Here is a 144,179-nt window from a genome sequence, read left to right as displayed (position 1 = left end):
GCTGACGGCTGACAAGCATGGAATGCGTGGCTCTGCAGCGGAGTTGGTGACACCACCACGACTTGCAGGCAGACCTACTGCCACCTCCTCTACTCCTACTCCATCCTCTTTAATTTCCTCCTCGGCTGAGTCCTCTTCTGCTGCGGCGTCTGGCTGCACATCAACTGATTCCCCCCAGCTCCCCAGGGGCTATTCCACATCCCGGATACGACAGTGTAACGCTATCTTGGGGTTGACTTGCCTGAAAGCAGAGAGCCACACAGGACCAGCACTCCTGTCCGCCCTGAACGCACAGGTGGATCAGTGGCTGACCCCGCACCAACTGGAGATCGGCAAAGTGGTGTGTGACAATGGAAGCAATCTGTTGGCGGCATTAAATTTGGGCAAGTTGTCACATGTGCCGTGCATGGCACATGTGTTGAATCTCATCGTACAACGTTTTGTGTCTAAGTACCCAGGCTTACAGGACGTCCTCAAGCAGGCCAGGAAGGTGTGTGGCCATTTCAGGCGTTCCTACACGGCCATGGCGCACTTTTCCGATATTCAGCGGCGAAACAACATGCCAGTGAGGCGCTTGATATGCGACAGCCCGACACGTTGGAATTCAACACTCCTAATGTTCGACCGCCTGCTCCAACAAGAAAAAGCCGTCAACGAGTATTTGTATGACCGGGGTGCTAGGACAGCCTCTGCGGAGCTGGGAATCTTTTTGCCACGTTACTGGACACTCATGCGCAATGCCTGTAGGCTTATGCGTCCTTTTGAGGAGGTGACAAACCTAGTCAGTCGCACCGAAGGCACCATCAGCGACCTCATCCCATTTGTTTTCTTCCTGGAGCGTGCCCTGCGAAGAGTTCTGGATCAGGCTGTAGATGAGCGTGAAGAGGAAGAGTTGTGGTCACCATCACCACCAGAAACAGCCTTGTCATCATCGCTTGCCGGACCTGCAGCAACGCTGGAAGAGGAGTATGAGGAAGAGGAGTCAGAGGAGGAATGTGGCGGCTTTGAGGAGGAGGAAGACCAACCACAGCAGGCACCCCAGGGTGCTCGTTGTTGTCACCTATCTGGGACCCATGGTGTTGTACGTGGCTGGGGGGAAGAACAGACCGTCAATGACATCAGTGAGGACGAGGAACGGGAAATGAGAAGCTCTGCATCCAACCTTGTTCAAATGGGGTCTTTCATGCTGTCATGTCTGTTGAGGGACCCACGTATAAAAAGGATAAAGGAGAACGATCTGTACTGGGTGACCACGCTACTAGACCCCCGGTATAAGCAGAAAGTGGCAGAAATGTTACAAAATTACCGAAAGTCGGAAAGGATGCAGCAGTTCAAAACCAAACTAAAAAATATGCTTTACACAGCTTATAAGGGAGATGTCACAGCACAACAGGAATCTAACAGGGGAAGAGGTGAGTGTAATCCTCCTCCTACCACGGCGGCAAGGACTGGACGATTTACAGATGTGTTGTTGATGGAGGACATGCGGAGCTTTTTCAGTCCTACTCATCGCCACAGCCCTTCGGGATCCAGCCTTAGAGAACGACTCGACCGACAGGTAGCAGACTACCTCGCCTTAACAGCAGATATCGACACTCTGAGGAGCAATGAACCCCTTCACTACTGGGTGTGCAGGCTTGACCTGTGGCCTGAGCTATCCCAGTTTGCGATAGAACTTCTGGCCTGCCCTGCTTCAAGTGTCCTGTCAGAAAGGAGCTTCAGTGCAGCAGGAGGCATTGTCACTGACAAGAGAAGTCGCCTCGGTCAAAAAAGTGTTGATTACCTCACCTTCATAAAGATGAATGAGGCATGGATCCCGAAGGGACTGACAGTGGGGGATACGTTTGACTAACAAAAGGCCTGATTACATGCCTTGGCCTCAAAATGGTCCCCACGCTACTGTATTTAATGTCTGCATACCGGATGACTTTCGTGAATTCTCCACCACCAACTAGGGTTCAAGCCGTAATGTTTTAGTCACTTTTCTGCCTGGAAAACATAAATTTTTCCGGCCGCTGCTACAATAGCGTCTGCAACAGTGCCATTATTTTTCAGGCATGTGTACATGCCTAATTTTTCTGTCCTATGGTGCAGCACTGTGGCTGCAAAAACAAACCAAAAAAAAAAGGCACATACAAGTGTCAATTCCCCTTCGTGATCGTTACCTTGTTGTGGTGAAGGGGCTTGCGTATCACAATGAAGCAATCATCATCACCTCTATAAAAGTGTGTTGGCAATGTTGCCACACCCCAGATGATAAGGCCGTTGCTTCATTATGGTCAGACCAAAAGCGATCGGGTGGCCACGCTACTAGACCCCCGGTATAAGCAGAAAGTGGCAGAAATGTTACCAAATTACCAAAAGTCGGAAAGGATGCAGCAGTTCAAAACCAAACTAAAAAATATGCTTTACACAGCTTATAAGGGGGATGTCAATGGGGGATTCGACAATGGTTAATCAATTCGACCGGATAGGGTCCGTAACAGGGATTAAACTGATAGCAATAGTACTAGTTAAGACACCACTCATATAGGGTGTCACAGCACATTGCTCTGTGCACGCGCAGTGCCCCAATTTGGGAGTAAGAGGACCGACCAAGCTGCTTTTTCCATCTCCCGGTTCCTGAAATCAATTCAGTTTAGTGTATGAGAGTTTGGTCTGTCACTGTGAAGGCAGTCGAAGGTACCCGGCCTAAATTTTTTTTCATAAAAGGCAATTCCTGATATGGGACGTAACAGGGATTAAACTGATGAGAATAATACTACAGAAAATACCACTCATATCGGTGGAGGGAGCCAGCGTTTTTTTAACCATCTCCCCGTTCAAAAAATCTATTTAATAAATGGCCCCCAGATTGGGGATGTTAGAGGGATTAAACTGATGAGAATAGTACTACAGAAAATACCACTCATATCGGGTGTGACAGTAAATTGCACGGCGCAGATGCAGTCACCGTGGTTTAAAACAGAGTGGAGGGAGCCAGCGTTTTTTTAACCATCTCCCCGTTCGAAAAATCTATTCAATAAATGGCACCCAGATTGGGGACGTTAGAGGGATTAAACTGATGAGAATAGTACTACAGAAAATACCACTCATATCGGGTGTGACAGTAAATTGCACGGCGCAGACGCAGTCACCGTGGATTAAAACAGAGTGGAGGGAGCCAGCGTTTTTTTAACCATCTCCCCGTCCGAAAAATCTGTTTAATAAATGGCCCCCAGATTGGGGAGTCGGGGACGTTAGAGGGATTAAACTGATGAGAATAGTACTACAGAAAATACCACTCATATCGGGTGTGACAGTAAATTGCACGGCGCAGACGCAGTCACCGTGGATAAAAACAAAGGGGAGGGAGCCAGCGTTTTTTTAACCATCTCCCCGTTCGAAAAATCAATTCAATTGACCTTTCGGGGACCCTTGGTGTTGTACGTGGCTGGGTGGAGGAAGAAACCTTCAATGACATCACCGGGACGTGGCTAGCTTGGTATCCAACCTTGTGCAAATGGGGAGTTTGCGGTTGTGCAAATGAACTGTTTGCGGTGCATTAAAAGGGGAGTTTGGTCTGTCAATGTCTGTGATGCGGGCGTAACCCTTACACTACCTGATCGATACAACATCATACCTGATCGTATACACACACTGGATGTTTTAAAGCACGTTATTCCAAACAATTTAGGAATGTTAGTTGATTTATGCCCTTTATGGATTAAAACCCGACTCTGCGTCCACTACGTAATTTTCCATGGGAGTTTTGCCATAGATCCCCCTCTGGCATGCCACAGTCCAGGTGTTAGACCCCTTGAAACAACTTTCTCATCACTATTGTGGCCAGAAAGAGTCCCTGTGGGTTTTAAAATTCGCCTGTCTATTGAAGTCTATGGCGGTTCGCCCGGTTCGCCAGTTCGCGAACATTTGCGGAAGTTCGCGTTCGCTGTTCGCGAACTGAAAATTTTATGTTCGCGACATCACTAGTGGTGACGGAAAAATTTAACAAAGAGGTGGCATTGGGTCGCATGGCAGGCCCCTTCAAGGATCTGCCGATGCCGGATTTGCGGGTATCGCCGTTGGGGGTTGTACCGAAGAGGGTACCTAATAAGTTTCGCTTGATACATCACCTTTTATTTCCGAAGGGAGGTTCGGTTAATGACGGTATCGCGCCAGAGTTGTGTTCGGTGGTGTATACGTCGTTTGAGGCGGTTCGTTGGGTTCGGTTTTATGGGCAAGGGGCTTTGCTGGCGAAAGTAGATATTGAGGCGGCATTCCGTCTTCTACCGGTTCATCCGGTTTGTCAGCACTTGTTGGGTTGTTTTTGGGACGGGTTTTTTTTCGTAGATCGCTGTTTGCCCATGGGTTGTTCGGTTTCATGTTCCTATTTTGAGAAGTTTAGTACATTTTTGGAATGGGTGGCGAGGGATTGGTCGGGTTGGGGTTCTATTATCCATTATTTGGACGATTTTTTGTTTATTGGGCCGCCGGGGTTGAAGGGGTGTTCTGTGATGCTGCATTCGTTCGAAGTTATGGCGCGACTGTTTGGGGTTCCTTTGGCGTTGGAAAAGACTGAGGGTCCCGCGACTGCTCTGAGTTTTCTGGGGATAGTCATTGATACGGTGGCTATGGAATGTCGGTTGCCGGACGACAAGGTTGAGGATCTGCGAGGGGTGCTCGCGGCGGCCTGTGGGCGGAGGAAGCTGCGTCTGCGGGAATTGCAGTCCTTGCTGGGAAAACTCAACTTTGCCTGTTGGATTATGCCCATGGGGCGGATTTTTTGCAGAAGGTTGGCACAGGCGACAGCAGGAGTTCAGGCCCCTCATCATTTTGTACGGCTTACCCGTGAACTCCGGGGGGACTTGTGGGTGTGGGCTTCCTTTTTGAAACGGTATAACGGCCGGTCTTTGTGGATGGCGGAGGGGGTGTTGGCAGTAGATCTTGACCTTTTTACGGATGCGGCTGGGGGGTGCGGGTTTGGGGCGTACTTACAAGGTCGTTGGTGTGTAGGGGAGTGGCCTGTGCAATGGCAGGAGGAGGGCTGGGTAAAAAATCTGGTGTTGCTGGGACTCTTTCCCATTGTGGTAGCGGTGTCCGTTTGGGGGGAACATTTCAGGAACAGGAAGGTGCGATTCCACTGTGATAATTTGGGGGTTGTGGAGGCCATTAACCGTGTTTCGGCCTCGTCACCGCCGGTTGTCAGTTTGCTTCAACATCTGGTTTTGAGTTGCTTGTCGTTGAATGCTTGGATTGTAGCGTCCCATGTACCAGGGGTGAGTAACGCAATTGCGGATGCTTTGTCTCGTTTTCAGTGGAAGCGTTTCCGGGTGCTGGCACCAGAAGCGGACGTGCAAGGAACGAGTTTCCCGCAGGAACTGTGGAAGCTGCCATTTGGTCGGCTGGCGACTTGGTGAGGGGATCCCTATCGGGGGGGAGTTGGGCGGCGTACGACAGGGCTTGGGGATTATGGGAGGAATGGAGGGAGCGTTTTCAGGGGTGTGGGTTGGAGGAAGGGGCTATGATGTTGCTTTTTGTGGGGCACTGCAAGGAGGAGGGATGGTCAGTGTCCAGAATGAGTAAGTTTATGGCAGGGGTGGCTTTTGGTTGTAAGGGTCGGGATTTAGTGGATGTGACTAAATCATTCTGGGTATTGCAGGCTTTGAAGGGTTGGAGGAGGCGGGCACCGGGTGGGGATCGGAGCAGGCCGGTTTCCTTCGAGTTGTTAGGGGAGATATTGGAGCAGTTGGAAAAGGTCTGTGTATCAGTGAGTGAAGTTAGGCTGTTTAAGTTGGCCTTTTCGTTGGCTTTCTTTGGTGCGTTGCGCATTGGAGAATTGGTTAGCCTGAGTAAGTGCAGAGCAGGGGGACTGCAGGATGAGAACGTGGTTTTATTTCAGGACAGGGTGGAGTTTGTTATTCGGCGGTCGAAAACGGATCAGTTGGGCCGGGGTTGTCGGGTGGTTTTATATCAGGTGGCGGGGTCGGATGCGTGCCCAGTTCAGTGTCTTAGGAATTTTTGGGGGCAGGAGGTTTGGGGGAGCGGACCGTTGTTGGTGCACGATGGCGGGTCCTTCCTTTCTAGATTCCAGTTTATAGCGGTATTTCGAGCATGTTTAAAAGGGCTGGGCAGGGACACAGCGTTGTTTGGGGGGCATTCATTCCGGATCGGTGCTGCCACCGAGGCGGCTAGGAGAGGATTGAGTGACGAGGCCATTCGCTGCGCTTCCGGTCCTATGTTAGGCCGGCGTTATAACCGGGGGGGAGGATGTTAGTGTTGTTGGGCTGAGGGAACGGGTGGAGAGCTGTTCTTTGCTGCCCGGTTGACGTATTTTATTTTGTGCTTCTTACAGGTGGTGTGGCGTGCCTGGTGTGGATTATGGGGCACTCGTACGTGTTTTGGGGAGCGTTGCGAGCAACAGTCAGGCCGGATGGAAGGCAGTTGGGCTTTTCTAGGGAGGTGGCGGTGGTTCGTTGGTTGGGGATTAGAGGTATGTTGTGGAGCCGGGTTCTTCCAGAATTTTTCATAATTTTACCAGGTTAGACTCGTATCCGGGGGTTTTGGTGTTACACGTAGGGGGTAACGATTTTTGTGATTTTTGTGAGCTTACGAGGGACATAAAGTTTGATTTGCTGCGTTTGTGGGCTCAGTGTCCTGGTATGGTTACGGTCTGGTCGGATATGGTGCCGCGTAAGCAGTGGAGAGACGCTAGGTCGGTAGAGAGGTTGAACAAAGCCCGGATAAAGGTTAATAGGGCAGTGGGCCGGTTTGTGGTGAGGAATGGTGGTGTTGCAGTACGGCATAGGGAGCTGGAGGCGGGAGAGGGGGCTTTTTAGAGGACAGATGGGGTTCATTTAAACGCGGTGGGTATCGACCTGTGGTGTTCAGGAATACAGGATGGAATCGAGGTGGCTCTGCGGGTGTGGCGGGACGCAAGGAGGTGAGGCGTCACCCCCTTGGGTCGTGGCGGGGGTGGGTCCTTGGAGTTGGTGGTTATGGTGGCTCTGCCGTGGTGGGGAGGGAGCCAAAGGGGCTCTGGACTCCCCAGGTATTAGATGTTTGGGTGTGATATGGCGGGTATCTGCCCCACGGTTGTTGCCCATGGTTACCGGTTCTGCCTCCGAGCTGGCGTTTATCGGCTGGAGGTAATTTAATTGAGGGCATGGGCTGTTATCCGTCAGGTTTTACGGGGCTCCAAGGACCCTCTCCGTGCTGGGCATGTTTCTCTGTGGTCTGGAAGTTTTTTCTTGGGCGGGGGGCCTTCAGGTGGGAAGGCCTTGGATTGGTTATGTTATAGGTTATTTATGCTTAAATTATTATTATTAATAAATAAATGGCTGCTGTGGCCAATAAAATCCACCAGTGGAGTTGTGTCTTTATTTGGGGAACGAGGGGAGAGTGGGAGGTAAAACGACTTGACAATACGCTGGTCATGCAGTGCAGGCCGCAAATGTACTATCTGACACAAAAAGGGTGTTTTTTTCAAACCACAATATAACAGCAGAATTGAATGGTTATATTGGACATTCAGAAATGCAGCGCAGGCCGCAAATGTACAATTTAGCATGTTTTTTTTTTTTAAAGAAAAATATAACAGCAGTATTTATCGGTTGTATTGGACTGTCAGAACTGCAGTGCAGGCAGAAAATGTACTATCTAGAACAAAAATAGGGTGTTTCTTTCAAACCACAATATAACAGAATTTAACTGTTGTATTGGATTGTCATAAATGTAGCGCAAGTCGCAATTGTAATATCTTGCAAAAAAGGGGTGTTTTTTTCAAACAAATATATAACAGCAGTATTTATCGGTTGTTTTGGACTGTCAAAAATGCAGCGGAGGCCGCAAATGTTCAATCTCGCACAAAATGTTTGTTTAAAAAATTAAATAAAATAACAGCATTATTTAAAGGTTGTATTGGACTGTCAGAAATGCAGTGCAGGCCGCAAATGTACTATCTAGCACGTAAAAGGGTGTATTTTTCAAACCACAATATATCAGCAGTATTTAACGGTTATATTGGACTGTCAGTAATTCAGCGCAGACAGCAAATGTACGATGTAGCACAAAAAATGTGTTTTTTTAAAACCACAATATAACAGCAGAATTTAACTGTTGTATTGGACTGTCATAAATGTAGGGCAAGCTGCAATAGTAATATCTTGCACAAAAAGGGTGTTTTTTTCAAACAAAAATATAACAGCAGTATTTATCGTTTGTATTGGACTGTCAGAAATGCAGCGCAGGCCGCTATTGTACTATCTAGCACAAAAAAGGGTGTTTTTTTAAAACCACAATATAACAGCAGTATTTAACGGTTGTATTTGACTCTCATATATGCAGCGCAGGCAGCAAATGTAATATGTAGCTGTTGAGGGAAGTGTTATATTTAAATATATATGTATATATGCCCTGACATATATACATGTATATTGGCCCTTGGCTGTGGGCCCGTCCAGGTGGGACCGGTGGATATACATGGAGATGTATGTAGACCCCCTTGACAGGCATACATCTCTATGTATATATATGGATGGGCTTATGGTCACTTATGTGTGTGTATGTGTGCATATTTATGGATGTGCCCCAAACATCCATGGATATGCATACACTTATAAATATATCTATATGTGTATATATATGTGTATGGATGTGCCCCAAGCATCCATACACATATAAGAACAAGATGTGCCCCCCCTCCTCCTGCATCCCTGCAGGGGATGAGAAGGTCACCAGATGGCTGGACAATTATGTCCAGCCTCTGGTGACCTCAAAAGGCATAGGATCAATAGAGATCCGATGCCTTTTGGTATTTAACTATCCCCAGCCTTTGGGGATAGTTAACATAACAGAGAGAGGGAAACAAACGTCCCTCCCTCTGTTATCTGCACACCTCCGGCGCGATAATTATCGCACCGCATGGTATGCAGATGCGCTACAGGCGGAGGATCAAAGGAACCCTCCGCCTGGAAGCGCGCTCCGGGATGCGCGGGCGGCGCGGTGACGACATATCACCGCGCCGGCCCACGTGTTCTGGCCGGCGGCGCGCACGTGCACCTCTGGACGTGCTGCCAAACTTAAATAGTCCGGCGGCGCTATTCTGAGGCACTTTTGGAAACGAGCCCCAGCCGGAGAGGATCATCCCTGGACAAACAAATTCCCCTGGACAACGAGCATAATACCCTAAGTATCATTACAATATTAACCCTTATTCCCCCCCATACTATAACCCTTATTATACCATACTTTGCAACCCTTATAATACCCTATTTCCCCCCCCATACAATATTCCCTCCACCACCAACGAACCCTTCCTGTTAACCCTTGCTACCACCAACGTACCCCCCCCCCCCCTGGACCCTTGATACACCCCTTATCCCCTTGGTTACCCCTAACTCTTTACCCTTACATACATATACCTTTACCCCCTGATCCCTTGGTTACCCTTACCTTCTCCTGCCCTGAGTCCCCCTTTTCTCCTAATATCCCCTGTGTTCCCCCAGGACATCCCTCGTATATCCATAATAACCCCTTGTCATTCCCCATAGGGCTAGTATATTGTCAGGATTGGGTGGGCTGTTGGTAAAGTGTATGTATGTGTATTATTGCCATTGTAGTTAGATTTTGGGGAGGACTTGGGGCTGCGTTAGTGTAGTCAGAACTGTATTAGTGTGTTGTTATAGTGTGTATACTCACATTGCTGTGTGCTGCTATAACTATATATGTCTATTCCCTTGATATAGATATATATAGTTATAAACATTTATATTCCTTTGTATTAGTAGTCGCCGCAGCAATAGTTGTAGTGTATTGTTGGTACTGCATTATCAGTGTACTACATGTGTTATGTTCTGTAAGAATTAATAAATACGGTGTTATTTATACCTATTGTGTCACGTGTGGTTACTAGCGGTAGTTAGTAAGGCGCGAGCAGCTAGTTTAGTGAGTAGCGTAGGGCAATGAGTAGTGTTTTGTTGTTAAGTAAGGCATAAATAGGCGGAGCTATCATAAGACGACTCACGCCTATTTATAAATATTAAATTCTGCCGTTATATTGTGGTTTGAAAAAAACACCCTTTTTGTGCTAGATAGTACATTTGCGGCCTGCACTGAATTTCTGAAAGTCCAATACAACAGTTATATACTGCTGTTATATTTTTCTTTGAAAAAAACTAACTTGTTGTGCTAGATTGAACATTTGCGACCTGCGCTGCATTATTGATAGTCCAATACAACCTTTAAATAATGCTGTTATTTTTTATTTATTTATTTTTTAAACAAACTTTTTGTGCTAGCTTGAACATTTGCGGCCTGCGCTGCAGTTTTGACAGTCCAATACAACCGATAAATACTGCTGTTATATTTTTGTTTAAAAAAAAAACCTTTTTATGCAAGGTATTACAATTGCAACTTGCGCTACATTTATGACAGTCCAATACAACAGTTAAATTCTGCTGTTATATTGTGGTTTGAAAGAAACACCCTATTTTGGGCTAGATAGTACATTTACTGCCTGCACTGCATTTCTGACAGTCCAATACAACCGATAAATACTACTGTTACATTGTGGCTTGAAAAAAACACCCTTTTTTGTGCTAGATAGTACATTTACTGCCTGCACTGCATTTCTGACAGTCCAATACAACCGATAAATACTGCTGTTATATTGTGGTTTGAAAAAAAAACATCCTTTTTGTGCTAGATAGTACATTTGCGGCCTGCGCTGCATTTCTGACACTCCAATACAACCGATAAATACTGCTGTTACATTGTGGCTTGAAAAAAAACACCCTTTTTTGTGCAAGATTGAACATTTGCGGCCAGCGCTGCATTTCTGACAGTCCAATACAACCGTTAAATACTGCTGTTATATTGTGGTTTGAAAAAAAACATCCTTTTTGTGCTAGATAGTGCATTTGCGGCCTGCGCTGCATTTCTGACACTCGAATACAACCGATAAATACTGCTGATATATTTTTCTTTAAAAAAATAAAAACTGTGCTAGATTGTACATTTGAGGCCTTTTATGCTAGACAGTACATTTGCGGCCTGCGCTGCATTTTTGAGCATCCAATACAACCATTAAATACTGCTGTTATATTTTTCTTTAAAAAAATAAAAACTGTGCTAGATTGTACATTTGTGGCCTTCGCTGCATTTCTGAATGTCCAATATAACCATTCAATTCTGCTGTTGTGGTTTGAAAAAAAAACAGCCTTTTTGTGCTAGATAGTACATTTGCGGCCTGAGGCTGCATTTCAGAAAGTCCAATTCAACCGATAAATACTGCTGTTATATTGTGGTTTGAAAAAAAAAAAACTTTTTTGTTCTAGATAGTACATTTGCGGCCTGCACTCTATTTTTGACAGACTAATACAAACGTTAAATACTGCTGTTATATTTTCCTTTGAAAAAAACTAACTTTTTATGCTAGATTATTCATTTGCGGACTGCGCTGCATTTCTGACAGTCCAATACAACCGATAAATGCTGCTATATTTTTGTTTGAAAAGAACACCCTTTTTATGCAAGATTTTATATTTGCGGCTTGCGCTACATTTCTGACAGTCTAATACAACAGTTAAATTCTGCTGTTATATTGTGATTTGAAAGAAGCACCCTTTTTTGTACTAGATAGTACATTTGCTGCCTACACAGCATTTCTGACAGTCCAATACAACCGTTAAATACTGCTGTTATATTTTTCTTTGAAAAAAACACCTTTTATATGCAAGATATTACAATTGCGACATGCGCTACATTTATGACAGTCCAATACAACAGTTTAAATTCTGCTGTTATATAGTGGATTGAAAGAAACACCCTTTTTGTGCTAGATATTACATTTGCGGCCTGCGCTGCATTTCTGACACTCCAATACAATCGATAAATACTGCTGTTATATTTTTCTTTAAAAAAAAAACCTCTTTGAGCTAGATTGTACATTTGCGGCCTGCGCTGCATTTCTGACATTCTAATACAACCGATAAATACTACTGTCATATTGTGGTTTGAAAAAAACACCCTTTTTGTGCTAGATAGTACATTTGCATCCTGCGCTGCATTTCTGACAGTCCAATACTACCATTAAATACTGCAGTTATATTTTTGTTTGAAAAAAACACCCTTTTTGTGCTAGATTGTACATTTGTGGCCTGCGCTGCATTTCTGACAGTCCAATGCAACCGTTAAATAATGCTGTTATATTTTTCTTAAAAAAAAACAACTTTGTGCTAGATTGTACATTTGCGGTCAGCGCTACATTTCTGACAGTCCAATACAACCGTTAAATACTGCTGTTATATTGTGGTTTTAAAAAAACACTTTTTGTGCTAGATAGTATATTTGCGGCCTGCACTGCATTTCTGACAGTCCAATACAACCGTTAAATACTGCTGTTATATTTTTGTTTGAAAAGAACACCTTTTTGTGCTAGATAGTACATTTGCGGCCTGCGCTGCATTTCTGACAGTCCAATACAACCGTTAAATACTGCTGTTATTTTTCTTTAAAATAAAAAACTCTTTGTGCTACATTGTACATTTGCGTTCTGCGATGCATTTCTGACAGTCCAATACAACCATTAAATACTGCTGTTATAGTGTGGTTTAAAAAAAACACCCCTTTTGTGCTAGATAGTACATTTGCTGCCTGCACTGCATTTCTGAGAGTCGAATACAACCGTTAAATACTGCTCTTGTATTTTTCTTTAAAAAAAAAAACTCTTTGTGCTAGATTGTACATTTGCGGCCTACGCTGCATTTCAAATTTTCTAATACATCCGTTAAATATTGATAATATATTGTGGTTTAAAAAAACACCCTTTTTGTGCTACATCGTATATTTGCGGTCTGCGCTGCATTTCTGACAGTCCAATACAACCGTTAAATACTGCTATTATATTGTGGTTTGAAAAAAACACCCTTTTTTGTGCTAGATAGTACATTTGCCGCCTTCACTGCATTTCTGACAGTCTGAGTTTGCACTTTTCCCCTTGGAGGTGCTGGCTAGCCAGTGTATTGTCTGAACGTGTGTTTAGCACGACTGCAGGGGGTTATCACAGGTTATATTTCCCATTGTTTTGGGGTGTATCCTAATTTAAAAAAATAAAAATAAATTTAAAACCAAAAAGCAGTGTAGGCTACCTTCTCCTCCTCAACTGTTGCTTCCACATACACCGCCACATCCACCGCCTCCTCAACCTCCTACTCCATATGGACCTCGTTCTCCTAGATCAAGATTATAATTTTTTATTTTTACATATTTTATGTTATTTTAAGTCATTTCACTATCCACATTTGTTTGCAGAGCATTTGTCATGCTCTTAACAACATTTTGATGCCATTTGCAGCCCTCTAGCCCTTTCTATGAGATTTTTACAGCCATTTTAGTGCTCAAATGTTCGGGTCTCCATTGACTTCAATGAGGTTCGGGGTCAAGTTCGTGTTCCGAACTCGAACTATTTTCTAAAGTTCGGCTGATCCCGTCGACCCCGAACATCCTGGTGTCCGCTCAACTCTACTAATAATATAATTTCTATATAATGCATTTGGGTAGTGCAGCATTTGTTTGTGGTTCTGCTGCATTACCACAGCTACACAGAGTAACAAATGCTATTGGAACAAATAATTTCAACTCGTGTGATATACCAGTTGCATCCCAAAAAAACTGATTGAAGCAGGGGTGTGATATACAAATAATCTACTTTCTATGTAGTGCATTTGGGTTGTGCAGCATTTGTTTGTGGTTCTGCTGCGTTGCCGCAGCTACACAGAGTGACAAACGCTATTGGAACAAATAAATTCAACTGGTGTGATATTCCATTTGCCCTCCCCAAAAAATTATTGAAGTAGGGGTGTTAAATACCATTAATATACTTTCTATATATTTCATTTGGGTAGTGCAGCATTTGTTTGCGTTTCTGTTGCGTTACCGCAGCTACACGGAGTGACAAACGCTATTGGAACAAATAATTTCAACTGGTGTGATATACCAGTTGTCCCCCAAAAACACTGATTGATGGTGGGGTGTTATATACCAACAAAATACTTTCTATATAGTGCATTTGGATAGTGCAGCATTTGTTTGCGGTTCTGCTGCGTTACCATAGCTACACAGGTACAAACACTATTTAAACAAATAATTTCAAGTGGTGAAATATACCTGTTGCTCCCCCCAAAAAATGATTGAAGCAGGGGTGTTAAATAATATTAATATACATTCTATATATTGCATTTTAGTAGTGCAGTATTTGCGTGCGGTTCTGCTGTGTTGCCGCAGCTACACAGAGTGGCAAACGCTATTGGAACAAATAATTTCAACTTGTGTGATATACCATTTGCCCCCCCCCAAAAATGATTGAGGCTGGGGTATAAAATACCATTAATATTCTTTCTATGTAGTGCATTTGGGTAGTGCAACATTTGTTTGCGGTTCTGCTGCGTTTCCACAGCTACACAGAGTGACAAACGCTATTGGAACAAATAATTTCAAATGGTGTGATATACCAGTTGCCCCCCCCAAAAAAATGTTTGAATCAGGGGTGTTATATACCAATAGTATACTTTCTATATAGTGCATTTGGGTAGTGCAGCATTTGTTTATGGTGCTGCTGTGTTACCACAGCTACAAAGAGTGACAAATGCTATTGAAAAAAATTATTTCAACTAGTGTGATTTAACAGTTGCCCATTCAAAAAACTGATTGAGGCTGGGGTGTGAAATACTAAAAATATTATTTCTATATAGTGCATTTGGGTATTGCAGCATTTGTTTGCAGTTCTGCCTCAGCATTTGTTTGTGGCTCTGCTGCGTTGCCGCAGCTACACAGAGTGACAAACGCTATTGGAGCAAATAATTTCAACTGGTGTGATATACCAGTTGCCCCACAAAAACAGTAATTGAGGCAGGTGTGTTATATACCAAAAATATACTTCTATTTATTGTATTTGGGTAGTAAAGCAATTGTTTGCTGTTCTGCTGTGTTACTGAAGCTACACAGAGTGACAAACGCTATTGAAAGAAATAATTTCAACTGGTGTGATATACTAGTTGCCTCACAAAAAAAACTGATTGAAGCAGGGATGTGATATACAAATAATATACTTTCTATATAGTGCATTTGGGTAGTGCAGCATTTGTTTTTGGTTCTGCTGCGTTACCGCAGCTACATAGAGTGACAAACGCTATTGGAACAAATTATTTCAACTTGTGTGGTATACCATTTGCTCCCCCAAAAAAATTATTGAGGCAGGAATGTGAAATACCATTAACATACTTTCTATATAGTGCATTTGGGTAGTGCAGCATTTGTTTGCTGTTCTGCTGCGTTAACGCAGCTACACAAAGTGTCAAATGCTATTGGAACAAATAATTTCAACTGGTGTGATATACCAGTTGCCCCCCAAAAACATTAATTGAAGCAGGGGTGTTATATACCAATAATATACTTTCTATTTAGTGCATTTGGGTAGTAAAGCAATTGTTTGCGGTTCTGCTGTGTTAACGCAGCTATACAGAGTGACAAAAGCTATTGGAACAAATCATTTCAACTGGTGTGATATACCATTTGCCCCCCCAAAAAAATTGAGGCAGGGGTGTGAAATACCATTAATATTCTTTCTATGTAGTGCATTTGGGTAGTGCAGCATTTGTTTACGGTGCTGCTGCGTTACCACAGCTACAAAGAGTGACAAACGCTATTGGAACAAATAATTTCAACTGGTGTGATATCACAATTGCCCCCCAAAAAAACTGTTTGAAGAAGGGGTGTTATATACCAATAGTATACTTTCTATATAGTGCATTTGGGTAGTGCAGCATTTGTTTGCGGTTCTGCTGTGTTACCGCAGCTACACAGAGTGACAAACACTATTGAAAAAAATAATTTCAACTTGTGTTATATATAGAGTTGAGCGAACACCTGGATGTTCGGGTTCGACGAGTTCGGCCGAACTTTCGAAAAATGTTCGGGTTCGGGATCCGAACTCGACCCGAACTTCATCCCGAACCCGAACCCCATAGAAGTCAATGGGGACCCGAACTTTTGGGCACTAAAAAGGCTGTAAAACACACCCGGAAAGGGCTAGAGGGCTGCAAAAGGCAGCAAAATGTAGTTAAATCCCCTGCAAACAAATGTAGATAGGGAAATGATGAGTTAACATAAAATAAATAAAAATTAAACAATATTAATTGGAGTGAGGTCCCATAGCACAGAATCAGGCTTCAAGTCACCCACCAATGGAGAAGGTCACTTACTATTATTTTGACCACAGCACCCAGACAAAGGAGAGAGGTCCCACAGCAGAGAACCAGGCATCATATCACCCACCACAGGAGTAGGCCACCATTTAGTTACTTTGACCCCTACACCCAGACGGAGGAGAGAGGTTACACAGCAGAGAATCAGGCATTTAGATCACCCACCACAGGAGTAGGCCACCATTGAATCAGACCCCGGCAACCATGTCAGATGGCACAAGCATAAGCTTTATATCAATCAGCACAGGAGAAGGCGACTTTGACAGACTTTGACCCCTACACCCGGACGGAGGAGAGAGGTTTCAAAGCAGAGAATCAGGCATTTAGATCACCCACCACAGGAGTAGGCCCCAATTTAATGGGACCCCGGCAACCATGTCAGATGGCACAACCATCAGCTTCATATCAATCAGCACAGGAGAAGGCGACTTTGAAAGACTTTGACCCCTACACCCAGACGGAGGAGAGAGGTTTCACAGCAGAGAATCAGGCATTTAGATCACCCACCACAGGAGTAGGCCCCCATTGAATCAGACCCTGGCAACCATGTCAGATGGCACAACCATCAGCTTTATATCAATCAGCACAGGAGAAGGCGACTTTGAAAGACTTTGACCCCTACACCCAGATGGAGGAGAGAGGTTTCACAGCAGAGAATCAGGCATCATATCAACCACCACAGGAGAAGCCACCATTTAGTTACTTTGACCCCTGCACCCAGGAAGAGGAGAGAGGCACCACAGCACATATTCTGGCATCATATCAGCCACCACAGGAGAAGCCACCATTGAGTTACTTTGACCCCCGCACCCAGGAAGAGGAGAGAGGCACCACAGCACATATTCTGGCATCATATCAGCCACCACAGGAGAAGCCACCATTGAGTTACTTTGACCCCCGCACCCAGGAAGAGGAGAGAGGCACCACAGCACATATTCTGGCATCATATCAGCCACCACAGGAGAAGCCACCATTGAGTTACTTTGACCCCTGCACCCAGGAAGAGGAGAGAGGCCCCACAGCACATATTCTGGCATCATACTAACCACCACAGGAGAAGCCACCATTGAGTTACTTTGACCCCTGCACCCAGGAAGAGGAGAGAGGCCCCACAGCACATATTCTGGCATCATATCAGCCACCACAGGAGAAGCCACCATTGAGTTACTTTGACCCCCGCACCCAGGAAGAGGAGAGAGGCACCACAGCACATATTCTGGCATCATATCAGCCACCACAGGAGAAGCCACCATTGAGTTACTTTGACCCCTGCACCCAGGAAGAGGAGAGAGGCCCCACAGCACATATTCTGGCATCATATCAGCCACCACAGGAGAAGCCACCATTGAGTTACTTTGACCCCCGCACCCAGGAAGAGGAGAGAGGCACCACAGCACATATTCTGGCATCATATCAGCCACCACAGGAGAAGCCACCATTGAGTTACTTTGACCCCTGCACCCAGGAAGAGGAGAGAGGCCCCACAGCACATATTCTGGCATCATATCAGCCACCACAGGAGAAGCCACCATTGAGTTACTTTGACCCCTGCACCCAGGAAGAGGAGAGAGGCCCCACAGCACATATTCTGGCATCATACTAACCACCACAGGAGAAGCCACCATTGAGTTACTTTGACCCCTGCACCCAGGAAGAGGAGAGAGGCCCCACAGCACATATTCTGGCATCATATCAGCCACCACAGGAGAAGCCACCATTGAGTTACTTTGACCCCCGCACCCAGGAAGAGGAGAGAGGCACCACAGCACATATTCTGGCATCATATCAGCCACCACAGGAGAAGCCACCATTGAGTTACTTTGACCCCTGCACCCAGGAAGAGGAGAGAGGCCCCACAGCACATATTCTGGCATCATACTAACCACCACAGGAGAAGCCACCATTGAGTTACTTTGACCCCTGCACCCAGGAAGAGGAGAGAGGCCCCACAGCACATATTCTGGCATCATATCAGCCACCACAGGAGAAGCCACCATTGAGTTACTTTGACCCCCGCACCCAGGAAGAGGAGAGAGGCACCACAGCACATATTCTGGCATCATATCAGCCACCACAGGAGAAGCCACCATTGAGTTACTTTGACCCCTGCACCCAGGAAGAGGAGAGAGGCCCCACAGCACATATTCTGGCATCATACTAACCACCACAGGAGAAGCCACCATTGAGTTACTTTGACCCCTGCACCCAGGAAGAGGAGAGAGGCCCCACAGCACATATTCTGGCATCATATCAGCCACCACAGGAGAAGCCACCATTGAGTTACTTTGACCCCCGCACCCAGGAAGAGGAGAGAGGCACCACAGCACATATTCTGGCATCATATCAGCCACCACAGGAGAAGCCACCATTGAGTTACTTTGACCCCCGCACCCAGGAAGAGGAGAGAGGCACCACAGCACATATTCAGGCATCATATCACACACCACAGGAGAAGGCCTCTTTCAGTGATTTAGGCCTTTGGACCCAGACAGAGGAGAGAGGCACCACAGCACATATTCTGGCATCATATCAGCCACCACAGGAGAAGCCACCATTGAGTTACTTTGACCCCTGCACCCAGGAAGAGGAGAGAGGCCCCACAGCACATATTCTGGCATCATATCAGCCACCACAGGAGAAGCCACCATTTAGTTACTTTGACCCCTGCACCCAGGAAGAGGAGAGAGGCACCACAGCACATATTCTGGCATCATATCAGCCACCACAGGAGAAGCCACCATTTAGTTACTTTGACCCCTTCACCCAAACAGAGGAGAGAGGTTCCACATCAGAGAATCAGGCATCATATCAACCACCACAGGAGTAGGCCACAATTTAGTTTATTTGACCCCTGCACCCAGGAAGAGGAGAGAGGCCCCACAGCACATATTCTGGCATCATATCACACACCACAGGAGAAGGCCTCTTTCAGTGATTTAGGCCTTTGGACCCAGACAGAGGAGAGAGGTCAGAGATTAGCTTCATATCCCCCAGCACAGCAGAAGACCGCTTTATTTGACTTAGGCCTCAGCACCCAGACAGAAGACAGAGGTAGCATGGCAGAGGTTATGGCTTCATGTCACCCGTTAGTTTAACCGGCCACTTTCATCTGGTTAGGCCCCGGCGCCCAGACAGAGAAGAGTTTCATTCAACTGTGGGTTTCATAAAATTTGTATCAAATAAAGAAGTGGCCCGTAGCACAACAAGACATGTTTTAGGCAGTTAATAAGGACTACTCTGCACAAGGGAGGGACAGGTCCTGTGGGATCCATGCCTGGTTCATCTTTATGAAGGTCAGCTTGTCCACGTTGGCTGTGGACAGGCGGCTGCGCTTGTCAGTAATGACGCCCCCTGCCGTGCTGAATACGCGTTCAGATAAAACGCTGGCCGCCGGGCAGGAAAGCACCTCCAAGGCATAACATGCTAACTCTGGCCACGTGGACAATTTCGAAACCCAGTAGTTGAATGGGGCCGAACCATCCGTCAGGATGTGGAGGGGTGTGCAGACATACTGTTCAACCATGTTAGTGAAATGCTGCCTCCTGCTAACACGTTCCGTATCAGGTGTCGGTGCAGATAGCTGTGGCGTGGAGACAAAACTTTTCCACATTTCTGCCATGCTAACCCTGCCCTCAGATGAGCTGGCCGTGACACAGCTGCGTTGGCGACCTCTTGCCACTCCTCTGCCTTCACCTTCCACCTGTTCCCCTGTGACATGTGGGAATGCTCTCAAGAGCGCCTCTATCAGCGTGCGCTTGTACTCGCGCATCTTACGGTCGCGCTCCAGTTCAGGAATTAAAGTGGGCACATTGTCTTTATACCGGGGATCCAGCAGGGTGGCCACCCAGTAGTCTGCACACGTTAAAACGTGGGCAACTCTGCTGTCGTTGCGCAGGCATTGGAGCATATATTCGCTCATGTGGGCCAGGCTACCCATGGGTAAGGACAAGCTGTCCTCTGTGGGAGGCGTATCGTCATCGTCCACCGTATCCCCCCAGCCACGCACCAGTGATGGGCCTGGGCTGCCACCCCGCTGTGAACTTGCGTCATCCTCGTCCCCCTCCACCTCCTCCTCCTCATCCTCCTCGTCCTCCAGTACAGTGCCTTGGCTGGCGACTTGTGAACCTGTCCTCTGCTGCTTAAACAAACCTCCCTCTGAGCCACTTCGAACAGACTGGCCCGAAAGTGTTAGAAACGAGCCCTCATCCTCCTCCTCCTCCTCCACCTGGGCCACCTCTTCTAACATCATTGCCCTAAGTGTTTTCTCAAGGAGACATAGAAGTGGTATTGTAACGCTGATAACAGTGTCATCGCCACTGGCCATGTTGGTGGAGTACTCGAAACAGCGCAGCAGGGCACACAGGTCTCGCATGGATGCCCAATCATTGGTGGTGAAGTGGTGCTGTTCGGCAGTACGACTGACGCGAGCGTGCTGCAGCTGAAACTCCACTATGGCCTGCTGCTGCTCGCACAGTCTCTCCAGCATGTGCAAGGTGGAGTTCCACCGGGTGGGCACGTCGCATATGAGGCGGTGAGCGGGAAGGCCGAAGTTCCGCTGTAGCGCAGACAGGCGAGCAGCGGCAGGATGTGAACGGCGGAAGCGCGCACAGACGGCCCACACTTTATGCAGCAGCTCTGACATGTTGGGGTAGTGGTGAATGAACCTCTGCACCACCAAGTTCAGCACATGCACCAGGCAAGGGATGTGCGTCAAACCGGCTAGTCCCAGAGCTGCCACGAGATTTCGCCCATTATCGCATACCACCAGGCCTGGCTTGAGGCCCACCGGCAGAAACCACTCGTCGGTCTGTTGTTCAATACCCCGCCACAACTCCTTTGCGCTGTGGGGCCTGTCCCCCAAACATATGAGTTTCAGAATGGCCTGCTGACGTTTACCCCGGGCTGTGCTGAAGTTGGTGGTGAAGGTGTGTGGCTGACCGGATGAGCTGGTGGAAGCAGTGGAGGAGGAAGCCGAGTAGGAGGAGGAGGCTACAGGAGGCAGAGAATGATGCCCTGCGATCCTAGGGGGCGGAAGGACGTGCGCCAAGGAACTGTCCGCCGGGGGCCCAGCCGCCACTACATTCGTCCAGTGTGCAGTTAGTGAGATATAGCGTCCCTGGCCGTGCTTACTGGTCCACGTATCTGTGGTTAGGTGGACCTTGCCACAAATGGCGTTGCGCAGTGCACACATGATTTTATCGGACACTTGCATGTGCAGGGAAGGCACGGCTGTCTTGGAGAAGTAGTGGCGGCTGGGAACCACATACTGCGGGACAGCCATGGCCATCAGCTGTTTGAAGCTGTCTGTGTCCACCAGCCGGAATGACAGCATTTCAAAGGCCAGCAGTTTAGAAATGCTGGCGTTCAGGCCAAGGGCTCGAGGGTGACTCTGGGGGAATTTGCGCTTCCTCTCTAAGGTTTGAGATATTGAGAGCTGAACGCTGCTGTGTGATATAGTGGAGACGCTAGTTGACTGTGGCGGTGGTGGTGGTGTCGGTGGCACATCCTCTGTTTGCTGCTCGGCAGGTGGCAACATTCCTCTCGAGGCGGAAGCCGAGGCAGCAGCGGTAGAGGGAGCAGGGGGAGCCTCAGCGAGTGCCTGGTTTTTAAGGTGTGTACCCCACTGCAGTTCATGCTTTGCATGTAGATGCCTGGTCATGCAGGTTGTGCTGAGGTTCAGAACGTTAATGCCTCGCCTCAGGCTCTGATGGCAGAGCGTGTAAGTCACTCGGGTCTTGTCGGTAGGACATTGTTTAAAGAAGTGCCATGCCAGGGAACTCTTTGAAGCTGCCTTTGTGGGGCTGGGTCCCTGTTGGCGATGTCCAGTAGCAGGCGAACTCTGGGGGCGGCGGCTCGTCTGCTTTGGCCCCCTGCTCCCTCTTTGGCTTCGCTGTTGTCTCGGTCTCACCACTACCTCTTCCTCTGAACTGTGAAAGTCATCGCCACGACCTTCAGTCCATGTGGGGTCTAAGACCTCATCGTCCTCTGCATCGTCTTCCACCCAGTCTCCCTCCCTGACCTCCTCCTGTTCAGTCTGCACACTGCAAAAAGACGCGGCAGTGGGCACCTGTGTTTCGTCATCATCAGAGAGTCGGTGACTCTGCTGTGGTGGTATTCCCATGTCCTCTTCATCTGGAGACATAAGTGGTTGTGCGTCAGTGCATGGTATGTCTTCCTCCACTGGGGAAGGGCTAGGTGGACGCCCCTGGGAAACCCTGGAAGCAGAGTCTTCAAACAGAAGAAGAGACTGCTGCATAACTTGTGGCTCAGACCGTTTCCCTGATATGCTTGGGGGTGATGTGACAGACTGATGGGCTTGGTTTTCAGGTGCCACCTGTGCGCTTTCCGCAGAAGACTGGGTGGAAGACCATGTGGTGAACGTGCTGGAAGCACTGTCGGCCACCCAATCGATTAATGCCTGTACCTGCTCAAGCCTTACCATCCTAAGAGCGGCATTGGGCCCCACGAGATATTGCGGTACATTCTGCCGGCTAGTTGAGGGAGTTCGTTCCCTACTGTGTGCGCCTGGGGCCGAACGGCCACGTCCTCTACCAGCAACAGAGGCTCCACGGACACCACCACGACCGCGTCCTCGTCCCTTAATAGTATTTTTCTTCATTGTTGCGATTCAACTCGCACCACAATGAAATATATTATTTTTTATAAGCAAAATCCCCTCACTGGAATACTTTCAGTCTTTTGACTGTATGGATTACAGATGGAATGACTGTTATATGTGAGTACCGCTTTCTTTGACAGATTCTAGTATGGGTACATATATGTTTTCCCAACCCCAGCACATTAGTTTGCTAATTCCAGATGTATGAAACGCAGGCCTAACTGTATCTAGTATATTGAACGCCAGATAAACTAACTTGGCCTTTTTTAAATAAAAAAAATCCCCTCACTGGAATACTTTCAGTCTTTTGACTGTATGGATTACAGATGGAATGACTGTTATATGTGAGTACCGCTTTCTTTGACAGATTCTAGTATGGGTACATATATGTTTTCCCAACCCCAGCACATTAGTTTGCTAATTCCAGATGTATGAAACGCAGGCCTAACTGTATCTAGTATATTGAACGCCAGATAAACTAACTTGGCCTTTTTTAAATAAAAAAAATCCCCTCACTGGAATACTTTCAGTCTTTTGACTGTATGGAATGACTGTTATATGTGAGTACCGCTTTCTTTGACAGATTCTAGTATGGGTACATATATGTTTTCCCAACCCCAGCACATTAGTTTGCTAATTCCAGATGTATGAAACGCAGGCCTAACTGTATCTAGTATATTGAACGCCAGATAAACTAACTTGGCCTTTTTTAAATAAAAAAAATCCCCTCACTGGAATACTTTCAGTCTTTTGACTGTATGGATTACAGATGGAATGACTGTTATATGTGAGTACCGCTTTCTTTGACAGATTCTAGTATGGGTACATATATGTTTTCCCAACCCCAGCACATTAGTTTGCTAATTCCAGATGTATGAAACGCAGGCCTAACTGTATCTAGTATATTGAACGCCAGATAAACTAACTTGGCCTTTTTTAAATAAAAAAAATCCCCTCACTGGAATACTTTCAGTCTTTTGACTGTATGGATTACAGATGGAATGACTGTTATATGTGAGTACCGCTTTCTTTGACAGATTCTAGTATGGGTACATATATGTTTTCCCAACCCCAGCACATTAGTTTGCTAATTCCAGATGTATGAAACGCAGGCCTAACTGTATCTAGTATATTGAACGCCAGATAAACTAACTTGGCCTTTTTTAAATTTAAAAAAAAAATTCCCTCACTGGAATACTTTATGGCTTTTCACTGTATGGATTACAGGTGGACTGGTATTAGTAGGGGTGACACAAGCACACCCAAGTCCCTGATGTAGGATTTCTATGGCACAGACCACTATTACAAGTGATTAATGGACGTTGGGAGAGATTGTGCTGCAGCACTAGTCCCAAGATGGCCGCCGCCTATCAGCCAAGTAACATGTGCCACAAAATGGTCTGCACAACCTTTAAAAAAAATAGCCTTGGACTGTGCTGCTAAATCGCTATTGGTCTGAATCCCAGGTGTAGATGTCTGACTTGTTTGGAGCTTTGGAATGCACACTGTGGCAGCTTCTGCTGCAGCACTACAAGTCGCAAAATGGCGGCCGGCGGTCAGCCCAGGTACATGTGGATGGAAAAATCACTCTGGCCACTCTAAAAATAGCCAATCCCTATCAAAAAAGCAGCTCAGCTGCAGTTGTTCAGATGAATCACAGGTGGAGGAGAGAAATTTGCTTCCAGTTATTCAATTTTCCCTGCCTATTCTCGCCCTAGCATCAGCTGCGTCTATCCCTGTTCTATTCACATCGGGAGTGAGCACGTCCCGACGTGCGCACAAGCTTATAAAGAGGCTGAGTCACATGCTGCACTTGGCCAATCACAGCCTTGCCAATAGTAGGCATGGCTGCGATGGCATCTTAGGGCAAGTAGTATGATGCATGTTGATTGGCTGCTTTGCAGCCTTTCAAAATGCGCCAAAATACATGCCGAACGACGAACCCGAACCCGAACTTTTACGAAAAAGTTCGGGTTCGGGTCCGTGTCACGAACACCCCAAAATTCGGTACGGACCCGAACTATGCTCGAACTGTTCGCTCAACACTAGTTATATACCATTTGCCCCCCCCCCCCCCCCAAAAAAAAAAAATGATTGAGGCAGGGGTGTGAAATACCTTTAATATTCTTTCTATGTAGTGCATTTGGGTAGTGCAGCATTTGATTACGGTTCTGCTACGTTACCACAGCTACACAGAGTGACAAACGCTATTGGAACAAATAATTTCAACTGGTGTGATATACCAGTTGCCCCCCAAAAAAACAGTTTGAAGAAGGGGTGTTATATACCAATAGTATACTTTCTATATAGTGCATTTGGGTAGTGCAGCATTTGTTTGCGGTTCTGCTGCGTTACCGCAGCTACACAGAGTGACAAACGCTATTGAAACAAATTATTTCAACTAGTGTGATTTAACAGTTGCCCACTCAAAAAACTGATTGAGGCTGGGGTGTGAAATACTAAAAATATAATTTCTATATAGTGCATTTGGGTAGAGCAGCATTTGTTTGCTGTTCTGCTGCGATACTGCAGCTACATAGAGTGACAAACGCTATTGAAGCAAATAATTTCAACTGGTGTGATATACCAGTTGCCCCCCAAAAACAGTAATTGAGGCAGATGTGTTATATACCAAAAATATACTTTCTATTTATTGCATTTGGGTAGTAAAGCATTTGTTTGCGGTTCTTCTGTGTTACCGCTATTGAAACAAATAATTTCAACTGGTGTGATATACTAGTTGCCTCACAAAAAAACAGATTGAAGCAGGGGTGTGATATACAAATAATATACTTTCTATATAGTTCATTTGGTTAGTGCAGCATTTGTTTTTGGTTCCGCTGCGTTACAGCAACTACACAGAGTGACAAACGCTATTGGAATAAATTATTTCAACTTGTGTGATATACTATTTGCTCCCCCCAAAAAATTATTAAGGCAGGGGTGTGAAATACCAATAACATACTTTCTATGTAGTGCATTTGGGTAGTGCAGCATTTGTTTGCATTTCTGATGTGTTACCACAGCTAAACAGAGTGACAAACGCTATTGGAACAAATAATTTCAACTGGTGTGATATACCAGTTGCCCACCAAAAACACTGATTGAGGCAGGGGTGTTATATACCAATAGTATAGTTTCTATATAGTGCATTTGGGTATTGCAGCATTTAATTGCAGTTCCGCTGCATTCAGTGGCGTAACTACCAGGGAAGCAGGGGAAGCAGCTGCTTCGGGGCCCCGGCTGACAAGGGGCCCGGAGCAGTAGTAAACAGTCAGACTGGCCACACACCCCTCTACACTCACTTCACTGCTGCTTTAGAATGTCCTCGGAGCAGAGCAGGGAGCTAAGCCCCGCCCATCAGCACGGATCATTAATAGAGGAGCCTGGCTGCTTAATAGTGCAGCCAGGGCTCAGTACAGGGTGCTACAGGGAGATCCTGTCTCCCCTCCCTCTCCTAACTATTAGTACAGCCCAGCTTCTGCTACAGAGACTGCTCTGTAGTCGGCAGTAACAGGAGGGAGAGGGGAGACAGGAAGTGCTGCAGAAAGAAGATGCTGTGCCTGTCACTATCAGGAGCCCATACATTCCAGGCTTATCCCTGCCAACCCTAGCTGTCCTGCATCTCATGTAGCCCCCCCAGCTGCATTCATCTGCTGTCCTTTGCCCCCCCCAGCTGCATTCATCTGCTGTCCTTTGCCCCCCCTAGCTGCATTCATCTGCTGTCCTTTGCCCCCCCCAGCTGCATTCATCTGCTGTCCTTTGCCCCCCCCTAGCTGCATTCATCTGCTGTCCTTTGCCCCCCCCCAGCTGCATTCATCTGCTGTCCTTTGCCCCCCCCCAGCTGCATTCATCTGCTGTCCTTTCAGAAGCCCCCCCACCAGTCCTGTCCTGTGGGCCCCCTACTTATCTGATGCCCTGCCCTCTAGGCCCCCTATCTATCTGATGCCACACTCCTCTGGGCGCCCATGTGCAGCTTGGGGACGCCAGTATGAGGCCAGAATGGGGACTGGAAGATCACGGAGCGGCAGGGAGCAGGCGAGTATGGTTTTTTCAACAACTGTACAATGCACCGCTAGTTCACATCACATTTTTGTCCCACATTTAAGGCTGGGTTCACATCACGTTTTTCCCATCCGTTTAACGTATACAAAAAAACTTATTCGGATGCCTCATACTGATGCCATGACAGTGACATCCGTTCACCATAGCGTTTCATTGCAAAAAAAAGTATCCATTTTTTTTACCGGTTTGTGCAGGATACAGGAACGTGGAGTACTGCATTTTTGTATCGTGTACATCATAGTCCAGTAAAAACACATGTATGTTAAAGAATCAGAGGCCACTGTATGACGCCTGCCTGCCCGTTTAAAAATTTGCTGTGGGGCCCAGTCATTTCTAGCTACTCCACTGGTTACCAGGGGCTCAGACCATGGGGATAGACTACATTCGGTGTCAGCCCTGCAGCAATACATAGAATGGGTGCCTATCCTACAGCAGGGGTCATCATGTGCTGTACATACAGTGTAGTGTGATGTCATGTTCACCTCTTCGGGTATATTACCCAGGAAAGCACAATTCTGCAAAAAGGACATGTTCTATCTTTTGGTGGAACGGAAGTGCGGAATGGAACCCCACGGAAGCACTGCGTAGTGCTTACGCAGTGTTCCGTTCCGTGATTCAGTTTCGCACCCTTCCGCATCTCCGGATTTGCAGACCCATTGAAGTGAATGGGTCCGCATCCGTGATGCGGAATGCACACAGAAGGGTGCCCATTTATTGCTGATCCGCATATGCGGTCCGCAATACGGGAATGGCTGGCCCCTTTCACATGAACGATACGGGTTGGCTCCAGATGCGTTCAGGGTGCATTCAGTGAAACTCGCACCATTTTTCAAGCAAGTTCAGTCAGTTTTGTCTACGATTGCGTTAAATTTTTTCTGCGCAGGTGCAATGCGTTTTGATGCGTTTTTCATGCACGTGATAAAAAACTAAAAGTTTACAAACAATATCTCCTAGCAACCTGGTGGTGAGCGTGGTGACGTCGGCGCAGGTCCTGCTGAATGAAGATAGAAGATTTCTATCTTCATTCAGCAGGACCTGCTCCGACGTCACCACGCTCACCACGTTGTGGGCGCGGTGACGTCATCAAAGGTACTTTTCCTGCCAGGTCCTGAAAGAAGACGAGCCGGGCTGCGCGATCAAGTGGATGAGGTGAATAATTATATTTTTTATTATTTTTTAACCCCTCAAGCCACATGTTACTTAGCATTCTGTATTAAGAATGCTATTATTTTCCCTTATAACCATGTTATAAGGGAAAATAATAAAGTTCGGGTCCCTATCATCTCCTAGCAACCATCCGTGAAAATCACATTGCATCCGCAATGCTTGCGGATGCAATGCGATTTTCAAGCAGCCCCATTCACTTCTGTGTGGCCTGCGCTACGTGAAAAACGCAGAATATAGACCATGCTGCGATTTTTACATAACGCACAAGTGATGCGTGAAAATCACTGATCATGTACACAGCCCCATTGAAGTGAATGTGTCCGGATTCAGTGCGGGTGCAATGCGTTCACATCGCGCATTGCACCCCCGCGGAAAAGTCGCCCGTGTCAAAGGGGCCTAACACTTTGACACGGCCCCCACAACAGTATAATAGAATGACACTACATGACAGATAGAGTGTGTGTGTATGTATATAATATATATAATAGGAAAAGGATGGCGTGGCAGCCTGGTCTGGTCTAGATCGTGACTAGCCAAAGGAGCGGGGTTTACACGGGGGTGGGAGGGGCCTATACAAAAATTTGCTGTGGGGCCCAGTCACCTCTAGTTACGCCCCTGGCTGCGTTACAGCAACTACACAGAGTGACAAACGCTATTGGAACAAATAATTTATACTTGTGTGATATACCATTTGCCCCCTCAAAAAAATGTTTGAGGCAGAGGTGTGAAATACCTTTAATATACTTTCTATGTAGTGTATTTGGGTAGTGCAGCATTTGTTTGCTGTTCTGCTGCGTTAACGCAGCTACACAAAGTGACAAATGCTATTGGAACAAATAATTTCAACTGGTGTGATATACCAGTTGCACTCCCAAAAAATTGATTGATGCAGTGGTGTTATATACCAATAATATACTTTCTATATAGAGCATTTGGGCAGTGCAGCATTTGTTTGCTGTTCTTCTGCGTTACCACAGCTACACAGAGTGACAAACGATATTGGAACAAATAATTTCAACTGGTGTGATATACCAGTTTGAGATAAGCAGAAAGTGTTTATTACTATATCCCCATAAAAATCAAGTCATAAAAACAGTACAATAAAAATACAATGTATTAAAAGCAATCACATGAACTCAATAATCGGTGTATTCGACAATATAATCGGTATATTCGACAATCTGATCGATGTTATGGATGATCGATAATATAATCGACAATAGGATCGATAATATGAATCACACCGAAAATCTTCAAGTTATATAACCAGACTGTTATTTCAAAGGAGGAGATATTCCCTTTGTGTCTCTATCCCAGGTTGGGAAGGTGAAAGTCACTTAGGATGTTGTAGGTACATTTACCATAGGAACGCAATATGTTCATAGAGCGTCCACAGGGATCCAGTGATATTAATGGCAATTCCTTTATAGATACAGGTAAGTTTTAAACAATGTTCGGCTTACCGTTTAATGACTGCTGACTCCCGATTGCTTGGACGGAGCTTTAGATATTCGCCGGCTTGTTTGGTCGCTCCTTGAGGCAAGCTATTTCGAATTCCGTGGGAGTTTCCGAAGATCGCAGGAGTTTGCACTCTGCTCCGCGATTTCCTTCGGTGCGGCGTTCAACGAGAAAGATATTAATTCCTGTAGAAATTTTCTCTGTATGGCCATACAGTTTTATCGGAGGATTTTCAATGCAGGTACATCACTTGTTTCACCATACGCGTTTTGGGTAGATTCACTCTCCCTTCCTCAGTGGTCAAGTGTTTGCCTGCTTTACCTCCATTTTTATCTTTTCTTTGATTACATCCAAAATCACAAGCACCTGCTCTTCATGCTGTTCCCAAATAGTCAAGGACTCCTCCTATACTACATTTTCCACATTTTTCTCTTTGCGGTTTTCATGCGTTTTTTTGGGAACATATGCGTTTTTTTATGAACATATGCGTTTTTTTGCCTAAATGTCTCAATCAGTGCGATATTCCGCTGTATGTGATAAAAACTTCCTATCTGATTGCTTACAGTATAAAAATCTGTATTTTTCATGAAAACTAAAAAATATTGGTATTTTTAATATTAGATTACACATTACACTTAAAATACAACATAAAATCATTGCTTAATCCCAAATGATTGTAACCTTTCAGGGATTTGAGGTATTTGAGAAATTAAAGATTTGATAGAAAGAATGGAGATTTGATAGAGGAAAGAGGGTGGGTATCTCGAAGTCAAGGGCACATCGCGGCGTCGATAAACGGCCAGGCAAGCGACGTGCCGTCGACAACGAGACACCCAACCTACATAAATCCAAAGATCTCTGTAACGGATTTCCTAGCACTCTGACCGGGTACCTCCGTCGATAGGTGCTCCTAGTGCTTCCCGAGGACTCCAAGCACTCCACTTGACACCGTAAGCACTGCAGACCCCACAAACCTCCGAAACTTGGTTGAGGTCTTACCGTCTCCTACCCACCCTGGACCTACGACAAGGCTCCAGGCTCCAGTGGGTGAACCTCTCCCAAATCCAGAGAGCAGGAACAGCTCTTACAAGAGCTAGTAGTTATAGCCAGGGGAGTATAGCAAATCTTCAGCGTATAGCAATCCCCCAGTGTCGATCAGTTACCCAAACACCAGCCTCAACATGATGAAGGATAAAACAGGAACTCTTTATTGAGGGCTACCCACCCGTATTTATGCAGGTCCCCATCTGGTGGACACTCCCCTAGGGGACCAGATGGGAGACTGTGACACAGGACAGATATGCAGCAATTCAGGATACACAGACACAATACATCCCCACAATGCATCATGGTTTCCTCCTGTCTGCCCTGGAGACACCCGAGGAGTAATTCAATTATCTCTCAGGACAAAGGGAAATCGCCAATACACATGTGGGGACAACAGGACAGAAATCACCATTTAAACATACAATGTCACAACCCTTACAGTAAACACAGACATTTAACATATCCCCAGATAGCTCAAGTCTGAGTGCATATTATTAGGTGAATGGCACTCAGACTACACGAATACAATACAATTAGCTATCTGGGTACCCTCACATAACATACACTACAATTCTAAAGACAGATGGTTCTGTCACACACCTCAAAACCCCACATAGCCCCATAATGTATAGATCCATGGATAGCTCTGATCTGGGTGAACAACATATCCAAAAATCACCCAGATCCGAGCAGGGGTTCCCGAATTCCATGGAAGTCACATTTGGCCGACCGCAAGCATGGCTTTCCTGCCCCAAACAGTTCCACAGATTTAAGCTGTGCGGCCGGTCTGTCTTCTCCTTCAAAGTTAGTATGGGCCATAATCCTGGGGCAAGAGGCTGGTAGCCAGGCCCCTCCAAAACCCAGTGGCGAGGTTGGTTTCGCCACAATCTCTAACTCAGAGTTGAGTCCTTTCGGTAACAGAGATCCAAATTTATAAATGCGTCTGGATTCTCTCCTAGACATTTGTCTAATAAAGTCTCCACCCCTCCAGTGTTTCTCCACCTTCTGCAGTGCCACAACCATCAAGCTGGATGGATCCTGTTTATGCACATCTTTATAGTGTTTCGATAGGGAGTGTTTTTCATACATCTTCTTTATATTGGCAATGTGCTCTGCCACTCTTTTTTTGAATGGCCTCTTTGTACGTCCTATATATTGTCTATTGCAAGGGCACTGGAGAAGGTAGATGACACCGGTGGAGTCACATGTGAGGCAGTCTTCTATCTCCCATTTAAAGTTGTTTTGGGGGGCGGAGCTTGGAACCCATGCAGAGAAGAAGCAGCTAGTCACAGCTTCTGGTGTATACCTGCTTAAGCGACTAAATAAGGCAACCTATAATTGTCAGAAAGGCGTGAGTGGACCAGGAAAACGATCAGGATACTGGTGCCTGGAACAAAGTGGAGTGAATCCCGGACAGAATCGGGTAAAAGATTGTTTTTTAACTTCTAAAGAAAAGCCGCGGCACCAGGAGGAAGAGGCGCGAAAGAACGCATCACAAAAGGGGCGGAGTCAGCGACGGAAGAGATAGGAGCGACATCTTGGACGAACCGCAAGGCAAGGAGACTGACATAATAAGAATACAGAGTACACAAGCTGTAAAGCAACTCACCCAGCAGAACGGGAGGAGCGCTCCAAGTGAAGCGGCAGTTAAAAACGCGGCAGCGGTCACGATTGTTGCAGGCGACTGAGGGTGGAAAGGAGTGAAAAGAAGAAGAGGGGGTACAGAGCGCTTTGACCTCAGAGGAGAGGCACAAACTCCTGGATCATATCCTAGCAACAGCGTGATTGATAGAGATCACTTTCAGCAGGAGAATAAAAACAGAGGCACAACTCTGAGGACAGCGATTTAAGCAGAAAAACTGCACATATTAACCCATCAAGACCCAGCGTCCGGCCACACATCAACTACTGTAAGTAACTGAGAAGGACTGTGGGTTATTTTAAAAGTGGGATATACTGCTATATAAGCTACATCACAGCTATTGCTTCCTGCAAAAACAAGCCACACTAGAAGGCCCTTCCTCACTAGCAGGAAAAATCTCTACCTGCTACACTACACAGATCTAAAAGTACTCCTGCGAGAGCTACACACTATAGATCCCCTATTTACTTAGTGAGATGCAACAGAAGCACAACCACCCTTATCGCACCAGAGGGATAAATAATCCTGAAGTTTGGCAAACCTCATCAAAAAAATCGTATCACTCAAAAGATTATTTGGAAGAGGATTTCCCAGATTTATACCGCATGCAAAGCTCACAAAAAAACAAGACAAAAGGTCCCAGAACCAAAAGCCTTAAAATTAACAACAAAATTATGGGAAATGAGGAACAAGAAGACAACACGGAGAATGAAAATCTCTCAGACAACTCCTCAGACACTACGAGCCCTCAAAAACAGAGAGCAAGAAAAAAATCATTCAATGGCTCCTTAAACGAAGAAACCCAGACGCCTCAAACAGAACAGGCCAAAGCTACACCTGAAACTAACCAGGGAATAGACCTGAATTCCATTATCGCTACTGATAAAGCAGCTTCTGAATCCTTCATAAAGGAGACAATACTACTGCTACACAAATCATTTACAAAAGAGATAAGCAATGTCTTCTTAACAACTGGAAAAGATGGACTCCAGAGTAACACACATAGAGAACAAAATAGACCAGATCTGCAAGTCACACAACGAGATTGCTGATAACATTAATTACAACTCAGATGAAATTGAAAGCTTACAACTTAAAATAGCTGATTTAGAGGACAGAAACAGAATGAACAATCTGAAATTCAGGGGCATCCCAGAAACCGTTTTGCCCTCGGAATTAACACAATATCTACAAAAACTAATGGGCATAGTCCTACCAGAATGCTCCTCACAGGACTTTGAAATAGACAGAGCCCACCGTCTACCTAAACCAAGAGGAATGGATCCTTAAATTTCAAGAGATACTATCGCTAGAATACATTTTTACAAAATCAAAGAAAAGTTTAATCAAGAATTCAGAAAATGCAAACAACTCCCAGAGGAATTCAAAAATATACAAGTCTATACAGACCTATCACAATTCACAATCCAACAGAGGAAAAAATACCAAACAGTAACTAACACTCTACGCAAGCATAATATACCCTACAGATGGGGTTTCCCCGTAAAGTTACTGATCCCAGATGGAGGAGCAACAAGGGTAATCACGTCCACAGAACAAGGCCTAGAATTATTGAATAAATGGGACATTTCACCAGAAATAGAAGACCGTCCCCCTGAAAGACCATCAAAAAGAGAAAGACCGCGATGAAGAAGTGGTGAAACTGCGCTGAGGAAACCACTCAGTATCCATATACAGTATCTTAAAACAGGTTGACAATCTTAACATTTATTGCAGTATACACTGGAGTATATGTATCACCAAGACTCCAAGTGTACTTATTTTCCTTTCCCTTCACTTTCCTACAATTGACCCCAATTGTGTAGCGAAAGCTACTCCTCTATAACCTATATAATTTCCTTTTTATTTTCTTTACCTGTCTCTATAGTGGACGCTGGTGGGGTAGTCCCCGTTGGGTTGCCACATTGGTGCTCACGCATCTTATAACTTTCAATTACTACCTTTTCTTCTTTATTTCTTTTATTTTTATATCTTTACAATTTGATAGATTGTAGAGCCATTTACTGTTAAGGCTGGGTTTGGTCGGCTCCTGTCATATGCTGTGCTCCTATTTAAAGTATAACATTATATATATATATATATATATATATATATATATATATATATATATATATACACACACACACACACACACACACACACACACACACACACACACACACACGTGCAAATTACCTACATACAGATCATCCGGAAAAAAGAATATAACCAAGCCTTGTCCCCATCTCATCCCATACCTTGATAAGTCTTGAGTGATCGCAGAAGTAAGGAAGACTAAAAACGTAAGTGACTTCCTCCTGACACATCCTACATCCCAAACCAACACTTCCATTAAGAATATTCCACCTCCTTGGGCCACTAGATACAGGAAAATAAAAATGACACTATCACTACTTAGCTATAACGTAAGAGGCCTAAATAGCCCTCAAAAGAGAACATTCCTTAAACACGACATACAGAAGTTCAAACCAGACATAGCTTTTATCCAAGAAACACACTATAAAGAAGGTGACAATCCACAAATAAAAATCAAAGGATATTCGAAAACTTTCTATGCCAATGAGGCAACCAAAAAAGCAGGTGTAGCTATCCTTATCAAAGATACGATAACCTTCCAAGAGGAAAAAATAACAAAAAGCAATGAGGGAAGATTCATCATCCTAAACTGCAAAATAAACAATACCACTTACACGCTAGTAAATATTTATACCCCCAATACTGGACAAATGAAATTCCTGAACAAACTACACAAAAAAATTGACAGGTTAAACAAAGGTATTCTCCTCCTGGGAGGCGACCTTAACGCAATACACGACCCAAGCTTGGACACAAATAGTGGGAAAAATAAAAATAGAGTTCTCATAGATAATTGGCTAAAAGACAAAAAATTATATGATATATGGAGATGCTTAAATGCCTCTGAAAAAGATTACACGCACTATTCACAATGCCATAACTCATACGCAAGAATCGACATGTTCTTAGCTAAAGCTGAAACATTCAATCATATCATATCGAGTACTATAAACAACTTAACTTGGTCAGATCATGCGCCAATATTGCTAAAAATTAAAAATACAGCACCATCCCCTACATCCTTCTCATGGAAAAATAACATATTCATACTCAATAATGAAGAAACAAATCAAGTAATAAAGAAAAACTTAAAGGAATTCTTTGAATTCAATTCCTCCTCACATTCTGATCCCATTATGATTTGGAGAGCTCACAAAGCCTTTTCAAGAGGGATAATAATCCAACAGACGGCCAGATTCAATAAGTCTCACAAAAGAGAAACCACAAACACATTAAAAGAATTGGAATACCTTGAGAAAAAACATAAATCAGACAACTCCTTTTCCACACTAGAAGCCCTAACTAAGATTAGGTTGAAACTTCACAACATTTTCCTCAAAAATCATCTTAAAACAACGAAAAGAATAGACGCACACTATTATAGGGACTTTAATAAACCAACAAAACTAATGGCCAAACAATCCAAAAATATCAGAACTCAGTTCAGAATACAACATTTAATAGATGAGATTACAAAAGAAAAAATAACTAATCCAATAGAAATAGCTAACTCAATAGCTAAATATTATGAAAAACTTTACAACTTAAAAAAGGATATAAACACACACCAACCAACTAAAGAACAAATTACTGACTACCTGAAAGAGTGCAAGCTTCCTAGTATAAATCCAGAAATAAAAAAAAACGCTTGAGTCCCCTATCTCTGAAAAGGAAACAGAATCAGCAATCAGATCTTTAAAACAAGGGAAAGCGCCGGGCCCAGACGGATTCTCATCCGAATACTATAAGATCTTTGATGATATTTTAATCCCTCACTTGACTAAAACTTTCAACAAAGCAATGGAACAAGGTGAATTTCCTCAAGAAATGCTGTCAGCCAACATAATTACTCTCCCTAAACAAGGCAAAGATCCCACCAGTCCAGGAAACTTCCGCCCAATTTCATTAATAAACGCAGACGTCAAATTATACGCAAAAATTCTGGCATACAGGTTGAAAGATTTGACACCGTCTCTGGTCAATCTAGACCAAGTAGGCTTTACCAAAAACAGGCAACCATATGATGGCACTAGAAAGATCATTGATCTAGCTTTCTGGGCAAAAACTAGAAAAACGCCTTCTCTGCTTCTTTCTCTGGACGCAGAGAAGGCGTTTGATAGAATCCAATGGGATTATGTCAAACTGGCTCTGTCCCAATACAACTTCCCGGATTCAATGATCAAAGCGATATTCGCATTATACAAAAACCCCTCTGCAAGAGTCCAATGTAATGGAATATACTCAGATACTTTCCTTATCAGTAATGGAACCAGACAAGGGTGTCCATTATCCCCAACTATATTCATTCTTGCAATTGAACCTCTGATAGCACACATAAGACTGAACTCAAATATAAAAGGCATTAAAGTAACTGATAACTCATATAAAACAACATTATTTGCAGACGATATGATATTAACATTGACCGATCCACTTGGGTCCATTAGAGAAACCCAGAAAGAACTGGATAGATTTGGGAAAATCTCCTACCACAAAGTAAACCAAAACAAATCTCACATTTTAGGGATTCACATTAAAGAAGACACCAGAACCAAGATTGAGGAAGAATTCAACTATATATGGAATCACAAAACAATAACCTTCCTAGGAACAGAAATAGCACCAGACAGAAACCTCTTATTAAAGGAAAATTTCCACACCCTTCTCAAAAATCTCAAGAAAGATTTGGATACGTTAATGTTAAAAGAATGGAGTTGGTTTGGGAGACTAACCCTTTATAAAATGCTTATCCTGCCTAAAGTGCTCTACAAATTCAGAACAATACCCATTTCTGGTCCAAAATACATACTAAGAAACCTCCAAACACAAGCTAATAACTTCATATGGAACAAACAAAAACCGAGAATCCCAATGCAAGTTATTACAAAAAAGACACAGTTTGGCGGAATATCCCTTCCTAACATAGAAGCCTATCATAATACCAATCTACTGCAACAATCATTAGATGGGATAAGACATATAAAAGAACCAAAAACTTGGGTAGAAATAGAATCTGAGGCAACTCTAGTTAAAAACTGGACACACCTCATACTAAACGCCAACAAATTCCCTGAACTTGCAAAGAAAATTCTGCCTACAGTAAAATACACCATAGAGGCTTGGAACACACAAATATTCAAACATAAAAAATCAATAAGTACAACTAAACATCCCTTGGAAATAGCATCATTAAGACACATTATTGCACTCAAAAACATAGAAAACTGGACATCTAAAGGACTAGTCCACTTAAGACAATTAATTGAGGACAATAACTTCAAAACCTATGACTCTCTTAAAGAAAAATATAATTTAACAGAAACAGAAATAGACAGAGACATGCACAAAACTATAAAAAACATTTGGGAAAAATACCCCTGAACAGAAATAGAGATGCCACAACAGCTAATGGACCTCTTAAACTACTCTATAAATGGCGAGAGGAAAAACAACTTCAAAAAGATATATGACTACTGCAATGACGATACAATACAAGAAAACGTTTCATATCATAAGAAATGGGAAGTAGATCTAAACACAAATATAACACTAAATAACTGGAACAAGGCGACACAACTATTTAAAAAAGCCACTATTTGCACAAATCATAGAGAACAATTCTTCAAAATGTATAGCAGATGGTACTACACTCCGGTTAAGCTCCACCAATTCTATAATACTTGCTCAGACAATTGTTGGAGAAAATGCAACCAAAAGGGTACCTTGTTGCACACCTTTTGGAAATGCCCAAAACTTACCAAACTTAAAAAAGATTTAGAGATCCTAATTAGTATAATAATGGGGAAATCTATTAAAATAACCCCTGAACTGGTGCTGCTAAACCTGGAAATGGAAAACATAGACCCAGAAGTACAATATCCTCTTATACACATCTGCATAGCATACAGATTACTGATTGCTAAAAACTGGAAGTCAAGCAATATTCCCAAGGTAGAAAACGTAATTGAGATGGTCTCGAGGAATTACATAAATGAAAAAATATATGGAATATGTTTAGGGAAAAGCAATCATATAAAACAAAAATGGGACACCTGGCTAAAGCACTATCCAGAAAAATAACGGATGGCGGGGTATTGATAGGAGCCGATCAGCCTGAAGTCAATGTTGTATGTACAGTTATATACAGTTAGAAATTGCAGGTCACTTGATCCTGTAAAAATTTGTAACGATATGTAACATCTTTATATGTTAAAAAATGACATAAAGTTTGCAACAAAAAAATGTTAAATGTTTTGGTAGGTTAACTTTATTCTACCTTCTTTAAAAAAAAATATATATATATATATATATATATATATATATATATATATATAGATATATATAGATATATCGACAAGACATGATATAAATTATATCATAATGTGGGGAACTCTAATGTTATGCAAACAATAACTTGTAAAGAATAATCCACATGTAATGTATATCATTTATGATGGAATAGATGTATACTTACGATATTTCAATAAAAATTATTCTAACTAAAGTTGTTTTGGGTTGAGGAAACAGTGGTTGTCAGGCGAGGTTTCTTATTCAGTCTGCAACCCATGCACCTTCCGCATTTATAGAAACCCTTCAAATTCAGCCAATTTCCTGAAAAACCCATCTTATTCTGTTTCCATGGTTTTACAGTGGGGGCCACTTTGATACCTAGATTAGGTGCCCTAGTAAAGATAATTGATGGAACAGTTGGGAGCAGATGTCCTATAGTTCTATCGCTCAAGATATGGTGCAAATGGGTTTTGATAATTTTCTGAATCTTCCTATAGTTCTCATTAAATGGAAGAACTACCCTTATGGCATCTTCTTTATTTTGTTCCTTATCTTTCTCATTATTGTCTTCCTTCTCAAAGAACTCCCTTCTATCTAGTTTCCTAATTTGATCAAGTGACTCCTCCACTAAATTTTCAGGGTATTCCTTTTCGATAAATTGTTTTTTCATCTCAATGGCCTCTATCTCAAAGGTATGTCCCTCTGTGCAGTTCCGCTCTATCCTGCGGAACTGACCAGAGGGAACATTTGTCAGCCATCTTGGCAGATGACAACTCGAAAAGTCAATATAGCTATTCCTAGCTGTGGGTTTGCGGAATGTCTCACATATGTATTTATTTTCAGACTTCGTAAATAATAAATCCAGGAATTCGGTCCTCTAATGCAGGTTTGAAGTAAAGACTAGATTCAAGTTATTATTATTGATTATTTCTAGGAATTTCTCCAATTCATCTTTACTTTGCTTCCAGATGAAGATTACATGATCAATGTAACATCGCCACAGGGCCAGATCCACCCCCAGCCTCGGCTTGACGTGGTTATATTCCCACTCGGCTAAGAATAAATTTGCATAGCTGGGGGCGAATCTGGTCCCCATGGCGGTACCTCGTTTCTGCAGGAAGAAATCCCCCTCGAAGAAAAAGTAGTTGTGGCCCAAGATATACTCTATTCCTTCCGTTATGAAATCTCTTTTTATTGTTCCATAGGAACCATCTCTTGTTAATTGGGATTTAACAGCATCAATTCCTTGATGGTGGTCAATCACAGTGTATAGTGATTGGATATCAAGTGTACCCATAATCCATTCAGACTGAACATCTAAGTTTTCCAAAATCTGTATGATCTGGGTCGTATCCTTGATATAGGAACTGGTTTTCTTAACTGCTGGTTGTAATTGGACGTCTATATACTTAGACAGGTAAGATCCAATCCCCGAGACAATTGGACATCCTGGGGGATCACTCGGGTTTTTATGGACTTTAGGCAAGCAGTAAAAGCATGCGTGCCCAAAATAAAGTCCAATTCCTGCCGTGATATTGTCCCATTATCCAATCCTTTCATACTGTATCTCTTGAGCTCCAACTCAAATTCCTCAAGGGGGTCTCCCCCCAACTTTTGATAGGTCTCCCCATCTGAAAGTTGTCGGAGGCACTCCTTATTATAACTAGTTGTGTCCATCACCACCACCGCACCTCCCTTGTCCGCGGGGCGTATGGTGATGGAGTTGTTCTTTTGTAATTGTTTTGATGCCTCAAACTCCCGTCTAGTTAGATTGTTTGTGGCTCTTGGTCTGGCCTTTAAATTACATATATCCTCCTCTACGCATCTCTGAAAAGTCCCTATCTCTTTACTGATTTCACTCCTTGGAAACATGGTTGACTTGTTTTTTAGGAGGTTCTTATTGGGATTCTTTCGCTTTCTCATTCCTCGTTATTGGATTTAAAAAAAAAATAAAAATTAAGGCAGATATTCCTTATTAGTTTTTGTACTCCTATGTATGTGGAGAATTTATCCATCTTATTGGTTGGGGCAAACTTCAGACCTTTCTCTAACAGTTTGGTTTGAGTTTTGGTTAAGATAATCTAACTCAGATTCATTATTGAGCTGGAATCAGTTACTGGTGATGTCTCTTGTGATATATGTCTCTTCCTTTTGCTTCGTCTTGTCTTTCTGATCCTCCTCCTATCAAATCTCCATTCTTTCTATCAAATCTTCAATTTCTCAAATACCTCAAATCCCTGAAAAGTTACAAATCATTTGGGATTAAGCAATGATTTTATGTTGTATTTTAAGTGTAATGTGTAATCTAATATTAAAAATACCAATATTTTTTAGTTTTCATGAAAAATACAGATTTTTATACTGTAAGCAATCAGATAGGAAGTTTTTATCACATACAGCGATATATCGCACCGATTGGGACATTTGGGCAAAAAAACGCATATGTTAACATAGTACATAGTAACATAGTACATAAGGCCGAAAAAGGACATTTGTCCATCCAGTTCGGCCTGTCATCCTGCAAGTTGATCCAGAGGAAGGCAAAAAAACCCTGTGAGGTAGAAGCCAATTTTCCTCACTTTAGCGGAATAAAAAATTCCTTCCCGACTCCAATCAGGCAATCAGAAAAAAAACGCATCTGTTCCCAAAAATACGCATGAAAACCGCAAAGAGAAAAATGTGGAAAATGTAGTATAGGAGGAGTCCTTGACTAATTGAGAACAGCATGAAGAGCAGGTGCTTGTGATTTTGGATGTAATCAAATAAAAGATAAAAAAGGTGATAAAGCAGGCAAACACTTTACCACTGAGGAAGGGAGAGTGAATCTACCCGAAACGCGTATGGTGAAACAAGTGATGTACCTGCATTGAAAATACTCCGATAAAACTGTATGGCCATACAGAGAAAATTTCTACAGGAATTAATATCTTTCTCATTGAACGCTGCACCGAAGGAAATCGCGGTGCAGAGTGCAAACTCCCGCGATCTTTGGAAACTCCCACTGAATTCAAAATAGCTTGCCTCAAGGAGCGACCAAACAAGCCGGCGAATATCTAAAGCTCCGTCCAAGCAATCGGGAGTCAGCAGTCATTAGACGGTAAGCCCAACATTGCTTAAAACTTACCTGTATCTATAAAGGAATTGCCATTAATATCACTGGATCCCTGTGGACGCTCCATGAACATATTGCGTTCCTATGGTAAATGTACCTACAACATCCTAAGTGACTTTCACCTTCCCAACCTGGGATAGAGACACAAAGGGAATATCTCCTTCTTTGAAATAACAGTCTGGTTATATAACTTGAAGATTTTCGGTGTGATTCATATTATCGATCCTATTGTCGATTATATTATCAATGATATTATCGATCATCCATAACATCGATCAGATTGTCGAATATACCGATTATATTGTCGAATACACCGATTATTGAGTTCATGTGATTGCTTTTAATACATTGTATTTTTATTGTACTGTTTTTATCGTTTTTATGACTTGATTTTTATGGGGATATAGTAATAAACACTTTATGCTTATCTCAATTTGGTTGCCAGGTGTATGAGTGCCCGCTCATTATTCAATTTCTTACTCACTTTTCAATAGAGGGTTGGGTGAATCCCTCCACATGAGCTTGTAGCACCATACCATAACTACTAACGAGTGAGCCACCACAATCCATTATTACATTTGATATGCCAGTTGCCCCCCAAAAAATCTGATTGAGTCAGGGGTGTGAAATACTAATAATATACTTTCCATATGGTGCATTTGGGTAGTGCAGCATTTGTTTGCGGTTCTGCTGTGTTACCGTAGCTATACAGAGTAACAAACGCTATTGGAACAAATAATTTCAACTGTTGTGATATATCAGTTGCCTCCCCCAAAAAATGATTGAGGCAGGGGTGTGAAATACCACTAATATACTTTCTATGTAGTGCATTTGGGTAGTGCAGCATTTGTTTGCTGTTCTACTGCGTTATCGCAGCTACACAAAGTGTCAAATGCTATTAGAACAAATAATTTCAACTGGTGTGATATACCAGTTGCACACCCAAAAAACTGATTGAGGCAGTGGTGTTATATACCAATAATATATTTTCTATATACAGGGAGTGCAGAATTATTAGGCAAGTTGTATTTTTGAGGATTAATTTTATTATTGAACAACAATGTTCTCAATGAACCCAAAAAACTCATTAATATCAAAGCTGAATATTTTTGGAAGTAGTTTTTAGTTTGTTTTTAGTTTTAGCTATTTTAGGGGGATATCTGTGTGTGCAGGTGACTATTACTGTGCATAATTATTAGGCAACTTAACAAAAAACAAATATATACCCATTTCAATTATTTATTTTTACCAGTGAAACCAATATAACATCTCAACATTCACAAATATACATTTCTGACATTCAAAAACAAAACAAAAACAATTCAGTGACCAATATAGCCATCTTTCTTTGCAAGGACACTCAAAAGCCTGCCATCCATGGATTCTGTCAGTGTTTTGATCTGTTCACCATCAACATTGCGTGCAGAAGCAACCACAGCCTCCCAGACACTGTTCAGAGAGGTGTACTGTTTTCCCTCCTTGTAAATCTCACATTTAATGATGGACCACAGGTTCTCAATGGGGTTCAGATCAGGTGAACAAGGAGGCCATGTCATTAGATTTTCTTCTTTTATACCCTTTCTTGCCAGCCACGCTGTGGAGTACTTGGACGCGTGTGATGGAGCATTGTCCTGCATGAAAATCATGTTTTTCTTGAATAATGCAGACTTCTTCCTGTACCACTGCTTGAAGAAGGTGTCTTCCAGAAACTGGCAGTAGGACTGGGATTTGAACTTGATTCCATCCTCAACTCGAAAAGGCCCCACAAGCTCATCTTTGATGATACCAGCCCAAACCAGTACTCCACCTCCACCTTGCTGGCGTCTGAGTCGGACTGGAGCTCTCTGCCCTTTACCAATCCAGCCACGGGCCCATCCATCTGGCCCATCAAGACTCACTCTCATTTCATCCGTCCATAAAACCTTAGAAAAATAAGTCTTGAGATATTTCTTGGCCCAGTCTTGACGTTTCAGCTTGTGTGTCTTGTTCAGTGGTGGTCGTCTTTCAGCCTTTCTTACCTTGGCCATGTCTCTGAGTATTGCACACCTTGTGCTTTTGGGCACTCCAGTGATGTTGCAGCTCTGAAATATGGCCAAACTGGTGGCAAGTGGCATCTTGGCAGCTGCACGCTTGACTTTTCTCAGTTCATGGGCAGTTATTTTGCGCCTTGGTTTTTCCACACGCTTCTTGCGACCCTGTTGACTATTTTGAATGAAACGCTTGATTGTTCGATGATCACGCTTTAGAAGCTTTGCAATTTTAAGAGTGCTGCATCCCTCTGCAAGATATCTCACTATTTTTTACTTTTCTGAGCCCGTCAAGTCCTTCTTTTGACCCATTTTGCCAAAGGAAAGGAAGTTGCCTAATAATTATGCACACCTTATATAGGGTGTTGATGTCATTAGACCACACCCCTTCTCATTACAGAGATGCACATCACCTAATATGCTTAATTGGTAGTAGGCTTTCGAGCCTATACAGCTTGGAGTAAGACAACATGCATAAAGTGGATGATGTGGTCAAAATACTCATTTGCCTATTAATTCTGTACAGGGTGTAGAGCATTTGGGTAGTGCAGCATTTGTTTGCGGTTCTGCTGCGTTACCACAGCTACACAGAGTGAGAAACGCTATTGGAACAAATCATTTCAACTGGTGTGATATATCAGTTGCCCACCCAAAAAATAGTTTGAAGTAGGGGTGTTATATACCAATTATATTCTTTCTATATAGTGCATTTGGGTAATAAACTATTTGTTTGTGGTTCTGCTGCATTACCGCAGCTACACAGAGTGATAAAACACTATTAGAACAAATGATTTCAAGTAGTGTGATATACCAGTTGACTCCCAAAAAAACTGATTGAAGCAGGGATGTGATATACAAATAATATACATTCTATATAGTGCATTTGTGTAGTGCAGCATTTATTTGTGGTTCTGCTGCGTTACTGCAGCTACACAGAATGAAAAACTCTATTGGAACAATTAATTTCAACTGGTGTGATATACCAGTTGCACACCCAAAAAACTGATTGAGGCAGTGGTGTTATATACCAATAATATATTTTCTATATACAGCATTTGGGTAGTGCAGCATTTGTTTGCGGTTCTGCTGCGTTACCACAGCTACACAGAGTGAGAAACGCTATTGGAACAAATAATTTCAACTGGTGTGATATAACAGTTGCCCCCCCCCCCCCTCAACAAATGATTGAAGCATGGGTTTGAAATACCATTAATATATTTTCTATATAGTGCATTTGGGTATTGCAGCATTTGTTTGCGGTTATGCTGCAGTAGCAGCTACATAGAGTGACAAACGCTATTGAATCAAATAATTTCAACTGGTGTGATATACCAGTTGCCCGCCAAAAACGCTAATTGAGGCATCGGTGTTATATGCCAACAAAATACTTTCTATATAGTGCATTTGGGTAGTTCAGCATTTGTTTGTGTTTCTGCTGTGTTACCGCAGCTACACAGAGTGACAAACTCTATTGGAAAAAATAATTTCAACTGGTGTGATATACCAGTCCCCCCCAAAAAAAACTAATTGAAGCAGGGGCGTTACATGCCAATATTATACTTTCTATATATAGCATTTGGGTAGTGCAGCATTTGTTTGAGGTTCTGCAGAGTTACCGCACCTACACATAGTGATAAATGATATTGGAACAAATAATTTCAACTGCTGTGATATACCAGTTGCCCCTAAAAACACTGATTGAAGCAGGAGTGTTATATACCAATAATATACTTTCTATATACTTCATTTGGGTAGTTCAGCATTTGTTTGCGTTTCTGCTGAGTTACCGCAGCTACACAGAGTGACAAACGCTATTGGAACAAATAATTTCAACTGGTGTGATATACCAGTTGCCCCCCAAAATAACTGATTGTGTTAGAGGTGTTATATACCAATAATATACTTTCTATATAGTGCATTTAGGTAGTGCAGCATTTATTTGCAGTTCTACTGCGTTAAAATAGCTACACAGAGTGACAAACTCTATTGGAACAAATAATTTCAACTGGTGTGATGTACCAGTTGCTACCCCCACAAAATTTATTGAGACATGAGTGTGATATACCAATAATATTCTTTCTAAATAGTGCATTTGGGTAGTGCAGCATTTGTTTACGGCTCGGCTGCATTTCCGCAGCTTCACAGAGTGACAAACGCTATTGGAACAAATAATTTCAACTGCTGTGATAAACTAATTGCCCCCCAAAAACACTAATTGAGGCAGGGGTGTTATATACAATAATATACCTTCTAATTAGTGCATTTGGGCTAGAGCAGCATTTGTTTGCGGTTCTGCTGCATTTATCGCAGCTACACAGAGTGACAAACGCTATTGGAACAAATAATGTGAACTGGTGTGCTATACCAGTTGCCTCCCAAAAAAACAGATTGAAGCAGGGATGTGATATACAAATAATATACTTTCTATATAGTGCATTTAGTTAGTGCAGCATTTGTTTATGGTTTTGCTGCGTTACCACAGCTACACAGAGTGAAAAACGCTATTGGAACAAATAATTTCAACTGGTGTGATATACCAGTTGCCCCCCCAAAAACTGATTGAAGCAGGGGTGTTACATGCCAATATTATACTTTCTATATATAGCATTTGGGTAGTGCAGCATTTGTTTGAGGTTCTGCAGAGTTACCGCACCTACACATAGTGATAAATGATATTGGAACAAATAATTTCAAATGGTGTGATATACCAGTTGCCCCCCAAAAAAACTGATTGAGGCAGTGGTGTGAAATACTACTAATATACTTTCTATATGGTGCATTTTGGTACTGGAGCATTTGTTTGCGGTTCTGCTGCGTTACCGTAGCTATACAGAGTGACAAACGCTATTGGAACAAATAATTTCAACTGGTGTGATATACCAGTTGCCCCTAAAAACACTGATTGAAGCAGGAGTGTTATATACCAATAATATACTTTCTATATACTTCATTTGGGTAGTTCAGCATTTGTTTGCGTTTCTGCTGAGTTACCGCAGCTACACAGAGTGACAAACGCTATTGGAACAAATAATTTCAACTGGTGTGATATACCAGTTGCTCCCCAAAATAACTGATTGTGTTAGGGGTGTTATATACCAATACAGGGTGGGCCATTTATATGGATACACCTTAATAAAATGGGAATGGTTGGTGATATTAATTTCCTGTTTGTGGCACATTAGTATATGTGAGGGGGGAAACTTTTCAAGATGGGTGGTGACCTTGGCGGCCATTTTGAAGTCGGCCATTTTGAATCCAACTTTTGTTTTTTCAATAGGAAGAGGGTCATGTGACACATCAAACTTATTAGGAATTTCACACGAAAAACAATGGTGTGCTTGGTTTTAACGTAACTTTATTCTTTCATGAGTTATTTACACGTTTCTGACCACTTATAAAATGTGTTCAATGTGCTGCCCATTGTGTTGGATTGTCAATGCAACCCTCTTCTCCCACTCTTCACACACTGATAGCAACACCGCAGGAGAAATGCTAGCACAGGCTTCCAGTATCTGTAGTTTCAGATGCTGCAGATCTCGTATCTTCACAGCATAGACAATTGCCTTCAGATGACCCCAAAGATAAAAGTCTAAGGGGGTCAGATCGGGAGACCTTGGGGGCCATTCAACTGGCCCACGACGACCAATCCACTTTCCAAACCCGAACATTTCGTAAAAGTTCGGGTTCGGTGATTTCTTGGCGCTATTTGAAAGGCTGCACAGCAGACAATCAACAAGCGTCATACTACTTGCCCCAAGAGGCCATCACAGCCATGCCTATTACTGGCATGGCTGTGATTGGCCAGAGCAGCATGTGACCCAGGCTCTATATAAGCTTGAGTCTGTAAAATAACATATTAACACCTTTTAGCAAGCTAGGGTTATTTGAAGGACCATGCAAAGGCAACACTTGTGTTGAATGTCAATTTTTGACAGGTTGAGACGACAATAGCATTTGGGAAGATTAGGAATCCTCCTTCTCAGCATATTATTATTAGCTTTACAAATAAGGTATACTTAGAAAACCATGATGTAAGGGATTTTACTTGTTAACCATATATGTCTGTTAGAATGGTAAATTTAGGATACAATGTAACTCTATGAAGAGTCAACCTATAAAATGGCTTTGTTTCATGACATAGGCAGAGCATTCTTTGACCAGACACCTGTTGCTCTCTACACACACACACATTCACACATACACATTACTTCAAGGGAATTACTTTTTCACTCATTTTAATTGTTTAATTGCTTGCTTGTTAACTTTCAAGACTTATTGCTGTGCTATATTTTTCTCTTTCTAAACTTTGTAACTTTCTTTTTATGAGAATTAAATCCTTCTAATTTTTAACTTTCATCACGAACTTTGCACATTTTGTTGGGCTCCTTCTAAAGCATTTCTTGAAGAATAGAGAAATGCTGGACGTTATTCTACATTGGCGAGCCAGCGGATTTTTGTTGAATTCCTTCAGTTTGTAAAGAGGTGGGCCCAAGAGAGTAATTATTTTTATTACAAGCTTCAGGAAAACAACAACAACGAACCCATAGAAGAAGAAAAGAGCCACACATCTGTTGCAAGTGTCACTTCCCAGACGTATTACAGACAGAGGTCTTGGAGGAAAGAATTTACTACACAGAGATCCTTCCATTGACTGTGGGAAGAAGACGAAAGAAGGGGACACTACACAGAGATCCTTCCATAGACTGTGGGAAGAAGACGTAAGAAGGAGACATCAAGGACAAGTACCTGAGTAAGTAATGGAATTTCTTAATTCTTATTCAGATAAAAGTAAATTGGAGTTTAAAGTTGTAAGTAGTCATACTAATGCACAATTATGGGCAAGTTTATATAATCAATGTGAAGAAGAAAACATAAGAATTGACAAAAAGTTGTTGTGTATGGATAAATTGCAGAAGAAGCTCAGGAATGTATTACATATGGTGAAAATATTCAATACATTAGTTCTTGAAGATAGGCAGCCACAGACTCAGACACATAGTATATGTGTGAATAATAAGGACACACATGATACAGACACACAGGAACACATAGAAGAGGATGATTTTAATGATTGTCCAAAGTGTCAAATTTTGGCACAACACATTGAAGATCTGGAAGATCAGATGGACACTAGGACACAGCTCATATCAAAATTATGCCATCGTACGAAAAAAGTTTCTATTATTACAAAAAGTGGCATAGATACGGGTGCGTCCTACATTCCAGACACTAGTCCAGCTGATGCAAATGAAGATATAGAGGCTGAAGAAGTCAGGAGGAGGAAATTACATGACAGGGCAGCCAAGTTAAATTTAAAAATACATGATCAGTTAATAAAAATTTGTAAAAGTATCCCAGCTTATACTGATAAGATGGATGCATTTCACAATGCTGATATCTTTGAATCTAATACTGATAAGTTCAATCTAAATAATGAACAGAAAAACAAAGTATTTAAATTATGGCTTCCCTCACATATGGCAAGGAGATTAGAGACAACACCAAGAACAAATGGTGAGCACGAAATAATACATAGTTCCCCAGCAGATCGATTGAGGCAACTACTTTTATTTACTACTGGAGAATCTACTCCTACATTTGAAATCCTTGACATGTTAAAGCCCACTTTACAGGATGATCCATTTGCATTCTTGATAAAATTTGAACAGGCGTATAGAATGGTCATGGAAATTGAGGATGATTCTGAACCCACTGCAATGATAAAGTCATTTGTAAAACGGTTCAAATATCTTGATCCAGTCTCCAGGGAGTTAGCACTAGGAAAGCCTACGTTACAGGAAGCGGCAACATTTATTGATCAAATAAGGAGATCGATAATACAAAGTAGTATAAGGGTCAAAGTTGCTGCAGTCCAAAAAAAGGATGAAAAGCAGGTAACAAATTCAAATCGTCCTAAATCAAACCCTCCCATGAAAAGAGACCAATATAAACAGAAAGGAAAGGTGTCATTTCAAAGAGGACAAGTTACTTGTTATTATTGTGGGAAAATAGGACATTTAAAATGGCAATGTAGGAAATTCCTAAATGAGTCACAGAATGCAGGGAAAGAAAATGGTTTTGTGCCAACTGCTCCTTCTCCAGAGCAGGATCAGTCACAATCACCATATGCACCTTTAATAAGACAAATTAGAGAATTAACATTGAATAATTCGTACAAGGGGAAATCTTATGGTAATAAAATAGAGGAGACAGCTGGTTTGTTACCTTCCCCATGACTAGGACGAACTATGACCTCTCGTCCTTTGGAATTAGTAGCTCCAGTTTCATTAGATGACTGTGGGAGACCATTTGTAAAGGGATCTTTACAGGGCAATGAGGTGACATTTCTCATTGACACAGGAGCTCAATTAAGTGTGACTAATCAGGATTTGCCTCTAACTCCAAATGTACCTGTTTGTACAATTGTTGGTTTTAGTGGAAAGAGCGGAACTAGAGCGACTTTAGCACAGAATGTTAATTTGGAAATACCAGGCTATCTGAAAACAAAAATAGACATTTGGCATAGTACTAATTCTGAAAACATCATAGGAACTGACCTAATAAAAAAATGGGGTTGGGTCATTGACTTAGGAAATAAGGTGATCTGGAAAGATGTTGATGGATCTAAACCTGTAGTCATTGATCCCACTGAATACAGTCATGTTGGTACTGTTTGCCTAACCGAAGTTGTTTCTTCTGAACATTTGTGGCCAGAAACTGGTGATGATGAAGTTCTAAAAGAAATTGTACAATGTAATCCTTCTTTGTGGGCACAATTCAGGAATGATGTGGGCACAATGAAAGATATATTAGTCAATGTCGAGGGGAGAGACCCTCCTCCCCAAAAGCAGTACAAATTGCCACCTGAATCAATTGGTCCCATGTCTAAAATCATACAGGAACTGCTTGATCAAGGTGTCATTAGAAAAGCTAATTCAGTAACAAACAATCCACTGTGGTGTACTGTGAAGCCTGATGGTTCATACCAAATGTTATTGGACCTAAGATTGCTGAATAAGTATACCCCAAATGTGGCACCCATTGTTGCAGATACTCATGACATAATGGCATGACTGAATGCTAAGGCAAAGTTTTTCTCTGTTTTAGACATCAGTAATGGTTTTTTCAGCATACCTCTTGCAAAGAGCTGTCAATACAAATTTGCATTTTGTTTCATGGATGAACAATATGTATTTTGCAGATTACCTCAAGGAGCACATTTATCACCTAGCATATTTCATCAGGCAGTTGCAAAAGTATTGTCCAAATTTTCAAGACCCGATTGTCTGTTGCAATATGTTGATGATATTCTTTTAGCCACTGAGGATAGAGAGTTGCATTTATCTCTCTTAGCAGAATTATTTTCGTTGATGCACGAAGCAGGTTTGAAATTGAACACCAAGAAAGTCAATCTGTTACAGACTGAAGTGAGATATCTTGGAGTGTTAATCAGTCATGGAAAGAGACAGCCGCTTCAAGAAAGGGTTGAAGCTATTGCTTCTCTTCCCATTCCAACATCACACAAGGCTCTGAGACATTTCTTGGGTCTGGTAAACTTTTCCAGAGAATTCATAGAAGGCTTTGCAGAAAAAGCTAAACCTCTTTATGATCTCTTGAAAAATAATGATGATGACTCTTTTGGACCATGGGAAGAGGAACAACAGAAGGCATTTGAACTTTTAAAGCGAGATATGCAAAAGTCTCCAGCATTGTCAACAGCTATGACTCAGGCACCTTTTGCTTTGCAGGTTCACACCTCAGACACGGCTGTGTCAGCTGTACTCTTGCAGTTGCAAGGGGGAGAATGGCGGATTTTGGGCTATTTCTCTAAGCTTCTCACACCTGTGGAAAAAGGGTTTGAAATTTGTGCAAAACATTTGGTGGGTGTTTATTTTGCTGTTAAGGCAACAGAACACATTGTTGGATTTAACAAAATCATTCTGCAGACTCCTCACTCCACACTAAAACTTCTCCTTGAGAAAAACCTCCCAGGTGTGTCAAATCAAAGATTTGCACATTGGTTGTTGTCCTTATCAAAACAAATTGAGATTGATCACAAGGCCAAGTATGTACTTCCTCAATTAATGCAGTATGAAGGGAAAACTCATGAATGTTCAGAAACATTTTATGAATCATATCCTAGCTTGTTTAGGAGAGATGCAGAGAACAGTGATGAACCAGTATTTGTTGATGGTTCAAGATATTGTTCAGGGGGAAAGTATTATACAGGTTATGCTATCTGGTATCCTGATAGAGGATATGTAGTTCAGCATAGACTGCCAGGACACTATTCAGCTCAGAGAGCAGAGTTAGAAGCTGTCAAGACAGTACTGACAATTGATGAGAAAGAAAACAAGAGTCCCTTGGTCATTTATAGTGACAGCTCATATGTCGTGAGATCACCGACAGACTATTTACCAGTGTGGGAGAGGAGAGGATTTGTAGATTCCTCTAACAAGGTCTTGGATCATAGTGATACACTCAAGGACATATTCATAATAGCTTCAAAAAATCCTAATAGCTATGCTATAGTCAAAGTCCCAGCACATAAGAAAGGCAAACATGAGTTAGTTATTGGAAACAACACTGTAGACACATTGGCTAAGGAAGCAGCGATGACAGGAGAGTTGAAGGAAGAAATTGAATCTTTGAAAGCTTTGCCAGTGAGGAAAACAGACACGCATTTTCCTTCTTTTGCAGAAGAACAAGCGAAGGATTCGTCCCTTGCTGCTTCTCAGGTTGATCCAAAACCTCCCTTTGTTTGTGAAAACTGGGTTTTGTGTCATGACTGTCAGGGGGAATTGCGTCCTGTTGTCCCAAAACATTTACAAATGGAATTCACCAAATACAATCATGAGAGTTTAGGTCATTTGGGTCAGGAAAAATTGTTAGGAGTTCTCAAAGAGAAATTTTATTGGGACAAAATGGAGAGGACTGTCCAAGATGTTGTTCAGTCATGTCTCATTTGTGCTCAAGTCAACCCACGACCTAAAGGACAAAAACCTCCACTTTTACGAATTGCACCTGCTGATGGTCCTTGGTCTACATTACAGATAGACTACATTGGTCCTCTACCTTCAGGTAAACATGGACTCAGGTATGCATTAGTGGTGGTGGATGTATTTTCAAAATGGGTAGAGATCTTACCTGTCAGGAAAGATGATGCTCTGTCTACAGCAAGGGCATTGGTAAATCATGTGTTTTGTACTTGGGGGATCCCAAGAATGATTACCTCTGACAGAGGAAGTCATTTTGCAGGAAAAATCATGCGGACAGTTTGTGCTATTCTAGGAGTACAACAGTTCCATGTAGCGTATCACCCACAATCTGCAGGTATTGTGGAAAGAATGAACCGAACAATTAAGACAAGAATTGCAAAAATGTTATTAGACAAAGGAAATACATGGGTTGATGCAGTACCCTTTGTTCTTATGAGTATAAGAGGAACCGTTTCCTCTACAACACAGTATACTCCATTTGAATTAATGACGGGAAGAACAATGCCATTAATATTCCCAAACGAACCATTCTTGTCTACACCTCAAGAAGATGCAATAGCAAGGTCCAAGTGGTTATGGTTATTGCAGGAGAATTTAAGTACAATTCTTCCATATGCTGCATCTAAAATGCAACGCATGATACCACCTCACTCTTCTAAATTTGTAAAAGGTGCTTTTGTAATGATTAAGACCTTCAGGAAGAGTGGACCTTGGGAAAGCATTTGGGAAGGTCCCTTCGAAATAATTGGCACTAGGGGACAAGTAATGATTTTGGTTCAAAGAGCACCAAATGCTTCAAAGAATACTCGCAGACAACAAAAACTGTGGGTACATGTTGATCAGTGTAAATTGTATGTACCAAAATAATGATACTGCTTTTCTTCACAGGGAATGAAACTCTTCACGTTATACACAATCCACAACAAACAAGGATGTCTTCAGAAAAGCTGTTTCATGATGGGAATGTCATTGTTGATGATGATATTTACAACTGCTACGTTCACAGAATTCCTTGATGATAAAAAGAATAATCATGACAAAGAGACTTCAATCCATGCACGAAGAAGAAGAGGATTTCGTCTTAAGGATTTTCTAGAAGAACAAATTCAGGACAATTCCAGAGACATTTCCGGAAGTCTTTGTATGGGTTTTGGTGCTAGCTGTTGTATTGAAATACACTTCAGACATGATACACACATTGAATTACATGTAACAGCAGGACCCAAACCAAAGTTCACACAATTACAAGGAACATTCATACATGATAATAGAACTGGTTCATGGGAATGTACATCAATAGATATATTAAACTGGAGTATTGTGATAAAAGGAAATGAGCCAGCTACATGGTCCGGAGATCTCACAAATGATAAGATAGCATTAGGAAAAGTGGGAAAATCTCGAGAGGAAATTTGGTTTCAAACCCAGAACTATGTAAAAATAATGGATCCATCAATTCTTCCCATAACAGGAAAGGTTGATGAAGATTGGGTGAAAAATTGGAGATTCCAAATAATTAGGGAACCTGTTGTAGTTAACAACCATTAACTTCATAGGAACAAATGTTATTAATCCCGAACTTCAAGTTTCTCCAACATTGGTAAATATTCAGGAAGAAACTAATCCATTATATTTAAAATGCAGCACAAGATTAGAGATTCCATCCGAATCTGTGATAACATGGACTAAAGGAGAGGTATTTTTAGGTAGTTTATCAAATGGTCCAACTAATGTAATTCATAGAGGTCAATCTGGGAATGTGAAATGGTTTGATAAAAAGTTTATATTTTATCAAGATCATCCATTTCCTAAAGATTCCGGAATTTATCAGTGTTGCATATTAACTATAAACAACCATAAACAATGTGAAACTGTAAATGTTACTGCATGGTCACCTACAGAAAATATTTGTACCAAAGTTAAATTTGAATCATCTAGTCCTTTCCAGATTAACTATTTCCAGTCCAAGCCTCTTTTGAGGAATGGTAAATATGTCACCATAATGTGGACATTTAATATATCAGACTGGAAAATATCATCAAAATATCCTAAATGTGGAAAGCATCTTGCTAATATGGAGGAAGGTTTAGAAAGATGGTTTAAAAAGAGTGTTTCCAAGCAAACCAGAACTAAAAGAGGTATAGTAGAAGGTATTTTAGGAGGAATAGGTACCTTTGGAAGCTTGATAAATACAATGAATGTAAATTCATTACAATCAGATTTAAAAACCATAGGTTATCTGGAAAAGAAAGGAATTAAAGTACAGAAAAGTCTAAACCAACTTTTAGAGAAAATGATTGTTAATTCTGTAGTTGTTTTAGGATCTTCTGTTTCACATCTTCAAGATGTTACTTTAGGTTTGATCCAAAGTGAACAAGAGTCAGAAGTAGCCAGGGCATGTATGGAAATCCAAATAGAATATTCTACGAATTTAAAAATAATGGCTCAGGCTTTACAAAGTGGAATTACTCCACTTGGTTTATTGGAAAATTTACCTATGGAATATAATTATAGTATGAGACACATAGATTTATGGGTAAATAAGTGGTTAAGATGTAATAAGAACACATGTATAGCTACCTCATTGATTCCAGTAGCTGGAAGAGAACAAATGGTAGTTCCAGTAACTGTTTTAGGAATTCCCGTGAGTGAAACACAGTTGATTTTTTATCAATTGCAATATACGGAATTTGCATATGATGGTACTCATATAGAACAATTGGATCTTTCTTCATGTTTACACTTTGTTTCTAAAATAATCTGTTTACCGGAACAAGATAAGGAGATTTATCATTCTTGTTTCCATAATCAAACTTCTTGCCATGCACGAATTGAGAATGTATACTCAATTCATGATTTGGTAACTCAAGTTGGTCCAAACAAAGTTTGTGTACAAGTGATGTCTGAGAAAGAAAAGGTTGTAGCATTCTTTTCTTCTTGTGTACATCACGAGAATTTAACCAAGGGTTTATATTGTTTGGAAGGAGACTGGAGAGCAATCTCTATGAATTTAGGAAGACTCAATACTTCTTCCATAAAAACAACCCAATTGAAAGTCCTTCCAATGAAATTTAATCTCACTCAAATTGACAAATTTCCGTGGGATGAGTGGACTAAAGAAATTAAAAAAGATAAAGGTCTTTTAAAAATATTAAGTGAACAAATAAAAGAAGCAGAAATTGCATTTAATCATAAACAAGGACAATTATCAGAAATAGAACATGAATGGAATATCATGTCTGGAACATCTTGGTGGGGAAAATTGAAGAAATCTGTAAATATGTGGTCAAAATCTTCTACACAAACAGCAGTTGAGAATACGTTATCCCATCCTATTATTATTCTTCTATCAAGTTTTTGTTATGTATAGGATTAAGAAAATATATAGTAATATAAAGAAGGAAATTAACAAAGGAGATAACATTTTGAAAGAAATGTTAAAAAGAACTCAGTATACCAATTCTATATGGAATACTGAATCAAAAATTGATCAAACAACCAAGTGCTATAACATGGTCAATGAGTGAATGTGATACGAATGAGATACGAATGATGAGTAATTGCGTTAGATTAGGAGGTTATGATTGAAGATTTATATTTCAAATCATAATCAGGGGGAAATGTAAAATAACATATTAACACCTTTTAGCAAGCTAGGGTTATTTGAAGGACCATGCAAAGGCAACACTTGTGTTGAATGTCAATTTTTGACAGGTTGAGACGACAATAGCATTTGGGAAGATTAGGAATTCTCCTTCTCAGCATATTATTATTAGCTTTACAAATAAGGTATACTTAGAAAACCATGATGTAAGGGATTTTACTTGTTAACCATATATGTCTGTTAGAATGGTAAATTTACGATACAATGTAACTCTATGAAGAGTCAACCTATAAAATGGCTTTGTTTCATGACATAGGCAGAGCATTCTTTGACCAGACACCTGTTGCTCTCTACACACACACACATTCACACATACACATTACTTCAAGGGAATTACTTTTTCACTCATTTTAATTGTTTAATTGCTTGCTTGTTAACTTTCAAGACTTATTTCTGTGCTATATTTTTCTCTTTCTAAACTTTGTAACTTTCTTTTTATGAGAATTAAATCCTTCTAATTTTTAACTTTCATCACGAACGTTGCACATTTTGTTGGGCTCCTTCTAAAGCATTTCTTGAAAAATAGAGAAATGCTGGACGTTATTCTACAGAGTCACGTAGCGCTGCACGTCACTCTGCTGTTACAAGTGTAGGGAGAGGATGCTGCTGGACTTGTGATTTCAGGGAGATTATAGGAGAGAATCTAACTCAGCGATCTACCTAGAAATAGTTGTGTGGGTGCAGGACACAATCGTTTTACCCTGCCCTGAGGCCATTGACAAAAAAAAAAAAATATAACTTTTATAATTCTGTTAGTTAGGTGGGTGGCAGCGGCGGCCATTTTATGCATGCTCAGTGCACAAGCACTGCATCTGAGCTTTTGGGACATTGCAAATCACCATCACATCTGGATTAGTCAGTGTGCAATTTAAGGTAGAAATACACCCATCATTTTCTGGGGTTTGAAAAACACACTTTTTTTTTTTACAAAAAACATTATTTTCAGGCCTTGCAGCATCCAGCACGTGTGAAATTACAGGCTTATATACTGCTGTCAAATTCAGTTGTTAAACAAACACTCATTTGGGCAAAAAAAAAAATTGTTGGCAGCCTTTGATGCAGATGTCATTGTGAGATACACCCTTAATACATTTGGGTTACATTCAGAGATTTTAAATGCCGCCATTTGGTGCACCGATATTGAATTCAGGCCTACACTGCTTCAGGCCCTGTGAGATACACCCTCTACATACAGGGGTTTGAATCAGGGATTTGAAATACAGCCATTTTGTGCAAAGATATATTTACTTCAGGCCTACACTGGTTCTGACCGTGTGAGATACCCCCTCTACATACAGGGGTTTGAATCAGGGATTTGAAATACAGCCATTTTGTGCAAAGATATATTTACTTCAGGCCTACACTGGTTCTGACCGTGTGAGATACCCCCTCTACATACAGGGGTTTGAATCAGGGATTTGAAATACAGCCATTTTGTGCAAAGATATATATTTACTTCAGGCCTACACTGGTTCTGACCGTGTGAGATACCCCCTCTACATACAGGGGTTTGAATCAGGGATTTGAAATACAGCCATTTGAAATACAGCCATTTTGTGCAAAGATATATATTTACTTCAGGCCTACACTGGTTCTGACCGTGTGAGATACCCCCTCTACATACAGGGGTTTGAATCAGGGATTTGAAATACAGCCATTTGAAATACAGCCATTTTGTGCAAAGATATATATTTACTTCAGGCCTACACTGGTTCTGACCGTGTGAGATACCCCCTCTACATACAGGGGTTTGAATCAGAGATTTGAAATACAGCCATTTGAAATACAGCCATTTTGTGCAAAGATATATATTTACTTCAGGCCTACACTGGTTCTGACCGTGTGAGATACCCCCTCTACATACAGGGGTTTGAATCAAGGATTTGAAATACAGCCATTTGAAATACAGCCATTTTGTGCAAAGATATATTTACTTCAGGCCTACAGTGGTTCAGACCGTATGAAATACCCCCCTACATACAGGGGTTTGAATCAGGCATTAGAAATACAGCCATTTTGTGCAAAGATATATATTTACTTCAGGCCTACACTGGTTCTGACCGTGTGAGATACCCCCTCTACATACAGGGGTTTGAATCAGAGATTTGAAATACAGCCATTTGAAATACAGCCATTTTGTGCAAAGATATATATTTACTTCAGGCCTACACTGGTTCTGACCGTGTGAGATACCCCCTCTACATACAGGGGTTTGAATCAAGGATTTGAAATACAGCCATTTTGTGCAAAGATATATTTACTTCAGGCCTACACTGGTTCAGACCGTATGAAATACCCCCCTACATACAGGGGTTTGAATCAGGCATTAGAAATACAGCCATTTTGTGCAAAGATATATATTTACTTCAGGCCTACACTGGTTCTGACCGTGTGAGATACCCCCTCTACATACAGGGGTTTGAATCAGGGATTTGAAATACAGCCATTTGAAATACAGCCATTTTGTGCAAAGATATATATTTACTTCAGGCCTACACTGGTTCTGACCGTGTGAGATACCCCCTCTACATACAGGGGTTTGAATCAAGGATTTGAAATACAGCCATTTGAAATACAGCCATTTTGTGCAAAGATATATTTACTTCAGGCCTACACTGGTTCAGACCGTATGAAATACCCCCCTACATACAGGGGTTTGAATCAGGCATTAGAAATACAGCCATTTAAAATACAGCCATTTTGGGCAAATAAATATTTACTTCAGGCCTACAGTGGTTCAGGCCCTGTGAGATACCCCCTCTACATACAGGGGTTTGAATCAGGCATTTGAAATACAGCCATTTGAAATACAGCCTTTTGTGCAAATATATATTTACTTCAGGCCTACACTGGTTCAGGCCCTGTGAGATACTCCCTTTACATACTGTTGTTCTATTCTACTATTAAACACCCATTTAGGGCAAGATCCTAAATTCGAAAAATATGAGTAGAGCGTCAAATAAGGGACGTGGCCCAGGTTGTGGTGCTGCTGGTGGAGCTCCTGTTGCAGGGAGAGGACTTGGTCGATCTTTGCCAGCTACACGCACAAGTGAAACCCCTTCCTCAGGTGCTAGTAGGCGACAAAACCTGCAGCGGTATTTGGTTGGGCCTAATGCTGCTCTACGAATGGTGAGGCCTGAACAAGTACAGGCGATAGTAGATTGGGTTGCTGACAGTGGATCTAGTTCCTTCACATTGTCTCCCACCCAGTCTCCTGCTGAAAGACCACAGTTGGCACCTGCAGCCGATGTCCATCAGTCTTTCACTTCACCCCCTTGCAAATCAGCCAAGCAGTCTGAGCCCCAAGTCATGCAGCAGTCTCTTCTGCTTTTTGATGACTCTGTTAGCAGGGTTTCCCAGGGCCATCCATCTAGCCCTGCTCCAGAAGTGGAAGAGATTGAGTGCACCGATGCCCAACCACTTATTTTTCAAGATGAGTACATGGGAGGACCAGCGCAGCACGTCTTGGATGATGACGAAACACAGGTGCCAACTGTTGGGGCTTTCAAAAGTGTGCAGACCGACAAGGAAGGCAGGGGTGAAGACTGGGTGGAAGATGATGTAGAGGATGATGAGGTCCTCGACCCCACATGGAATCAAGGTCATGCGAATGACCTATGTAGTTCGGAGGAAGAGGCGGTGGTCGCACAGAGCCACCAGCACAGCAGAAGAGGGAGCAGGGTGCAAAAGCGGAGAGGCCGTCCTCTAGACAGTACACCTCCTACCGCCCACCGCAGCAAGGGACCGAGCACACCAAAGCCAGCTCCAAGGATTTCCCTGGCGTGGCAGTTCTTCAGACAATGTACTGACGACAAGACACAAGTGGTTTGCACGCTGTGCAATCAGAGCCTGAAGCGAGGCATAAACGGTCTCAACCTGAGCACAACCTGCATGACCAGGCATTTAAGTGCAAAGCACGAGCTGCAGTGGAGTAGACACCTCAAAAACCAAGAAAGGTCTCTGGTTCCTCCTGCTTCCTCTTCTGCTGCAGTCGCGGCCTCTTCATCCACCTCTGGAGTGACGTGGCACCCCGAAAACAGAGGATCTGCCAGCAAAACCATCACCTGGGTCAACCAGCATCTCCACAATGTCCCACGGAAGCGCTCAGCTCTCCATATCCCAAACGCTGGAGAGGAAGAGGAAGTACCCCCCTACCCACCCGCGATCCCCAGCATTTCAAAATGACTGGCCTTTGAAATGCTGTCATTCCGTCTGGTGGCGACGGATAGTTTTAAAGGCCTTATGGCGGTGGCTGTTCCACAGTACATCTTGCCCTGCCGCCACTACTATTCAAGGGGAGCCATCCCTTCCCTGCACAACCAAGTAGGGTACAAAATCAGGTGTGCACTGCGCAAAGCCATATGTGGCAAGGTGCACCTGACTACGGATACGTGGACCAGTAAGCACAGTCAGGGCCGTTTTATCTCCATAACAGCACACTGGGTAAATGCAGTGGCGGCTGGGCCTGAGGCAGATAGCAGTTTGGCGCATGTCCTTCCACCACCGAGGATTGCAGGGCGCTTCAGTTTGCCTCCTGTTGCTTCCTCCTCCTACTCTGCTTCCTCATCCTCTACCAGCTCCTCATCCGGTCAGCGTAACACCTTTACCACCAACTTCAGCACAGCCAAGGGTAATTGACAGCAGGCAGTTTTAAAACTTATCTGTTTGGGGGACAAAGCCCACACCGCTCAGGAGCTGTGTACGGGCCTTGAACAACAGACCGATGAGTGGTTTGTGCCAGTCAGCCTCAAGCCCGGCCTGGTGGTGTGCGATAATGGGAGAAATCTCGTAGCAGCTCTGGGACTAGCCGGTTTGACGCACATCCCTTGCCTGGCGCATGTGCTGAATTTGGTGGTGCAGAGATTCCTTAAAAATGACCCGACATGTCAGAGCTGCTGCGTAAAGTGCGGGCCATCTGTGCGCGCTTTCGGCGTTCTCACCCTGCTGCTACTCGCCTGTCATCGCTGCAGCGTAACTTCGGCCTTCCCGCTCACCGCCTCATATGCGATGTGCCCACAAGGTGGAACTCCACCTTACACATGCTGGCCAGACTATGCAAGCAGCAGCAGGCGATAGTTGAGTTTCAGCTGCAGCACGCATGGGTGAGTCGCTCGGCGGAACAGCACCACTTCACCACCAATGACTGGGCCTCCATGCGAGACCTGTATTCCGTGTTGCGCTGTTTCGAGTAATCCACCAACATGGCCAGTGCCGATAACGCCGTTCTCAGCGTAACTATCCCACTTCTATGCCTCCTTGAAAAAACGCTCCTGGCGATGATGGAAGAGGATGTGGCACAGGAGGAGGAGGAAGAGGGATCATTTCTTAGGGTTTCCGGCCAGTCATTCCCAAGTGGCTCCAAGGGTGGGTTCCTGCACCCACAAACCCAAGGTACACAATTGTCCAGCCAGGGCACAGTTCTGGAGGATGATGAGGTGGAGGATGAGGAGGAGGCGATGGAGGAGGAGGATCCATGTTCACAGCAGGCTGGCACCCAGACCAGCTCAAGGCCATCACTGGTGCGTGGATGGGGGGATACAGAGGACACAGACGATACACCTCCCACAGAGGACAGCTTTTCGTTGCCTCTGGGCAGCCTGGCACACATGAGCGATTACATGCTGCAGTGTCTCCGCAACGACCGCCGAGTTGCCCACATTCTAACTTGTGCGGATTACTGGGTGGCCACACTGCTGGATCCCCGTTACAAGGACAACGTACCGTCCTTAATTCCCTCACTGGAGCGTGATCGTAAGATGCGTGAGTACAAGCGCACGCTGGTAGACGAGCTGCTGGTGGCATAGTGGAAGCACAAGGTGAAGGCAGAGGACGAGGAAGAGGTCGCCAACGCAGCTGGGGCACCGCCAGCACCTCAGACGGCAGGGTTAGCATGGCCGAAATGTGGAAAAGCTTTGTCAGCACGCCACAACAACCAGCACCACAAGCTGATATGGAACGTCTTAGCAGGAGGCAGCATTTCACCAACATGGTGGAGCAGTATGTGTGCACACGCCTACACGTACTGAATGACGGGTCTGCCCCCTTCAACTTCTGGGTCTCCAAATTGGGCACATGGCCTGAGCTTGCCCTTTACGCCTTGGAGGTGCTGGCCTGCCCTGCAGCCAGTGTATTATCTGAACGTGTGTTTAGCACGGCAGGGGGCGTCATCACAGACAAGCGCAGCCGCCTGTCCACAGTCAATGTGGGCAAACTCACGTTCATTAATGTGAACCAGGCATGGATCCCTCAGGACTTGTCCGTACCTTGTGCAGAATAGACATGTATACCGGCACTAATCAGCCATTGTTATACTGCAGCGCAATTGCTCATGTTTGTATTTTGGATATTTCACACTCTTTTGGAGTTTACCTTAATTTTACCAAATTAAATTTAAACCAAAAACCTGTGTTGGCCATCTCGTCCTCCTCCACTGCCGCTTCCACTTACTCCGCTACCTCCACCGCCTCCTCAAACTCCTACTCCATAAATCCATTTTTTTAAACATGTGTTTCAATTTATGTCATTTCACTACTTTGTAATTTACATTTTCGGGTGAAAGTCACAAATTTTTGGGTGTATAGTACCACTGCTATACCAACTAGACCGGTAAAAAAAAAAATAAATAATTGTCAGTTACATTTTATGGTTAAATTAACAAATTTTTGGGTGTATAGTACCACTGCTATACCTAGTAGACAGGTTAAACAAAAAATAAATAGTTGTTTTCTTTTTCGGGTGAAATTAACCAATTTTTGGGTGTATAGTACCACTGCTATACCTAGGAGGCTGGTTAAAAAATAAATAGTCATTTACATTTTCGGGTGAAATTGACCAATTTTTGTGTGTATAGTACCACTACTATACCTAGTAGACAGGTAAAAAAAAAAAAAAAATTGTCAGTTACATTTTATGGTGAAATTAACTGATTTTTGGGTGTATAGTACCACTGCTATACCTAGTTGACAGGTTAAACAAAAAATAAATAGTCATTTTCTTTTTCGGGCGAAATTAACCAATTTTTGGGTGTATAGTACCACGCTATACCTAGTAGACCGGTTAAAAATAAATAAATTGTCATTTACATTTTAGGGTGAAATTCACCAATTTTGGTGTGTATAGTACCAATGCTATACCTAGTAGACCGGTAAAAAAATTTTTTTTATTGTCATTTACTTTTTCGGGTGAAATTAACCAATTTTTGGTGTGTATAGTACCACTGCTATACCTAGTGGAACGGTAAAAAAAAAAAATTAAAAAAAATTGTCAGTTACATTTTCTGGATAAATAAACAAATTTTGGGGTGTATAGTACCACTGCTATACCTAGTAGACAGGTTAAAAAAAAAAATTGTCAGTTATATATTCTGGTGAAATTCACCAATTTTTGGGTGTGATGTGCCACTCTTATACCTAACATCCAATATATACCCCAACCGTGGGATGATTACTTATTCAAGTAATGAAAGCCTTTGGCAATACGAATACTAAATATATAACCTACATAGAAAATGCCAGACCGCTTATACCAATTAAATTCTTTATTACAAAAAAATCACAATTAAATACATGCATGATTAAAAGAATTGGTGCAGGAGATAAAAACGACATCACTGGAGGAAACATACAGTGGGCGCAGGTCCCTGTTTATCCGACATGATTGTTCATTAAAGTGCATGATAAAATTCAATTGAAAGCAGAAACATAGGACAATTACCCATACTGTGTCTCCTCCAGGATGTCATTTTTATCTCCTGCACCCATTCTTTTAATCATGCATGTATTTAATTGTGATTTTTTTGTAATAAAGAATTTAATTGGTATAAGCGGTCTGGCATTTTCTATGTAGGTTATACACTCTTATACCTAGTAGACCGGAAAAAAAAATATAATAATTGTCAGTTACATTTTTGGGTGAAATTCCCCAATTTTTGGGTGTAATACCCCTCCTCTACCTAGTTGACAGCTTAATAAATTTCAATAATTTTTCTGATACATTCTTGGGTTGACATTATACAATTTTAGACGTGAATAAACACCTGCTATGCATTGGTGACAGGGAATAAAATATAATAAATGATTCAGTAATTAATGCGCACCACATCCTTACATTCAATGATTGTCACCTCTCATAACACAAATTCAGATTTTAAACCAGTCATGCTCCACAGTTTACCTTGAATCGGCTGTGCTGTTCTATATTGTAATCCGTCCAGTAGTTTTGCAGAAAAACGACTTTTATAATTATGCAAATTAACCCTGAAGGTGCCCAGAGGGACGTTGAGGGGGCGTTACTGGGCACACAAAGGGGAACATAACGCCCCTCTGGGCACCTTCAGGGTTAATTTGCATAATTATAAAAGTAGTTTTTCTGCAAAACTACTGGACGGATTACAATATAGAACAGCACAGCCGATTCAAGGTAAGCTGTGGAGCATGACTGGTTTAAAATCCGAATTTGGGTTATGAGAGGTGACAGAATCCCTTTAAACTTTGAAAAGTTGTTACACTTTTATGCTTTAATAATTTCTCCCATATTTCAACTCTAATTTTAAATTAGAAAAAATGGATCCTCCCTTGGATGTGGTCTCTCTTTCTCACGCTCCCTCTCTGGCCTGGAAACCTGATTCCCTGCCACCCGTGATCACCATGGTAGTCGCATAAAAGAACATCGAAAGTTGATAGAGCAGATATCACAGCAGCTACACAGAGTGACAAACGCTATTGGAACAAATAATTTCAACTGGTGTGATATATCAGTTGCCCCCCAAAAACACTGATTAAGGCCTCTTTCACACTACAGTATGTCCATTTCAGTGTTTTGCGTTCCGTTTTTCACGGATCCGTTGTCCCGTTTTTGGGTTCCGTTGTGTCTCCGTTTCTGTTCCGTTTTTCCGTTCCGTTTTTCCGTATGCCATATACAGTATACAGTAATTACATAGAGAAAATTGGGCGGGGCATAACATTTTCAATAGATGGTTCAGCAAAAAACGGAACGGAAACGGAAGACATACGGATGCATTTCTGTATGTGTTCAGTTTTTTTTGCGGACCCATTGACTTGCATTGAGCCACGGACCGTGATTTGCGGACAAACATAGGACATGTTCTATCTTTTCACGGCACGGAAAAACGGAAATACGGAAACGGAATGCATACGGAACACATTCCGTTTTTTTGCGGACCCATTGAAATGAATGGTTCCGTATACGGACCGTATACGGACCGCAAAAAACGGACCGCAAAACGGAAAAAAAAAACGGTAGTGTGAAAGAGGCCTGAGGCAGGGGTGTTATATACCAATAATATACTTTCTATATATTGCATTTGGGTAGTGCAGCATTTGTTTGAGGTTCTGCTGCGTTACCACAGCTACACAGAGTGACAAACGCTATTGGAACAAATAATTTCAACTGGTGTGATATACCAGTTGCCACCCAAAAAAACTGATTGAAGCATGGGTGTTACATGCCAATAATATACTTTCTATATATAGCATTTGGTTAGTGCAGCATTTGTTTGAGGTTCTGCTGCGTTACCGCAGCTACACAGAGTGACAAACGCTATTGGAACAAATAATTTAACTGCTTACCGACGGCGGATCCGCTCAGAATGCATCAGTCTGGCAGCGTTCAGCCTCCGCAAGCGGACACCTGAACGCTGCTTGCAGCGTTCGGGTGTCCGCCTGGCCATGCGGAGGCAAGCGGATCCGTCCAGACTTACAATGGAAGTCAATGGGGACGGATCTGCTTGAAGATGACACCATATGGCTCAATCTTCAAACGGATCCGTCCCCCATTCACTTTCAATGTAAAGTCTGGACGGATCCGTTCAGGCTACTTTCACACTTAGAAATTTTTTTAAACTATAATGCAGACGGATCCGCTCTGAACGGATCCAAACGTCTGCATTATAGGAGCGAATCCGTCTGAGCAGACATCAGACGGACCTGCTCTGAACGGCAGTGTGAAAGTAGCCTAACACCTTATATTTATAAATATAAGGTGTTAAATGGCTTCTGTGCTCCTCTGCTGGTCCTTTTCGTCGGTTGGTCCCAGCAGAGGAACACACATCACAGTGAGTAGCCACCAAACATTACACTTAGCCCCAGATCACCCCCCATCACCCCAATTAACCCCTTGATCGCCCCTGTCAATCACCTAGTGAAAGGGAAAAAAGTGATCAGTGTAAACTGTCACTTTTTTCCCCCACTGGTATTGACTGTTAGGTTTTAGGATAGTTTAGGCCCCTTGGTTAGGTAGTTAGCGTCGGTTAGCGCCCAGCCCACCGCACCGCAGTCACTGATTCGCTGATTAGCGTATCGCTAATCAGCATTTGTACTTTTATAGTATCTGTAAGTGATCAAAACTGATCACAGTCAGATCTATAATAGTATTAGTGTCACCTTAGTTGGCCCTCCACCCAAAACGCAGTGTTTGCCGGGTCAGGCCTGATCGGTCGCCCACACGTGCGTTCACCCACGCCCGCCCCGCCGCAGTGACAAAAAAATTATTTTTTTTGATCACTGCACAATCACTTTACAAGCGCTGCGGCGATAAAAAAATCAGTTTTGATATTATTTATCAATCGCAGCAGCCTCCGGTACTTCGCTAGCCTCCCATTTGTAAGACAGGCTTGCTTTTTTTCTTGGGTAGTCTCAGGGAATACCCCTAAATTTTGTAGTCCAAATGTCAAACAGGGGGTATTCTTCTGAAGAGGCCTACAGGATTCTGACCCAGTCGGATGAGGAATGGGAACCCTCATCTGACGAATCTAGCGGGTCAGAATATGAACCTGTAGAAAGCAGTGGCAGTCTGACCCAAAGTTCGGATGAGGAGGTTGAGGTCCCTGATAGAACCAGGCGTACCCGGCCCCGTGTCGCTAGACCACAGGTTGTGCAGGATCCGCTTCAAGGGCAGCAGAGTGGGGCTGGCGCCTTGTAGGATTACGTGGTGAGGCATACACCAGCAGCGCAGCCCATTCTGGACCTAGTACCAGCACTGCCGTACAACATGGTGAAGTGGCGAGCACCAGAAGGGCAGTTGAAGCTGGTACGGTGGCACGTGCAATAGTTACCCCGTCGCAGCCACCGCACAGACAGCCCCGTAGAGCCCCTAGAGTCCCTGAGGTGCTGGCAAACCCTGATTGGCAGTCCCCAACTTCAGCCGCACCTGTAGTTCCCCCTTTCACCGCCCAGTCTGGAGTTCGGGTTGAGACAGCTCAGATCGGTTCGGCACTGGGATTTTTTGAGCTGTTCTTGACTGCGGAGCTCTTGGACTTAGTCGTGGCAGAAACAAATCAGTATGCCACTCAATTTATAGCCGCCAACCCGGGAAGCTTTTATGCCCAGCCATTCCGGTGGAAACCAGTCCAAGTTTCCGAAATTAAAAATTTTCTGGGCCTTCTCCTCAACATGGGCCTAACCAAAAAGCATGAATTGCGGTCATATTGGTCCACGAACCCAATTCATCACATGCCCATGTTCTCTGCGGCTATGTCCAGGACACGATTTGAGACCATCCTGCGTTTCCTGCACTTTAGCGACAACAGCACCTCTCGTCCCAGAGGCCACCCAGCTTTTGACCGGATCCACAAAATTCGGCCCCTCATAGACAACTTCAACAACAAATTTGCAGATTTGTATACCCCTAAGCAAAACATCTGCGTAGACGAGTCCCTTATACATTTTACCGGGCGCCTTGGCTTCAAACAATACATCCCAAGCAAGCGCGCCCGGTATGGGGTCAAATTGTATAAGCTCTGTGAAAGGGCCACAGGCTATACCCACAAATTTCGGATCTATGAGGGTAAAGATCAGACCCTGGAGCCGGTCGGTTGCCCTGACTACCTGGGGAGCAGTGGGAAGACAGTCTGGAACTTGGTGTCACCCTTATTTGGCAAGGGGTACCATCTTTATGTGGACAATTTTTATACAAGTGTGCCCCTCTTCAGGCATTTGTTCCTAGAACAGATTGGCTGCTGTGGCACCGCGCGACCTAGTCGCCGGGGCTTCCCCCAACGACTCGTTACCACCCATCTTGCAAGGGGGGAGAGGGCTGCCTTGTGTAACAAAGAACTGCTCGCGGTGAAATGGAGAGACAAGCGTGACGTTTACATGCTCTCCTCCATTCACGCAGACACGACAATACAAATAGAACGGGCAACCAGTGTCATTGAAAAGCCCCTCTCAGTCCACGACTATAACCTTCACATGGGAGGGATGGACTTCAATGACCAGATGTTGGCTCCTTATTTAGTTTCCCGACGCACCAGACGCTGGTATAAGAAGGTGTCTGTATATTTGATTCAATTGGCTGCATATAATAGTTTTGTTCTCTACAGTAAGGCTGGGAGAACAGGATCCTTCCTCAAATTTCAGGAAGAGATCATCGAGAACCTCCTGTATCCAGGAGGTTCCGTGGCCCCATCCACCAGTGTAGTGAGCCGTCTACACGAGCGACATTTCCCCAATGTCGTTGCTGGTACCTCAACTCAACCGTCACCCCGAAAAAGATGTCGTGTCTGTAGCAGGAGTGGAATAAGGCGTGACACCCGCTATTTCTGTCCTGACTGCACTGACCACCCTGCCCTATGCTTAGGGGAGTGTTTCCGGAAGTACCACACACAGGTACACTTAGCATAGGGATTGCATCTAACAGGACAGGCACAACCTCTCCTTTCACCTGGGACAAAGTGCATAATGTACTTCGCCACATCTTTGGGCGATTTGCGCTTTGCACATTGTCCCATGGGGAAGGAGAGGTTTGTCCTATAAAAGGTAAAAAAAAATAATAATAATAATCTCCGGTAAACAAAAAAAGTTAACGTTCTGTTCAAAAAGTTTAATAAACTTTATATGTTCCGTTCAAATTTTATTATAAAGTTGATAAATTTATTGCGTTGCGGCCTGGTTTTTTCTTTTTTGTTTTGTTTTTTTTCACCTTCCAGGTGGACCAACCGATCGACTAGCTGCAGCACTGATGTGCATTCTGACAGAAGCATTGCGCTGCTGTCAGATTACACAAAAGTCGGTGTATGCGGCACTGCAAGATGAGATTTCTCCTCTGCAGTAAAAGATACGTTTGCCGAGGCATATGAGCTGAGGGGGAGGCGGTGTTCATATGCTTTATCAAACACTTTGCATATAAAAAATAATAATAATCCCGGCAATGATTTATTCATTCACATCGATTGATGTGAATGGAGAAATCTGGTTTGCCAGGGCATACGGGCTAAGTGGGTTTGGATGTTGGGCGGAGCTCCTATGTCCTGGCAGACGCCTTTCCCCTCTTTTTTTTTTTGGCAGAGATTTTTTCATCCACATTGATCGATGCCAATGAAGAAATCTGTGCCGTTCATTTTTTATTTCAGCCCAGAGGCTGAACGAAAAAAAAAAAATCTCATTACCCGTATGCTCAATATAAGGAGAATAGCAGAAACTCCTAATGCTGGCCATACATGTAATGATTGCGGAGACCCTCAAATGCCAGGGCAGTACAAACACCCCACAAATGACCCCATTTTGGAAAGAAGACACCCCAAGGTATTCGCTGAGGGGCATATTGAGTCCATGAAAGATTGAAATTTTTGTCCCAAGTTAGCGGAAAGGGAGACTTTGTGAGAAAAAAAAAAAATATCAATTTCCGCTAACTTGTGCCAAAAAAAAAAATAATTCTATGAACTCGCCATGCCCCTCATTGAATACCTTGGGGTGTCTTCTTTCCAAAATGGGGTCACATGTGGGGTATTTATACTGCCCTGGCATTTTAGCGTGAGAAGAAGTCTGGGATCCAAATGTCTAAAAATGCCCTCCTAAAAGGAATTTGGGCCTCTTTGCGCATCTAGGCTGCAAAAAAGTGTCACACATGTGGTATTGCTGTACTCAGGAGAAGTTGGGGAATGTGTTTTGGGGTGTCATTTTACATATACCCATGCTGGGTGAGATAAATATTTTGGTCAAATGCCAACTTTGTATAAAAAAATTGGAAAAGTTGTCATTTGCCGAGATATTTCTCTCACCCAGCATGGGTATATGTAAAAAGACACCCCAAAACACATTGCCCTACTCCTTCTGAGTACGGCGATACCAGATGTGTGACACTTTTGCAGCCTAGGTGGGCAAATGGGCCCACATTCCAAAGAGCACCTTTCGGATTTCACAGGGCATTTTTTATTTTACACATTTTGATTTCAAACTACTTTTCACGCATTAGGGCCCCTAAAATGCCAGGGCAGTATAACTACCCCACAAGTGACCCCATTTTGGAAAGAAGACACCCCAAGGTATTCCGTGAGGGGCATGGCGAGTTCCTAAAATTTTTCTTTTTTTGTCACAAGTTAGCAGAAAATTATGATTTTATTTTTTTCTTACAAAGTCTCATATTCCACTAACTTGTGACAAAAAATAAAAACTTCCATGAACTCACTATGCCCATCACGAAATACCTTGGGGTGACTTCTTTTCAAAATGGGGTCACTTGTGGGGTAGTTATACTGCCCTGGCATTTTAGGGGCCCTAATGTGTGGGAAGTAGTTTGAAATCAAAATGTGTAAAAAATGCCCTGTGAAATCCTAAAGGTGCTCTTTGGAATGTGGGCCCCTTTGCCCACCTACGCTGCAAAAAAGTGTCACACATCTGGTATCTATGTACTCAGGAGAAGTTGGGGAATGTGTTTTGGGGTGTCATTTTACATATACCCATGCTGGGTGAGAGAAAGATCTCGGCAAAAGATAACTTTTCCCATTTTTTTATACAAAGTTGGCATTTGACCGAGATTTTTATCTCACCCAGCATGGGTATATGTAAAATGACACCCCAAAACACATTCCCCAACTTCTCCTGAGTACTGCGATACCAGATGTGTGACACTTTTTTGCAGCCTAGGTGGGCAAAGGGGCCCAAATTCCAAAGAGCACCTTTTGGATTTTACAGGGCATTTTTTACACATTTTGATTTCAAACTACTTCCCACACATTAGGGCCCCTAAAATGTCAGGGCAGTATAACTACCCCACAAGTGACCCCATTTTGGAAAGAAGTCACCCCAAGGTATTTCGTGATGGGCATAGTGAGTTCATGGAAGTTTTTATTTTTTGTCACAAGTTAGTGGAATATGAGACTTTGTATGAAAAAAATAAAAAATAAATCATCATCATTTTCCGCTAACTTGCGACAAAAAATAAAAAGTTCTATGAACTCACTATGCGCATCAGCGAATACCTTAGGGTGTCTACTTTCCGAAATGGGGTTATTTGTGGGGTTTTTCTACTGTCTGGCCATTGTAGAACCTCAGGAAACATGACAGGTGCTCAGAAAGTCAGAGCTGCTTCAAAAAGCGGAAATTCACATTTTTGTACCATAGTTTGTAAACGCTATAACTTTTACCCAAACCATTTTTTTTTTACCCAAACATTTTTTTTTGATCAAAGACATGTAGAACAATAATTTTAGAGAAAAATTTATATATGGATGTCGTTTTTAAAAAAAAAAAAAATTACAACTGAAAGTGAAAAATGTCATTTCTTTGCAAAAATTGAGTTAAATTTCGATTAATAACAAAAAAAGTAAAAATGTCAGCAGCAATGAAATACCACCAAATGAAAGCTCTATTAGTGAGAAGAAAAGAAGGTAAAATTCATTTGGGTGGTAAGTTGCATGACCGAGCAATAAACGGTGAAAGTAGTGTAGTGCAGAAGTGTAAAAAGTGGCCTGGTCATTAAGGGTGTTTAAGCTAGGGGAGCTGAGGTGGTTAAACTGGAGTGATATACCAGTTGCCCCCCCCCCCAAAAAAAACTGATTGAAGCAGGGGTGCTATCTACCATTAATATACTTTCTAAATAGTGAATTTTGGTAGTGCAGCATTTGTTTACGGCTCTGCTGAGTTTCCGCAGCTACACAGAGTGACAAACGCTATTGGAACGATTAATTTCAACTGGTGTGATATACCAGTTGCTCCCCCAAAAACACTAATTGAGGTGGGGGTGTTATATACCAATAATATACTTTCTATTTTTTTTTTTAATCAGATCATTTTTATTGTATAAACGTACAACAATAAGGCATTGTTATAAAGAATAAAACATTATGTATCACATATTTTGACATAAGGCGCCATTTCAACTATATAATATGATACAGCAACGAGTATCTATGCAAATTACATATATTCTGCAACATACCCATCCCCCCCCCCCCCCAACTCCCACTTCAGCTCTTAATGAATTGTCTATATATTATCCATCATTAACCAGCCAGCGGCCCCACAGTCTTTCATACTTTTGAGGACATCCCCTCTTCCTGAACACCATTTTCTCATAAACTAACATCGTGTTTACTTTACTACAAAATTCCTCAATGTCTGGAGGACATGACTGAATCCAATGTAGGGCAATAAGCTTCCTGGCCACATATAGTAATCGGCCAGCTGCAATCCTATCTGCCTCCTCCCCACCAATATCGGTTACATAACCCAGAACACAGACTTTGGGATCTCAAGGTATTTGCAGTGAAAAGGTATTTTGAATCACTGCCAATACATCCGACCAGAAGCCATCTAGATGTGGACACTGCCATAACATATGTATTAAATCTGCTGGTTCTGCTTGGCATCATGGACACTTTGCATCCATCCTGATGCCGATGCGGTGTAAAAAGACCGGAGTTTTGTAGACTCTATGTACGATGAAAAGTTGTGACAATTTCCCACCTTCACTCAATGATACTTTTGGTATGGCTTCTAATATAGCTTCCCATTGCTCTTGGGGTATTTGACCTATGTCCTTCTCCCAACCCTTCATTCTGGATAAAGGGAACGCTTTCAGATATTTATCTAGTAGCATTTGATATATCATTGAGATAATCCCTTTTTTATCCCCTCTCTCAACTATTAATTGTAGGGAAGCTTCTCTATGTACCTTGATATTACTATTTTTACACATCTCATTAAATGCGTGCCGTATTTGTAGGAATTGATAGAAGCTTCTTCTTGGTATATTGTTCTCCTCTTGTAATCTAGTAAAAGTTTTGGGTGCTCCTTTCTCCATTAAATCCCCCATCTTGGTTACTCCCCTATTCTGCCATTGTTTGACAAAGCCCTTGAGATGCAGGAATTCAGGTACAATGCGATTATTCCACAGAGGTGCAAGTTCAGTGATTCCAACTGCACCCCTCAATTGTTTGACCTTCTCCCAAACCTTCCTCATCAGACAGACCAATTGTGTACGATTATCCACAAAGGGTTTCCTGACCCCTCCAATATCCCCAACAGTTCCCTTCCTTCCAATGCATGTTTAAGTATTTGACCTGTCATATCTGTTGTGCCAAAATCTATCCAGCCCTCAAAGTGCTGACATTGTGCCGCTAGATAATATAACCATGGATTGGGCAATGCCAAACCCCCTGCCGACTTTGGGTATTGTAAGGTCTCCAGTTTAATCCTGGGTTGGCCTTTCCTCCATACCAGTTCCCTAAATACGGAGTTAATTTTCTGAAATCTGTCAAGTGGGATCCATGTCGGGGCATTGTGTAGTATGTATAGTAGCTGGGGCATCATGATCATCTTAATCAGGTTAACTCTTCAAATTACCGACAAAAACAATTTGCACCATGTCTTGGAACGAAGTCTGAATTTAGTCAACAGTGGAGACAGGTTCAACTCCTCAAAGTCCGTCAGTCTAGGTGATATGTTTATCCCTAAGTATTTAATTGTTTTTACACAGGGAATATTGTTTAATGTAGCTATTGCCGAGGAAACCTGCCCATCTAAAAACATAAGTGCCGATTTGTGCCAATTTATAGTCAGGCCGGACAGGCTTCCAAAGCTACTAAGCAACGACAGACTCCGACAAGGATGTCGATGTGTCCCCCAGAAATAACAAGGTGTCATCAGCATACATGGCTACCTTATTGTGAATTGATCCATATTTAAAACCACTTATTGCCTGTGAACATCTGATCGCAGCCGCCAGGGGCTCAATCGCAAGTGAAAACAGCAAAGGAGATGGTGGCCATCCCTCTAAACAGCTTAAAGCTTGAGGACAACTCTCCATTAACTCTAATACGCGCCCTTGCCGCAGAATATAACGTCTGCGCCCACCTAATAAAGCACACGCCAAAGCCCATTATCCGCAGCATACACCATAAATAACACCACTCTATACTGTCAAACGCCTTGGCTGCGTCAAGTGATAGAATTGCTCTGTCACCCCCATTATCCGCTACACACTGTATACTAGCAAAGACTCTTCTTATGTTAATGGAAGTGGATTTCTGGGGCATGAACCCAGTCTGGTCAGGGTGTACCATCGTCAGAATCACCTTTGATAATCTCACCGCCAAAACCTTAGCTAATATTTTGACAAACGCCGCTAGCAACTAAATGGGCCTATAGGAATCAGGTAGCTTGGGGTCCTTTCCTGGCTTAGGTAGTACTACTATAAGAGCATCCTGCATTGAAGCTGGGAGGGAACCTGCTTCTAAAGACTGTTGGAATACCTTTAACAGCTCCGGGAGCATAAAGCCACAGAACTTTTCTTATATCTCTGCAGGGAGCCCATCTGAGCCCGGGGCCTTCTCATTTGCCATGGAATCTAGCGCTACATCCAGTTTCTCTAAGCTAATAGGGGCATCTAGCATTATTCTATTGTCAGGGGATAGCTTAGGGAGGTCAATGCTATCCAAGAAATGCATAATCTCTGACTCTACACAACTCGTCTTGGATGTGTAAAGATCAGAATAGAGGTCCTCCATAACCTTCAGAATTTCCCCTGTGGTCCGTTTACACTGTCTCTGCTCATTTACTAATTCTGTTATGCATGACGACCCCAGTTGGGCTTTGGAGATAACTGAGAGTAAGTGTCCCATATTTTCTCCTTCTGCAAAGAACTTCTGTTTGTAGAACTGTCTCTTCCTATCTGCCACTTGAAGCAAATTACATCACAAATTTTCCTGAGCTATCCTTAAGTTCCGACCTCTGAAGGGACTGAAACAAATGTTGATTCTATATCTTTAACAGCTTCATGCATACGAACATCCATCTCCCTAGAGCGAGATTTATGTCTGTTAATATGTTGAATTAGCAAACCCCGTAAGAACCCCTTCATAGCGTCCCAAACAATGTGTGAAGGGGCCGTATCTGTATTGAAACAAAAGTACTCCTTCAGAGCCCTTTCTACATCTTCCAGGTCACCCAGCGTCTGCAGCCAAAAAGCATTACATTTCCACAGTTTGGAACCCAATCTAATGTTTCTTGCCAACACCATTTCTAATTTTAGAGTAGAGTGATCTGAAAGAGATCTGGGGAGATATTCTGTGGAATGCACTAGAGGAAACATAGTATTGTTTATTAAGGCCAAATCTATTCTTGATAGTGATGAATATGTAGAATTGCAGGAATAACTACGTGACCCTGGGTGCTGTAGCCTCCAGATATCCAGCAGTCCCAATTCCGTCATTATATTATTAAGAGGAGAAGTTCTCTGTTGTCTACTAATATCGTGAACTCTGCACCTATCTATTCGTTCATCCGGAACATTGTTAAAATCCCCAATTATCAACCAGGGAACTGCAATGAGCAGGACACTGGGTCAGTGGGGATGCTATGCAGTGCGTCAGGATATATGTGTAGTAGTTTGTGACGCCAATTGCAGCTTGCGCAGGTACTGTAGCAGGGCCCTTTAAGATGTAATAGCTCACGTACCAGGTGAGGAATGCCAGAGGGAGAATAATGTCTCTGTCTAGCAGATATGGTAGTGTCAACGGTGTCTCCTACCTTGGTACGGCTGGACTCCTGAATCCTGGCTCACTTGCAATAAAATTGAGTGTGGTCAGTAGGAGTAATTGAGGAATAATTGAGATCCAAACAGGTAATAGGATTCAACTTGTCTTTACTCAATGATTGGCAGCTTTGATCCATACAAGTTACAGCAATAGAGAAAAGAAAAGTTGCAGCTCTCACCTCTGATCACCCTTGTGAAGCACGGAAGATGTGGCTTGAACCCAGCCACGCTTAATATGTCCAAAAACAAAGGGTCGATTCCAGCTTCTGACGTATAAAATAAATTATTTTATACATCAGAAGCTGGAATCGACCCTTTGTTTTTGGACAAGTTACAGCAATAGTCTTGGGTCCCAGCAGGTCTTGGCAATATGTGGCAGGAATCTATATGTATTCTGCTTCTTGTACATATGCCTAGAGAATCTGGCAGGTATCTGTCTTCTGCTCTGTCTGTAGTCTGCTTAGTATGGGCCTGACTAGCTGAGGAGGTTCTTAGCTTCTCCTGGTCTTTGTATTTGTACTCACAGGACTGCTCGCAGGGTATGATGTCTTCTTCCTGGAGATCTATAGTTCTGTAGATGCTGCTTGTTTGTCAACCAGCTGAGTTAGAAGACTCAGGCTGGGAAGAGTGATCCTTAACCTCAGCCGAGGTTGGATTCTAAGTTGGGATCCCTGTTTCTGGGAGCTCCCACTAACACAGCCTTCTCCAGCCGGGGGGCTGGTTCACACTCACTAACTTCCTTCTCCTCCTCATGAGACAGGACACGGGACCAGCCCACTTCTGTTCACACAGGGGAGACTAACCTGGAATGGACTATTCCAGGCTAGAGATACTAACTGGCTATGGTCTGCTACATACTGCTGCCACCTGCTGGTGTACATTGAAATTACAGCAAATATATAATACAGGCCTAAAAATACATATAATGATAATGCACGGTTAAGTCACACAAGATGGGAATACACATATACACCTAACATTATGAAGCAGGGTGACAGAAGTTTAGTGACATACTTCAGGATATTACAGAACACCAGCATATTGTGCTAATATATATAAAATTTTCCTCAAAGGGACCACCGAAAATGGGGGAGGAATGTATACTGATACCAGAACCATGCGCACCCCATCCACTTCACATAGTAAGCATATGAATCTGCCCTCTTCGTCCACATGTTCCTGCAGACATAGGAAACGGATACTTCTATGCACCATTATGCTTACCCCCCTTGAATGTGAGGAGAACACCGCATGCGACGAAAACCCCGCCCAAGCCCTACTCACAATATGTAATGACTGTTTAGTTAAATGAGTTTCTTGCAAGCAGCATATAGCTGGATGGAATCGCATCAGATAGTTAAACACACATTGATGCTTCGTCGCATCAGCTAGTCCCCTCACATTCCAACTAATTATTTTAGTCACTTGAGTCATTAACCTCCTCCCGTCCGCCAGGGCCGGATTAACGTAGGGGCTGATGGAGCTGCAGCTCCAGGCCCCTACCATAAAATAGGCCCATCTGCCAGCCAAAAGGCCGTCGGGAGGGTTAAAAGTCCTCTGTTGTACACAGCGCAGCGTCACATAGCACACAGACAATGCAGAGACGCTCACCTCACGCTGGCAGCAGGGAGCCTGAGGGCGGGACTCGGGAGGAGCGTAATATGATCCTAGAGTGGAAGCTGCTTCTGCCAGCCCCTCCCCTCCCTGCCCACCAACCAATCAGAGCTGAGGCAAGGCAAGCACTAGCAGCTCTGAGTCGTCTGAGTAGTGCAGGGAGTCTTCACAGGTCCTGTAAGGGAACTGCACAGTGTAAAGTGTAGTTCCCAGGTTAGAACAGTGCATCTGCCAGGACCTGTGATGACATCATCTTCAGCATCACAGGTCCTGCAGAATCTAGCAAAGGAACTGCACCAAAAATGGTGTAGTTCCTAGGTTTGAAAGGTACATCTGCCAGGACCTGTGATGACATCATCACAGGTCCTTCAACCCCTAACAGCAAGTATTAGAAGTTCACAATCAGCTCTGCATTGATCCATACAGACTGGAATGGAGTGGTAAGAGGAGGTCCTCCACTTTTCATTATTTACCCCCCCTCCATGCCCTTTTTTTACTCATTGCTCACTCATGTATAATACTTCAGACAGGTACAGTGACCACAACCTCATGTACTTCACACACACAGTGACTATAATGCATAACTGACCACATATTTCTATAAAAACTGCATCTACAGTATTATACCTTGTATGCCTCACATCTAATATAAATATATATATATATATATATATATATATATACACACACACACACACACTGCATATATTAAACAGTATTATAGATGCAATATGTACAGATATATAATATATATTGCAGTGTACTGATATGTGAGGTGCAAGGTATAATATATGCAGTGTGTATAGATATATTGTATATACAGCAGTGTACTGATATGTGAGGTACGAGGTATAATAGATGGTGTGTACAGGTATATTGTATATACAGCAGTGTACTGATATGTGAGGTATGAGGTATAATAGATGCAGTGTGTACAGATATATAGTATATACAGCAGTGTACTGATATGTGAGGTACGAGGTATAATATATGCAGTGTGTATAGATATATTGTATATACAGCAGTGTACTGACATGTGAGGTACGAGGTATAATAGATGCAGTGTGTACAGGTATATTGTATATACAGCAGTGTACTGATATGTGAGGTACGAGGTATAATAGATGGTGTGTACAGGTATATTGTATATACAGCAGTGTACTGATATGTGAGGTACGAGGTATAATAGATGCAGTGTGTACAGGTATATAGTATATACAGCAGTGTACTGATATGTGAGGTACAAGGTATAATAGATGCAGTGTGTACAGGTATATAGTATATACAGCAGTGTACTGATATGTGAGGTACAAGGTATAATAGATGCAGTGTGTACAGATATATAGTATATACAGCAGTGTACTGATATGTGAGGTACGAGGTATAATAGATGGTGTGTACAGGTATATTGTATATACAGCAGTGTACTGATATGTTAGGTACGAGGTATAATAGATGGTGTGTACAGGTATATTGTATATACAGTATTGGATTGATATGTGAGGTACGAGCTGTAATTTATACCTCATATATCAGTACACTGCTGTATATACTATATACCTGAACACACTGCATATATTATACCACGTTCCTCACATATCAGTACACTGCTGTATACACTATACATCTGTACACACTGTATCTATTATGCCTCTTTTGTGTGCCAGGCCTGTTTTGTAATCCCAATCCGGCCCTAATGGCATGAATTATAAAACAGCAGCGAACATAGTTCATGGAACAAAGAGAGGCCTGGAATGGGTAGTGGGAGGAGCTATAAAAGGGGAATGGGGGCCCAATTTAGATTCTTGCTATGGGGTCCAGTGATTTCTATGTACGCCTTTGACAGGAGCAGAGAGATAAGAGAAGTGACAGATGACACAGAGTTTAGATTACAGGTTGAATTAACCCTTTAGGATCAAATTGGCTTCTCAGGATATATATATGTTAAAGGCATCTCATTCAGTAGCTATATAACTAAGGGTGGGTTCACATCTCCTTTATGGATTCCGTTAAGTGGGGACTGTGGGGACTATTTTATTATCAGCCAGTGACTGTGTTACTGTAATAATGTTATCAATTCAGCACATAGTTTTCCCTGTGCATTCACATTTCACTTCACTTGGTTCCTTGTACTACTGTCAGTGTCAGACGGTTGTCACTGTGGGTAACAATGCACAACAGACAACAATGCACACCACAGTGACAGCTCCTGACTCCTGTCCTGAGTCCTCCTGTCCGGCATCAGCCTCAGCTTCACTATCACTATAATCAATCACTCTTCCTGATCCGGACTCACTCATTAGAGAGCTGAAGAGCCGACTGAGTCAGCAGCAGCAAGTGAATCGAATGGATAGCATCTGCGCATGCGCACCGGCACCTAGAGTCTTCGGTTCACTTGCGAGTCAGCTCAGCAGTCAGTGACTCAGCAAGGGAACCGAAGATCCGATTCATGAATAGGTTCATTTGAATGAGCTGATTCAAATGAACCGATTCATCTGAAAGATCCGAACTTCCCATCACTACTGAGGTCATATCCGGCGGGCCGCGGCATTACAGGAACAGCACCAGCTGCTCTGACGTCCTGCCACCGGATATACGTCACAGGATATCCGGCGGCAGGACGTCAGAGCAGCTGGTGCGGTTCCTGTAATGCCGGCCCGCCGGATATGACCTCAGTGTGCCCGCGGTTATCCCTCCTGCACACTGCGCTGTGTACAACCTGCTCAGCAGTTTCGACCAGCACACGGCCCACAGCGCTCAGCCACACCAGCTCGCGAGACAGCAGGAGCTTCTGGAGCAGGGCAGGTATCAGATAAACTCATCCAGTTGGAAGAGAGGGCAATCATAGTGCTGTTCTGATTTATGGACACAGCTCTCAGCATGCTTAGCCAGCCTTCTATCTGGCTGTTTCTGAGCCTGTGGACTGTGACTCTCAAGAAGCACAGCCAGATAGATGGCTGGCTAAGCATGCTGAGAGCTGTGTCCATAAATCAGAACAGCACTATGAAAATTACTGACTGGCTAAGCATGCTGAGAGCTCAGTCTCTATAACATAACACATTAAAGAAATTACTGTTTCTAGCTGCTAGTCCACAGCAGCTAGAAACAGTAATTTCTTTAAAGGGATTCTGTCACCAGGTTTCACCTCTGTCAGCTAAAAATATGCTGATGTTCAGGGCGTCTTCACGATTCCTAATGTGGGCTTATAAATGTCATCTGTGGGCTTATTTAGCTAAAAAACAGCTATTACTAACCTGTCAGTCAAACAAATAAGGTGCCCAAGGGGATGTTAATGGATGCAAGGTGCCAGCCGCACCCGCCGCCGTTCGTGCCCAGCGCCGCCTTTCTGGACTTCTGCACCGCCTCCTAATCCTCTGTGCCGCCTCTCGCTCTCCCTCCCTCCCCCCTCCTCCTGCTGTAAGATCTACAAAGCGGTTTTCCTGACACTATAGTGCCCTGAGGGTGCCCCTCCCGTGGTCCCCCTCCATGTTGCCAAGATAGACGCCAAATGAAGGGGTAGTTGCAGGAAAAAAATACTTTAATGGTATCGATAAAATATATATGTAATTAAGACACTGAGTGCAGTTCCATAAAAAGGCCCAGCAAAATCCTCAGCACCAGGCCCATGATGCTCTTAATCCGGCCCTGCCGTCCGCCCATAGGATATAAACGTCCTATGGGTGGATCTCTATTTCTGAACGCACGTTTTAAAATGTCCGTTCAGAAACTGCAGCTGCACGCTAATCGTGCAGCTGCTGATCGGGTTGCCCGCTGTCAGTGACAGCAGGGCAACCCAGAGACAAGGCAGGGACAGTGCTCAGGTGTCCCTGCCTTCTAGATCGCTGCATACACAGCGCTCACCTGTTCCGTGACCGGAGAGTGCAGGGGCTGTGTGAGGTCCTTCACAGACCTCAATCAGCCTTGCTCTGAGGCTGTACAGGGCAGAATTATGCTGTACAGCCTCTCTGGGGGGTGCATTTCTTCTGTAACTGGGGCTACTATGTCAGCCCCAGTTACAGGAGAAATCAACAGTGAAAAAGAAAAGAAAAAGTGAAGCAAATGTCCCCCAGAGGTCTTATATGACCTTATGGGGGACGAAAAGTGTAAAAAAAATAAAATAAAAAATAAAGGGTTGAAAAAATAAAAAATAAAAGTTTCACATGTAAAAAAAAAAAAAGTCCCCAAGTAAGGAATAAATAAAAATGTTAAAAATAGAAAAAATTAAATAAAATAGACATATTTTGTATTTCTGTGTCCGTAAAAACCAGCTCTATAAAAATATCACATGACCTAACCCCTCAGGAGAACACCGTAAAAAAAAAAAAAAAAAAAAAAACTGTGTCAAAACAAGCAATTTTTGTCACCTTGCATCACAAAAGGTGCAGCACCAAGTGATCAAAAACGCGTATGTCCCACAAAATGGTACCAATAAAACTCACCTCATCCCGCAAAAAATTAGCCACTACATAAGAAAATCTCTCAAAAAATAAAAAAACTATAGCTCTCAGAACATGGACACATTAAAACATAATTTTTTTGTGTCAAAAATGCTATTATTGTGTAAAGCTTTAATAAATGAGAAAAAGTATACATATTAGGTATCGCCACATCCGTAACAATCTGCTCTATAAAAATGTCACTTGACTGAACCCCTCAGGTGAACGCTGTAAAAATAAATAAATAGAAACTGTGCTAAAACAACCAATTTTTTGGTCACCTTGCCCCATAAAGTGTTATAATGGATGATCAAAAAATCATATGTACCCAAAAATAGTACTAATAAAACTGGCACCTTATCCCCTAGTTTCCAAAATGGGGTCACTTCTTGGGAGTTTCTACTGTAAGGGTGCATCAGGGGGCTTCAAATGGGACATGGCATCTAAAAACCATGTGGAGTTCCTTTTCTTCTGCACCCTGCCGTGTGCCCATACAGCAGTTTATGACCACATGTGGGGTGTTTCTGTAAACTGCAGAATCTGGGTAATAAATATTGAGTTTTGTTTGGCTGTTAACCATCGATGTGTTAAAGAAAAAATTGGATTAAAATGGAAAATCTGCCCAAAAAGTTAAATTAAAAAATTTGATCTCCATTTTCCTTTAATTCTTGTGGAACGCCTAAAGGGTTAACAAAGTTTGTGAAATCGGTTTTGAATACCTTGAGGGGTGTAGTTTCTACAATGGGGTCATTTATGGGGGTATCCACTATGTAGGCCCCACAAAGTGACTTCAGACCTGAACTGGTCCTTAACCCCTTAAGGACCCAGGACGTACCGGTACGCCCTTTTTCCCGAGTCCTTAAGGACCCAGGACGTACCGGTACGTCCTGACTTAAAATCTGTATTCCGGCGCCCCAGGGGTTAATTGGAACGGGATTTCGGCTGAAATCATTCAGCCGGCATCCCGTAACAATGCAGGGGGGGGGTCATTTGACCCCCCCGTATCGGCGATCGCAGCAAACCGCAGGTCAATTCAGACCTGCGGTTTGCTGCGCTTTTTGCAGTTTCTGATCCCCGCGGGCCCTGACCGCGGGGATCAGAAACTTTAGAGTGGCTAAAATCAATATTTTCCACCCCCCCTGCACCCCTGCACGATTTTATGCCGGAGGGTGGTGCGGGGGGGGGTGTCGCATGCGGTGGGGGCGTTGCGGGAGGCGGGCGGTGCGGCAGGCGGGATCGCGATCCCCCGCCCGCCTCCCATGAACGATCGTTGGCTTCTAGTGGGTATACCAGGGTGCCAGCACATTGCTGGCACCCTGGTATAAACGGCTGACATCTGTGAAGATGTCAGCCGTTTAACCCTTTCCATACAGCGGTCCGTACGGACCGCTGTATGGAAAAAGTTAACTGTCATCGGTCAGGGAGCTCCCTCCCTCTCCATCGGGGGGCTGCTGTGCCTTTGCAGCCCCCCGATGGAGAGGGAGAGAGCCCCCAGAGAGCCCCCCTCAGCCCTGTGCTTACCCTTCCCCGTCTGCGAAGTTGTGGCAGACGGGGAAGGTTCCCATGGCAACAGGACGCCTGCTCAGGCGTCCTGCTGTCCATGGTGCTGAACAGATCTGTGCTAAAAGCATAGATCTGTTCAGTGTAAGTAAAATACAGTACAGAACAATATATATTGTACTGTACTGTATTATACAGACATCAGACCCACTGGATCTTCAAGAACCAAGTGGGTCTGGGTCACAAAAATGTAAAAAAAAGTGAAAAAAGTTGAATAAAAATAAAAAAAATAAAATACACTGCACATATTAGGTATCGCCGCGTCCGTAACGACCTGATCTATAAAACGGTCATGTTACTTTCCCCGCACGGTGAACGCCATAAAAAAAAAAAAAAAAAAACTATGAGAAAATTGAAATTTTGCCCACCTTACTTGCCAAAAAAGGTAATAAAAGTGATCAAAAAAGTTGCATGTACGCCAAAATAGTACCAATCAAACAGTCATCTCATCCCGCAAAAAATCATACCCTACTCAAGATAATCGCCCAAAAACTGAAAAAACTATGGCTCTTAGACTATGGAAACACTAAAACATGATTTTTTTTGTTTCAAAAATGAAATCATTGTGTAAAACTTACATAAATAAAATAAAAAGTATACATATTAGGTATCGCCGCGTCCGTATCGACCGGCTCTATAAAAATATCACATGACCTAACCCCTCAGGTGACCACCGTAAAAAAATAAAAATGGTGTAAAAAAAGCCATTTTTTGCCATCTTACGTCACAAAAAGTGTAATAGCGAGCGATCAAAAAGTCATATGCACCCCAAAATAGTGCCAATCAAACCGTCATCTCCTCCCGCAAAAAATGAGACCCTACTCAAGATAATCGCTCAAAAACTGAAAAAACTATGGCTCTTAGACTATGGAGACACTAAAACATTTTTTTGGTTTTAAAAATAAAGTTATTGTATAAAACTTACATAAATAAAAAAAATTGTATACATATTAGGTATCGCCGCGTCCGTGACAACCTGCTCTATAAAATTACCACATGATAAAACCTCAGATGAATGTTGTAAATAACAAAAAAAAAAAAAACGTGCCAAAAAAGCTATTTCTTGTTACCTTGCTGCACAAAAAGTGTAATATAGAGCAACCAAAAATTATATGTACCCTAAACTAGTACCAACAAAACTGCCACCCTATCCCGTAGTTTCTAAAATGGACTCATTTTATTGGAGTTTCTACTCTAGGGGTGCATCAGGGGGGCTTCTAATGGGACATGGTGTAAAAAAAAACAGTCCAGCAAAACCTGCCTTCCAAAAACCGTATGGCATTCCTTTCCTTCTGTGCTCTGCCGTGTGCCCGTACAGCGGTTTACGACCACATATGGGGTGTTTCTGTAAACTACAGAATAAGGGCCATAAATATTGAGTTTTGTTTGGCTGTTAACCCTTGCTTTGTAACTGGAAAAAAAATATTAAAATGGAAAATCTGCCAAAAATTTGAAATTTTGAAATTGTTTCTCTATTTTCCATTAAATCTTGTGCAACACCTAAAGGGTTAACAAAGTTTGTAAAATCAGTATTGAATAGCTTGAGGGGTGTAGTTTCTTAGATGGGGTCACTTTTATGGAATTTCTAATCTAGGGGTGCATCAGGGGGGCTTCAAATGGGACATGGTGTCAAAAAACCAGTCCAGCAAAACCTGCCTTCCAAAAACCAAACCGCGCACCTTTCACTCTACGCCCTACTGTGTGCCCGTACAGTAGTTTACGGCCACATATGGGGTGTTTCTGTAAACGGCAGAGTCAGGGCAATAAAGATACAATCTTGTTTGGCTGTTAACCCTTGCTTTGTTAGTGGAAAAAATGGGTTAAAATGAAAAATTTGACAAAAATATGAAATTCTCAAATTTCCTCCCCATTTGCCAATAACTCTTGTGCAACACCTAAAGGGTTAACAATGTATGCAAAATCAGTTTTGAATACCTTGAGGGGTGTAGTTTCTTAGATGGGGTTATTTTTGGGTGGTTTCTATTATGTAAGCCTCGCAAAGTGACTTCAGACCTGAACTGGTCCCTAGAAATTGAGTTTTTGTAAATTTCTGAAAAATTTCAAGATTTGCTTCTAAACTTCTAAGCCTTATAACATCCCCAAAAAATAAAATATCATTCCCAAAACAATTCAAACATGAAGTAGACATATGGGGAATGTAAAGTCATCACAATTTTTTGGGGTATTACTATGTATTACAGAAGTAGAGAAACTGAAACTTTGAAATTTGCTAATTTTTTTAAAATTTTTGGTAAATTAGGTATTTTTTTGTGCAAAAAAAATAATAATTTTGACTTCATTTTACCAGTGTCATGAAGTACAATATGTGACGAAAAAACAATCTCAGAATGGCCTGGATAAGTCAAAGCGTTTTAAAGTTATGAGCACTTAAAGTGACACTGGTCAGATTTGCAAAAAATGGCCTGGTCCTTAAGGTGAAAATGAGCCCGGTCCTTAAGGGGTTAAAAAGTGGGTTTTGGCAATTTTCTTAAAAATTTGAAGAATTGCTTCTAAACTTCTAAGCCTTCTAACGTCCTAAAAAAATAAAATGACATTTCCAAAATGATGCCAACATAAAGTAGACATATGGGGAATGTTAAGTAATAAATATTTTATGAGGTATCACATTCTGTTTTAAAAGCAGAAAAATAGAAATTTAGAATATTGCGAATTTTTCTAATTTTGGGGTAAATTAGGTTTTTCTTCATAAATAAAGGTGAAATATTTTGACTCAAATTTATGATTATCATTAGGGTTGTCCCGATACCGATACTAGTATCGGTATCGGGACCGATTCCGAGTTTTCTCGGCGGTACTCAGCCGCCGATACCCCGCCCCGATACATAAATAGAATACTATGGGCGTAACTATGGGCGGGGCCCGGTGCAGTCACTGTACTCTTACACCGGGCCCCGCCGCTCACCGAAGTATTTATAAACGTGAATCCTTATCCTGTTGTTAAGTTGAACTAACGCTGCCCTCTCCCATGTTCCCCTGTATCCCCACAGCACTTACTTAAGCTTCCATAGCAGGCAGAGCAGACGGCAGCAGTAACGTCACTCACTGACGTAGAGCGCCTGCTCCGCCCACTTTATGAGTGAAGCAGGCGGAGCAGGCGCGCGACGTCAGTGAGTGACGTTACTGGTGCCGTCCGCTCTGCCTGCTATGGAAGCTTAAGTAAGTGCTGTGGAGATACAGGGGGATACAGGGGAACATGGGAGAGGGCAGCGTTAGTTCAACTTAACAACAGGATAAGGATTCACGTTTATAAATACTTCGGTGAGCGGCGGGGCCCGGTGTATTGGGGGACACTGTTATGAGGGGGATCTGTGGATGACATATAGCAGTGTCATCCACAGATCCTCCCCATAACAGTTCCATCCACAGATCCCCTATAACAGCACCATCCACAGATCCCCCACCAAATAACAATGCCATCCTCAGATCCCCCCACCCCATAACAATGCCATCCACAGATATCCCACCCCATAGCAGTACCATCCACAGATCCCCATAACAGTGCCATCCACAGATCCCCCATAACAGTGCCATCCACAGATCCCCATAACAGTGCCATCCACAGATCCCCCATAACAGTGCCATCCACAGGTCCCCCATAACAGTGCCATCCACAGATCCCCCACATGACAGTGCGTCATCCACAGATCCCCCAAAACGGTCACATGACATTTAAAAAAAGTATCGGTATTCGGTATCGGTGACTACTTGAAAAAAAGTATCGGTACTTGTACTCGGTCCTAAAAAAGTGGTATCGGGACAACCCTAATTATCATGAAGTACAATGTGTCACGAGAAAACAATCTCTGAATGACTTGGATAAATAAAGGCGTTCCAAAGTTATTATCACATAAAGTGAGATATGTCAGTTTTGCTAAATTAGGCCTGGTCAGGAAGGGGGCAAATGGCTCAGATGGCTAACATTTATGTTCCTATAATTATGCATCATATTGGTATAAGTTTGTAGACCCATTGGTGCCCCTCCTTGCCGCCACCGCCATCTATTACTGAAGCATGATAACCCCCCTCCCCCCCCCATGTTAACTTCCCAACCAAAAAACAAATTAAGTGATTCCTCACAATTAACATTACCTACCCTAAGTGAGCGGTTATATCCAACACTGCCTAGCTTGTGATACAGCATAGTCTAGCTCTGTGTTGAAGCTCACACAGACCAGAGTCCTTAGTAAAGTTATGCATGCTGCATGTGCTCCTGCTATTAAACTTTCACTGTCACCATGCAAGAATAACAGTAAAACTCTGTAGGATCTGCACTCCTTGACAACTTTCTTCTTGCTCCCAGCGTACTAGAAAGAAAAATATATCAGACTTCGTGGGAGAAACATAAAAAACAGCTCCCTCCATAACAAGTGGGGGTTATCCCCAACAGTAGGGAAACAAGAAATACAAAGACGTGATGGGCAACTTTTCCACCATCAGTTTCTACTTTAAGTGTCCGGGTCCTTATGTTTTAGGCAATTTTCATGTAGATCCAGCCACTTTAGCGCGTCCTCCAGACTTTCAAAAAAATGTCCGCCACCCTCAGTTTTGCCTGAAACAACATGGAGTGTGGTACTTGAAGAGTACTCAGCCTCTGTTTTATACCCAGGAAGCACGACCTGTGCTTCTGAACCTCTGAAGAATAATCCAGGTATATTGAGACTGTCACCCCGTTAATGGATAACTCCGGATCACGTGCTTTCTTCAATATAGTGTCCCTATCTTTATAATGTAGGATCTTAGCTAGAAATCGGACGTGGAGGTCTCCCCGGAGGGAGTGGTCTAGTAGGCACTCTGTGTGCTCTTTCCACAGCATACAGCGGAGACAGGCCTTTATCTTGAAAATTTTGCAACAGCCATTTTTTCAATGAATTCAGTGGAATGAGCTCCCTCAGCTTTTTCGGGGACGCCTACTATTCTAATATTATTTCGCCGAGACCTGTTTTCAAGATCGTCCGTTTGGCAGATAACTGGGCAATGTCCCGGCCAGACGACTTAGAAGATGAATTGACGCCCCTCAAAATGGCTACCAAGCCAGACACTCTTTTTTCCACGTCAGTGGTTCGTTCAGAAATCTTGTGCAGGTCATTTATAATAAGCTCTAAATCTTTCCTCAGTGCCCCCACTTGTAATGACAGGGATTTGAGGGTGCTGCTGCAATGTGTCACTGCCCTCATGACATCTTGGAGTGTCGGCTCTTTATCTGAAGGTGCATTTCCCTCCTTAACTTTATGGCTCTGCTTACCAGTTGTTGCAGGTGCCCGGGCTCCCTCCAGACTGTGTTCTCCCTCCACCGAGGAGTCCCCCTCCCCCTCTGAAGATGGCTCCGTCTCCTCCTGATCAATTGAGCACAGTTTCGCTTCGCCTGAGTCACGGGCATACTTGCTGAGCCGCGCAGCTATGTTCCGGCTCATTCCGTCATGTGGATCCTCCCCTTCCTCCATCTTCCTCGGCGCCATTTTTCGGCCGCGACTCCCGCTCCCCTCTGAAACTCACTCTGGATCCTCTGGACATTTTTTCCGGTTTCTGCGAGCTTCTGACCATTGTCCCCGCGACCGCACGTCTGGCTCTCCACTTCAGAGTGCAGGTAAGTAGCTTTTCTGGTGTCTATACAGGATAAACGTCAGGAGCTCTTCACAAGCGCCTTACTCCAAGCCACGCTAGGCCACGCCCCAAATATACTTTCTATATAGTGCATTTGGGTAGTGCAGCATATGTTTGTGGTTCTGCTGCGTTACCGCAGCTACACAAAGTGACAAACGGTATTGGAACAAAAAATTTCAACTTGTGTGATATACCATATACACCCCCCCCCCAAAAAAATCATTGAAGCAAAGGTTTGAAATACCATTAATATACTTTCTATGTAGTGCATGTGAGTAGTGCAGCATTTGTTTGCGGTTCTGCTGCATTACTGCAGCTACACAGAGTGACAAGCTCTATTGGAATAAATTATTTCAACTGGTCTGATATATCAGTTGCCCCCCGAAAAAAAAACTGATTGAGGCAGGGGTGTGAAATACTAATAATTTACTTTCTATATGGTGCATTTTGGAAGTGCAGCATTTGTTTACGGTTCTGCTGCATTACTGCAGCTACACAGAGTGACAAACGCTATTGGAACAAATTATTTCAACTGGTGTGATATACCAGTTGCCCCCCAAAAAAACTGAATGAAGCAAGGGTGTTATATGTTAATAATATACTTTCAATATATAGAATTTGGGTAGTGCAGCATTTGTTTGAGGTTCTGCTGCGTTACAGCAGCTACATAGAATGACAAACGCTATTGGAACAAATTTTATTAACTGGTGTGATATGCCAGTTGCCCCTCCCAAAAAATGATTAAGCAGTGGTGTTATATACCAATAATATAATTTCTATATAAAGCATTTGGGTAGTGCAGCATTTGTTTTCATTTCTGCTGCGTTACCACAGCTACACAGAGTGACAAAAGCTATTGGAACAAATAATTTCAACTGGTGTGATATACCAGTCGCCCCCCAAAAAAACAGTTTGATGCAGGGGTGTTATTTACCAATAATATACTTTCTATATAGTGCATTTGGGTAGTAAAGCATTTGTTTGCTGTTCTGCTGCGTTACCGCAGCTACACAGAGTGACAAACACTATTGGAATAAATAATTTCAACTAGTGTGATTTAACAGTTGCCCACCCAAAAAACTGATTGAGGCTGGGGTGTGAATTTCTAATAATATACTGTAAGGGATCGCCTCTTATTCGGGGGTCATTCTCACAATGATCTTCATAACCACTGGGTTTCAGGTTCAAACAGTGCAATTTATTTTACACTCTTCATACACAACATGGCATAAAACAAAAGCCTGCCCATCTGGGCTATACCTAAACATAATAAACATTGTATCCCTAACTCTGCTATACGATAGCATTCCCACATGGAACCAGGTGCTGCTTACCCCAGACATACAGTCCACCAGCCCTCAGGCTGTAACAAATGCAGTACCTTTGGAGGGGGTTGTGGTCTAGCAGTCTTCTGACTCTGACCTTTCAATGCTTGTTCCCGGGTGTCGCTGAGTCCCCCAAAGTCCAGGCTATTGCATAGCCTCGTGGCCCCTCAGCCTTGCCTAGCTGAGACCACACTGACAGAGCCTCACCAGGCCTCTGTCTGCACACTCTCCAGAGTGAGACACACCCAGGATCCAGTAGCAGGACTAAATATGAGCCCTGGACATGAGCATGCCCTAAGTCCCGGACTGGAACCTGGGGAAACAACACCTCAATGTTCACATTGCCACAATACTTTCTATATAGTGCATTTGGGTAGTGCAGCATTTGTTTGCGGTTCTGCTGCATTACCGCAGCTACACAGAGTGATAAATGCTATTGGAACAAATAATTTCAGCTGGTGTGATATACCATTTGCCCCCCAAAATAACTGATTGTGTTAGGGGTGTTATATACCAATAATATACTTTCTATATAGTGCATTTGGTTAGTGCAGCATTTGTTTGCGGTTCTGCTGCGTTACCGCAGCTACACAGAGTGACAAACGCTATTGGAACAAATAATTTCAACTGGTGTGATATACCAGTTGCCTCCCAAAAACACAGATTGAAGCAGGGGTGTGATATACAAAGAATATACTTTGTACATAGTGCATTTGGGTAGTGCAGCATTTGTTTGTGGTTCTGCTGCGTTACCGCAGCTACATAGAGTGACAAACGCTATTGGAACAAATGATTTCAACTGCTGCGATATACCAGTTGCCCCCCCCCCTCAACAAATGATTGAAGCAGGGGTGTGAAATACCATTAATATACTTTCTATATAGTGCATTTGGGTATTGCAGCATTTGTTTGCGGTTCTGCTGCATTACTGCAGCTACATAGAGTGACAAACGCTATTGGAACAAATAATTACAACTGGTGTGATATACCAGTTGCCCCCCAAAAACGCTAATTGAGGCAGGGGTGTTATATACCAACAAAATACTTTCTATATAGTGTATTTGGGTAGTGCAGCATTTGTTTGCGGTACTGCTGCGTTAACGCAGCTACACAGAGTTGCAAATGCTATTGGAACAAATAATTTCAACTGGTGTGATATACCAGTTGCACACCCAAAAAACTGATTGAGGCATTCTATATAGTGCATTTGGATAGTGCAGCATTTGTTTGTGGTTCTGATGCGTTACCGCAGCTACACAGAGTGATGAACGCTATTAGAACAAAGAAATTCAACTGGTGTGATATACCAGTTGCCCCCCCAAAAAAATGATTGAAGCAGGGGTGTTAAATACCATTAATATACTTTCTATATATTGCATTTCGTTAGTGCAGCATTTTTTTGCATTTCTGTTGCGTTAACGCAGCTACACAGAGTGACAAACGCTATTGGAACAAATAATTTCTACTGGTGTGATATACCAGTTGCCCCCTAAAAATACTGTTTGATGCACGGGTGTTATATACCAACAAAATACTTTCTATATAGTCAGGGGCGTACCTAGAGCATTTGGCACCCGGGGCGAACCCTTTGTTTGGCACCCCCCCCACACCACTTTTTTCAATGTTTTCAATAATATTTATAAATAAAAATAAAACCCCTTAATAAAATAAACCTTTGCACACCCCCTTAACGAAATAAACCCATTAACCCCCCTTAATAAAACCCATTAACCACCCCTTAATAGACCCCTTAACCCTTCCTTAATAAAATAAAAACCTGCACCCCCTTAAACCCCAGTATAATAAACATTAGTGGCGCAGTGCGCGCCCCCCCCAACATAATAAACATTGGTGGCGCAGTGCGCCCCCCCTCCCTAGTATAATAAACATATAAACATTGGTGGTGCAGTGCGCCCCCCCCAACACCCTAGTATAATAAACATTGGTGGCGCAGTGTGCCCCCCCAACATAATAAACATTGGTGGGCAGTGCGCCCCCCCTCCCTAGTATAATAAACATATAAACATTGGTGGTGCAGTGCGCCCCCCCCCCCCCCAACACCCCAGTATAATAAACATTGGTGGCACAGTGCGCCCCCCCCCCCCCCCCAACATAATAAACATTGGTGGGCAGTGCCAATGAGGGTTAAAAAAATAAATAAAAATTAACTCACCACCTCCAATTGATCGCGTAGCAGCCGGTCTCATGTACTTTCTTCAGGACCTGTGGTGATGTCACTGAGCTCATCACATGATACACCACATGATCCATCACCATGGTAATGGACCATGTGATAGAGGCTGGAGCTCAGTGACGTCACCACAGGTCCTGAAGAAATTACAATGAGACCGGCAGCAGCTACGCGATCAATTGGAGGAGGTGAGTTAATTTTTTATTTTTTAACCCTCATTGGCACTGCCCACTGCCCACCAATGTTTATTATACTGGGGGGGGGCCGCACTCAATGTTTATTATACTGGGGGGGGGGGCGCACTCAATGTTTATTATACTGGGGGGGCCTCACTCAATGTTTATTATACTGGGGGGGGGCGCACTCAATGTTTATTATACTGGGGGGGGGGGAAGGGCCGCACTCAATGTTAATGAAGATAACTGACCTGTTAATACAAATGCAGGAGGTGGGTGCCGCTATTTGAGTGCATTTGGGTAGTGCAGCATTTGTTTGCGATTCTGCTGCGTTACCGTAGCTACACAGTGACAAACGCTATTGGAACAAATTATTTCAACTGGTGTTATATACCTGTTGCCCCCCCCCAAAAAAACTGATTGAAGCAGGGGTGTGATATACCAATAATATACTTTCTTTATAGTGCATTTGGGTAGTGCAGCATTTGTTTTCCTTTTTAGCTACACAGAGTGACAAATGCTACTAGAACAAATAATTTCAACTGGTCTGATATACTGGTTGCCCCCCCAAAAAAAAACTGATTGAATCAGGGGTGTTATCTACCATTAATATACTTTCTAAATAGTGCATTTCGGTACTGAAGCATTTGTTTACGGTTCTGCTGCGTTTCCGCAGCTACACAGAATGACAAACTCTATTGGAATAAATAATTTCAACTGGTGTGATATACCAGTTGCCTCCCAAAAAAACTGTTTGAAGCAGGTGTGTTATATACCAATAATATACTTTCTATATAGTGCATTTGGGTAGTGAAGCATTTGTTTGTAGTTCTGCTGTGAAGAAGAAATCTACCCCTGCTGGCTTAATTGTATATGTAATAGGGATGTTGATTGATGGTGAGAGCACACAGCTGAAGGAACCCCCTTTGATAAACTTACAGGAAAGTGAGGTAATGCTAGAAGGTTTACCTAATCTACTAGGTGCAGATAAGCAATCTCCCCAGGGTTCTATGGTTAGTGAGCTTGGGTGCAAGATAGATGAAAGAGATGAAGGTGGTGTGACCTATAATGTGAACCAGCCACCTGAAAGAGAGCCTGAGCAAGTGCAGGTAGTTCTCACTGAGGGTGAGTCTCCAGTGAGAACTGGGTCTTGTGGACCTGATGTTACAAATATGTTCATATATGATGTGATGTTGGGCTGTGATATTGTTTCATTGTTGTGGGGTAAGGTATACACTTCTGCAGATAGTGATGAATCTCCTGCAGAACCTGTACTTGCCCTTTTAAATTAAGGTCTAAGGGGCTGCCATGGGGAAAGAATATTGCCTATTGAAAACAATGGTGCTGATAAGAAACATGTGAATGATGCAGACGTGCAGATAAATGTTGTGAGCACCGAGTGGAACAATCCTACTCTGGTAAACGTGCAAGAAAAGTTAGCAGTCCTAGAGGCTGTATCACACGCACCAGTAGTGGACATGCAGTTTCCACAGTGTTTTATGGGCAATTAAGTAATGTCCCAGGTAGGGATTAACTCAGCAGTGCCCCTAGAGGTCAGCGTTAATAATGATATATAGGTGACATAGGTGATGTATATGCTGTGACCATTAGCAACTCCGAGAGGGAAGCTACCAGGTCGAAGTCTTGCGAAGTTGAGGTGGTTACTAGTAGCGACCAGTTGACAGTTGTATCTGACATGACGAGAGTTAGGTGGGGAGACTTTAGCCTAGTGTCTGAGACCCATACCCAGGCCGTGGTAAATGACCTGACATGTCGGTACAGCTGCAAGCAAGAAGATGATTCCTTCCTCTCTATACAATCACTAAATCTGATAAAGAAGAGATTAGCTGTCTTCACAGGGTCTCTGGAAAAAAATGGTGATACTCCTATATCTGCTGCCGCAGAACCAAGCGAGGAGCATTTGGACTAGGAGGCCCAAGAGCGGGGTGCTTCCAACAAACTGGTGCGAAAAACTAAGAAAAAACAGAAAAAAATTGACCGGCCCTGGGCTGAAGAGAAATACATCTTGGCCCGATACGCCGAAGAACATGACCAAGCGAAGGCGGATGCTCGGGAAAGAGAGATCAAGGCCCTCTCCTTGGCTAGGGCCCTTGAAGAAGTGCAAGAGGAGCAAGATGAGTTGGAGAAGCCTAAGCCAGAGCCTGTTAAGAAGGGATCTGGAGATGCTGCAGTGCCGACTAAGGAGGAGAAGGCGGAAGAGCTTTCTGCTAAGCCCGCTGATGGGGCTGATGTGAATTCAGAGGCCAAGAGACTCGTGGCACTGAGTAGCCAGGACCTGGTCATGAAAGATGTTCCCTCTGCTGTCAGTGCCTTAAAAAAAGCCAGCAGTCTGCTGGAGAAGAAATACCAGGAGACAGACGACCAGCATGTAGATGGTGTCTACTACTGTGAGATGGCTCTCCTAGAGCCTAAACGATTGGAGAAATATATCCTGAGTGAACCTCTGGAGGGTTTGCCAGAAGGCGACGAGTCTGGTGAAGATCCCAATGTCCCCAGTGCCTCCAACCTTGATGAGAAAGAGGAGGAGGAGTTAAGAAGGCAAGGATATGGTCCCATGTCCGGGAAGGATAAAAAGGCTAATAAAGTGAATGAAGACTCAAAAAGAAACAGAGGCCGAGGTCTTAAAATGGGAGAAATCCACGGATGTTCCAGAGACTAAAGTTAAGGCGGAAGAAGTGACTGCCGAAGTGGGAAAAGCCACTTAAAGACTATTGATGAGTGTCAGGGGCAATATTCGAATTCGCAATATTTCACGATTTTTTTGGGGCGAATATTCGCCATAAATTAGCAAATTCGAGAATTCATGATCTCCAGTCATTATTCTCTTTATTGTGAAAATCGGCAATCAGAAAATTTGCTATAAAAATTAGTGGTAAAAAAATTGCGTAAGAAAATTTGCAATCAACACTACTCTGAAAGTCAAAGATATTGCAGCCTTCCCATTAGCGCACAAGCAAGAAGCAGTGAGGAATCATGGGTACTGATGAAAAAAAAACTTGAATATTCGCGATTACGAATTTATAGCACTATATTCTAGATATTCGCTAATTTTCGAAGTGCCAATATTCACCATAAAAATTTGCGATTAGAATATTCATGATCAACACTACTGAAGACGCAGAAGACTCTGAAGCTGCCCCCAAACCCGAATAAACCCCTGCTGAGAATAATGGAAAAGTGGTCCAGATGCGTTGAAAAGGAGCAAGTCGTAAGAAACATGAGGGGGGATATGTGGTAAGGTGTCCCACTCGGGTACCTCAGATAGGTGAGACAGATAAAATCCAGTGAGTGGCAGTGGTCTCAGCAAAAGCATACCGTAGTTTGCTGAGACAGTTTTGTATACATTTTCTGGGCTGGATTTTACTTGGACTGGCAGTTAGGCTTGGTAGAGGGAGCGGCCAGTCCACACTCTTCCGTCACGGGTATTCCCTTTCACCTGAGGTGATCGCAGGTGAGCCCTGCTCTAATCAGGCTGCGATAAAGCACCTCCCAGTGTGTCAGTCAGGGGAGTGTGTATTATCAGAGCTTCATTGTGCAACAGAGGCCTGCTGGAGTCTCTGGGAGAGTGGTCTCTGCCGGGCTGGCTGAGTGGCCACGGGGCTAGGTGTTAGCCGGAACGTTGGGGGACTCCGCGAGGATCGGGAACTGACTGTCGCAAGATCGGAGGCATGCAGACTTCTGGGCCACAATCCCTTAAAAAGGACTGGACTTTGTTACAGCCTAGGAAGTGCTGGAGCACAGGCTGAAAAAGCTGCATGGTTTTACCATGTGTGAACGTACCGTGTGTGAAAGTGAGGTAGGAATGCTCCTGTTTAGTTAGAGCCCAGACGGGCAAGGTGTTTGTTTTGTTGTTTTGTGCTTTGTTCTGTGAAAATAAACCTCATGTCTGGACCTGCAACCTGGCTGTTGTGAAGATGATTGTGAGAATGACCCCCGAAAATGAGCTAATCCCTCACACCAGCCTGTCAGCACAGCAGAGCCAGAGAGCAACAGATGTAGCAGAGAGGAGTTTGCCTGCCACAGTTAATGCTAACGCCTGTTGGAGAAACGTTTAAAGTCTGTGAAGTGTTGGAGAAACGTTTATTCAAGTAAAGCTGTTATTGAACTTCGTCACAAGGTCTGGACTCAAGTTATTTCTTCAAATCCCTCAATTATTCCCCCTATTTTTTTCTGCTTTCAGAAGGCAACGTCTGGGGTCCATCGTATCAAGGTAGGTGCATGGTGACACATGCACAAGTACACTTAAAGGGACCCTACAGAACTCTGGCATTCCTACACCTGGGTAAAATCTACCACAGTATCACTAAAAGGGGCCCTGTGCCTTTGTTGCTTCACTGCAACTGGCGTCACAAAAAACATGTACTTTAAAGGACCCCTTGCCGTGCGCCGGACCACTGCACATTCATATTGACAAAAGTGATCTTTTGTACACTGGCAGAGGACAACTTTCTCCATGTGGGTGTCACAAAGCAGCTCTGAAACACCCTCTGAGATGACACTGGAGGCTTGGTAAGTCATTAGAGAGAGAGCATACTGGGCCAGTTCGGGCCACTGTTCCAATCTGCCTGCCCTGAAGACCATGGGGTCAGGAAACACTGTATGCAGCAGGGAAAGGCCAGAGTCCAGGTAAGACTGAACCTAGGTGTTGAAGCAGTACATCTCTGTTTGCTGATTTGCGTCAACCTGGTGTGCCACATGAAAAAAATTCTCCATAATGTTGATTATACTGAACTGGCTGTAGCTTTGACTTTTTGTGGTAACAGAAATGGTGGCAAGGTGGGTGACACTGAAGTGAAGGGGCTCCTGGTCAAAAATGCGTGCAGCAGGTGCCTGCTCACCAAAAGCTTTGGAAAGCTGCATCCTGGCAATAAAGTAATTTGCCCTCCCTTTCAGCAACAGGAAAACATTCCTCCATTTTGCTTTGATAGCGAGGGTTGAAAAGCATGGCTATCCAGTGATCATCATATTGATTCATGTGAGTGATACATTTTCAGTATATAAGCAAACAAGCATACAGCTAGAAATTCTTGCAAGTGTGCCGAAGGACCCAGATCTTTCTGTTTGCACCTCTCACTGAGATGTTTTGTCATCATAGCCAGAGTCGGGATCATAGAAACATAGAATGTGTCGGCAGATAAGAACCATTTGGCCCATCTAGTCTGCCCAATATACTGAGTACTATGGATAGCCCCTGGCCCTATCTTATATGAAGGATGGCCTTATGCCTATCCCATGCATGCTTAAACTCATTCACTGTATTTGCAGCTACCACTTCTGCAGGAAGGCTATTCCATGCATCCACTACTCTCTCAGTAAAGTAATACTTCCTGATATTACTTTTAAACCTTTGCCCCTCTAATTTAAAACTATGTCCTCTTGTAGCAGTTTTTCTTCTTTTAAATATTCTCTCCTCTTTTACCTTGTTGATTCCCTTTATGTATTTAAAAGTTTCTATCATATCCCCTCTGTCTCGTCTTTCTCCCAAGCTATACATGTTAAGGTCCTTTAATCTTTCCTGGTAAGTTTTATCCTGCAATCCATGTACCAGTTTAGTAGCTCTTCTCTGAACTCTCTCCAAAGTATCAATATCCTTCTGGAGATATGGTCTCCAGTACTGAGCACAATACTCCAAATGAGGTCTCACTAGTGCTCTGTAGAGCGGCATGAGCACCTCCCTCTTTCTACTAGTAATGCCTCTCCCTATACACCCAAGCATTCTGCTAGCATTTCCTGCTGCTCTATGACATTGTCTGCCTACCTTTAAGTCTTCTGAAATAATGACCCCTAAATCCCTTTCCTCAGATACTGAGGTTAGGACTGTATCACTGATTTTATATTCTGCTCTCTGGTTTTTACGCCCCAGGTGCATTATTTTGCACTTATCCACATTAAATTTTAGTTGCCAGATTTTTGACCATTCCTCTAGTTTTCCTAAATCCTTTTCCATTTGGTGTATCCCTCCAGGAACATCAACCCTGTTACAAATCTTTGTGTCATCAGCAAAAAGACACACCTTACCATCGAGGCCTTCTACAATTTCGCTGATAAAGATATTAAACAATATGGGTCCCAGAACAGATCCCTGAGGTACCCCACTGGTAACAAGACCTTGGTCTGAATATACTCCATTGACTACAACCCTCTGTTGCCTGTCCCTCAGCCACTGCCTAATCCATTCAACAATATGGGAGCCCAAGCCCAAAGACTGCAATTTATTGATAAGCCTTCTGTGTGGGACAGTATCGAAATCATCATCATCATCAGTATCATCATCATCCTCTTCTTTCTTCTGCAGAACAACTCCTGCTTCTTCTCATCCTCTGCTTCCTCCTCCATGGAACTATGTCCATCTGGGTTCCCAACAGCTACAGGGTGGCCTTCAAGATGCGGAAACTGCTCTTCTTCCACCATTCCTTGTTGAATCAGCATGAGCATCTGCTCTAACATAAATATCTGGGGGATGACATTGTTCATGCCACAGTTGTCCCTACTGACAAATTTTAAGTGCCTGAGTACATGACATGCATCTCTGATGAGTTGGCACTGCCTGACCTTGAAACAACACATGCACCCTGGTGAGGTGGACTGGTGCATTATGAAGTAATTGACTGCATTATGCTGCTCAAGCAGACTCTCTAGCATATGCAAGATAGAATTCCAGCAAGTTGGAACATCGCGGATCAAGCGGTGCAATGGCAGATCTTTCTGTAGCTTCAGGTCCATGAGAACGTTTATTGCCACAAAAGGATGGCTGAAATGTGAGGACAGTCTCCTTTTGGCCAGCACGCTCTGCAGGCCACTTTACTTCTTCAAAAATCATTGCGCCATGCAAGGAGCATGTGTTATTTCCAGCCACAATGTTCCTGCCAGATAGAGTTGGTGGGGAGACATCCAGCAGGATGTTTGCTGCTTGATGCACTTTAGCAACTGATTGGCTCTGTAGCTGACAGGAGGATGTCCATGGAGGAGGACGTAAAAGAGGCAGAAAAGCACTGTGTGTGGGAACCAGACCGACACAAATGTGGAGATGTCAAAGCAGAAAGCCCCTCAGGAGCAGTTCCAGAGGATGAAAGTGGTAGTGACCCTGATGAGATGTTTTGTCACTGTGTATTCCCTCGGGTCATGGATCCCTGGGGATCTGTGCAATGGAAAAGTGGTTTGAAGAAGTAGGCCAAAAGTAAAAGTATAAAACTCTCTCTTTACTTATTGAAAAATATAACTTGTGGTACATCCAGCAGCAGTAGATACAGAGTGTAGGTTCAATCACAAGGTGATGAGGTATGGTGGCCGGTTAAGTGGCAAGTAAATGGCACTAGCAGGCACTTGTGGATATAGTTATCCACAATGTGTGTAATGACCGGCGTCACGCAAAGGGAGGGAAATGGGAAGGCCCTGTCCAAGGGAGAGGGAAAGGTGGTGACCCCTGACTCACCTTGCAGCTGGCACCTGACTGCCCTGACGTCCCTAGACGGGTTCCTCACCCGTACGCCGATCACGTGCCTAAACCCTGGCTTTCCCTAAGATTAAGCCCTGTGTAGTGAACAGGGCGGTGGGATCACTAGTCCGCACTACTGACACTAAGAGGAAAACACCAAGGAGAGGACAGACAATACAGACAAACATATAATCCCAGGTGGGCGACAACAGTAGACCACCAAGGCCCAACAGGGATCCGGAGGGTAACGTTCTGGAACAACAACCAGGGATCTCAGCTACTCAGCTCCAGTGGGTCAGTATAGAAGTCCAGGCAAGAAGCTCTATATCTGGCAACCAGAGAAGTGGGAGATGGGAATATAAGGAGGTTGGGATTGCTGGACAAGAAACAGCTGAGGAGGAGAAGCTACGGATCCCTGAGTGAGCCAAAAAGGATTGCAAGGCAAACCCAGAAAGCTACCATTACGAAACAGCACTGTCTTTGTACATCGAACGCGCTGCCACCCGCTGCGACTTCCTGACCCTGGGTATAATGGAGTCAGACGTGGCTCTTGACACCCTCGTGACAGTATCCCCCCTTCCACGAGCGGCCTCCGGACACTCAGTACTAGGTCTCTCAGGATGAGAGGCATGAAAAACCCGAACTAACCTCAGACGCTGGAACCCACATTCTTTCCTCGGGACCGTAACCCCTCCAATGCACCAGATATCGAAGAGAACGGCGGACCCGACGAGAATCAACAATTTTGGAAATTTGAAACTCTAGATTACCATCCACAATAACAGGAGGGGGTGGCAGCGGTGATGGTTCTAGAGGTGGAACATACTTTTTGAGTAACGATTTATGGAAGACGTTATGAATTTTAAAAGTCTGAGGTAGCTCCAGGTGAAAAGCCACGGGGTTAATGATGGCTACTATTTTGTAAGGACCAATAAACCTAGGACCCAGTTTCCAAGAGGGAACCTTTAATTTAATATTCCTAGTAGATAACCACACATAGTCATTCACTCCTAGGTCCGGACCTGGCGACCATTTCTTATCAGCCATGCATTTATATTTACCTCCCATATTTTTCAAATTAGCTTGCACTTTCTGCCATACAGATGAAAGAGACGATGAAAACCGTTCCTCTTCGGGAACCCCAGAAGACCCCCCCCTCTTTGAAAGTACAGAATTGGGGATGAAAACCATATGAACCAAGAAATGGTGACTTGCCAGTAGATTCCTGCCGGCGATTATTTATGGCAAACTCGGCTAACGGTAAATATGATGACCACACCTCTTGGTTTTCAGACACAAAACATCTTAGATATGTCTCAAGGTTTTGGTTGGTACGCTCAGTCTGTCCATTCGACTGAGGATGGAAAGCTGAGGAAAAGGACAAGTGTACCCCCAAACGGGAACAAAAAGCTTTCCAAAACTTAGAAATAAACTGGGTTCCCCGATCTGAAACAACATCGGAAGGGACCCCGTGAAGCTTCACGATTTCACTGATGAATACCTGAGCAAGAGTCTTAGCATTAGGTAGTGCGGGTAACGCAATGAAGTGTACCATTTGGCTAAACCTGTCCACTACTACCAAGATAACTGTTTTACCCGCAGACAAAGGTAAGTCAGTGATAAAATCCATTGACAGATGTGTCCATGGCCTATTGGGAATGACAAGTAGCAATAAAGACCCTGCAGGACGTGTATGAGAGACTTTCGCGCACAAGTAGAACAAGAAGACACAAAATCCATTACATCCTGACGCAACCTTGGCCACCAAAAACGACGAGACAATAGCTCCAAGGTTGCTTTACTACCCGGGTGCCCAGCAAGTGCCGAATTATGATGTTCATTTAATAATTTGAGATGCAGGTTCAATGGTACAAACAATTTCTCTGAGGGGCAAGAGACCAGGGCGTCCCCCTGGGCCTCTAACACCTTCCCCTCCAGAACAGAGTGTACCGCAGAGACAACCACTCCTCTTTGTAGAATGGGTACCGGATCACTCACATTACCCCCTCCAGGGAAACAACACGATAATGCATCTGCCTTGGTATTTTTTGCACCAGGACGATAGGTAATAACAAAGTTAAACCTGGTAAAAAATAGCGACCACCTAGCTTGTCTAGGGGTGAGACGCTTAGCTGATTCGAGGTACAGAAGGTTTTTGTGGTCCGTAATCACAGTGACGGGGTGCATTGCCCCCTCTAAAAAGTGACGCCATTCTTCAAACGCTAGTTTAATAGCTAATAGTTCCCTATTGCCAATATCATAGTTCTTCTCTGCTGCAGATAGTTTTTTAGAAAAGAAAGCACAAGGACGCAATTTGCCAGGAGACGGACCCTGAGACAGCACAGCCCCCACTCCCACCTCTGACGCATCTACTTCAACAATAAAAGGCTGGGAGACATCAGGTTGGATTAGTACAGGTGCCGAGGTAAACCTCTCTTTTAGAGAGGAAAAAGCAATTTTAGCGGCGTCAGACCATTTAGAAAAATCAGTCCCCTTCCTAGTTATGTCAGTAAGGGGTTTTACAATCACCGAATAATTTTTAATGAATTTTCTATAGAAATTTGCAAAGCCCAAGAACCGTTGCAGTGCTTTGAGGTTCTCAGGAAGATCCCAATCTAAAATTGCCTGGACCTTCCTAGGATCCATACGGAAACCTGAAGCAGATAATAAATACCCTAGGAACTGTATTTCCTGAACGGCGAAGACACACTTTTCAATTTTAGCATATAATTTATTCGTCCGTAGGACCTGCAGTACCTGTCTGACTTGCACCTCATGTGTTTTCAGATCCGACGAATAAATTAAAATATCATCTAGGTATATCACCACAAACCTGCCGATAAGATGACTAAAAATGTCATTAACGAAATGTTGGAAGACAGCAGGAGCATTGGTCAGACCGAAAGGCATGACTAGATTTTCATAATGCCCCTCAGGCGTGTTAAAGGCTGTCTTCCACTCATCCCCTTCCTTGATACGAATCAGATTGTAGGCCCCCCTAAGATCAAGTTTGGAGAACCACTTAGCACCCGCAATCTGATTAAACAGGTCAGGAATGAGAGGAAGAGGGTATGGGTCTCGGATTGTCATCTTTCTTTTTAACGAAGAAAAACCCTGCAGACACGAGTGAAGAAGAGGGTCTGATGTGTCCCTTAGCCAAGCTCTCGGAGATATAATCTTTCATGGCTTGTCTCTCTGGACCCGAAAGATTATATAACCTGGTCTTGGGTAATTTTGCACCGGGAATCAGGTTAACCGGGCAATCATAAGGACGGTGAGGTGGTAACTTCTGACAACCCTTTTCAGAAAAAACGTCCTCAAAGTCCGAAACAAATGTGGGTAGGGTAGCTATGGAGGCGACTAAGCAATTGCTATTTAAGCAATTTTCTCTGCACTGCTCACTCCACTCCAATATCTCCCTGGCCTGCCAATCCACCACTGGATTGTGCGCTACCAACCAGGGAAGACCCAGCACCACCGGAGTGGGAACCCCCTCCAGAACATAACATGAAAGCAAATCGTTATTGTGGTCCCCTACCCGAAGGTGTAAGTTATGGACAATGTGAGTGAGGTTTCTCTGAGACAGAGGAGCAGAATCAATAGCGAATATGGGAATAGGTCTCTGTAGCGTACAGAGAGACAAACCCATACTGTGGGCAAAATGGGCATCTATCAAATTTACTCCTGCTCCACTGTCTAGAAAAAAATAAATAGTCTCCGTCTTAACGCCAAAAACAACAACCGCTGGCAACACAAATTGCGATGTTCGTATGGAGGAAACATATACCCCCCGCCTGACATCCTCCACACAGCCTGGGGTTAGTAGTTTTCCGACGGTCTTTTGTTTTTGAGGAAGGAAGGACAGACATTAATAAAATGACTCCTCTCCCCACAGAAAAAACAAACCCCACGCCTATGGCGAGCCTCAGGAGGATGGACCTGACGAGTAGTTCCTCCTAGCTGCATAGGCTCGTCTAAGTCCGTACAGACTAACTGCTGCTTGAGAGGGGTTACCAATTGCTCTGGATTTTTCAATCTGTCCCTAAGACGTCTATCTATTCTGATAGAAAGGGACATGACCGCATCAAGGGAAAAGGGAGTCTGATACAGCGCAAGCGCATCCTTAATCCTTTCGGATAACCCAGAGCAGAACTGACTCCTGAGAGCCGGGTCGTTCCACTGGGTATCCGTAGCCCTCCTACGGAACTCTGCGCAATACTCCTCTACTGGCTGCTCTCCCTGTAGGAGTCTCCGTAATTTTGATTCAGCCAGTGCTGAATATGAGACCCAAGGCCCCAAAAAATTCATCCACTGACCGGAGAGCCTGGGAATCAGTGGCTAAAGAGAACGCCCAGGATTGCGGGTCCCCCTGCAGCAGGGAAATAACAACCCCCAGCCGCTGCTCTTCATTACCAGAGGAGTAAGGGCGCAGTTTAAAATATAATTTACAGGCCTCACGGAACGTCACAAATTTGTCCCTTCCCCCAGAAAATCTGTCAGGAAGAACAACCTTGGCTACTGCAACAACCTGGTTACCTGTAGCAACCGCTGGGCTTGCGGTCTGTTGCAATTGCTGCTGTTGCTGGAGGACCGACGCCTTCAATCCTGCCACCTCCAAAGACAGGCCTTGAAGTTGCTTTGACAAAGCAGCAATTGGATCCATACTGGATTCTAAGTAGGTAGAAAGAAAAAGTTTTTTTTTTTTTTACCTACACAAAATAATGGCCAGATATAATGTAATGACCGGCGTCACGCAAAGGGAGGGAAATGGGAAGGCCCTGTCCAAGGGAGAGGGAAAGGTGGTGACCCCTGACTCACCTTGCGGCTGGCACCTGACTGCCCTGACATCCCTAGACGGGTTCCTCACCCGTACGCCGATCACGTGCCTAAACCCTGGCTTTCCCTAAGATGAGCCCTGTGTAGTGAACAGGGCGGTGGGATCACTAGTCCGCACCACTGACACTAAGAGGAAAATACCAAGGAGAGGACAGACATTACAGACAAACATATAATCCCAGGTGGGCGACAACAGCAGACCACCAAGGCCCAACAGGGATCCGGAGGGTAACGTTCTGGAACAACAACCAGGGAACACAGCTACACAGCTCCAGTGGGTCAGTATAGAAGTCCAGGCAGGAAGCTCTATATCTGGCAACCAGAGAAGTGGGTGAGGGGAATATAAAGAGGTTGGGAGTGCCGGACAAGAAACAGCTGAGGAGAAGAAGCTACGGGTCCCTGAGTGAGACAAAAAGGATTGCAAGGCAAACACAGCAAGCTACTATTAAGTAACAGCGCAATCTTTAGACATAGAGCGCGCAGCCACCCGCTGCGACTTCCTGACCCCGGTTATAACGGAGTCAGACGTGGCTCTTGACACCCTCGTGACAGGAAGTAGAATCGTAACAGGAAGTAGAATTCCAGCCTTTAAGTATTATTTGTGTATGGTAGGGGACCCTTTCTATGAGTCTCTGTAACAAAGAATTTTGTGTTTTGATATGTACATATGGAAGTATGTATGTATGTATGTATGTATGTATAAGTGATTTTCAGCTGCATACAATTTATTATAAAAAAAAAGGGAATTGCTATAATGTGTATGCATGTCCCTCATTCTCCTTTATTCACTCCCCTCACTTTTCTGTTTCTCTGTCCACAGCAGTGGACTACAATGCTGCCTAAATCTGTTGCTAAAAATACCATGGGTGACTCAGACTAGCAGGCAGTGACTCACCGACATGTGAAAAAGAGAGAGTGAAGGAGAGGGTAAGCTGTAGAAAGACAAATAAAGACTGAAAGAGAATTGAGAAAAGCACACCATGTACTACTAAACAAATGGAGATGAAAAAAGAAGAACAAGAAGCTTGATAAATAGGGAGACAATAATACCTGGTAATGGGAAGAGATCAGCGGTGCCAACCATCCATAAATTCCTGGAGAGTCGATGGAAAAAGCTGACTTTTTCCAGTGTCTGTGATTTATTTTTTATTTTTTTTAAATGGTGGTACTTGAGCAGGTCATTGTGACTATAATTATCATCAGTTTGCGGGTCACGAAAAATATCTGTAATTAGTTTATTTTGCAGCGGGTGTGGACCCACTGTGTCACTTGAACATTTGAATTTGGCTTTGGGGTTACTCGGAAGAAAATTATCTTATTGGCCCCCCTGGTATTCACCCTTCAAACCCTATACAGGGATCTGGACTTCACTAGGGAAACCACTAGGCTGCTTATCTCAGAGTAGTATCTGTTCAAGTGACTGCTGATTTATGGGGGTCAAGAAACACTGATGCAGAACACTGAGACCTGAGGTCCCTCCGGTTGGTAGATGAATTTTTCAGAGCTCTAGGTCTTATCTACGATGACCCGGATCTGATCTCCCTGGCCGAGACTAAGTTACGTGGTTTACGGCAGGGAGAGCATTCTGTGGAGATCTATTGCTCTGAATTTAGGAGATGGGCTAGGGATACAAAGTGGAATGATCCAGCTCTCCATAGCCAATTCAGTCAGGGATTATCCGAGAGGCTAAAGGACACGTTGGCCTTTCACGAAAATTCGGAGTCATTGGAAGCGACTATGTCCTTTGCTGTATGTATAGATAAATGCCTGAGAGAGAGATCTTAGGGCGCTCACTCTCAGGACGAACTATCACATAACGTGGCGGCTTCCTCTGACACCTTGGGTGGAGAAACTCCTGACTTTATGCCTGGTGACAAACCTATGCAGTTATGGGGAGCTACTCCTGGGCCTGCTTGCAAGAGTTTTAGTCATAAGAAGGTAGTATGTTTTTTTCTGTGGAACAAGGGGACATTTTGTTACTTTCAGAGTCAAGGTGAAAACAAAAAGAAAAAAATGTTTCATTCCCATCTTACTCTTGGTGGTGTGAATGGGGAGTCAGAGAACTTACTTTTGTCATTTACTGGTAGTACCCACTTTCTCCTGTCTGCCTAGGTGTCTGTCTAGGTGACTCCAAAATTGTGGGATTTGACAGTGGGGCAGGGGTTAACTTAGTTCACGGTCAGTTTGTTCATTTGCATGGGTTGACAACAAGTGCATTAGAGAAAAATATTTCAGCGTTTGCAATAGACTCCGCATCACTTACTCAGAAATGTTTGTCACAGATGGTGCAGGACATCCGTTTAAGAGTGGGTGATTTTCATTAGGAATCCATTTCCTGTTTTGCGCTGGAGGGTCTGCCTACTCCGTGGGTTCTGGGTTTACCATGGTTGAGCAAACACAATCTTACCATTGACTAGCAGGCGAGAAAGATTCTCGATTGGAGTGATTATTGCATGGACAACTGTCTTAATACATCTCTTTCTGTCTTGACCACTAAAGCTGTGCCCTCTTTCAGTTCTGATTTTTCTGATGTCTTTTCTGAGAGTGGTTGCCAGGGTTTACCCCTACAATGGGAATATGATTGTCCTATCAATCTTATTCCCGGATCAAAGTTGCCCAAATCTAGGTTATATAACCTTTCTGAACCCGAAAGAGCGGCCATGCGAGAGTATATTGCTGAGAGTTTGGCTAAGTGACATATTAGACCTTCCAAGTCCCCAGTGGAAGCAGGGTTTTTCTTTGTAAAGAAGAAAGATGGAACTCTTAGGCCATGCCTGGACTTCCGTGAACTCAATCGGATTACGGTCCGTGATCCGTACCCCCTTCTTTTGATTCCTGACTTGTTTAACCAGATTGTTGGTGCCAAGGTGTTCTCCAAGTTGGACCTAAGGGGGGCATATAATCTGGTCAGGATCAAGGAAGGGGATGAATGGAAGACAACGTTTAATACCCCAGAGGGTCATTTTGAGAGTCTGGTCATGCCGTTTAGGTTAACTAATACTCCTGAGTTTTTCAGCATTTTGTTAATGATATCTTTCATCATCTGGTGGGGATGTTTGTTGGTGTGTATCTGGATGACATATTAATTTATTCTCCAGATATGGAGACTCATCAGGATCACGTAAGACAGGTGTTACAGATCCTAAGAGAGAATAAATTGTATGCTAAGATTGAGAAGTGTGTATTTGCAGTTCAGGAAGTGTAATTCCTGGGTTACCTACTCTCATCTTCAGGTTTTTGTATGGATCCAGAGAAGGTGTTGGACTGGGATTGACCTGAAAATCGGAAAGAGCTTATGCGGTTTTTTGGGTTCACCAACTACTACCGTAAATTCATTTTGAACTACTCGACTGTGGTTAAACCTTTAATGGACATGACTAGGAAAAGTTTGGATGTCTCAGTCTGGTCTGATGCGGCATTACAAGCTTTTTCTGCGGTGAAGGAATGTTTTGCTTCTTCTCCTATACTGGTGCAACCGAATGTGTCACAGCTAGTGATGTACGAACATCGGCCGGGGCGGTGCGCGAACGAGATGAACCGCAAGTTCGCGGCGGGCCCCATTCCCTTTAATTGCAGGCAAACCTGAAAAACCTTCAGCTCATATTTGCAGCCACCAAATACTTAGTAGAAGTTTACAAATAGTCCCACAACATGGACAGTGACATACTAGAGGGGGATCAATGCCAAAAATTCCAAAAAAGAAAATGTATCTTAATCAAGGGACATTTTAATGCGTCTTAAAGGGAAATTCTCTGAAATGTGCCCTGTTTGAGCCTAGAACATTTTTAGTTTAGGCCACCGGAGTACGGGCCTTAAAAATTAGGCATTCACCTGACATAAAAGAAATTCTGATTATGTGGCTCAAGATACATTATGCGGTCAATGGATAAAAATTTTACTGTAGGCCACTGGACTGCAGGCCCCAAACATTAGGCATTCACCGGACACAAAAGATCAAGTGATTGTGTGGCTGGAGGTATATTACACGGTCAATGGATATCAATTTTACTGCAGGCCAGTACAAATACAGGTCAAATACATATGTTTAAAAGAACTAAAAATATCAAATTGGATTAAAAACATGGCTAACCAAATCCCCCCTCTTATAAAAAACCCTAATGATAATAGTTGAAATTCCATAACATGTGGTCGTCACTGGTGTTGAATTCCTCCAAGGCCGCAACAATTATTCATTTACCGTACAGAAAAGAACAAGTAAGTATGTGGCTGGAGGTTGATGGGGTATAAGTAACTCCATTTTGTCTTTTTCAGCAACGTGTATTACGATTACATTTGGCCAGTACACTGTTCCAAAATCCCCCTTCCCCTCTTTGGAATATGAGAAACTTCCTGTGCGGTTTCAAGATACCCATACATTCCTTAATTTGTAGTTTGAACAGTCATACCTTATAGGGTCATCTTGGCTCAAATGCATACTGGCCTATGTGTCTATACCTGATTGGTCAAATGCTGTTACTATGAGTCATCTATTATGTTAATGCAGAGCTCATGTGTGTTCATGCTATAGGTTAAAAACAAATGCTAACATATGATTGGATGTCAAGGAAGCTCAACCCCCTCTATTATAACTGTTTGCCAACTGTGAATAAACCAGAATGGATTGGAACAAGACATGTGTTTAGTCTTCACCCTAATTCATTCTCCTAGTACCAGAATAAGACTTAATTCAAGCTGATCACCGAAGTCTTGTGTCAGGGACACATATTAGGCAAAGAGTCCAGATTGCCTTACAGCTTTGGGGGCTGTAAGGTTGGGGGCTGTAAGGTCCTGGGATCGAGAGAGTCATCCTCGGGTCTGCGGTGAAAGACATCAATTCTTGTCCTCCTCGGATCCGGGGGCAATGACCACATCTCGACTCAAGTAAGTTGAACCATCTATTTATGATTTCGGTGGATTGTTGTTTCCAGGGGACACAGGCAAAAGCTCAGGGAGCTAAGTTGATCATAAGAGGCTCAGGGAGTTCATATCACTAGAGATATAAAGTGCACTATGAAGAAATCCTGTTCAGGGAACAGAAGATTACAAGCTTGGATTAACTCTTATGTATATTTAGTATAAGTAATTTAGAAGTGATAAGATTATCTGTCTGTGTGAGATGTTGGTAAGTTTACGGTCACATCCCACTGTGAAATCATTCTGTTTCCATCACTGCCAACATGTAAACTTTATGTTGCACGGTCTAGTCCCACAAATTACTTCCTAGTTAACCCATAGGTAGACAATTTGGCAGGATGTGAGAATTGACAGTTAAAATTTGAAACAGAATGTTATGCCCGGCTGGCAACAGGGATGAAAATCTGTAAGAATCTGTGAAGTTAGAGCTTACAGACTGTGTACATCAGAACTCCTGTGATGGTGAAAGGGGGGGGTCTCTGGTGAGTGAGAAAACAGAGCAGTGTCAGGAAGTTAATTGATGGCAAGGAAATAAGTGCCCCAGTGTCTGCAATCAGAAAGGGCTTGTGTTAAATGTTCAGAAATGAACTGGTTAAGTTTTGTTGCCCTAATGATATGTGTGTGTTTAAATAGGGACGATCCATAGCCCTAGAATTAGAGATTACAGCAGTAAAAGATGGTCAGTTAATGGATAAGTGTATTGAAGGAAAAGAGAAGTTGGTTGAAGGATAATAATAGGCTGGTGCATACTGAGTTATGGTTTAAAGTGTCCATGGAAGTAACTGAGAGAAATTGAAAGTTGGAGAAATGAGTAGCATTTCTTATTACAAGATGGAGGATTTTGAATCCTTCAGAGAACAAAGAAGTTGCCATGTGGCATCCCTTCCCCCACCACATCTGCTGTAACATTCAAAAGTAATTATTGTACTTGTAGTTCAACAAGAACTTTTCCTTTTTTTTTTTTGAGAGCACATTCCAGAGAGAACTCCCTCCCATCTCACATCCCCCTCCTGTGCTCAGAAATTCAACTACCCTCCATATGGGGGTTGGGGGGGGAGGGGGCTGGTAATTGGTAATGCATCTGCAGACTGTGAAGATACTAATGTATGTTATCTATAGATCTTCCAGACAGGGCTCCAGCATTGGATTAGATCCAATGATGTTTGCAAATCCACTAGTTAAGAAAGTGCCCACAGTGATTGTGCTATGATGCCAATTGGAAGTGTCCAATCCTATCAATCTACGGTTGCACCCATTCTAAGTCCTTATTCAGATATGAGTAAAAGTTTGAGGAATATTTAGGACGGTTGAACGTCCTGTGATGGATTGCTTTACTTCCCCTGCCCTAAACATTCCTGAGATAAGAGAAACGCAGTGACACAGGGAAGAGGGAGAAGGGGAATTATACACTGCGTGCAGAATTATTAGGCAAATGAGTATTTTGACCACATCATCCTCTTTATGCATGTTGTCTTACTCCAAGCTGTATAGGCTCGAAAGCCTACTACCAATTAAGCATTATAGGTGATGTGCATCTCTGTAATGAGAAGGGGTGTGGTCTAATGACATCAACACCCTGAATCAGGTGTGCATAATTATTAGGCAACTTCCTTTCCTTTGGCAAAATGGGTCAAAAGAAGGACTTGATGTCACGGAACCATGAACCAGACGTACAACAAGGGATAAGTGAAAATAAGAAGGCTTTATTGAAAATAAAGCTGTAAAGCAAAAGTCCAAACGGATGGCGAAACCGAAGCAGAGTCTTTGCGAAGCCAGAGGTCAGGAACCAGAAGGGTAGTCAGACGAAGCCAGGATCAGGAACCAGCAGGGTAGTCAGACGAAGCCAGGATCAGGAACCAGCAGGGTAGTCGGACGAAACCAGGATCAGGAACCAGCAGGGTAGTCAGACGAAGCCAGGATCAGGAACCAGCAGGGTAGTCGGACGAAACCAGGATCAGGAACCAGCAGGGTAGTCGGACGAAACCAGGATCAGGAACCAGAAGCAGCAGCAGTCTAGAAGCATGTGAACACAGGAGGACCAAGCAAGGAACTGAAGCCACAGACCTCCTATATATATGAGCTGGGCATCCAGCTCCTCCCAGTGGGAAGGAGGAGCCGCAGGGTGGGAGGCTACAAGAAACCCAGAAACCAAGATGGCCGCCAGCACATGTCAAACGAAGGAGAACAGCAAGAAGGTAAGACCATGACAGTACCTCCCCCTCAAGGGCCCCTCCTCCGCGGAGTAAAGAACGGTTTCTGAGGGAAGCGTGCGTGGAAGGCTCGGAGCAAGGCAGGAGCATGGACATCTGCGGAGGGAACCCAGGAACGCTCCTCTGGACCATAACCACGCCAATGGACCAAAAACTGCACCCGACCGCGGACCAGGCGTGAGTCCAGGATATTGCTCACCTCATACTCCTCACGATTACCCACTTGGACCGGACGAGGCCGAGGAACCGAGGAAGTGAAACGATTACACACCAGTGGCTTCAACAGGGAGACATGAAACACGTTGGAGATCCGCATGCCAGGAGGAAGCGCAAGGGCATAGGCTACCGGGTTTACCCTGCGAAGCACTCGGAAGGGACCAACAAAGCGAGGCGCCAGCTTGGGAGTGGGCACTCGAAGGTTGAGGTTGTGGGTGGACAACCGACCTGGTAGGAAGGAGCAGGCGCTCGTCTGCGATCAGCCTGGAGTCTCTGGCGCTGCGCAGAGACCTCAAGGGACTTCTGGATAAGTACCCAAGAAGCACGTAGGACGGAAAGGTGATCCTCCACAGCCGGAATATCCTGGGGAGAGAATACCTCCGGTAACACGGCAGGTTGGAACCCATAATTGGCCATGAAGGGAGACGTCCCAGAGGAAGAGTTCACCGCCGTGTTCCTGGCAAACTCAGCCCAAGGCAGGAGGTCAACCCAATTGTCTTGGTGATCGGAGACATAGCAACGAAGGAATTGCTCCAAGGCCTGATTGGATCGTTCTGCGGCCCCATTGGACTGAGGGTGGTAGGCCGAGGAGAAGGAGAGATGAATCCCCAACTGGGAGCAAAAGGTGCGCCAGAACCTGGACACAAACTGACTCCCCCGATCCGACACAATCTCCTTGGGCAAACCGTGCAACCGGAAGACCTCCCTGGCAAAAATCGTGGCCAACTCTTGTGCAGAGGGTAACTTCTTGAGAGGAACACAGTGGCACATTTTGGAAAACCGATCCACAATCATGAGAATGACCGTATGGCCTCGGGATGCAGGGAGGTCCACAATGAAATCCATCCCCAGGTGTGACCATGGGCGCTCCCCGGTGACTATGGGTTGCAGAAGGCCCAACGGAAGGTGCCGAGGGGACTTACTCTGGGCACAAACGGAGCATGCCGCTACATATGCGGCGATGTCGGAACGTAGGGAAGGCCACCAGAACAGACGTGAAACAGCCCAGGACAGCTGATTCTTTCCAGGATGCCCCGCGGTCTTGGAGTTATGGTAGGTTCGCAACAACCGAGTGCGCAACTCCTCAGGCACAAAACATCTGCCGTTGGGTCTCCCAGAGGGAGCACCAGATTGAGCCGCCAAAATCTGCTCACCCAGGGGAGAGGTCAGGCTGGTGCGAATGGCGGCCAAGATCTGATTCGGAGGTATGACCGAAGTCGGAATCGACTCCTCCCTGGACAGCTCGGAGTACTGCCGTGATAAGGCATCCGCCCTGATGTTCTTGGAACCGGGTAGGTAGGAGACCACGTAATTAAAACGTGACAAGAACAGAGCCCATCTGGCCTGACGTGGTGTCAATCTCTTGGCCTCAGAAAGGTAGGTCAGATTCTTGTGGTCCGTCAGGATGAGGACCGGAACCACCGAACCCTCGAGCAAGTGCCTCCATTCTTTAAGGGCCTGCACGATGGCCAATAACTCCCTGTCACCAATCTGATAGTTGCACTCCGCGGAAGACAGTTTCCGGGAGTAAAACCCACAAGGAAGCAGAGGACCCTCTGGTGTTCTACGCTGAGACAGAAGGGCGCCTACTCCCGTCTCAGACGCGTCCACCTCGAGGACAAAGGGCAACCCAGGGTTGGGATGCGACAGAATCGGAGCCGACACAAAGGCGGACTTTAGAGCCTCAAAAGCTCGGATGGCCTCGAGCGGCCAGACCTGGGAATTACTGCCCTTCCTGGTCAGATCCGTGAGAGGCTTGGCCAGCATGGAAAAGTCCCTGATGAACTTCCGATAATAATTGGCGAAGCCCAAAAAGCGCTGCAGGGAACGAAGACCACTGGGCTGGGGCCACTGTAAGACAGCCGAAACCTTCTCAGGATCCATGGAGAACCCCTCAGCGGAAATGATGTAACCTAAGAAGGTTACCTGGGATCGGTGAAATTCGCATTTCTCAAGCTTACCGAACAACTTGTTCTCTCGTAACCGTTGCAACACTCGTCTGACATCCAGAATGTGGGCATCCATGGATTCAGAATATACCAAGATGTCATCCAAATAGACCACCACACACTGCTGCAACAGGTCACGGAAAACATCGTTGATGAATTCCTGAAAGACTGCGGGCGCATTGCACAACCCAAAGGGCATAACCAAGGATTCATAATGACCGGTCCTGGTGTTAAACGCGGTCTTCCACTCATCGCCCGCCTTGATCCTTACCAGGTTATATGCCGCCCTCAGGTCGAGTTTGGTAAAGACCGTGGCCCCTTTAAGGCGATCGAACAGCTCGGAAATCAAGGGTATCGGGTAAGCGTTCTTGATCGTGATGCGATTGAGACCCCTGTAATCGATGCAAGGCCTCAACTCACCGCCCTTCTTTTTCACAAAGAAAAATCCAGCCCCTGCCAGGGACGAGGATTTGCGAATGTGTCCGCGTGAAAGCGCCTCCCTCACGTACTCCTCCATGGCCTCATTCTCCGCTACCGACAGTGGATAGACTTTGCCACGAGGAGGAACGGCACCAGATTGTAACTCTATGGCACAATCGTATGGGCGGTGCGGAGGTAGGGCAACCGCGCGCACCTTATCGAATACATCCCGGTACTCCTCGTATTCAGGAGGCAACAGTGAGTCCGAGGAAGTACACAGCAACTTGACAGACCCATGGATGCAACTAGCCCCACACTGCGGTGACCACGAGAGGATCTCGGCCGATCTCCAATCGAAAGTCGGATTATGCTTCCGGAGCCAGGGGTACCCCAAGACCACCGAGTAGTGTGGAGACGAAATAACCTGGAGGCAGACCGACTCTCTGTGAACGGCACCAATGGCTATCCCCACTGGAAGGGTCTCATGAGTCACGTGTGGCGGCAGAAGGGGTCTGCCGTCTATCGCCTCAAGAGCCAGTGGGGAACCTCGAGCCTGCAGAGGAATGGAATTGGCGGCAGCGAACACATTATCAATGAACAAACCACCAGCACCAGAGTCAACCAACGCCTGGGTCGTCACCGAGCCCCCGACCCAGGAGAGGACAACAGTGATCAGTGGTTTGTCAACACGGGAAACCGGGGACGAGGAGACTCCACCCAAGATCTGCCCCCGACAGGATCTCAGGTGCGAGCGTTTCCCGGACGGTTCGGACATGCCAACCGAAAATGCCCACCGAGACCACAGTACATGCATCGGCCCTCGCGTCTCCGGAGTACCCTCTCCCCCTCGGACAGGCGAGCAAACCCCAGCTGCATGGGTTCACCCCCAGACAAGTCATCCCCAGGAGGCGTGGGAGGAGAGGGAGGCACGGGTGGGACAGCAAACGTAGGCGCCAATCTGTTAGAAAACCTCTGCAGGCTCTCCTTAAAGGAAGGTCTCTCCCTGAGTCTGGTGTCAATCAAAATCAGGAAAGAAATAAGAGACTCGAGCTCCACTGGTAGGTCCTTAGCTGCAACCTCATCCTTCAAGGCATCCGAGAGACCATGAGAGAAAGCAGCGACCAGAGCCTCATTATTCCAGCCCACCTCTGCTGCCAGGGTACGAAACTCAATGGCGTATTCAGCTACGGATCGTGAACCCTGTCTGATGGACATAAGGAGCTTCGCAGCAGAGGCAGCACGAGCCGGCACATCGAATACCTTCCGAAGAGAAGCAACAAAACCGGAAAACTCGGCAACCACCGGATTGTTGTTCTCCCATAAAGGGCTGGCCCAGGCCAAGGCCTTGTCCAAGAGCAGCGAGATCAAGAAGCCCACCTTTGATCTCTCAGTGGGAAAGGCATGTGGCAGCAACTCGAAATAAATGCCCACCTGGTTAAGGAAACCTCGGCACTGAGTTGGCTCTCCCCCAAAGCGCTGTGGAAGAGGGGCAGAACCGGTCATACCCCGAAACACCGCAGGTGCAACAACAGGTGTCGGGGTAGACTCTGGCGCAACAACCGGATCGGCAGTAGGAGCGGACCCAGGAGCGACAACCGACCCATCGGCAACGGAAGCGAAATGAGCCGTGCGTTCAAGCAGGGTTTGCAACGCCACAGCGAACCGACCCAACAGGTGATCCTGCTGATCAAGTCTGGCAACCAGCGTGGGTAGCGAGGATGGCCCTGTACCGTCAGAATTCATGGCTTGGTCCTAATGTCACGGAACCATGAACCAGACGTACAACAAGGGATAAGTGAAAATTAGAAGGCTTTATTGAAAATAAAGCTGTAAAGCAAAAGTCCAAACGGATGGCGAAACCGAAGCAGAGTCTTTGCGAAGCCAGAGGTCAGGAACCAGAAGGGTAGTCAGACGAAGCCAGGATCAGGAACCAGCAGGGTAGTCAGACGAAGCCAGGATCAGGAACCAGCAGGGTAGTCGGACGAAACCAGGATCAGGAACCAGCAGGGTAGTCAGACGAAGCCAGGATCAGGAACCAGCAGGGTAGTCGGACGAAACCAGGATCAGGAACCAGCAGGGTAGTCGGACGAAACCAGGATCAGGAACCAGAAGCAGCAGCAGTCTAGAAGCATGTGAACACAGGAGGACCAAGCAAGGAACTGAAGCCACAGACCTCCTATATATATGAGCTGGGCATCCAGCTCCTCCCAGTGGGAAGGAGGAGCCGCAGGGTGGGAGGCTACAAGAAACCCAGAAACCAAGATGGCCGCCAGCACATGTCAAACGAAGGAGAACAGCAAGAAGGTAAGACCATGACACTTGACAGGCTCAGAAAAGTCAAAAATAGTGAGATATCTTGCAGAGGGATGCAGCACTCTTAAAATTGCAAAGCTTCTGAAGCGTGATCATCGAACAATCAAGCGTTTCATTCAAAATAGTCAACAGGGTCGCAAGAAGCGTGTGGAAAAACCAAGGCGCAAAATAACTGCCCATGAACTGAGAAAAGTCAAGCGTGCAGCTGCCAAGATGCCACTTGCCACCAGTTTGGCCATATTTCAGAGCTGCAACATCACTGGAGTGCCCAAAAGCACAAGGTGTGCAATACTCAGAGACATGGCCAAGGTAAGAAAGGCTGAAAGACGACCACCACTGAACAAGACACACAAGCTGAAACGTCAAGACTGGGCCAAGAAATATCTCAAGACTGATTTTTCTAAGGTTTTATGGACTGATGAAATGATAGTGAGTCTTGATGGGCCAGATAGATGGGCCCGTGGCTGGATTGGTAAAGGGCAGAGAGCTCCAGTCCGACTCAGATGCCAGCAAGGTGGAGGTGGAGTACTGGTTTGGGCTGGTATCATCAAAGATGAGCTTGTGGGGCCTTTTCGGGTTGAGGATGGAGTCAAGCTCAACTCCCAGTCCTACTGCCAGTTTCTGGAAGACACCTTCTTCAAGCAGTGGTACAGGAAGAAGTCTGCATCCTTCAAGAAAAACATGATTTTCATGCAGGACAATGCTCCATCACACGCGTCCAAGTACTCCACAGCGTGGCTGGCAAGAAAGGGTATAAAAGAAGAAAATCTAATGACATGGCCTCCTTGTTCACCTGATCTGAACCCCATTGAGAACCTGTGGTCCATCATCAAATGTGAGATTTACAAGGAGGGAAAACAGTACACCTCTCTGAACAGTGTCTGGGAGGCTGTGGTTGCTGCTGCATGCAATGTTGATGGTGAACAGATCAAAACACTGACAGAATCCATGGATGGCAGGCTTTTGAGTGTCCTTGCAAAGAAAGGTGGCTATATTGGTCACTGATTTGTTTTTGTTTTGTTTTTGAATGTCAGAAATGTATATTTGTGAATGTTGAGATGTTATATTGGTTTCACTGGTAAAAATAAATAATTGAAATGGGTATATATTTGTTTTTTGTTAAGTTGCCTAATAATTATGCACAGTAATAGTCACCTGCACACACAGATATCCCCCTAAAATAGCTAAAACTAAAAACAAACTAAAAACTACTTCCAAAAATATTCAGCTTTGATATTAATGAGTTTTTTGGGTTCATTGAGAACATGGTTGTTGTTCAATAATAAAATTAATCCTCAAAAATACAACTTGCCTAATAATTCTGCACTCCCTGTATAGAGTAAGTGACGATGTGTGCAACACTAAACTAAGACCACATGACATATAAGATGATTTGGGTTTTAGCAAAATTACTGTATGATTATAACATGTATATTGTCTTCTTACAAGAGTTGATTAATCACAGAGTGAAGACCAGAAGATATTGGAAAAAGCAGCACAAACAGTGACAGACCATTAGCAATTCTGGGTGTGGTGTGGATATCTGTTTCCAGGAAAGCTGTGTTTGTCTGTGCTGCAAGTTTTGGAATGAAACAAAGAAATTGTGTGACTGGGTTGAAAGATACATGATTCAGTGGAATGTGAATGGGTGTGGCTCTGAGTTGTGGACTTGAAAATGTAAGAAGACTGAGAGTTTTAGCAGAGCTGTGTGTGCAATTCAGTTTTTATGTATGAGGGCAAGGTTATGAGCTGTTTGTGAAAATAAGTATATGAAAATGTGAATGCGTATAGAGTACGTTATTTGTTTTCATATAATATGCGCAGTGAGAATTTTATTTTATTTTTCTTGGAAGTTTTGAGTTTTTATTGGTGCCAACAGCATTGATCAAGCTGTACATTTTTTTTACTGAAGTCAATGAAAAGTTTTTATGGGCCCTTTGTGTGTTCATGTCTGTATTGTCAGATTTGTTTGTTTCAATGTTTGCAGTTACGTGTTACATGTTAAGTGTTGTGCTTAACATCTGAGCTCTATTCTTATGGGCAGCTGGGACACTAATGATAGACAGAAGGAGGACCACAGCGTCCGACTAAAAGGGGTGGACTTAGATGACTGAGAGTGGGAGGAAGGAGAGTCTGAGCCTTCTATGTGAATTAATGGGGTTTTGACAAAACCTTTCAAAACTGATTCACTACCCCTCGAGACCATGGACAGGGAATACATCATGTATTTAGCATTATACTACAGGGTGGGCCATTTATATGGATACACCTTAATAAAATGGGAATGGTTGGTGATATTAACTTCCTGTTTGTGGCACATTAGTTTATGTGAGGGGGGAAACTTTTCAAAATGGGTGGTGACCATGGCGGCCATTTTGAAGTCGACCATTTTGAATCCAACTTTTGTTTTTCAATAGGAAGAGGGTCATGTGACACATCAAACCTATTGGGAATTTCACAAGAAAAACAATGGTGTGCTTGGTTTTAACGTAAATGTATTCTTTCATGAGTTATTTACAAGTTTCTGACCACTTATAAAATGTGTTCAATGTGCTGCCCATTGTGTTGGATTGTCAATGCAACCCTCTTCTCCCACTCTTCACACACTGATAGCAACATCGCAGGAGAAATGCTAGCACAGGCTTCCAGTATCCGTAGTTTCAGGTGCTGCACATCTCGTATCTTCACAGCATAGACAATGGTCAGATCGGGAGACCTTGGGGGCCATTCAACTGGCCCACGACGACCAATCCACTTTCCAGGAAACTGTTCATCTAGGAATGCTCGGACCTGACACCCATAATGTGGTGGTGCACCATCTTGCTGGAAAAACTCAGGGAACGTGCCAGCTACATGAACAGTTTCCTGGAAAGTGGATTAGTCATCGTGGGCCAGTTGAATGGACCCCAAGGTCTCCCGATCTGACCCCCTTAGACTTTTATCTTTGGGGTCATCTGAAGGCGTCTATGCTGTGAAGATACGAGATGTGCAGCACCTGAAACTACGGATACTGGAAGCCTGTGCTAGCATTTCTCCTGTGGTGTTGCTATCAGTGTGTAAAGAGTGGGAGAAGAGGGTTGCATTGACAATCCAACACAATGGGCAGCATATTGAACACATTTTATAAGTGGTCAGAAACTTGTAAATAACTCATGAAAGAATAAAGTTACGTTAAAACCAAGCACACCATTGTTTTTCTTGTGAAATTCCCAATAAGTTTGATGTGTCACATGACCCTCTTCCTATTGAAAAAAAACTAAAGTTGGATTCAAAATGGCCGACTTCAAAATGGCCACCATGGTCACCACCCATCTTGAAAAGTTTCCCCCCTCACATATACTAATGTGCCACAAACAGGAAGTTAATATCACCAACCATTCCCATTTTATTAAGGTGTATCCATATAAATGGCCCACCCTGTAGATTGCCCAGTCAGCCTGTTAGGGAGAGATTTGTTCATTAAAGCTTGACTTGCAAGTATCAGCAAAGAATCAGGGCATAAGAGTACACTCAGGTCTCATTCCAATCTCTACACCATTGCCACTGATTCTTGCAAACATACAGGACCACCCAGAACTTAATAACATTAACCCTGCATTATGGTCTTCAAATGAATATGACACAGGATTCATAGATTGCACATTTTACAAAGCTACTGTGAAACCAGGTGTCATCTCAGTATATCAGAAACAATACCCGCTGTCAAAAGAGAAACTTGATGGACTTAGGCCAATGATAGAAGAATTTCTACAAAAAGGAATCCTGGAAGAGGTGATTTCACCCAACAGCACGCCCGTGAATCCAGTGACAAAGGCAGATGGTACTGCCCGCTTTGTACAGGATTTAAGGGCCATCAACAACATCATTGTGCCTATAGCCCCTGTTGTACCTGATGTCACTCAATTATTATCTGCCATTCCAGCAGATGCTGTTTGGTTCAGTGTGATAGATCTGAAAAATGCATTCTTTTCTATCCCAGTTGATAAGATAACCAGACTATTTTTTGCTTTTTCCTTTGACAGACGTCAACTGACCTGGTGCAGAAATGCCCCAGGGATATGCTGATTCACCTGTAGTGTACAGCATAGTCCTCCAAGCGATGTTAGAACCATGGTACCCCCCCCCCCCCAAGGTTCTGTGCTGCTGCAATATGTTGATGATTTGTTACTGTGTAGCATGTCAGCGGAGGCCAGCATTCAGGATGGTTTATCACTGTTAACATAGTTGTCAGGATGTGGTCACAAAGTTACACTTAAGAAAATGCATGTCACAACCAGACAGTTGAGAAGCTCTGACAGGAGCTTTCCAGATCCTCCTCCTTGAGTTTCTTTGTTTTGGTTTAGTTTCTCATCTCGTTAGTCTATCTCAGCTGTCATGCAGTTGGACTGATTGCTGCCCTTTAAGTTCCTCCCCAGAATGCAGTAGTGTGCGGCTTATACAACTTCCTGGAGTGTGTGTGCATGCTGTTCCTAGTTCTCAGTCCACAGTCCCCAGTCGTCTGCAAGATAAGTTCTGTTTATGTATTTATGATTTTCTGTTTTCTGGATCCAGGTGACCCTGACTCCCTCCGTGTCTGTGTAGGGAGCCGGTGGTCGTGTCCCCTCACTATTGTAGGGTCATCAGGTGTAAGATAGTCGAGGTACGTGGATATGCGCCCATCCACCTTTGGGGTGGTCGCATAGGCTGAGCAATAAGGGAGAGCGGCAGGTCTCTTGCAGGGGTCTCCCTTTTGTTCCTTAGTTGTGGATCCAGTGAGTCATTGTTCATATTGTATTGTCTTGTTTCCTGTACACCATCCGTGACAATGCAATGGTGTAAAATGCAGGTTGAATACTTGGGCTTTGTCCTCACAAAAGGTGAAAGGAGAATCAGCGCAGAAAGAGTCCAGTCTATTGCGGGTTTGGTCACCCTGCACACCAAGAAAGAAATGTTATCTTTCCTTGGTATGATAAACTACTGTAGACAATGGATTCCTGATTGCTCCTATTATGACAATGTTTTGAGGCAAGCCACTCTGGAAGAAAGTCCAGATTTGATTAAATGGTCTTGTGAAAATGTACAATGCATTTGATTATCTGAAATGTTTACTCATGTCGAGTCCAGGGCTGGGCCTCCCTGACTATAATATGCCCTTCCACATGTTTGCACGCCAAAATTGTAAAACCATGGCGGGTGTACTGACACAAGAAAACGGAGGCAAGTTGTGTCCTTGTGTATTTTTCTCAAAGGTAATGCCCACCCCTGTTCAAGGGATGCCGGCATGTCTGTGTTCTCTTGCAGCCTGTGCTATGATGGTAGAGTTGGCAACTTCTTTCACAATGTGACATTACACCATTTTGCACACCACTCATGATGTTGTAGGCCTACTCAAGGGCATCCACACTCAACACAGCAAGCAGCTGAGCTCATTGCACTCACTAGTGCATTTATTCTACATACTGATAGACTTGTCACCATTTATACTGAGAGTAGGTACACACACATGGGGTAGTGTGGGACCATGGTATGATCTGGCAGAGGAGAGGATTCACGGCAGCAGATGGTAAGGATCATGTCTCACAGGGCAATGCGCTGGCAGATAAGGTGGCGAAACGAGTGGCCAAATGCAACCCCACAGGTTTGTGTAACCATTGGGAGATGCCATGTCTGGCACCTCCAACCCCTGAGATGTTGCAACTGCTTACTGATCTTCAGTGGTATGCCACTGAACAGGAACAGTAAGACTCGTGTTATCCAGTATTGCAGAAAAATCCTAAGACAGGATTAGTCTGCAAAGAGGGGAAGCTATGCATTTCCCAACACAGTGCTTCCATCTTAATAGCACATTTCCACGGAGTAGGACATAAACAGCATTGAAATTCTGATGGGTAGGCCTTTCCCTACACCATGGGCAAGACGCCCCCTGGTAGTGCAGGAAGGGGACTTGGACCTGATCAGAGAGGAGTATGTTACTAATCTGATCAAGGTCCTCAGTAAAACTGAATAAAAAGTTGCTTGTAAGTCTCCTTCTCTTTCACAGGAACCAACCCATCCATTCCAGGTAGGCGACCAGGTGATGATCAAGATCTTAAATAAGGGAAAGGAACCAGGAAGCTTCACCTACGGACCACCCACCGAGGTAGTCGCGATCACCAGAACAGCAGTCCTCACTGAACAGTCGCCCACATGGATCCACGCCACAAGGATTAAGTTGGTGAAGAAAAGAGAGGTACTAACGGGGGCAGACAGCCCTGACCTCCAACGAGGCACTAACGGAGGCAGACAGCCTTGACCTCGAAGAAGATACAGAAGGGGTACTAACGGAGGCAGACAGCCTTGACCCCTAACGAGATGATGCAGTCGGGAAATTCCTCGAGATGGCTGAGATGCAGTGCATTAATAATTGCAATTTTGTGTCTCCTACTTACTGTCCCACGGCTGTGGAATAGACAGACATACCTGAAAACGGAATGCAGAGGGGAAGACAATCTGTGGAAGACAAAGGAGAACTTATGGCTGTACCTGGCCAAAACTTAACTGACTTTTGTCTCCGAACCACTTTATCTGCATCTAACATTTTGGACACATGTCTGGTAGCAGTCCCCACCCCAGTAGATGTATGGACGGGGCTCCTACGTTCCCAATGGAATGACACAGATTTGGAGGATCATGATGTTAAATATGGATATGTAAATCCTTATCATGCTTGTTATGACTGTCCTACATATGAGATATGATATGAGTAATATGATAGAAATAATTACGGGTCTTGTTACAGCAGCAGAAATATGTTATAATTTCACCTGTGATGAGACACTATTGCCTCCCTGCATACAAGCAAAAATGCAGAATAAGACTAAACCAAATATTTGTGATAGAGATTTAGGTAGTTGTAAAAATATAGTATAAGGAAAAAATTTGCAATGTAATATTACAAAAACAGTACCATCCCTAGACAAACATGTACCTCTACCAACAGGATGGGTATTGGCCTGTGGGAATACTAGTTACACATACATACCGGCCAATATTACAGAGGGACCCTGTACAATAGCTAGGTTGACATTAGCAATGATACCACTATTTCCAGCAATGCAGACACGACACACGAGAGACACTTCCCTACAGTTACTAGAAAATTGTGATTATAATGTGAATCTCCTCTCTAGAGCAGAATACATGAGTTAAGGGGTATCTTTGATAGGGGTACCGGGGTTGGCCATATATAACCACAGGACAATATCAAAACTTGCCTGTTTTATGGTAAAACAGATAAATGTCACTAGTGCAGTTCTGCAAGATATGCTGCTGGATAAAAAAGCTATCTTGCAGAATAGGGCAACTATTGACTATTTATTGCTCCAACATGGTATAGGATGCTCAGCGTTCGCAGGGATGTGTTGTTTCAATTTATCAGATCACTCCCGTGGAATAAAAGATAAAATAGGCCAACTAGAACAGATGATAAAACATATAAAACAAGATGTTGACCAAGGTTGGTGGGACTGGCTTTTTGGCTGGATACCTGACTTTGGTCAAATAAGGTATGTTTTAGGAGTGGCACTCCCCGTGGTCGCTGCAATAGTGTGTCTCTGCTGTTGTCTACAGTGTGTGCCCTCCCTTCTTGCCGTATGTAAAAATGTGTCCGAAAGAGGGGTACACTCAACATTCCTCTATACTCCGGTAGAGGTAGAAGAGGTAAACACAACCTCAACAAAGCCTGAGGATTATACTCCTGAAGGGTATATGGAATACCTAAAGGCTTACAAGCAAACAAAGGGAGAGCAGAGAAAGAACCATATAGCATAAGGTATATATATAAGGTTCTAAAGAGGGGATTGATGGGGTATAAGTAACTCCATTTTGTCTTTTTCAGCAACGTGTATTACGATTACATTTGGCCAGTACACTGTTCCAAAATCCCCCTTCCCCCTCACCCTCTTTGGAATGTGAGAAACTTCCTGTGCGGTTTCAAGATACCCATACATTCCTTAATTTGTAGTTTGAACAGTCATACCTTATAGAGTCATCTTGGCTCAAATGCATACTGGCCTACTGTATGTGTCTATACCTGATTGGTCAAATGCTGTTACTATGAGTCATCTATTATGTTAATGCATAGCTCATGTGTGTTCATGCTATAGGTTAAAAACAAATGCTAACATATGATTGGATGTCAAGGAAGCTCAACCCCCTCTATTATTACTGTTTGCCAACTGTGAATAAACCAGAATGGATTGGAACAAGACATGTGTTTAGTCTTCACCCTAATTCGTTCTCCTGGTACCAGAATAAGACTTAATTCAAGCTGATCACCGAAGTCTTGTGTCAGGGACACATATTAGGCAAAGAGTCCAGATTGCCTTACAGAGGTAGATTACACGGTCATTGGATATCAATTTTCCAGCAGGCCAGTGTACTACAGGCCCCAAAAATTATGCATTCAGCGTACATAAAAGAACAAGTAAGTATGTGGCTGGAGGTAGATTACACGGTCATTGGATATCAAATTTACTGAAGGCCAATACAAATAGAGGTCAAATACATATGTTTAAAAGGACTAAAAATATAAAATTTGATTAAAAACATGGCTAATGAAATCTCCCCTATTGAAAAAACCCCTAACGATAATAGTTGAAACACGTGTTCATCACAGGTGTTGAATTCCTCTGAGGCCCAAAACATTAGGCATTCAACGGACAGAAAAGGCCTTTTATGCCGCTGTATTTACCTAAGACAGAGACCAATATTTGTTCTGGGTAGTGGCGGATATTTGTGGGCTGTCATGAGGAAATTCAATTAAACGTAGTCGTCACAGGTGTTGAATTCCTCCGAGATCCATGCTTCATTCATTTTTAGAAATGCTAGGTAGTCCACACTGTTGTGAGCTAGGTGAGTGCGCTTATCGGTCACGATCCTCCCCTGCTGCACTGAATGTCCTTTCGGACAGGACACTGAACGAGGGGCAAGCCAAGAGTTCAATGGCAAATTGTGCCAGCTCTGGCCACAGGTCAAGCCTGCACACCCAGTAGTCCAGTGGTTCCTCGCTTCTCAGAGCGTCCACATCGGCCGTTAACCCGATGAAGTCGGACACCTGTTGGTCTAGGCGTTCCCTGAGGCTGGATCCGGAGGGCCGCTGTCTATGGGTTGGCTGCAAGAATGATCTCATATCCAAAATGACCAACACATCTTCAAACCGCCCTCTTCTTGCATGCGCTGTTGGATTGGTAATAGCAACTGTTTCTCTGTGAGTGGAAATTCCTCTGCCAGCGCCCGTAAAAGCAGAATGCAGCATTTCTCGAAGCAAGCCCTGGAAGTGCTGCATTCTGACAGCCCAGTGGGCAGTAAAAGTTATGTACCTTCCCTAACCATGTTTGCTAGACCATGTGTCTGTGGTCAGATGTATCTTGGCACCGACACTGTGTGCCAGAGATACATTCAATTGCCGCTGAACGTGGCCATATAGCTCCGGGATGCCCTTCTGGAAGAAATATTTCCTTCCGGGAACCTTCCACTGCCGTGTGCCAATGGCCACAAATTTTCTAAAGGCCTCCGGGTCCACCAGTTTATATGGCAGTAGTTGGTGGGCTAGCAGTTCCGACAAGCCAGCGGTCAGCCGTTGGGCAAGAGGGTTATCCGGCATCATCATCTTTTTCACTCGAACATTTTGGCCACGGAAGCCTGCCTTTTGCCAAATGAACGCAACAACAACACGGTGGAAGGTGGAGTGGAGGACAAATGGGAGGAGAAGGAGAAGAGGCAGTACATGGAATGTCTGGAGTGTGGCATTGTAGGTTCTGACGGCGTTGCTCCCACTGGGCTTGGTGATGGGAGGCCAGGTGACTTCTTAATGCGGTCGTCCCTAGGTGAATGTTGGGCTTACCGCTACTTATGCGCTGACAGCACAGGCTGCAGATGGCAACACTAGTGGACACGTAAAAAAAAAACACACTGTGGAGCCATGTGCTGGCATCCTGGGAGCGCCAGATGTGACCGTGCATGAGGATGGCTCATTCCAGATACATTAGCAGTCTGCTTTTTTCCTCCTGTGCACTGTAAATTCTGTCTGCTTCTCCTCCCTATCTGCTGCTCCATCTCTCTCTCTGAACTCCCCTCCTCTTCCTCTCTTGTGGGCACACACATGACGTCCATCGACACGTAATCATAGTCACCTTCACCACCACTGGGTACTGTCGTCAGACTGCTGGGTGGCTACCATTGATACCTCCTCTTCGTGATCCAGTGCCAAGAATGGCTGCGCCAAATATATATGGTGGTGGTGTCTTTGGGGGTGCACACAGCAGAGCTTGAAGAGGGTGCAGATAGAGAGGATGAGGAGGGTGCAGAAGGCTAAGTGAGCCACTAAACCAACTCTGGTGTGTCCTTTGACGTAATCGCACGCACCTACTGTAACTTCCCACATAGGCTCCAGCCTGATGCACCTGCCCGACCCATACCACCCCTGCGGAATGCCCTGCCTCATCCTCTGCCTGTCATTTTCAAAATGACCCTGTGACAAAAGTCCCTATAGGAAGAGCAGTATTTGTGAAAGAAGGTATATCACACCCCTGCCTCAATCATTTTTTTGGGGGGGCAAATGGTATATAACACCAGCAGAAATTATTTGTTCCAATAGAGCTCTGTGAGCTGAGGTAACGCAGCAAAACTGCAAACAAATGCTGCCCTACCCAAATGCACTATATAGAAAGTATATAATTGGTATATCACACCCCTGCTTCAATCAGTTTTTTTTTGTGGGGGGGGGGCAACTGGTATATCACACCAGTAGAAATTATTTGTTGAAATAGCGTTTGGCACTCTGTGAGCTGAGATAACGCATGCAAAACCGCAAAGAATGCTGCACTACCAAAATGCATTATGTGATAAGGCTGGCCGCAGGCTAGCCTGGATTTGTGGGAGGGACCAGTACCTGTTTTAAGCGGTCCACTTCTCCCAGGCAGCACGTCGGCATTCGGACGTCGCTACTTCCGGGTGTGACGTCATCACCAAGCGTCCGCACGAGTTGGAGCTCCTAGACGCCGGTGGTGCCTTTCATTTCTGCCTGCAAGCCGCCACAAGCTTTTCCAGATCGCTGGTTTGTTCAGGAAGGTGGGGTAAGCGAGGGAGGGCAGGAGGTTATGAGGGTAGAGGGAAGTGTGCGGCAGGATCGCTTCTTCTTGCGATCAGGCACATGCGGTCCCAGGTCTTGACACCGGGGGGCAGCGTTGCTACATGCACCATTGCCTGCTCAGCACCTGCGGCTCATTCTGAATCCCAGTACACATGGGGCTACGAGTTACCTGGGCACAGCATGTCTAGGCTCTAGTGGCTGGGTCCCGGTGTCATTACTGTGTATTTGCTGCAAGGTTCTTTGTCTGTGCACACGTTTGACTTCATATACATACACTACATACTTACCGTTATACACGTAGTCCCGCACATGTGACAGTTGACGAAAAAAATAATAATAATAATAATTTAGGGGGCGTGGTTAAAAAAAAAAAAAAATGAAAAAAAAAAGAAAAAATTAAAAGGGGGGGGTTTGCTTTGGAAAAAAAATATATATATATATACAATGTTAGGTGGAAACCTTTTTCCACCAAGCGTTTGCATACACCACTAGCATAGGTACATTCACTAGTGCAGCCACACTCTCGCACAACAGTCAGAGACACCTCGCATCATCTCGTAGAATAGTGTCATACGTCATACGGTCTGTTTTCCACAAATCCTATACTTACATACATCACCTACCACGTCTGTAGGTTCAATAGCCCGCAGTGTTCGTTTTTAATGAGTCTGCCACGTCACAGATTCAGACAAACTCGGGCTCGTTTCATACGTCAGTGGAAACGACTATCATACTCACTGTGAGCCTCGTCGGCTGCTCGTCATACTTTCACGCTGTTGGGGGGGGAGGTTAGATTCTGTCAGTTTGTCTGTCGGCTTACGGGCTACAGGTCGTAGGGTTAACAGGTTGTTTTTTTTTTTTCTCTCCTCTTTTTTTTTTTTGTTTTGTTGTTGTTTGTTTTTCTTTCTTCTTTGTTGTTTTGTTGTTGTGTTGTTTCAGTCGTCATGTCTCAGCCATCAGATATTGAGGAGTTTGTGTCCTTGCCTCCATCTCCGAGAGGGTCCGAACACGGCAGCACTCCATCCCTCAGGGCTTGGACTGTGCCTAAGTTGACGGCTGAATTGCTCAGGAGAGGGATTCCGTTCGCGGCTACTGCTAGAAAGGCGGAACTATTCAAACTTCTGTTTCCCGCTACACCACAGGCCAGGCCTGCTTCTTCCGGTGACAATACCACCATCACCAATTCATTGGTACAGATCTGTCATGTCTCCATACAGCTTCTCATAAATGTGTGCTAATTAATTCATATAGGGTTTGTCCTGTATTAAAACATGGTCAATTAGCGCCACCTTCTGACCACTTCCATATTGTTCTCTGTGTATGTTCAGCCTCTTTGTTACTCCTCCCCCTTGTGACCTCACTTATTACAAGAAGGGCAGTAGTTTCTAGAACTTGCCATGTTCACATGCTCTGCTGTACAAGATTATCTAAACTTCTACTATAGGCTGCATAGCCGGTAAGGCATTATTTCTTGCTGTTCTTTCATACCTATGTGATTATTACTAGCTATAGTCATGCATTATGTGTATTTCTGTGTAGGCAGCTAGTTAGCAGTTCAGATGTAAAGTAAGGGCCTAGTCAGCTAACCTTGCAGACATGTTGTATGCTGTTCTATGATATGTATATTTGCAGTTCATGTACTTATTGTATTCTTTATGTTACTGGTTCACAGTTTCACACCAACTTACTTCAGCTCATTAAAGCTACAGATCATTACCTGGTCTCAATTTACTGAGTAGTAGGAGGGTGTTTATCTGCCTGCCAAGTCCATACACACCCCAGGGGTACACGTGGTAACGAGGACAGGACAGTGAAACGGCTGCGACCTGGCGAGTGGAAAATAAGATACAGACTTCAGAGGCCGCTATCCCACCACGCAGCTACCTGCATATGAGAACACAGCAGTCTCCTCACAGTCAAGATCCTGAACAGCAGCATCATGTCACAAAGCCAAACTTCTTACAAGACAAGGTCTAAAGCCAGTCGCTCTGCAAGATCCTCAGCAATCAGCAATGCCATCGCCATTGCACGTGCAGAAGCGGAGGCAGCAAAAGCACGCGCTGCCTTTGCAGAGCAAGAGATGCAACTAAAGCTACGTCAAGCGACATTTGAAGCTGAGAAGGCAAGTCAGCAAGCAGCACTGGAGAAGCTCTCAGCGCAGAAGGAAGCTGCCGCAGCCATTGCCAAAGCAGAGGCCCTGGAAGCACTCTTTTACCCAGACGACGAAAGATGCAGCGGTCCAGCCAACCTAGATCTCATCCATCAAGATTCCCTGCAGCGCACTTCAGAGTATGTCCATCGACATTCCAGAATGATCGACACTCTCCAGCCGACAGAAGATCTTCAACAAGACCTCATCGACGGATTTCATCGGACTCGCCTCACAGCAACCCCGGAAGTCCAGGATAAGTCTCTAACCCGCAGGCCAGAGGACAATCCAGGAAATGAACTAAATAGGGACCACCCGCCTTCTCATCAGGAGTTCCAGCCTGCGCATAATGTTCCAGAAACATCCTTTTTCGTGCCTAGAAGGTATGATACAGTCCAACCTAAAAGAGAGACTACTGACAGGTATCATTATACACCATTTTCTCACTATCGCAACACACTGCCAGCTTACTCTCCTCCTGATCAAACCAGCATGGACATTGTTAAGTTCCTCACAAGGCGTGAGCTGGTTGCCAAGGGACTTGAGAAGTTTGATGATCACCCTGAGAGTTATAGGGCCTGGCGTTCTTCCTTTAAGAACAGAATCAAAGACGTTGGACTATCCCCCAGCGAAGAGATAGACCTCTTAGCTAAGTGGCTAGGGACTGCATCTGCTGAGCATGTAAAAAGAATCAAGTCCATTAATATAAGAAACCCAGAGATCGGACTAAAAATGGTTTGGGACAGACTTGACGAATGTTATGGTTCAGCAGAGGCAATAGAAAACTCTTTCTTTAAAAGGATAGAAGATTTCCCTAGAATAGCTCCCAAAGGATTCCAGAAACTTAGGGAACTTAGTGACTTATTAATGGAACTTCAAGTAGCCAAATCTGAAGGTGATCTATCGGGACTTACATTCTTTCACACTGCCAGGGGCGTAACCTCATAGTACAAAAGTTAACCCACAGCTTACAAAATGAGTGGGTCAAATGTGGTTCTAACTATAAGAAAAAACACCATGTTTCATTTCCTCCATTTTCTGTGTTTGTAGACTTCATATGTGACCAGGCTAAGATAAGAAATGATCCTAGTTTTGATTTTACACTGGCATGTACTTCTGTTCCAGGTCTTCCTTCACGTAGAGCTTCAGTGGCGGTTCACAAGACTGAACTGTTCCCTTCAGACTCTCTCCACAGGTCTGCTGGTTCCTACCATGCTACAAACAAAGTTAAAAACCCTGGTAAGCAGTGTCCTATACACCGAAAACCACATTCTCTCTTGACATGTAGGGGCTTTAGAGAAAACCTATCGAGGAGCGTAAAGCCTTCCTTAGAGAAAATAACATCTGCTACAAGTGCTGTTCTTCAACCGCTCATATAGCCAAAGACTGCAAGGTTAGTGAAAAGTGTAAAGAATGTGATAGCACAGACCATAGTACAGCATTACATCCTGGACCAGCTCCATGGACTTTACAACACGCTTACAATACCGTTCAGCATGGTGGAGAGGAGGGTAACACTGCTATCACTACCCTGGAGGTCACTCCACAGTGCACTGAGATCTGCAAAGGATCCATAAGTGGAAAATCCTGTTCCAAAATATGTCTAGTCCGAGTCTACCCAACAGGACAAAGAGACAAAGCAGTCAAAATGTATGCCATTCTAGATGACCAAAGCAATAGGTCTCTAGCCACCTCAACCTATTTTGACATATTCAACATTAAAAGCCCCAGCTTCCCATACTCACTAAGGACTTGTGCGGGATTTGTGGAGACGGCGGGGAGAAGAGCATCCGGTTTCCAAGTTTAAGCGATGAACGGCGAGATCAGCTTGCCCTTACCAACTCTAATAGAGTGCAATCAAATCCCTGATCACAGATTGGAAATTCCTACTCCAGATGTCGCAATGCATCATGCACACTTAAAGCATATAGCTCACCTGATCCCAGAACTTGACCCACAGGCTAAGATAATATTGCTACTCGGGAGAGACATTCTACGAGTCCATAAAGTGAGACAGCACATAAATGGTCCTGGCAACGCTCCTTATGCTCAAAAGCTGGATCTAGGATGGGTCTTAATAGGAGAAGTCTGCCTTGGGAGTGTGCACAAGCCAGAGTCAGTTCATAATATGTTTACAAGCACACTAGCCAGTGAACGCTCCTCACTTTTCCAACAACTTCCTCATAAAGGAGCTACCGTGTGCTTCCCATCTACCTTGTTCCTTTACAGATGTCTCTAGTGACAGCGACCAAGACCACTTAGGATGCACTGTCTTCCAAAGGACAAAAGATGACAATCAGGTAGCACTATCCATCGAAGACAAGCTGTTCTTGGAAATAATGGAACAAGATTTCGTGAAGGACAGCACTAACAGTTGGGTTGCGCCTCTTCCCTTCAGAACTCCGAGGCCACGCCTACCTAATAACAAGGTACAAGTACCTAAACGTTTCTCTTCTCTTAGACGTAACTTCCAAAGAAGGCCAGAGATGAGAGAACACTTCTTTTCTTTCATGCAGAGAATATTTGAGAACAATCATGCAGAGATTGCACCACCCCTTGAAGCTCATGAAGAATGCTGGCACCATTGCCAAGAGGTTTACACTGTGACAGAATTCCAGCAGTCAAAGAAAATCATTATTCACACCATACAACATGAAGTCTTTACCAAAGAGATTGACTGCATCACCAACCATAAGTCTATCCCTGAAAGTAGCTCTTTAAAAAAGCTTGACCCATTCCTGGACGAGGACGGTCTACTGAGAGTCGGAGGTCGTCTTAAACAAGCCTCAAGTCTCGAGCTCAAGGAAAGAAACCCTCTGATAATTCCTGGGAATCATCACGTTACTACTTTGATTGTACAATACTATCACATCCAAGTGAAGCACCAAGGAAGACTGTTTACAGAAGGAGCTCTACATACTGCTGGATTGTGGATAGTTGGGGCGAAGAGACGTGTGAGTAGCATTATCTTCAGATGCGTCGTGTGTCGTAAACTTCGTGGTATGTTGCAGACACAGAAGATGGCAAATCTACCTGTTGATAGACTCAGTATGGATCCTCCTTTCACCAACGTTGGATTTGATGTATTTGGACCCTGGTCTGTCACAACACGTCAAACTAGAGGAGGCCAAGCAAACAGCAAACGCTGGGCAGTCTTATTCACGTGTATGACCATCAGAGCTGTTCACATTAAAGTCATCGAATCGATGGATACCTCAAGCTTTATCAACGCTCTTAGACGTTTTATTGCAATCAGGGGTCCTGTAAAGCACATTCGCTCTGACAGAGGCTCCAATTTTGTTGGAGCAGCTAAAGAACTACAGATCTCCTCCAATATTGATGGCAAGAGTGTGGAGAGATACCTGAGAGACCAGGATTGCACTTGGACCTTTAACCCACCTCACTCCTCTCATATGGGTGGAGCTTGGGAGAGGATAATTGGTATAGCCCGCAGAATCCTGGATGCCATCTTCTTACAAGCAGGAACTGCTAGACTCACTCACGAGAGCCTTGTAACCTTCATGGCTGAAGTCACAGCCATCATCAATGCTAGACCTTTGACTCTAGTTCTGAGCGATCCAGAGGAACCATTCCTTCTCACTCCTGCAACCCTCCTTACCCAGAAGATTGGGAAAGTGAGTACTCCTCCTGGTGAGTTCAGCACCAAAGATCTTTATAAACGTCAATGGAGACAGGTCCAGTGCCTTGCCAATACATTTTGGGACAGGTGGAAGAAACAGTACATATCCACTTTACAACCACGGAACAAATGGCAAACTATTAGGCCCAACCTGAAACTTGGGGATGTTGTTCTTCTAAAGGACAGTCAGTTGCAAAGAAATGAGTGGCCCCTAGGACTTGTCACAAAGACATTTCCAAGCGAGGATGGGAATGTCCGTAAAGTGGAAGTAAAGGTCTGCAGATCACAAGAGACCAAGCTGTTCCTTAGACCAGTGTGTGAACTCATTCTCCTGTTATCTCCTGATGACTGATAGTGGTATTAATCAATACCAGACGGGGAGTGTCATGTCTCCATACAGCTTCTCATAAATGTGTGCTAATTAATTCATATAGGGTTTGTCCTGTATTAAAACATGGTCAATTAGCGCCACCTTCTGACCACTTCCATATTGTTCTCTGTGTATGTTCAGCCTCTTTGTTACTCCTCCCCCTTGTGACCTCACTTATTACAAGAAGGGCAGTAGTTTCTAGAACTTGCCATGTTCACATGCTCTGCTGTACAAGATTATCTAAACTTCTACTATAGGCTGCATAGCCGGTAAGGCATTATTTCTTGCTGTTCTTTCATACCTATGTGATTATTACTAGCTATAGACATGCATTATGTGTATTTCTGTGTAGGCAGCTAGTTAGCAGTTCAGATGTAAAGAAAGGGCCTAGTCAGCTAACCTTGCAGACATGTTGTATGCTGTTCTGAGATATGTATATTTGCAGTTCATGTACTTATTGTATTCTTTATGTTACTGGTTCACAGTTTCACACCAACTTACTTCAGCTCATTAAAGCTACAGATCATTACCTGGTCTCAATTTACTGAGTAGTAGGAGGGTGTTTATCTGCCTGCCAAGTCCATACACACCCCAGGGGTACACGTGGTAACGAGGACAGGACAAGATCCACTCGGTGTTGAACTCACTCACTAGTTCCATCCAGGATTTACAAGCCCGGATGGAAGTAATGGAACAGCATCGCGACCCCCCCCCCCCAGCAGTTGGGCCGGCTGGCGGCGCGGCACCTCCGGCTGTGGTCACAGGTACCGTGCCTTCTCTACTTCCAACACCTAACCTGTCACAGGGCGGGAGAGTGCCTTCAGTGGCGCCGGTATATTTCGTCAGGCCCAGTATATGGAAGGACATCTTAGAGCGCAAGGATGTCAATTTGGCATCTTTGTTAATTACGTCCCACGACGTAACAGAGAACAAGTCCTTCGGTTGTAGCGAGTTATCAGTGGTACTCAAGGCCAAAGACCCCAGGCTCAGTCGCAAGCTGACCCTGGCCGAGTTTGTCCTGGCTTTCAGTCTTTTCAGAGACGTTCTGTGTTCTGCCAGCCCCAATAGGAGAGAAGAGTTGGACATTTACCTCTACAGGGTGGTGGATTTGGCGCATAAGTACGGGGGCACAGCATTCTATGACTACCATAGGTCCTTCTCGGCCAAAGCGGCAGCCATTTGGGCCCAGTTCCAGTTAGTCACGGACTGGAGCGATATTGACATGGAGCTATTTTGTAGGCACTTCGCCAGTCTGAAGTCCCCAGTGTGCGCTACATGTCAGTCTCCTGCTCATACTACCACCTGGTGCCCTTTGGCTGACCTCACAGCTGCCCCCAGTACCTCCAGAGGTGGGATCAACCCGGGTCCTAGCCAGCAGTCAACCCAGTTTGACAAGCTGGGGAGACCCATTCATTACTTGGGAAAAGCCCAGCTCTGCAACAACTTTAACTATGCTGTTTGCAACTTCAGCCAGTGCAGGCTCCTGCATATCTGTGCCACATGTTTCAGGGCACATCCGGTCACGGTCTGCACCGTGAAGCCGGCATGACTGAGCCGGGTGAATGTCGAGGTCCTCGACCAGCTGCTGCGGCTTCATCCCGTTCAGCCGTTCCGCGCTTTTCTGGTGGAAGGTTTTTCACGGGGGTTCCACACTGGGCTCATCGCCTTGCCTCAGCAGACGCATGAATGCCCCAATCTGCAGTCGGCTGCTATCCATGCTGATCTGGTGGATCTGCTGCTGGCAAGTGAGCTGGAGAAGGGCTTTATTATCGGTCCTTTCCAGTCCTCTCCTTTTTGCACGTGGAGGGTGAACCCGGTGGAGGTGGTTCAGGGAAAATACTCAAATAAATTCTGTTTGATTTATGACTTGTCTGCTCCGTATTCTTCCCACGTTCCAAGTTTCAACTCACTGATTCCGTCTGAAGAGTTTTCGTTGAAGTATACTTCCGTGGACCAGGCTATCCAGGTCATTCTACAGACAGGCAGGGGCGCTTGGCTGTCCAAGGCAGATGTCTCTGATGCGTTCAAACTGCTGCCTATTAGCCCATCTCTCTGGCAGTGGCATGGCATCAAATGGAGAGAGGCATACTATTTCGCCACCAAGTTGACGTTTGGTTCCAAGAGCAGCCCCAGTCTGTTTGACAAACTAGCGCAGGCCCTGGAATGGATTTTGTTGGAAGTACAGGGTTGCCAGAATGTCATTCACTACCTGGATGATTTTCTGTTGATAGAAGAACCCTCACGGGCGCCTGCTGACTTGCAGGTTCTCTTGCAAGTTTTCAAGGACTTAAACATTCCGGTGGCTGCCCACAAAACAGAAGGGCCTGCGCAGGTTGTCACGTTCTTGGGGATCTCCCTGGATTCACGCGCCATGTCGGCCAGTCTACCACAAGACAAACTCGACAGGATCAAGTCAGGTGTCCGTTCTTTGCTCACGTCTCAGGTTTGCACTAAGAGAGAATTGCAGTCTCTGTTGGGCATGTTAAACTTTGCCATGAGGATCATTCCTCAGGGTAGATCATTTATTTCAAGATTGTTAGTCTTACTGCAACAGACCAGTGATTTGGACGCATCAGTGCATCTTAATGCCAACGCCCGGGCAGATCTGTTCATGTGGGACAGATTTCTCAGCGGGTGGAATGGCATTTCCATGTTTATTCCAAGGGCCACTTCTGATTCTCCACACGTATTTTCAGACGCGGCTGCCTCGGTAGGTTTCGCGGCCATATTTGGCTCTCATTGGTTCGCCGGCTCATGGCCCACGCACGTACTACAGATGCCGGGGTTTTCTCAGACGTCGGCATTGTTCGAGATCTATCCTATCGTAGCAGCTTCTATAGTTTGGGGGCATAGGTGGTCGGGTCACACGGTGGTTTTCCACACTGACAACATGGCGACTGCAGAGATCATTAACAAGGGTAGGTCCAAATCGTTACTCATCATGTCTTTCATGCGTAGGTTGACCTGGGTAGCCCTGGAACGGGGGTTTCATTTCCATGCCCAGTTTTTGGACGGAGTCAGCAATGTGGCAGCTGATGCTTTATCTCGTTTTGATTTTTCATGCTTTTTCTTACAGAACCCAGAAGCAGACTCGGTGGGCACCCCGGTACCGGACTGGCGGCTGCTGGTCTTGGACTAGACTCTCTGATGGTGGTCGCCAGTTCACTCATTACGAAGTCTTTGTCGACCAGTACATTGAAGTCATACCGACGAGCGTGGGTAGTTTTCTTAGACTTCCAGTTGGTATATCCTAGGGGTGACGCTGGTCAGGTCAAGTATATGGTGGCTTTCGTGTCTTATTGTCACTCGGTGTTGGCGTTATCCTACAACACCATTAGGCTATACTTGGCAGGGGTGCAGCATTTTTTGGCACTTCAAGAGCCAGACAGACCCTCTATATTTGCAGCTCACCCGATTAAGGCAATCCTCAGAGGCATCCAGAAGAGCCAGGTCACGGTCAAGTCGGTCCGTCAACCAATTACGGGGGACACGTTTCGTAGCCTGTCGGAAGTCCTCTCGTTGTCACCATTCGGGGTCCTTCCCAGCCTGGTGATCAAGGCAGCGATGTACTTGGCGTTTTATGGGTTTTTAAGACCAGGTGAAGTGACTCAGGCCAGACGAGGGGCGGTGGCTCTCCGCAAGGGAGACTTAGTTAGGATGGGCAGTGTCTTTCATCTGCAGTTGCCTCACAATAAAACTAGGCAGGTAGGTCTCGGCCATGTAGTCAAATTCTTCCAGACCACAAATGCATGGTGTCCAGTGTCAGTCTTGGACAACCTCTTGCTGGCCCTTAGTCTCCACGGCCCCACCGACCCGTTACTTCCATTCCCTGTTGATCCACTGACGGCCAGCCAGTTCACCAAACATATCCATACACTGTTGTCCAGTGTAGGATTGAATCCGGCTCAATTCTCGGGGCATTCTTTCCGCATCGGTGCGGCATCCGCAGCGTCCAAACATGGAGTTCCTGCACATATCATCAAGCACTTGGGGCGCTGGCGCTCGGGGTGCTTTGTTCGGTATATCCCGGAGCCTCTGGCAGAATTGGTCCAAGCATTCAGTACATTGGCAGAATAGCACGGCAGGCCATCCTTCCCTCACTGGTGGGTTTTGCCCCCTTTTTCAGGCATACCGACCTAGTGAGGCCAAGGCACACCTCAGGCCAATTAGGTAGGGGGGTGGTGGTTGGGCATCCTCCATTCGCCAGGTCCTGTCCACAAGTGATAAGGCTGGCCGCAGGCTAGCCTGGATTTGTGGGAGGGACCAGTACCTGTTTTAAGCGGTCCACTTCTCCCAGGCAGCACGTCGGCATTCGGACGTCCCCTGCCCACCCATTCCCATTCTTCATTCAGTCATTTAACTATCACATCCAGGGTATGCCCCCTTTTTCAGGCATACCGACCTAGTGAGGCCAAGGCACACCTCAGGCCAATTAGGTAGGGGGGTGGTGGTTGGGCATCCTCCATTCGCCAGGTCCTGTCCACAAATAAAAAGTATATTATTGGTATATCACACCCCTGCTTCAAACAGTTTTTTTGGAGGGCAACTGGTATATCACACTAGTAGAAATTATTTGTTTCAAAAACGTTTGTCATTCTGTGTAGCTGCGGTAACGCAGCAAAACTGCAAACAAATACTGCACTACCCAAATGCACTATATAGAAAGTATATAAGTAGCTTAAGGCTGACATGTCAGCCTGCATTTGTGGGAGGGGCGTAGGCGCACTTAAAAGGAGGCACGCCCTCTCCTCATGTGCGTGCGTTTTCGGTGCCCCACCCTCCCTCCCCTTTTCTTTCCATACTCCTCAGGGTATGCCCCCTTTTAGGCTTACCCGCGGCATGGCTAAGGGCACCTCTCCAGCCATATTAGTTTAGGCAGGTTGGTTTCCTCTCTCAGGTCTCGGCATGTTCGGGGCACTAGCTCTCTGCCGTAGCCATGACCACAATTGGTATATAACACCCCTGCTTCAATCAGCTTTTTTTGGGGGAAACTGGTAAATCACACCAGTAGAAATTATTTGTTCCAAAAGCCTTTGTCACTGTGTAGCTGCGGTAACGCAGCCAAACCGCAAACAAATGCTGCACTACCAAAATGCACTATATAAAAAGTATATAATTGGTATATAACATCCCTGCTTCAATCATTTTTTTGGGGAAGCAACTGATATATCACACCAGTAGAAATGATGTGTTCCAAAAGCGTTTGTCACTCTGTGTAGCAGCGATAACGAAACAAAAACGCAAACAAATGCTGCACTACCCAAACGTACTATATAAAAAGTATATAATCATTAATTTCTAACGATAATTTGTTTTCCCTTAGTCATAACAGCAGCACAGATGGGGGTTAACTGCCCCCTGTGGACTGGTAGGACCGGCGGAATTTTTAATGAGCCCAAGAACCAATAAGCGATCTTCAGCTCCCTGAAAGGGAGGAGATCGCCCCCCAGCCCACCGTGTCTTTAACAAGCATAATGTACCTAGGGTGGGAAATTTGTGTGCTGCTGTTAGGACTAAGGGAAAACAAATTATTGTTAGAAATTAACGATTCCCTTACGTCCTACCAGCAGCACAGATGGGGAGATAGCAAGAAGAATCCCCTAGGGAGGGTCCTCATGCCTGGCAGAACTAAGAACTGTCTGCCCAAAAGCCGAAAACTCTGCCACCCTAGCATCTATCCTATAATGGGAGATGAAGGTTGACTCAGAGCTCCAGGAAGCCGCCTTACAGATCAACTCTAAGGGGAGAAGTCTTCTCTCCGAAACAGAGGTGGAGACAGAGATTGGGAGACGAAAGCCTCCCTAATGGCTTCCTTGATCCAGCGACTAATGGTAGCTTTAGATGCTTTACGGCCTTTAGACTTATCGGCAAACAGGATGAGGAGATTCTCATCTATCCTGAACTCTCTGGATCTATCCACATAGACCTGGAGGCACCTCGAAATATCCAGCGGGTGTCTGGCTGGAGTATCAGAGGAGGAGGCTGAAAACAAAACTGGTAAAGAGATTACCTGGTTAATATTTTGGAAGGTTGGAACCTTAGGCCTGAAGTAGGGTAAAAACTTCAGGAGTACTCTGTACTGCAAGAAGATGATGTAAGGGTGAATTGCAGAAAAAGCCTGTAGTTCAGAGATCCTTTTGGCTGAAGCTACAGCCAAAAGAAAAAACACTTTTAAGGTCAAAAATCTTAATTCCACCTCCTCCAATGGCTCAAAGGGGGGAGATGCTAACCCCCTGAGCACTACTGAAAGATCCCACTGGGGAATAGGTTTCAGTATAGTAGGCTTTAGTCTTTCAGCTCCCTTCAGGAAGCGTTTGATGAGTGGGTCCCGAGAATGTGGCCTGTTAAGGCAGGCCGAGATGGCACATATCTGTACTCTCAAGGTAGCTGGAGAAAGACCTTTATCTAATCCATCTTGAAGGAATTGTAATATCGCAGGAAGAGGCAGATCTGCAGACGCCACCTGTTTGGAATCACACCATGACACGAAGATTCTCATGATTCTGGAGTAGGCCTTCTTCGTAGACTCTGCTCTGGAATGAGGCAAAGTTCTCAGGACCGACTCGGAAAGCCCCTCTATGTTGGGAAGGGACTGATCAACCTCCAGGCTGTCAGGTTGAATCTGTGCAGATCTGGGCAGAGGTGAGTGTCCCACGACACCAGGGTCTGCTCCGGGGGAGTCTCCAATATTGTCCCCGACTCATCTGAATGAGCTGGGTAAACCAGGATCTCCTGGGCCAGAACGGTATGATGGCTATTACCGAGGCCTGATCCTGACGGATTTTCGTCAATACCCTCGGTATCATGGAAAACGGAGGGAAGATGTAAGCCAGCCTGAACCTCCACGGTATCGACAGAGCATCTATCGCCAGGGGGTTGTCTTCCCTGTACAGGGAACAGAACCTCAGCACCTTGGCGTTGAACCTGGTCGCCATGAGATCCACCTCTGGCATACCCCATCTGTGAACTAACTGCCTGAAGATCTCCGGATGCAGAGACCACTCCATGGTCGGTAATCCTCGACTTAAGCGGTCCGCAATCATATTGAGGGAGCCTCGAATATGAGTGGCAGATAGATGGAAAAGGTTCATCTCTGCCCACCGAAGAATTACCCCGATCTCTGACAGAAGGGGCAATGATCTTGTGCCTCTCTGCTTGTTTATGTAGAGAACCGCAGTCATATTGTCTGACTGGACTTTCACTGCTTTGCCCCGGATCTGAGGGGCGAAGTGAAGGAGGGCTAGCCGGATAGCTCGCATCTCGCGAAGATTGGAAGAGAGACGCAGCTCCAGAGGAGACCAAGATCCCTGCACTGGGGATTCGTCTAGGTGAGCGCCCCAGCCTACAAGGGACGCGTCTGTAGTCAGTATGAGCCAAACTGGTTGGGTCATAGACTTCCCTGCTGGCAGATGGAACCACCATCTGAGGGAATTCCGGGTTTGACTGGACAGGGAGCACAGGGAATTTACCCCCGCAGGGCTGCTGTTCCATAAGTCTAAGACCTCCGACTGAAGATGACGGAGGTGCCATAGCGCCCAAGGGACTGTGTTCGCAGCCGCTGACATGAGCCCCAGCATCTTCATGAGAGTCCGGATGGAGACTCGACGAGGGACGTAAAGGACCCTTGCCAGGTCCTGAATCCGCGCTCTCCTTTCTAGAGTCAACTGGAGGGACATCTCCACAGAGGCGACCACGAATCCCAAATAATGGATTGAAGTCGATGGGCTCACATTCGACTTCTGCCAGTTGATAATCCAGCCCAGGCGGAGGAGAAAGGAGATTGCGATCTGAAGATGGTGGGTAAGGATCGGAACTGAAGAGGCTATGAAAAGCCAATCGTCCAGATAAGGAATAATAGTCAGTCCTTGAAGTCTCAAAGCTGCCACCACCGACACCACCACCTTGGTGAAGATAAGAGATTCCGAAGGGAAGAGCGGCAAATTGAAAATGCCTGCGAACCCCTGAAATCTGGACCGCGATCCTGAGGAAGAGAAACTTCCGGGAGGCGGAATGGATCGGGATGTGGAGGTAAGCATCCCTGAGGTCCAGAGTAGCCATGACGTCCCCAGGGTTGAGGATGTGGCTGACTGACCTTATGGTTTCCATCCGAAACCTGGTTTTCCTTACAAATCGATTGAGAAATCTCAAGTCGATGATCATCCGGAGATCTCCCGTCTTCTTGGGAACCAGGAATACTGGAGAATAAATCCCTAGGCCTCTCTCCCCTGCCGGCACCTCCTCCAGAACTCCCTTGGAGATATAGTCCTGAATGTAGGACTCTAGGATCTTCTGTTTGGCAGACCCGAAGTTTCGCGCGGCGATGAATCTCTCTGGGGGGGGGGAGAGAGGAGATCTACCCGGTAACCGGCAGAAACTATACCCTGAACCCAGGGGTCTGCAATCTGCTGGGCCCAAATGTGTTTGAAGTGGGAGAGACGGCCCCCCACAGGAATCTGGGGGAGGGGTACGGGAAAATCTAGAGGAGATACGGCAGGGGCAGCAGGGTTTAACCAAGAGCCTCGGGGAGGCCCATAGTCAGGAGGGTTTCGCCTCCCTGGTGGGTTTGCGGGGGCGTCTCGAGGATCTACGAGATGGCCCCCCCCCCAATCTCTATGCCTAGCCTGCTGCCCTGAACGGCCTCCGCCTTTTTGATCCTGTCTGGTGCGTCCCCGAAAGGGCTGCTGTGGGAGACTCTTCCCTTTCTTGTCGGAGAGTCCCCACATAAATTAAACTTGGACGCGTTGTCCGCATTCCAAGGCTTCAGCCATAGTGGTCTACGGGCGGCTGAGACCAGAGCCATTGTTTTGGCTGCCAGTTTTAACTGCATCTGGGTGGAATCACACAGAAAATCCATAGCCAGATTGACTGACTTGAAGGCGGTCAAGATGTCATCCCGGGAGACGCTCTGGTCAACGTCTGTCTATTCAGCCTGGAGCGTAGGAAGGAGGCTACTTCAGTGGCTGCAATAGATGTCGATGCGGAGGCAGCGGCCGCCGCGTAACCCCTTCTTAGGGTGCACTCTGCCCTCCGATCTAGAGGGTCCTGCAGACTAGACCCATCGTCTGCAGGGACCAGAGTGCGCCTGGACAACTTGGCTATTGCCAAGTCCACCTTGGGAATGGAACCCCACGATTCCACCAAGGGTTTAGCCATCGGGTACATAAGCTTGAACTTCCTGGTGAGGACTGGACCTTTTTCAGGCTTTCTCCACTCTGTGCGCATCACAGAAAGAAGGGTCTCATCCGCCCTAAAGACACGCTGTGTCCGGCCAGCGGGATCGGAGGACTCCCCCATGTCAACATCATGGTCCCCCGACCTGATGGACTTCAGCAACTTCTGTGTTTTCTCTGGTGGAAAAAAACAAGAAGTTAGTTCTTCTTCCTCAGAAGATGACCCCACCAAACAGGGGGTGGGTCTCTCGACTGGTGCAGCCACTTCCATAGGAGTCTGGGAGGATCCTGGTAGCCTCTCATT

The sequence above is a fragment of the Bufo bufo genome, chromosome 10 (assembly GCF_905171765.1).
Source record: "Bufo bufo chromosome 10, aBufBuf1.1, whole genome shotgun sequence".
NCBI classification, from domain to species: Eukaryota; Metazoa; Chordata; class Amphibia; order Anura; family Bufonidae; genus Bufo; species Bufo bufo.
Note: the sequence above shows the minus strand (reverse complement) of the source record.